The sequence below is a fragment of the Cupressus sempervirens genome, chromosome 9, assembly GCF_028749045.1.
Source record: "Cupressus sempervirens isolate cs-2001-9-10 chromosome 9, ASM2874904v1, whole genome shotgun sequence".
Taxonomy (NCBI): domain Eukaryota; kingdom Viridiplantae; phylum Streptophyta; class Pinopsida; order Cupressales; family Cupressaceae; genus Cupressus; species Cupressus sempervirens.
Genome location: NC_143126.1, coordinates 807,962,469 through 808,106,647, shown reverse-complemented (window position 1 = coordinate 808,106,647; position 144,179 = coordinate 807,962,469). Strand labels below are relative to the sequence as shown.

At 35.0% G+C, this 144,179-nt stretch overlaps 1 protein-coding gene across 5 annotated transcripts; it reads left to right on the top strand.

Annotated features, from left to right (window-relative positions):
* The first annotated feature begins 68,717 nt into the window (after window positions 1–68,717).
* Window positions 68,718–114,704, top strand: LOC149541162 (flavonoid 8-hydroxylase 2, chloroplastic-like). Of its 5 annotated transcripts, none has more exons than XM_089802150.1 (7): window positions 68,718–69,392; window positions 78,575–78,762; window positions 79,044–79,149; window positions 79,351–79,494; window positions 79,660–79,878; window positions 103,841–104,031; window positions 114,345–114,704. In XM_089802150.1, the coding sequence occupies exons 1-7, from the start codon at window positions 68,781–68,783 to the stop codon at window positions 114,616–114,618; spliced, it is 1,734 nt and encodes a 577-aa protein (XP_089658276.1). In that variant the 5' UTR covers window positions 68,718–68,780; the 3' UTR covers window positions 114,619–114,704. The 5 variants fall into 5 exon arrangements, with proteins under 5 accessions (XP_089658276.1, XP_089658277.1, XP_089658280.1 ...); XM_089802151.1 differs by lacking the exon at window positions 114,345–114,704 and adding an exon at window positions 104,207–104,961; XM_089802154.1 differs by lacking the exon at window positions 114,345–114,704 and adding an exon at window positions 104,166–104,961.
* Window positions 114,705–144,179: the final 29,475 nt, after the last annotated feature.

Below are 144,179 nucleotides of genomic sequence, written 5' to 3'. Positions count from 1 at the left end.
ATGGCATTCATTACACATTAGGGACTCCTCATATTGTTGGCTACACTAACTCTGATTGGGTTGGTGATGTTGATGATTAGAAGTCTACTTTTGGCTTTGTTTTTTGTCTTGGCTCTAGTCCTATCACATGGACATGCAAGAAGTAGCATGCTCGTGCACTTTCATATATAGAGGTTGAGTATAGAGCAGCAGTGCTTGCTAATTAGGAGATTTTATGGCTATGGTAGTTGATGAGTGGGTTTGGTTTTCCTCCTAATCATCCCACTATTTTGTGGTGTGATAATTAGTGTTATTCATAATTTACGCACTCTAGTGGAGCATAAATCTACTAAACACATTGAGCTTCATATGTATTTCATCCATTAGCTAATCTAGGATGGTGTTCTCTCTTTGGAGTATATTCCCATTAATGCTCAAGTTTTCAACATCTTCACCAAGTCATTTGCATCGCCTTGCTATCTTCAGTTGTAGTCTATGCTCGGGGTTACAGAAGTTGTCCTTAAGTGGTCTTGTTGAGGCCTTCCTTCCTTCATGTTTTTTCAGCATGTTTGTTCTATCTTTTTTTGGAGAGGGGTTTTTCCCACTACGTTTTCTCCTTTGTCTCCGATTTATAGAGATTTCCTTGTTTTTAGGTACCTAATCAGGCCTTATTGTCGGGACCCATTTTCCTAATTTCATAGCTTTTCTAGGTTAGCTTACCTCCTAAGCCTCACATAAGGGGGGGGGTGTTAGAGTAATTATTTATTTACACTTATTAATTAGATTTTGTTGATTTAATTAATGAAGTCATGTATTACTCTAGACTACTTAAGCTTTCTCTTAGGTGCATATAATTAATATTTTATATTAATTATAATGCGCAAACCTAGTTTTCTTTCCCTTCAGGGTTTCATTCACCTTTAAGGTTGAACTTTTGCACTTTTTGTTTTTCATAACTTGGAATACAATTTCGCTCTCACACTATTGAGATTTTCCAAGCTCTACTTTTTCCTTCTCTAGTTTCTCTTCAGCATAGGTTATTTGCATGTAGGTGGGTCTACCCTATTAAAGATTCAAGACTATTAAGTCCTGCCATATTAAAGGATTTTACACTTATAATTAAGTAAGGAATCCATTAAGAAATAGATCTATTAGGATCACTCAGTTAAGAAATTTTCCCTGGTTCAATCTTGTTAAAAAATGATTTAGTACCTAATCCTCAATTTTCTCTATAAGCTAATTTTGGATCTCCTCTGTACAATGTCTTGATTTGATCTCTTAATCTAATATCTCCATTCAGTCCTTCATTTTTTAAATTGCTCTATCTGATCCCCTTTTGAACTTTTCCTTTCTTTCTCTGATCTATCTATTTTCACTCCTTCACTTGCGCATTCATACATTCGTTCACACATGCATTCCTTCTCTTACTTTATTGCTTGATCCTAGGGTTAGAACCCTCCTTAAATAGATGTTCTTTGAAAGTTCTAGATCTCAATCAATGATTTACAATTCATATTATTTTGTTGTTTTTTTTCTAATTGGTTGATTTTCTTTCCTTGGGATCATTACCTTTTGTAATGATGTGTAATCACCATCTTAATTGTCTCTACTAACATTAAATATCATATAGAATTTGGCCAAAATTACTTACATAGTTGTTTGGTTTGTTTGGCATATGAATGTTTTAATGCTCGGTCATTTCTAACATTCACACTTGTACTCAACTTCTACATGCATGTTTCTTACTATTTGCTCGGCAAAAATTGTCTTTCAATTTACTCAATCTCGATTGTGTTAGCTCAACTTATATATGCACTTGGTATCAACTAGGGTGCTTAGTAATCATTTACTTTCTTAGCATGTAATTCAAAATAAACAAGTCCTTATATATGCTCAGCCTTCACTAGATGATTCAGTCATAATGATGACTATATAACCTTGCCTAGTAAATGACTAAGTGTTTGGAAACTAATAGGCAACATAGGGGTAGATATTAATTTTAAACTTGATAATAAGATGACTGCACATGAATTTGACCTAAAATGATGAAGTTTTAAAAAAACAATTATGTTGAGGGTGTATCATGTATGAGAAAGATGACCAACTTTATAAATCCATGTACACAAAATCCAAGCATGCAAAACCATGGAAATTTGGTTGGTCATTAGATTAACCATACATAACAATTTTCCCTCTCGTTCATTATCATTTTTCATTCTCACTCCACATAAACATAACTGGCCATTATATTTCCTATACATTACTATATTTTCCTCTCATTCGTTGTCATTTTTTCTCCTCACCCTGCGTAAATATAATTGATCATTTTTCCCTTGTGTTCCTCGTCATTTTTCCTTCTCACCCAACATAAATATAATTGGGCATTATATTTCCCATACTTCGTTACTTTTCCTTTCAATCATTTTCATCCTACATAAATATAAAAGGCCATTATAAAGGAAAATGCTAATAAAAGTACAACTGTTCAACTTCAATGACATAAAAGTGGCATTATTTTTTAGAAGTTGGAGATTAAGTAAACTAATAAAATGTCTAGAAATAGATGAAGTTTAGGAATATTATTTTTAATGATTATTTGGAATAAGAATTGATACATTTTTCTATTTTTAAAGATGAATTTTTTAGTTGCTGAAAAATGTTGAAAAATAAGGGTCTAGCTCCCACCACAAAACTATATAGAAATAAACCTTTTTCCTTTGATCTCAAATTATGTAATAGATTGCATATATAGCTAGCTCAACCAAAAATAAAAAATACTTTTGACCTATATTTTCTCTTAGATAACAATTCAAATCTCAATTCACCTAAAAACAATAGTTTTCATCTCCCACCACATTTTTCATAACAATTATATTCTAACCAAAACAAAAAATATACATTCTAGAAGATGACTCTCTCCCATAGAACATCATATGCCTTTCAATTTATTTTTTTATGATTTACTATTTTTTTTCTTTCTCACAATCAACATTTTCTCAAGTGTTAGAATATGTAGTTGTAGTATTTTTTAATTACAATATACTATGTCTGATTAAAACACTATAAACTCTATATGAGAATATTCTTGACTTTGATCTCTACCAAATGTTGTTTATGTGTTATTAACAAATATAATTAAAAAGAGTAAGAGTGATTGAAATGTCACTTTTCTAAAATGATTTTATTCTTTAGTAATTGGACACAAATTAGTATGATACATGCATTTAATAGACATTTACAATTGGAAAAGTGTGAGAGCTTATATAACTTGGATAGACATAATTTATCTAGATCATGTGTTTGAATTTATTTCTAGATAGAAATACTTAAACTGAGTCATTCTGAAAAATCAGCCTAAAAGGTGACACAAGTTTGTACTTTTACCCCATCTTTCCTTCTCACCCTATGTAAATATAAAAGGCCATTAGATTTTCCATACATCATTGGTTTTTCCTCTCATTTATTATTATTTTCCCTTCTCACCTCACATTAAAAATGATTTCTCTTTAATTCAAGAAAGCAAAAGAATGGTATGAATGGTATCATCACTATTTTTATATTTTTGTTTACAATATTTTATTGTGAAATCTACTTATAGGAAAATTCCTTAACAATGTATTAAACAATGATTTCGGTTATACAAAATATAAAGAAATATCAAGATGAACAATGTGGGATCTGTAATACAACTCTCTACTCTCATATTTTCAAGTTAAAACTTTTATAAATATTCAAGAAAAACATATAGAAGTAAAGATTTTATTTGTTCTTTCCATTAGTTTTAAAGGATATCATACTTGTTTCTTATTTCACTCATACTTTTATGCAAGGCAATAAGGAAAATAAACAAAGAATGAAAGGGGAAAAGGTGATGTAAAAATAATCTAATGACTCACCAACTTCCCATCATCTTGCATGCTTCTTGGATGTTGTGAATTGTGGATCTATAAAGTTAACCCATCCAATCTCATGTAAGGTATGCCTTCGGTGTAAAAAATTGCATTTTATCTAATGAGTCTATCAATAATCTTAAACTATCATACCTTATTTTTTTTAAAGTTACATAAAATACACTAAGAGATATCATTTAATATATAACAAAATGAAAATGAATATTAATGTAATCTATATGAATGCACTTTAACCTAGTGTATGGTTAGGGAACATTTTTTTGATCTTGACAATTGAAACCAAGAATTCATGCCAATGACAAAATTACAAAACATACAAGAATATGCACAACAAAAAATTCCAGATTGTTTTTCCATCTAAATTGCATATGTATTTTGGCACAAATAATTAAGAAACATATTAAATAGTTTGTTTAGTGTAACACAATATTAAAAAATCTTATTTTTCAAAACCATATTGGTGGTTTTCAATCATTATATCTAAAACCTAACTAGCCTAATTAGTAGTCTACATTTGTTATATCTAATAATTGATTGGCCTAATCAAGTCATGTTTGCTAGCATACTTTCAACCTATGCTAAATGGTAGTTTTGAACAACTTATGGACATCCATCAAAGTATAGTGAAAATGGTTTATCAATTAGAGATTATAGTTTGAAAGGATCTTGAAAAGATGAATGCAAACTATGAAATAATATATAGGCACACAATATTTTTTAACAATATCTCAAAGATATGTCATCTCATGGACTATAATGGTTGAAGGATATGTGAAAATGCATTTCTTAGATTTGCTTTCCAAACTTAAAAAGAAAATTAGATCAATATGAGTTAAGACAAATTCCTTAACCTTTACTACTATCATTCTCATCTATATGAAATTGGGAGTTTTCGATCACCTGTGTCTTCCTATTTGGTATCTATCATGTCAACAAGTGAGTTGTGTCTTAGAAATAATATTATTTTTTATTCCAAAAGCAAGCTCTTTTTTGTTAAATGGTTGATTATATAGTGAGAGAAATTTTTTTCTCCATAAAACTATCAAAAGTGTACTTCTCTAACAAATAAGTAGGTTGTATATCATTGAGGTGAAAAAATAAAAATAGCTTAAGAAGCCAAAAAAGATGGAAGAAACAAAGGAAATCATTGTGTTTAAACCCTTGATATGAACCCACAACCTTAATAAAAATATATTTTTAAGTTTTTAGTCACAACGCAAAATAATTAAAGTATTTAACATTAGAAAATGTTCCTTAACCATTTTACATGGTCTTAGTCAATAAAATGATCATGAAGTATCATTAAAATAGATTGTATAAATGTATAATTCTACCAAGAATGAAAACTCAAATAAAGAGTATATTACTTGAAAATTAAAATTAAAGGTGAAAATGGTGGGCATTCCATCTTTACATATGGATCAAGAGGAGGAAACCTTTCCCTCAAAATAGATCCAAAAAGAGACATGAAGGAAGAAGCACAAAAGTAGAAGACCTCAACCTTGCAAGTTTGGAGACCTCTTTGTATTGATCTTATATGTGAGAAAAGCAAGCCAAAATGCATGTAAATATGATATAACAAAAGAGGAACAAAGAGTAGGGGTAGGAATGTGTTAACTATTGAGATCAATGGAGGAAAATGGGCAAATGAAAAATTTACTATTAATCAAAGCCAAAAATAAGTGGATCTTTGTTGTAAGCCCCCAAAACTACCAAACCTGACCTAGGTTGGGTTTTATTCCTAAGAAGGACAAGGATGATAAAGGAGGTTAAGGATGACCTCATCCTTGACTCTGGGTAGAGGATGACCTCCCCTCTATATGAGCAAAAAATAGATGATAAAATATACAAATCTCCACTATGGACTATAAGATCTATAATAGAACTATCACTAAAACTACAGGGTCAGGGGCAACCTTGACCTTAACCCTGGAATCTAGAGTAGAGATCCAGAATGCAAGTATCTATGTAATGTAATTAAAAAATACCAAGATCTAATCCTAGATAATGAAACCCTAGAATAAAAATATAACCAATATGTTCTTGAGTGAATACCAATGTGTAAATATGAAGAGACAAAGCACAAATATACAAATAATATAGAAATCATAACAAGTCCCCAAGGGCTAAGGTAATCTAGCCATATTCACAATCTATTTACAAATCCATGATATCTTGAATGCATGTTTGAAGGTTTTTTTTCATGCTTGATATAGAATGTGTGAACTCTTATTTGCTTCAATGGATGAATTAGAAAGGCTTTGGTCTTCATATTGTAATTGCTCTTATGTCAAACTGGGATATCCAAAAAAGCACACTCTCACCCTTTAATGTAGGAGCATATTGGGGTCTTGGCAATCTTGCATCAACCAAAAACATTTATTTTCATTCTTTTTTAATTTAAATTTTAAGATAATGATGCAGCAATCATTTATTTTTGAGAGATTTTGGTTATAGTCATGAAATATTGTTACGGATTATTTTTAGTTCTTATCTTCTTGATTACACCTCATTTGATTCAGTTCTATTCACTATTTTGACTAGTTTAATGTGTTCACTAGTTTGATTAGTTTGGTGTGCTCATTATTCTAGTTGCATTCAGCAGTTTGATTGACGAGGATTGTAGTGGAATTTTTCAATCAATGATACTAAATGTTGTGGATCTCAAGGTAGATCTTTGCATGTCCAACTTGGTGGTTGGATCTCTCTTGCTGAATTAACTAATTATTGTAATAATTTGGGATTTATGATAATTGGTTTAACACATTTATCTTGGAATATGTAATGTCTTGAATGTTAACCTTTAGTGGTTAAAGTGTATAAATTTAGGGCTTGAAATCATGAGAAGAAAGGGGGATAGGTGATAAAGAGTGAATGGTGGTAGTTTAGCTATTCATGAAGTAGCGAGTTTTCATAATTTGATGAACTTATATATGGCCTAAACCAAGAAGGCTTTAGAACCTAACATGTATGATGTCCTTATTGAATAAATTTTTGATCTTGCATTTTCTCTCTCTCATTTCAGTGTTATTGCTTCTATGTATGTTTATCTACAAGGTTGGATATCCCATCTTGGGGTTCTCCACCCTTGGTATTGAATCAAGTAGTATTAAAATAGGTTCTTTGCAAGCCCCAGTTGATTTGGTTGTAGGGTGAAAGGTTGTTATTTCACCTAAAATGTAGAAGGTTACAAAGATGGCTCATGGTAGGAAAGATGTAGATCATGCAGTAATGAATATGTTGAGGCAAATCTTTGCAAGTCGTGAAGTTGTTGAGACAACCAATAGAAGAGGAAAACCTATTACGAATGATAGAAAAGACGAGGTAGAATAATTGCAAGAAGAAGGGGTAGAACCAACACTTATTCTAGAGCAAGGAAAAGAAAGAGCCTTGAGAGATTTAACAAGAATTAATTCCAAACCTCACTTCAACCCTATTGAGTATAGTCGCAAATTTTATTCAAATGAGTTGATAGACCAGATCTTTCAGATAGAGAAATATTTTGATTATGAAAACATACTAGTAGATAAGAAGGTAACTACTATGAGCACCAAATTTAAGGAATACAAATCCTCATGGTGGAGAATTTTGTAGACTAGTCAAGAGAGGTAAAGATAAAATCAAGGTATGGGAAGATATGGTTGACACATTAAAAGATAATTTTCTTCCTGTTAATTATAAAGTTAACCTTTAGGAAGAATGCAAAATATAAAACAAAAGGAATTTTTATGAAGGATATACAAAGAATTTTTATAGGTTAGATATCATATCTAGACATGTGGATCATGAAGTTGAAAGGATTACTAGGTACCTGAATGGTTTGAGGACTTCCATCCAAGATGAAATAAATTTGGTTAAGATGAACACCATTGAAGAAGCCTATCAATTTGCATTGAAGGTACAAGAAAAATTGGACGAAGGCAACAAGTCAAAGGTGGGAAATATTTAAGAGGAAAAGGTAGATCCTATGGAGAAATTAGTATATTAGATCAGGGTAAGGCAAATCAAGATAAGGGAATATTAGAATGGAAAGGATAAAATTCACACAGAGGTAGAGGAAGTTACCCTAGAGATAATGGACATAAGAGAGAAGACAAGAATTGGTTCAAGGGTACTTGTTTCAAGTATGGTGAAGCACATAGAACATTTGAATGTACCAATTGAAAAAAAAGTCTAGTAGCAGTAGCATAAATACACTATGAAGTAAGTTTCACCTAATTCAATGAACAAACTTGAGGATGCAGAAAAGTTGATGATCAGAAGAGAATTATGGAATGAAGGTATCAATGAAGATCATTTGAGGAAAGGCTTATTCAAAACTAGATTTAAGGTTGTAAGAAATTATTGCAAAGTGATTGTTGATAGTGGAAATTAAGAGATTATAGTGTAAGAAGAGTTGCTACAAAGTTATAGTTAAAAAGGATAAATCACAGTAAACCTTATTACATCTCCTAGATTATGGATGACCACAAAATTTTGGTACATAAGAAACATCTAGGTAAATTGATGTCGGACCACCTAGGCTAACTCCTAGTCTTAACTCTACACTTTGGGTTTTTGGCTTGTATTAACCTTAGCCAAGTTAGCTAGGTGCGATTGGACCTTAGAATTTCATATTTGGGTTTTTTCCTAGGTGAATTTGACTAGGTTCAATCCATTGTAGGTGGTTTGGGTTTTCTTGCTTTGTATTGTTTGTGTTTAGTGGTTTAGGTGACAGGATAAAGAAATGTATCATTCACCATAGGAGTTTCAAGGAAGTAAGAATTTGAGGTTACTATGTCCTCCATGATTTTTTTTTACTTACATTTGCATAGGGGGAAGGTCAAGTTTATCATTTGGCTCAATATTGCCAAAGTTGTCAATTTAATGCAAAAGTTATCAAATAGGTAAAAGGGGGCAAAAACATGTGAATTGATGCTATAAAGACTAAATCATGTCTAGAAATCATAAATGGACCATGTTGGACCTACTTGGAAAGTTCCAAGTGATAAATATCCAAAAAAAATGCAAAAGTTGTCAGCAACTTTGAACCACTTTACATGGTTTGGGTTTTCTTGCTTTGTGTTGTTTGTGCTTACTAGTTTAGATGGAACGATAGAGAAATGGATCATATACCCTATAAGTGTCAAGGAAGTAAGGATTTGAGGTTACTATGTCCTCCATGATGTTTTTACTTCATTTTGCATAGGGGGAAGGTCATAGTTTATCATTTGGCTCAATATTGCCAAAGTTGTCAATATAATGCAAAAATTATCAAATAGGCAAAAAGGGAAAAAAAAATGTGAATTGATTCTCTAAAGGCTAAATCATGCCTACACATAATAAATGTAACATGTTGGACCTACTTGGAAAGTCCCAAGTGATAAATGTCCAAAAATTGAAAAAAACGCAAAAGTTGCATGACAACATTTGAGCAGGAATTGAGCACGTTGTGAATCTGAGGTTGAAGTTTACTAAAACTACCTAAAACTTCCTATAAAATATGTAAAACCACAAAATGAACCCATCCCAAGGGTTGGAAGTTGTAACAAGTGAAGTTTTGCAAGTGGATCCACGAACTACAGTTTAGAAGTTGACATTTTTTTGAATTTTTGATTGCATGTAAGGATTGATGGATTGAAGGGCTCATTTTTGTGTTTAATTCTTGTTGTTCATTTTAATACAATACTATTTTTTTAATAATTCAAGTGGATTAGAGTTCATTTGTGCATAGTTAGAAAATATTTTGTTATTAGTTAGTTTGCCGATAAAGTTTTGACATTTTTTGGGAAAATGGCTACCCCATGAATCATTATTGTGGAATCATCATGGTTTGTGGGGATATGGAAGTGAAGACCTTGTACAGTGTACATAGAAAAGGAGAGGCCTGGAAAAGCATGGCATCTATTTTAAAAGTGATTCCCTTGGCAACCCTTTGGTGCATGGCTAGGTGATTACAGTGCTATCAAGTTAAATTGGGTGGATTGAATGTATTGGGTAGTTCAATCTAAGTTTTGAAGAAAGAGGAGGGATGTGTAAGGAATCTTGATGTGAGAGGAGAATTTCCCATGACAATTTTTTCTAGTGTATTCGCCAAACCCTTGTTGATGCTGATAAGAAGGATTCAAAACCCTTATTTTTAGGAACCTATATAGCAAGGAGGTTTATGGACAAGTTGGGAACCTGAGGCTAATAAGATCTTCAAGATCTTCCAAAATGGTATTCTGAATGGTGGTTATTTTGCAACCTTATTAAGTAGAATTAGGATTAATTATCAAAAAACCCAGTTAGGAGGCCTAATTAGGTTAGTTTGGGCTAGTTTGAAGAAATCTAGAAGAAGACTTTTGGATTTTAGGACTAGGAGCATGGATGATGCCTAGAATCCCTAAAATGAATCTCTCACTCCTTTTAGAAGGTAGGGAGGTCAAGATTGGTGTGAAAGTGAACTTGGTGAGCAAGTTGTAGTGCCTAAGAGGTGGAAGCAATTAGGAAACCCATTGGTGTAACTGGATAAGGAGGTGTAGGGAATAAATTAGCGATCCTTGAGATTAGGGTGAAAAAGAGGAAAACTAATAGGATGGGAGAAAGGCTAGGTAGTCCTTGGGTGAAGGCAAGGGCTAGTAAGCATTCCAACTTACATCAGATTGGTATTAGAGCCACTAAAGATTTGGGGCTATTGGCATATCTTTGTATACTAAAGAATCATCAGGGCAAACAAAAATGGTGACTAATGCATAAATTTCCAAGGAGATGAAAGAGAAAATGGAAAAGAATAGGCTTCTAAATGAAGCTTTAAAGGAGATGAAGACCAAATTAGAGGAGGTTACTAAGGCAACCAACAAGACAATCCATGAAGGAGAAACTAGTAGTAAAGGTAAGGAAAAGGCTGATGAGGAAGACATCATACCTAAGCTAGACCCTCCATTGTCTAAAGAACCCTTCCTAAAATTAATCAAGGCATTGGGTGGAAATGCCCTAGAAGGAGTTCCTTTGTTTAGTGGGAATATGGACCCTGAACTTGTGATGGAATCAGTTGAAGGGATGGAAAACCACTTTGAGTGTGAGGGGGTCACCAAAGCACAAAAGGTCAAGGTAGCCAAATCTAGGCTAAGAGGATCATCACTAACTTGATGGAAGTGTCTCCAAGAAGAAAGGGATAAGATAGGAAAGAAACCACTTGAAAATTGGAAAGCCATGGTGACTTAGGTAAAAGAACAATACCTACATGAAGACTATGAGATTCAAATACACAAGAAGAGGCAAAGCTTAAAGAAAAAAGATATGGATGTAGCAACATATACTGAGGAATTTTAGAAGTTATGTTTGAGATAAGGGACTCAAGAATAAGAACCTATTAAGGTGGCTAGGTATCTAGGTGTGTTGGAGTGGAACATACAAGAATAAATAAACCTATGGACACCTAGAACAATTTATAGATGTTTCCACTTGGCATTGAAAGTGGAAGAAAAAAACAAGAAGAAGTCTAACACCAACTTTAGAGGTAGAGGTAGATGTAGAGATGGTAGGAATCAAAGAGGTTATGATGGTAGATGATTAGACTCAAGAATCCAAGGGGAAAATAAGAGAACTGAATACCAAGAAGGGAATTCAAATAGAGGAGGTTTCAGTAGAGGAAGAAGCTCCAACAATGGTAGAAGAGGAAGAAGCAATAATCAAGGTAGAGGATCCTACTTTGCAACTATTAAGTGCTACAATTGCAATTAGATAGGACACCCTGCATATAGGTGTTTTGAGAAAGGCTCTACTTCCTAAGGCAGTACAAAAAGAGTTAACTATGTGCAAGAAGAATCTAATAGTAGTAACAAACCACCTTAGGTACCCTTAGAATCAGAACAAGGGGAAAATCTAATGATAAGAAGGATATTGATTAAAGAAACTATCAAGGAAGAACCAAGCCAAAGAAAATCTCTATTTATAGTAAAGTGCAAGATGATGGGAAAAGTGGGAAAGCTCATCATAGATTCAAGATCCATAGATAAAATTGTTTCATAGGAGGCAACTAACAAGTAAGACATGAAAATAATTCCACATAGCAATCCCTACAAAGTTACATGGCTCAATAAAGGACAATATGTTCTTGTAAGTGGGCAAGCATGGATTGAATTATCAATAGGAAGGTATAAGGACAAAGTGTTATGTGTCATTCTACCTATGGATGAATGTCACCTTCTACTAGGAAGGCCATGACAATTTGATGAAGGGTCACACCACCCTTACCAACTCACAACCAAAAACACAACAATATGGAGACAAAGAGAAAATAAAATGCTTTGCAAAGCATGCTTTTATTATACTTGAAAATCCTTACAATATTCTCCAAATGAGAGAACTCCAAACTCTTACAACATGAGAGAGCTTCCACACTAAGATCTTCCAACTAAGAGAAGTTCCACAAAGAAGAGTTTTACCCAGAAGAAACTTCCTCTCAAGATCTTACTAAGATCTTTCACCTCCAAGCTTGCTTACAGGAGATTACACCATGAGAGCTTGATTACAAATGCTCATAAGCCTTGCTTATAAAAGCACTTATCATCAAAGATGTTACAAGCACAACCAATATGGGATAAAAGGTAAATACAACTACGTTAAAATAAATATTAAATTCCCACCCAAATACAACTAAGCACCACAATGTGGCCCAATTAAAAAATTGAATTTCCTTTGTGGATCACAACAAATATTAAACACACGATTTAAGAAACTTTCCACAAACTTCTAAGATGCCATCTACACACCTCAACAACTATTTTTCTTATTTTTCTATTTATGCCACCTATGCACATTGAAAATAGAAATTCCTCTTTTCCCCTCTTTTTCCCCTTTTTTATTTTTTATTTATTTTCCTCTAATTTTCATCACTTTCTCTCTCCTCCACATTTTTATAATTTTTAATTTGTTTTAACATGCCCCCTTTATTTTTGATGCAAGATGCTCCTACATCATACACCCATGGTAGGAAAATTTTTGTGGATATGAATTCACAAAATGAAATAGCCACTGCTGACATTTTCTTTTCTTCTCTTCCAACACCTAGCTAGAACAAGTATCCACTACTGATATATTTTCTTCTTTCTTCTTTTCCAACATCTAGTTGGAACAAGTGTTTGCTGCTGAAAATTCTCCTCTGCAATGAACTTTTTTCAAGTATAACTCTCATCCTCCTCTAATCTTGTTGGATTAATCACACCTGTAATAAACTCAACAACACCACACCAATGTTTCTTTCCATACCACACATCACTAACAAGATCCTCATGAAAACCATCATCATCTTTCAAATTCATCTCAAATTTAGCATTCCATAATTCATAGAAATTTACCTCTTTGAAATATTCATCTTCGATTGCCTCTTTCATGTCATCAACAATACATGTAATTGCTTCACTCACTTGATCTCCAACTGAGGAAATCCTCCACTCTTGTAGTCTTCAAATCATCTTCATCTACTTCTAGATCACAAACCTTTTCATCTTCATGCTCTTCATCTTCTTCAACTTTAGCTTCACAAATATATGTATTTTCATCCTCTTGCTCTTCTTTTGTACCACATGTGTGATACACCATAGAATCTTCTTTCTTTTCCACATCCAAGGAATTGTCAACATCTCTTTTTTGGTGACGTACTCTTCTCTTCCACAACTCTACTTCTAATTCATTCACTTTATTCTATAAATCAAAGAATGCAACTCACAATGCCTCTTGATTTCTTGCTCTAATTTTCTTAAGTCTAGGAATCATTAGAATCCATCCAACAACAAAAGTCGTCTTCTTCTTTCTCTTCTCCATGCTCAAGTCTTCATAAGATAAACCTCATGCAAAATACATTACAACTAGTGATCTGTATAAAGAATCAAGATCTTCTTCTTGAAAAAAAATTACCCAACACAAGGTCCTGGTGCAAACTACCTCACATTTAGCAATCTGTCCACACACTCAGGAACTCTAGCTCTGATATCATTTGATGAATTGTCACACCACCCTTACCAAATCACAACCAAAAAAACTATAATATGGAGACAAATAGAAGATAAAATGCTTCACAAAGCATGTTTTTATTATACTTGAAAATCCTTGCAATATTCTCCAAATAAGGGAACTCCAAACTCTTACAATAAGAGCTTCCACACTAAGAGCATCCAACTAAGAGAACTTCCATAAAGAAGAGCTTCACCAAGAAGAAACTTCCTCTCAAGATCTTACACACTAAGATCTTTCACCTTCAAGCTTGCTTACAATAGATTATACCATGAGAGCTTGATTACAAATGCTCATAAGCCTTGCTTATATAGGCACTTACCATCAAAGATGTTACAAACAAAACCAATATGGGATAAAGGTAAATACAACTACCTTAACATAAATATTAAATTCCCACTCAAATACAACTAAGCACCACTAAGCACCACCATGTGGCCCAATTAGAAAATTGTATTTCCTTTGTGGATCACAAAAAATATTAAATGCATGATTTAAGGAACTTTTCAAAAACTTCTAAGATGCCACCTACACACCTTGACAAGTAATTTTCTATTTATGCCACCTATGCACATTGAAAATAGAAATTCCTCTTTTTCTTTCTTTTTCCCCTTTTTTTAATTTTCTTCTAATTTTTGTCACTTTCTCTCTCCTCCACTTTTTAAATTTTTTTAAAAAAAATATGCCCCCTTTATTTTTGATGCAAAATGCTCCTACATCACAATTTGATAGCTAAGCAATGCATGATGGAACCAAAAATGCATATTCATTCAAGAAAGATGGTGTAAAATTCAAGATTTAGTCCTTAATAGAAGAGGGAGAAGTGAAATCTCCAAGTCCTAATGTACTCATGGTGGGTGAGAAGGATTTCTTAAAGACCTTGGAAGAAGGAGAAGGGGTAGGGTTTTCCCTATTATTGAAGCCTAAACAAGAAGTTATTGATAAGATAGGAAAGAGAAAAGAGCTACCTAAAGAAGTGCCAGAAATGCTTGAAGAATACAAGGATATTATTAGTGATGGACAACCTACTACCCTCCCAAAAGAGCTGCTAGCCATCAAATTGACTTCATTCCAGGAGCCACCCTTCCTAATAAAGTTCAACAAAATGAGGAAATTGCCAAGCAAATCCAAGAACTCTTAGACCAAGTGGTGCGGGGGCACCTTGAAACATAGGACCCTCGCCACTTAATTTTTGTTGTGTTATGCTCCAAGTGAGCCTTTATGAGTATATTAAGAGTTTGAGGACTTAGGTGTGTTAGCTAGGGTATAGGAAGTCTTAAACTATCCTTAGAAGAGCCATTAAATGACCTTAGAATCAAGGCATTCCTTGCCATAAAGTTATAAGAAATCTAGTGATTAGGCCTCTAACCTAGGGAAGGGTCCCTAGCATGGAAATACTAAAGGATAGCCAAGTCAACAAGTGGGAGATGTCAAAATTTGCAAATAAGAAAATTGCAAAAAAAGTTGCTATGCAAGAAATATTGCAATTTTCTAATTTTGCAAAAAAAATGTTGATTTTCCTTTCAAACACCAAGGAGGCCAATAGAAACCCTAAGTATGAAGGAGAAAGACCTAGGAAGACATATATAAGCTTCCCAAACCCTAAAGTGGTGACAAGTTGCAAGTTATTGTACAAACAACATGCTATAGCATGAGATTTGCTTGTAAAGAGACTAGAAATATGAGTTTTTAAAGGCTTTTGAACATTGTTTTTGTGTGTTGTACTAGTTAGAATTATAGATGGGGTTAATTAGGACCATTTTTCTTCAAAAAAAAAAATTTTTAATTGTAATTTGTTTCATAGTTTTAAAAATATTTCTTTTCTAGCCAATTTGTTGTCCTATTATCAACAGTTTGTATTAAGAATGGTGTAACTCACTATCCCACTGTAGGAATTGTATGACCTCTTGAGGATAATGAGTGTACATAATGTACTTCACATTGGAGAAAGTAGGGGCCCTAAAAATCCTAGGAAGCATTTTTAAGCTCTTGCCCTAGGTGAGCCAGAGTATGCCCAACTAGGGAATAATGGTGCTGCAGAGCTTATTTCTTGCATGTTTTTAGAGATATTTTGGAAAGTGAATGTGGAGGTTGAAAAGGAGTGAGAGGAAGTCCTTTTGGTGGAAGGAAAAGGTACTACCAATCCATTAAGCCATCCAACAACTCCAAATAGCAAGTTGCCCTTGCAAACCCTCAAAATCAGAAAAGGCACTTTACAAAAGTTATAAGGTCTAAAACCTAGAAAATTTGAAAGTAATCTTAATTGAAAAAAGGTCTATGAAGAGACCTTAGAAGGTTTAGTGGAAGAAATCAGAGAAAATACCTATTTTGTAGGAATTAGAGGGCTAACTGGGGCTCTTCCTTGTAGCCCTATTTTGAAGGAAAAGGTGAAATCGATAGGAAGCGTAACCATAGAGAGTTGTTTTGGAATACCAAAGAAGTGAATTGCACGGATTTGTGTCTCCTCCATGATCCTACAAGTTGGTTGTGAAGAATTGTCAAAAAGACCTAGCTTAGTTGGATGACCTTGAATACTCTTCAACTAGTATGGAAGCCTGACAAATAGCAAGAAGTGAATCTTGATCAAGATAGTGGAGTAGGGTTTAGGATTTGGGGATCTTTTCTTAAAAAGGGATCCTATAAGTCTATGTGGTGATCTAGCAAGGCACCATAAGTCTCAGAGGCAGACAAGAAGCATGAGCCTGTGATTGGTTCATCCCTATTCTCCTGAACACCAAAGCCTAATTAGGAAAAGCAAAAGCCCTTGTATCGTGCCTACTATTTTAGCACCCAAAAAGGGGAAAACTTAGAGACTTTATACTAATTCAAGGACCATAAATAGGGTCACCATTAGGTATAGGTTTCGAATACCTAGGATTGAAGACCTAATGGACTATTTAGGGGAAGCATGGTACTTTACCAAGATAGATCTTAAAAGTGGATATCACCAAATTAGAAAAAGGGAAGGGGATGAATGGAAAACAACCTTCAAGACCACAAAAGGTTTGTATGAATGGCTTGTAATACCATTTGTCTTATCAAATGCTCTATTTACTTTCATGAGGCTTATGAATGAGGTGTTGAAGGACTACATTAGTAAATTTATTGTTGTCTATTTAGATGACATTTTGATTTTTAGTAAAACTAAGGAGGATCATATCAAGCATTTCAAAATTATTTTCAAGAAATTACATGAAGAAAAGCTAATGATCAATTTGGAGAAGTGTGACTTCATGAAGTAAGAGCTAGTGTACCTTGGGTTTTTTTTTGTCTCAAAGGAACCTCAAGATGGATCAAAATAAGGTGGATGCCATCCTAAACTGGCCTACTCCCAAAGTTTCTATAGAGGTGAGAAGTTTTCATGATTTGGCTCAATATTATAGGAAATTTATCAAACATTTCAGTGTTACTTGTGCTCCTATGTTAGATATTATCAAGGGTGGAATGAAGAAAAAGATTCATTGGACTCCTCGAGAAAATGATGGGTTTGAGATACTCAAGAAAAGGATATCAACTCAACCTATTCTTGTTCTACCTAGTTTGGAAAAGCCCTTCATAATGGAGTGTGATGCTGGAAATGTGGCAATTGGGGCATGTTCAAAATATAAGAGGAGTAACTAAGAGGGGAGGGGTGAATCAATTACTACAAAAATAAATCCCATATCCCTTAGATGTTAGTACAAGAATGCAAACTAAAACTTGAATACTACTGAAGCTCGGTAAAAACACACAAAATGTTGTAACTCGGTAATAACTGAATTGGCTCAGTAAGTGCTTAACATATAAACCTTTAGATGTTGTCTATAGTTACTTTAACTAAGTTGCAAACACATAACAAAAAATAGCATGAACACATATGACACCAGGATTTACTAGTTTTTACTCTTCTGAAGTGAGCCCTGTCAGGAGCCAACCTTGTTAATGGTTACAAAACACACTATTAGGTGTGACCCTATTAAATGATTTAACCACCCTATTAGGAGTGGCCTTGTTAGAGGTCTTGAGACAATTCAATATAACTACCACCTTGTTAGAGGATTTGCAAATATTTGTTAAGCCAACTCTGTTAAGAGATTTAGATCACTGCTACAACGGTTAGAGAGTAACAATGAGATGACCTAATTCAAATGCAACTAATTTACTGATTATAGATCTCTGTTCTAGCTTGTACTTGATCCTTCCTAATCAAATATATCTTTGTTGCTCCACAAGGATATTCTGCTTATCCTTCAAATTCACTACCTCTTCTCATCACTAGCTTTTTCAATCACATCATCATGAATTACACACTTTGAAATCACGAATTGACCTTATATCTTCCACTTTGTCAAGTTAGCTAAAATACAACTTAGAATAATCAATATTCATCACCTTAGTCGGCTAGAATCAATAGATAAAATAATTAAGCTTAATACAACAAAATAAGAAAATCCTTTGATGGCCAACCCAGCTTGGTAGAAATTGACTCTGAAATTATTTCCTTTGTTAATCAACAAAAGCTTAGTTAACACTACAAACTTGTGAAAATCCTTTGGCAATCGAATGAGCTCAATTAGCACTGGTTCCATCCAACTTTCCTTTATTAACTGAGTGATCTCAGTTAACACTTGCTTTCTGCAACTTTTCTTTTGATGCCCAATTGAACTTGGTAGACACTGCCTTTTGAACTAGGCAAACACAGGAACACTCGATAGACACTGAGAACTGTCTTTACTGCTCGAGTGAGCTCAACATATACTGACTAATAATGATATGAAATTTTTGTAACATCAAGGACAATACACAATTAACCAATTGTATCCAACAATCTCCCTCTTTGGCATTGATGGCAATATAACATGTCATACCACAATGAAATTTTGGATTTAGATTTGAGAACTCCCTCTGTCAATATGAGCTCATCCTTTTACTGGATTCTATCTACAACAACTACTACCAAGTTCATTCTAAACATTCTCCCTCTTTCAACAAACTTCATCTTGGAAAACTTCTCCCTCTCTGGTTCCTTACTTTATTTTGGTTCCAAAAATTTCTCTGAGATATGACAGTAAACTTCTTCCTCTTTGACAACACATGCCAAAGGCAATAATTCTATAAATACCAATGTACCTTAAGTACTAATTCATCTACAATATGCCCTTGCTAATTTTGCACCAACTAATTGATCTTCAATTGGTTATGGTTGATGCATTCACTAAAATTCATTTAGAAAATTTTAGAAAGGGGAATGACCCCTGGCTTACCTCTTAGATATAGAAATACATCCTTAGGTAATGGCTTGGTGAATATGTTTGCAATATGTTCCTTTGTATTCACATATTCTAATCTGACTTCTTTATCTTGCACTAACTCTCTTAAGAAGTGATATTTTATAGCAATATGCTTTGTTTTGGAATGCATTACTAGATTCTTTGATATATTGATTGCACTGGTGTTATCACAATATATGACAACTAGATCTTTTATCCCTATCTTCATTCCTTCTAATAGTTGTTTGAACCAAACAATGTTAGAACAATTGACTATTGCTGCTACATAGTTTGCCTCTACTGTGGATTGAGATGTACAATTTTGCTTCTTGCTTGTCCAAGATACTAGTCTTTTACCAAGAAAGAATGCTCCACCACTAGTGTGTTTTCTGTCATCAAGACTTCTTGCCCAAGCAGCATCAGTAAACACTTTTAAGTCCAAATTGCCTCCAAGTTTATAACATAAACCATAGTATTCAGTACCTTTCAGATATCTCATGATTCTCTTGATAGCCATCATGTGATTTTCCTTGGGATTTGCTGAGAATCTTGAGACTATTCCAACTACTAGAGCAATATCAGGCCTTGTGTGTACTACATACTACAATTTTCCAATCATTGATCTATAAGTGGTCTTATCTACTTCTTTGGAATCATCATTTTTGGAGAGCTTATGTCTAGTAGACATAGGGGTTCCAAATGGTCTTGAATCTTCCATTCCAAATTTCTTCAGTACTTTCTTGATATACCTAGATTGAGTGATGTAGATACCATTTTTGTTCTGTTGTGTCTATAATCCATTAAAGAATTTTATCTCACCAAACATGGAAATCTCAAATTCTTTACTCATTTCTTCTAAAAATTCTTTGAACAAGTCATCATTTCCTATGAATAGAGTATCATCAACAAATATTTCTGCCAACGCAATCTTTTTGTCTGGTCCCTCCTTGATATACAAACTACTGTTATCATTAGTCCTTTGAAAGCCAATCTCTACCAACTAATTATGAAGTCTTTCATACCAAGCTCTAGGAGCTTTCTTGAGACCATATGATGCTTTGTTTAATTTGAAAACCATGTCTCTTTTGCTAGGATCTTTAAAGCCTTCTAGTTGTTCAATGTAAACTTCTTCATCAAGAATGCAAATTTGACATCCATTTGATATGTTTTAAATCCTCTACGTGCTACATATGCTAGTAAGGTTATAACACCTTCTAGTCTTGCCACAGGAGCAAAAGTCTCACCATAGTCAATATCTTCTTCTTGAGAATAACCTTTGCACACTAATCTTGCTTTGTTTCTTGAAACTTTTCCATCTTTGTTCAACTTATTCCTAAATACCCCCTTTGTACCAATTACATTTTTATCATTGGGTCTAGGAATAAGAGTCCAAGTTTTGATCTTTTCTATTTGTTCTATCTCTTCATTCATTCCTTTGATCTAACTTTCATTTTCTAGAGCATCCTTAACACTTCTAGGTTCAAATTCAACAAGTAAACATGTACCTTTTAATTTGCCTCTTGTCATTGTTCCATTTGATTTTTCTCCAATGATCTGCTCAGGTGCATGATGCCTTCTGACATATCTTGCTAACATAGGCTCTTTGGCCCTTGAATGAGTTCCAACATCTTCATCTTGAATTTGTGTTTCAAGCTTGGGTCCATCAGGCTCAGTTTGAACTAGCTTGATAGCCTTTGATTGTGACTCGGGTCCTTGAAGCTCGAGTTGCACTGTCTGCAACTTAGTAACTATTGGTGTTTTTGGGGACTTGGGAGATGAAGCTTCTTTTCTCTCAGATAGATTTGGTAGGGTATCAAGTTCATAGTAAAAAAATCTCCTATAATCTTTAGGCTCCTTGTTACTTTCTTCTTCACTCTTTTCTGCAAACTCATCAATTCTGACATGTGCACTTTCTATGATTTTGCGAGTAGACAAATTCAAACATCTATATGCTTTACTTCTATAGGAGTATCCTAGAAATATGCCTTCATCACCTTTTACATAAAATTTGTCTTTTCTAGATTCTTTCAATATAAAGCATTTGTTGCCAAATACTTTCAAGTAACTTACATTAGGTTTGTAGCCATACCATAGCTGATAAGGTGTTTTGTTTGAATCTTTCTTCAACTATACTCTATTCAAGGTATGTACTGCAACGCTAATAACTTCCTTCTAGTATTTGAGAGCAACATTCTTTTCAATCATCAGGGTTCTCGCACAATCCATGATAGATCTGTTTCTTCTTTCAACTATACCTTTTTATTATGGTGTACTAGGGGTTGACAATTGTCTTTTGATTCCTCGTTCAATGCAAAAATTATTGAATTCATGGGAGATGAATTCACCACCTCTGTCTAACCATTTTAACTTCTTTCCAATTTCCTTTTTCACTCTTCCCAGATACCACTTGAATTTTTTAAAAGCTTCTAATTTTTCTTTTAGATACATTACTGTCATCATTCTAGAATAGTCACCAACAAAAAGAATGAAATTTTTTTCTCCAATATAGCTTTCTATTCCAATAGGTCCACATAAGTCTGTATGAACAATTTCCAAGACTTCTTTTGACCAATAGTCTTTACTTTTGAAGCTAGTTTTTCCCATCTTACCAATTTGGCAATTCTTGCATAAACTCATGTCAGACTTTTTCAAACTAGGAATACCTCTTACCCTTCTATGTTTGCTTATCTTAACCAAATTATCAAAGTTCACATGACATAGGCTTTTGTGCCATAACTAGCTTTCCTCTACTTGAGCAATAAAACATGAACAATCACTGAGATCTAAATAAAATAGATTACCTTTTGTTTGCTTGCTAGGTCCAACTAGATTTCCTTTTCCATCCAGTAGTTTGGCCTATCCATTCATGAATTCTACTTTGAATCCAATGTTGTTCAATTGTGCCACACTCAGTAGATTATGCAGTTCTTTAGTCAACAAGATACATCCTTTTCCTTTTATGTTACAAGGTTCATTGTTTCCAAATCTTACACTACCTCCATCATAATATTCCATATGCTCAAATTTTGTTTTGTCACCAGTCATATGATGTGAGCAACCACTGTCATTAATCCATATATCATTTTTGATAACATGAGAGATAAATGTCATCTTATCTCCTTCATCATCATATTTATCTTTCACAACAATATATACCATTTCATCTTCACTATTATTAGAATATTTAGCTATAAAAATTCTTACCTTTGTCCTTGTAGTTATTGTAGTTCTTGGAGTCCTTCTTTCCTTTATTCTTATTGCTTTTCTTCTCATCCTTGATTTCCTTGTTTGGACACCTAGCAGTTACGTGACCAACTTCTTCATAAGAAAAATAAGAGGAACTTTACCTTTGTACTTTCCTCTGCCTTTGGAATACTTCCTTGTAAGAAGGGCTTCAACAACTTCAAGATCACTGTCTGAGCTTTCTTCTGATGTTCCATCTTCGTCACTTCCTAATTGACTGGACTTTGACTTTTTACCCTTTTATTTGAGTGAGAGTTTAGCTTTAAATGTGGATGCAATATTCTTTGAAGTAGAAACATAGTTATCTAATTTAAAAGCTATCAATCTTCCAACTAGAACATCCAAACCTAATTTGTTATCTGGATCACATCTCTTTTCTTGAATAGCAGACACTCTAATTGCATAAATAGGAAGCAGAGTTCTGAGCACTTTACTTACAATAGTTTCCTCCTTAATGTCTACTCCAAATTCTTTGATTACACTTACACTGGCCATGATCCTTTCCACATATTTTGCAATGTTTTCATCTTCTCGCATTCTCATTTGATCAAATTGTCTTCTAAGGCTTTCTACTTTGGCTCTTCTTACATTTTCATCTCATCTATAGAAATCTTTTAATTTGTTCCAAATTACATAAGTAGTTTTGCAATCTTTTACCTCGTCAAATTTACCATAACTGAGAGCAGATGAAATATTTATCATCATGATATTATGATTCTTCTTTTCAGCAATATCTTCAACTGATAAAGTTCCAGGAGGAGTCTTGTATTTAGCATCAAGATACTTGTAACCTCATAAGTCTTGCCATGCTGCAAAATTGTTCATGTTTAGCTTGGGAATCTCTCTTTTGTAAGACATCCTGATCTTTAGCTCAGGTCCTTGAAACCTTCTTTGAAAACACCAAATGCTTTGATACCAATTGTTGGAAATATAAGAGGAGTAACTAAGAGGGGAGGGGTGAATCGGTTACCACAAAAATAAATCCCATATCCCTTATAGATGTCAGTACAAGAATGCAAACTAAAATCTAAATATTGTTGAAGCTCAGTAAACACACACAGAATGTTGTAACTCGGTAATAACTGAATTGGCTCGGTAAATGCTTAACATATAAACATTTAGAAGTTGTTTGTGATTACTTTAACTAAGTTGCAAACATGTAATAGAAAATAACATGAACATGTATGACACCAAGATTTAACGTGGAAGCCCAATTTTGGAAAAACCACCAATTGCAACTAGTTACTATTTTTTATTCTTCTGAAGTGAGCCCTATTAGGAGCCAACCATGTTAAAAGTTACAAAATACACTGTTAGGTGTGACCTTGTTAAAGGATTTGATCACCCTGTTAAGAGTGGCCTTGTTAGAGGTCTTGAGAAAATTCAATAGAACTACCACCTTGTTAGAGGATTTGCATATAGTTGTTAAGCCAACTCTGTTAAGAGATTTAGATCATTGCTACAATTGTTAAAGAGTAACAATGAGATGACCTAATTTGAATGCAAATAATTTTCTGATTATAGATCTCTGCTCTAGCTTGTACTTGATCCTTCTTGATCAAATATATCTTTGTTGCTCGACACAGATATTTTGTTTATCCTTCAAATTCACTACCTCTTCTCATCACTAGCTTTTTCAATCACATCATCATGAATTACACACTTTGAAATCACAACTTGACCTTATACTTATATCTTCCACTTTGTCAAGTAGGCTAACATACAACTTAGAATAATCAATATTCATCACATTAGTCGGTTGGAATCAATAGATAAAACAATTAAGCTTAAATTAAAAAAATAAGAAATTCCTTCGATGGTCGACCCAGCTCGATAGAAACTAACTCAGAAACGATTTCCTTTGTTAACCAACAGAAGCTTGGTTAACACTGCAAACTTGTGAAAGTCCTTTGGCAACTGAGTGAGCTCGGTTAGCACTAGTTCCATCCAACTTTCCTTCATTAACCGAGTGAGCTCAGTTAACACTCACTTTCTGCAACTTTTCCTTTGACGCTCGAGTGAACTCAGTAGACACTACCTTTTGAATTAGGCAAACACAAGAATGCTTGGTAGACACAGAGAATTATCTTTGCTACTCGAGTGAGCTTGATATGTACTAACTGATAATGATATGACATTTTTGTAACATCAAGGATAACACACAATTAATCAATTGTATCCAACAGGGTAGTCCTGAGCCAAGAAGGGAAGCTAGTGAATTTTCATAGTGAGAAGCTAAATGATGCAAAGAGGAAGTACTCTTCCTATGACCTAGATTTGTATGCTCTAGTCCAAGATTTAAGCAAGTGGAGGCATTACTTGCTTCTAAAGGAGTTTGTGGTATATTTAGATAATTAGTTCCTTAGTTTCCTCAACTTCCAAGGTAAACTCAGTAGAAAGCACATGAAATGGGTAGAATACCTACAAGCCTACACCTTTAACATCAAGCTTAAGAAAGGGGTGCATAATAAGGTAGTTGATTCCCTAAGCAAGAGACTCCTAATAGTGCAAGAGCTTCAGTTACAAAGCATTGGGACTGATAGCTTCAAGGACCTATATGATGATGATGAAGATTCTGGAGACATTTACAAGGTATACAAGGAGTATAATAACAATTTCCATGTGAGATTTTTTAATACACTTTACAAAATGATTTTTTGTTTAAGGGCAGCCAAGTATATGTTCCTAGGGGATCAATGAGGGATAATTTGATTCAAGAAAAGCACAATGGGGCACTTAGTGGTCACTTTAGAGTCAATAAGACACACAAGTTAGTTACTAGATTCTACTTTTTGCCTAAAACGGATAGGGATATTAGAAAATATGTGAAGTGTTGTGTTGTATGTCAAAAGGAAAAAAAGACACATCTTCCAATGCAAGTCTTTACTAACCCCTTCAAATTCCTAGCAAGCCATTGGAGTGCTTAAGTATAGACTTTATGGTAGGATTACCAGGGAACAAGAAAGGATTTTATGGCATTAATGTTGTAATGGAGAGATTTAGTAAAATGGCACACTTTATCCCTTATAAGACAGTCCATGATGCTTCTCAGATTGCTCACTTGTTCTTTAATGAGGTGGTAAGGATCCATGGCTTAACCTTAAGTATTGTTTTAGAAAGGGACACAAAAATCATGAGTCATTTTTGGAAGACCTTGTGGCACAAGTTGGGCACAAATATGTCCTTTGGATATTCCTACCATCCTCAGATAGATGGCAAAATTGAGGTCATCAAAGGAGTCTTGGCAACTTTCTAAAGTGCTTTACCAAGGAATATGGATAGGTTTTAGATCAACTCATTGGACAGGTTGAGTATGCATATAATGATACTGTCAATAGATCAACTGGTAAGGACCCTTTTGAAATTGTGTATGGGTTGCATCCTAGAGGGGTGTTTGAACTAAGAGAGTTGAAGGATAGTGCCAAAGGAAGTGGATATGCTAAGGACTTTACCACTTCACGAGGGAAGTCTATGAATCAGTAAGGAAAACCTTAACTGACAATGCTGAGAAACTCAAGCAAAAGATGCATGACAATAAAAGAGATATACAATTCCAAGATTGGGATCTTGTGATAGTTCACCTAAATAGGGCAAGATTGCAGAAGGGAGTTTCTCCCAAACTTTAGATGAGAAGGTTGGGACCTTTCCAAATATTGGCCAAGTATGGTAACAATACCTACAAGCTGGATCTTCGTAAAGACATTAAATTTTCACCAGTTTTCAATGATGTTGATTTGGTTAAGTAGAAAGTCCCTACTCTAGATGTTGATTAGATACTTAAGGAGGTCACTCAAGATGTGGAAGACTTGAATTTGACCCCTCCACCGCCTAAGACAGTTGATAAAGTATTAGATTTAAGGGTGTAGTAGAAGACTAGGACTACAACTTATTGAGAACATCTTGTCAAGTTGCATGGCCAAGCAGATGTAGAGGCTATTTGGATTAAGGAAGTATACTTCAAGTAGTTGGGCATATACTCTAGCTTGTTTAATCAAAGAGTAGATTGAACTTTTTGTTTTTAGGGGAGTATGGTGCAAGAGCACTTAGGCTAACTCATAGTCAAGTATTTTTTAGTGGCTAATATTCATCAATTGGCTAATTTTAGAGATTTTTGGCTGGTAATTTGGCTGATAATTTAAGACTTAACACAACCTAAATCGCTATATTTTAATAAATTTTAGCTCTAAAATATTTAAAATTGCTCAATAATTTATTTTACTAAAAAAATTATATTCAAAGATTCACCAATATTCGATATATGATTAGATTTGATTCACCTAAATATTATAGATTATTGGATACATTAAAATTAATTCATTAATAATTATCCTAATTATTAGTTACTTTAGCTATATGTCACCAATATTTAGTTTTCACTATTGATTTAAAATATAATGTAATGGTCCTCATAATATTTCATGAGTTAAAAAATATTAAATTTTCATTTGTAATATTCTATGGTGATTAATGAAATTTCTATTATTATTGGGGTTCACCAATATTTTCTATACAAATATTATGATTCCAAAATAATCGCCAATATAAATAATATTTAAATTTTTAAAAATGAAATATTTGTGAATAGATTTTTTTTTCAAAATAATGAAATATTCACCAATATTTTATATCTTTTTTTGGAGGAGGTTTTCTTAAAGATTACCTTACTCCTATTCCTAACTCTACACTCTAGGTTTTTGGCTTGTAGTGATCTTATCCAAGTTAGTTAGGTGTGTTTGGACCTTAGAAGGTCATAGTTGGGTTTGTTACTAGGTGGATTTGACTAGGTTCAATCTAGTCTAAGTGGTTTGGGTTTTCTTTCTTTGTGTTGTTTTTGTTTAGTGGTTTAGGTGGTGAAATAGAGCAATGGATCATATACTCTAGGAGTGTCAAGGAAGTAAGGATATGAGGTTACTATGTCCTCCATGATGTTTTTACTTAATTTTTCATAGGGGGAAGATCATAGTTTATCATTTGGCTCAAAAGTCGTCAAATAGGTAAAAAGGGGCAAAAACATGTGAATTGATGTTATGAAGGCTAAATCATGCCTAGACATCATAAATGGACCATGTTGGACCTACTTGGAAAGTTCCAAGTGACAAATGTCCAAAAATTGAAAAAAATGCAAACGTTGTCAACAAGTTTGAACCACTTTAGGTGGTTTGGGTTTTCTTGCTTTGTGTTGTTTGTGTTTAGTGGTTTAGGTGGAAAGATAGATAAATTTATCATATACCATAGGAGTGTCAAGGAACTAAGGATTTGAGAGTACTATGTCCTCCATGATTTTTTCACTTCTTTTTGCATAGGGGGAAGGTCATAGTTTATCATTTGGCTTAATATTGCCAAAATTGTTAATGCAAAAGTTGTCAAATAGGTAAAAAGGGGAAAAACATTTGAATTGATGCTATGAAGGCTAAATCATTCCTACACATCATAAATGGATCATGTTGGACCTTCTTGGAAGTTCCAAGTGATAAATGTCCATAAATTGAAAAAAAATGGAAAAGTTGTCAGCAACCTGGAAAAGTTGCATGACAACAATTGAGCATGACTTGGGCATGTCATGAATTTGAGGTTGATGGTTACTCTAAATTTTTGAAACCTCCTAGGAAACATATAAAAACATGAAATTAACCCATCCCAAGGGTTGGAAGTTGTAACAAGTGAAGTTTTGCAAGTGGTTCCAAGAAATAAAGTTTAGAAGTTGACAATTTTTTGATTTTTTTACTATAAGTACAAATCAATGGATTGAAGGGTTTTTTTTTGTGTTTGATTCTTGTTGTTCATGTCAACATAGTACTTTTTAAAAAACTCTAAGTGGATTATATTTCATTTGTGCATAGTTAGAAAATCTTTTGTTATTGATTTGTTCGCTAGTTCAATTTTGACAATTTTGGGAAAATGGCTTCCCCATGAATCCTGACCATGGAATCATCGTGTATTTTGGAGATATGGAAGTAGAGCCCTTCTATAGTGTACATAGAAAAGGAGAGGCCTAGACAAGCATGACAACTCTTTTTGAAGTGATGCCCCAGGGGAGCCTTTGGTGCATGGCTAGGTGATCATAGGGCTAGCAAGTTAAATTGGGTGGATTGAATGTATTGGGTAGTTCAATCTAAGTGTTGGAGAAGGAGGAGGATGTGTAAGGAAGCCTCATGTGAGAGGATAAATTCCCATGATAAGACTTTCTATGGTATGTTGTTCAAAGGAATTCAATGGTGTATACCTAGAGGTTTAATTAGAGACAATTTGATAAAGGGGAAACATAGTGGTGGACTAACATGACATTTTGGTATTGACAAGACATTTAGTATTCTAAAGGAGAAAAATGTTTGACCTCAGTGATATAATGATGTTTAGGAATTTTTAAGGAGTTACAAAATTTGTCAAGATGAGTAAGTCTGAATACTAGACTATGTATACCATTACCTATTCCTAATAGACCTTGGAAAGGCACCAACATTGATTTTTTTCTTGGCTTACCTAAGACACGAAGGTGTGCTAATTCTATATTTGTTGTCATTGATAGATTTTCAAAAATGTCACATTTATTCCCTATAAGAAGACATCAAATGTCATTTATTTAGCATGTCTTTTGTTTAAGGAAATTGTGAGTTTGCATGTGTAATCAAAGAGTATTATCTCTGGCCAAGATAACAAGTTTGTTGGATACATTTGGAGAAAACTTTGGAAGAAGTTGAGTACATATCACCCAAAGACAAATGGACAAATATATGTTATGAATATAAGCTTGGGTATTTTGTTGAGATACTTAGTTGGAGACAAACATGGAAATTGGCACATGGAGAGCTTGCATACAAAAATGTAGTGCATTGGAACATGTGCAAAACACCTTTTAAGATTATTATAGGCACACGTCTTAAAGGCATATCAAATTTGAGAATAGATGGATTAGAAGAGAAAATAAGTGTGAAAGGAGAAAAATATACATATTTCATGATGAAGCAAAACATAATTTGGAGAAGAACAATTAAAAAAAAGAAAATAACAAGCAAGTCTAGAATACACAAAACATTTGAAATTTGTGATTAAGTAATGGTTCATTTGAAGAAATGAAGGTTTTGTATTGGAACATACAACAAAATTGAGCATGAAGAAGTTTGGACCTTGCAAGATATTCAAGAGGTCTGACTGTTGTAATGCAAATGAATTTGAGTTACTAGCTGATATGGATATATCTCCTATCTTCAATATTTTAGATTTGTATGAGAAGAGGTAGATGTGCAACAAGAATATCCTAGATAAAAGGATTGGTAGAAGTACTAGAGATAAAGACTACATAAAAGGATAGGCATAAACACTAGAGATAAAGACTACATTAACTATTTGGTGAAGTGGAAGGAAAAAACAATTATGATTCCTCCATGGATTTGTCAATCTGAGATGAATCATTTTGATTCAGCTTCGGTCACATAACACTACCAATTTAGGAGAAGTGGTTTTATTAACCCCTATGTAGAGGGTAAATGGAATCAACCACCCTACCAACTAATGAAGGGGGAAAACCAAGATTCACCTCTTGAAGTAGGCCTGATTAACACAAAAGGAAGTGTCAATTCATGACCTAATATAAAGGGGGGTATTTCTTAGATTTACTTCCCTCTCACCTCCACCCTAAGGGGGTTTTAGGCAAGTAGATATGTGATGAAAAGCTAAAATAATAATAAAATAACAAGATGTATTAAAATGAGGAAGGGAAGAAAACTTACCTTGCAAAATAGAAACCTTAAAACATGCTATCAAACAATATTCAAAAGTGTTGAATCTTCCCTCTGTTTTGAAAATGATGATATCTAAAAAACCCAAAAATTGTTTGACTATTTGGAAGAGTCTATGTTTCTTAGTAGGAAAAAATTAGGCAACAAGGAACAAATACAACCATGATCAATAGTGTTCAATCTTGAAAAAAAATCAGATCTCTAAAGATTGATGAAAAGGGTATGCAACTCTGTAACTTGTTCTTCCTTTCAAGATCCACAACCTATAGAATAAAGGATTCTAGTTATATTGTTGGGGTGGGGGTTCCCTTAATGAAACCCTGGTTTAGGAATTGACCTTGAATTGAGATAGGAAATAGAGAACACTAGCAAGTAGTAGAAGTAGATCTAACTTAAAGCAATGCAAATCTATGAATATGCTTTTGAATATGGAATGTAATCAAGAATGTAGATGCAAGATGAAATAGCCTTGACTCAACTTCAAAAACCATAATAAAGGAAGTCAAGGTAAATCAAAATCTTCAAGGGTCAGTTTTCCAGTCATATGACCCAACAAGCCAGATTGGAAGATCAATGGAGGTGATGCTATAAAGATGCCCCATCTTATTTTCCTCCAAAGAGTAGGTCCCCTACTATTTTAAAAGCACATGAGTACCCCCACCATATTCTGTGGGGACGATAAAAGGATGCCCTAAAATTTTATAGGGAAGGGAATCTAATGTGGGTATGTTTAAATATCAAGATAGATAGTCCCCTTGCAAGCATGCATGCGTGCATCCCCCCAGGGCGTTGTTTTAGGTTAATAATAGTTGGGGAAAATGAATGTGGTTGAAATTTTCCTTAAGAATGGATGGAAGGATGAATGTAGAAGATACAACAAAGGATCGTGAGTGTATGAAGGGAGATCTTGAATGTTAAAAATGCTAGGTCTTTCATAAACTCATTCACATGATTGAATGCCTTGAATTCTTAAACAATGGTTGAGTGCTTGAGAGCTAACATGCATGAAGTGATATTGTGAATGCATCATGCAAAATGAGGCAAATTGAGTTTATAAAGGGAGTGGAATAAACTCGCTTTTAGGCTAATAGAACTTAAAATTTTGCACCTCAAATTATCCCAAGAAGGGACACACTGCATCCCTTATTGGTCAAGAAGGGATGCATTGCATCTTTGATAAAGGAGGGACACACTACACACTTTCTAACTAGGAAGCCTTGAGATATTAGATCCTACCTCGAGCTTTATGCCATGAAATAGGAACACTAAGGAGGATCTGCTTTGTCTTACCCTAATTCAATCTAGGAGGAATGAGAAGGGAAGAAAAGGGGAGAAATGCAAATAAATGATGACCTTGCATTAAATGGGTGCTAAATTATCATTAAATTGAGGTGCTTCTAATTTAAGATGGTATAACCCTAGGTGTATGATGCGGGAGCATCTTGGGTTCTTGGAAATCTTGCATCAACCAAAAAGATCTATTTTCATTTTGTTCTTGTTTTCTATTTTGAGAGAATGATGCAACGGTCATTCATCTTTGAGAGATTTTGCTTGCAGTCATAGAATCTTGTTAAGGACTCTCTATAGTTATCATCTTCCTAATCATACCTCATTTGGTTATGTTATGTTTATTAATTTGACTGGTTCAGTGCGTTCATTGGTCCAGTTACACTCACCAATTTTATTGATGAGGATTACGGTGGAAGTTTCTAATCAATGAGGTTGAATGGTGTGGATCTCAAGGAAGAGCTTTGCATGGTTAACTTTGTTGTTGGATCTTTCTTTCTAAATTAACTAGTTATTGTAGACACCTAAATCTGACCACACCATTAGGTAATCTTATTTAGTCATCTTCTAGGATATTATTGATTAAATATTTATTATTTAATTAATTAATCGTCATCCCCTGGTTAATTAATTAATTTAATTAACTACTGTCCAATTGATGAAATCAAATGATAACCCAAATTCAATTTATCAATTAAATCTTCATTCCTCTATTAAATTAAATAAATGCCAAAATCTATTTGATCTAATTCCACATCCCCCTTTTATTAAATAAGTCATTTAATAAAGCATCCTAAACCCCTAGGAACATCCCTAAACCCTATCATTGCCCCTAACCCAACCCATTCACCCATACTAACCTCGCTTAGCCACCTAACTAACACATCCCATCAAAGCAAAATCACTTACCTCCTAACCCCTTTCTAAGCTAAGCCTAATTCCCCTCCTAAACATGTGCACAAGTTTAAGAAAGGATTAAGACTTTCTAACCCAAGCCAAAGTCAATGGTCTCCCTTGTCCTCTTCCATCCCTATCCAAGAGCATTAATGGCTCTTACATGCCATTAATGCCTCTTAGATCCCTCTTACACACTCTTCCTCCCTTATTACTCCCCTTGACCCTCCATTTTGACCACCCAATCCCCTTGTGACACTTGTCACAAGGCTAGAGCTCTAAAGAAGCACAATCCATGTGCTCTCCTCTCATTGCATCCTAGCCCTTCCTCACCTTTTCTCCATTCTCACATCCTGACCCTCCATCTCACTACCCCTTAGCTTATAAATTAAACCCTTCCTCTCTCACAATCCATCATCTACCAATGCAAACTTATAATGCCCTACTAACCACTATAGTATATCTATTTTACACCATTGCCATGTCAAAACCCACCTACACATCCATTGTTGAATCCTCCACTTATCTCCATGCTTGATAACAACCCACCACTTGAAGCTTGAGCACAACTGAGCACACATCCCCTATCTATCTGGACACATCTATGTCATCATTGGTCACACCAAATGATCTTACCATTTTTAGTTTGCCTTCCTTCATGGTATTCACCTCATCTTATCATAATTGTTGCTATTATTTAGTTTTGTGAATGTTAAATTTGTTATTAATGTTCGTAGCATACTAGGTATTTAGCATTACAATTATTGTAATAATTTGATATTTTGGCCAAATGGTCTAACACGTGTGTCTTGGAATATTTTAATGTCTTAAATGCTAACCTATACTAGTTAAAGTGAATAAATTCAGGGCTTATGACTGGGAGAATAAATTGGGGGTAGGTGAAAAAGAGTGAAGGGTGGTGATTTAGTTGATCACGAAGCACTAAGTTTTCAAAATTGGATTCATTTGTGTATGGAATAAATAGGGAGGGCCTTACCACTTGACATGTATGATGTACCTATCTAAATAAATGATTGATCATGCATTTTCTATCTCTTATTTTGGTATTATTGCTTCTATGTGTGTTTAGCTACAAGGTAATACATCCCATATTGGGGTTCTCAACCCTTAGTACTGCATCACACTTGTACAATTTGATTAATTCTTCCCTTTCAAAATGAATTTTGAAAGAGATTTTTAATAGTGATTTTGAGACAAACCCCTGCAAGAGACAACTAAATTGAGTGGGAAAACCCCTAAATTTGAAATAGGCCAAAGGTTTAAAATTTTGGAACATAGGGTAAGGGATAAACACACCCCTTACCCTAGTTAGAATATGAGATCATCCTCCCCACAAAAGGTTATGTACATGTAGACCTCTCAAGATATCAAATGCATAGTTTTCATCAAGATTTGTTAGATAGATAAGTGGGAAACAATTATTAACTTAGAAATTCAGGATTAACGTAGAAAAAGGAGAGAAGGCCCTATAGGGGTTAGCTCTTACCTCAATTTGTGTACAATGAACAAAGGGAATTCAAGGAGGATATGTTATATCCTACCTTAAACTACCCTAGGAAAGAGAGAGGTAAAGTGAGAAAAGTGTGTACAAAGTGCAAGTGTACAATGCAAATATAGAGGAGCTAAACAATGACTAAATTGAAGTGCATCCAATATAGGATGATACATTTAGCCCTCACTTTAGCAATAAATGACACTACAAGAATATGCAAGATAAAGTAAGATTAATACCAGTCAATAGAAAAAGTATATAATAAATTCCAAGACCCATAGTTCCTACAAGAAACTATTAGTGCCTACATCTTGTAAAACCACATGTTATCGATACTAAAAAATCACCAAGGACTTACTAGGGAATTCTTGTAAAGATCATAGAGGAGTTGGAAGATCTGTTAAAGATATTTTCTAGGCTTCATAATAGGTGGGAGATGTTTGAACAAGTTCCCATAAGGAAATATTGGCCAGAGTAGCATGTAGTTGTTCAATCAAATCATGTGCCTTTCTAAGATTGCAAGGTAAATGAGGCACTAAAAAAAGAATTGGTTGAGAAGGTGGTAAATGAGTAGGAGGAACCATATTAGAGGATTGAGGATTATTTTGGGTATGATAGGTATGAGCCACCAATCTAGCATCATCAAAAAATTCCAAAGGACTCCTAGGCATTTCAATGATGGATACTTGAGGACAACCCTTAATAGAAATGAGAGGTGTATTAAGTTGTTGAGAAAGGAATCATTTTATAGTGATTAGTGGTTTAGCATGGAAAACCACTTTATATGTTTCAATGTTACACAAAATTAGTTAAAGGGATCCAAGAAAGAAACTTGAGGTAAAAGTTTGGTTGAAGAGATGTACATGAGGATGCAGTGATGTGATCACGAGAATCTCACCCCCAAAAAACACCATCTTCACTACTGTACACCTCATTAAGGTTCTTACTATAATTCACAAGAAAAAAAACTATCAAAGTACTCATGAATGGAATCATACATGTTGGAAGTGAACAAAGAAATCAATGCAATGCAATTTTTTTTAGTTTTATTTTTTGAAATGTAAAAGAAAAGATAACATTTGTTTTTGAATTTTTCTCTTATGATGGAAAACAAAGTAAATGAAAGCATGTTATGCAAGACAAAACTAAATAAGGAATATACATCTAAGCATTAAATGTAATTTTTTATTGGTTTTGATAGAAGTAAACTAAATGCAAGATCTAGCTAACCATTCAAAAGGAATAAAAAGGTATAGGTTCACAAAATTGTAAAGGTGAAAATGGTAGGCCTTCCACCTTTACATGTGGATTAAAAGGAGGAAACCTTGTTGAAGTTGATGAAAGATCCGTAGACACCTAAAAATCCTTTAGAAAATAAAGTATTTTTATTTTCTGCAAAGTCCTTGATGACATCATCATTTATTAATTAATTATTTATTTAATTTATTTATTTATTTTTATGCCATTAAATCCATTTATCTTAATTAAAAATATTTAATTAAGGAATCCCTCCCAAAAATGTTTAAATCTTATTTAAACATTATTTCCTTATTTATTAATTATTTAATTAATAAATTGACCAAAAATCCCAAAATAAATAAATAATTTATTTTTTGCCCAAAACTTGGCCAATTTCCTTAAGACCACTAACCTCTTCCAAAATTTTCTAATCCTTCTTTAATTTCGATTAAAGGCTAATCCCATCATTTCCTACTCCTAATCCCAACTCAAAATATTTAATTAAGATTAAATATTAATCCTCATGTTTATTAAAAATATTTTAATAAATATCTCCTCAACCCAAACTCTTGAAACAAATAAAACTTTATTTATTTTCTAAAAACCTTATTTATCCTCATCCTAGGAAGTTCTAGACTCTTCTAGAAAGTATTCATCCTCATCCAAAGCCTAGACTCTTCTAGAAGATGTCAATCCTTATCTTTGACCCTAATCCTAATCCCCCCTAACCTTGTCACATTCCCTAAACAGGGGTTAAGACTTGCTAACCCAAGCCAAAGCCAACAAATATCTCCTCCTTCACCCACCCTCGTTAAATGCTATCCACTTGCCCATCTCTAACAAGCCTAATCTAATCTTAACCCAAGCCTAATCCAAGCTTTAATCATTTGCACATTCCTAAGTCAAGCTTAAGACTTTCTTAATACAACCCAAGTCAAAATATATCAACTCTCTCACAAATATCCCAACCATAAAACTTTATGAAGCCCACAAAGCCATAAATGACTCTTACAAGCCCATTCATTGCTCTTACAAGCCATTATGAGGGTCTTTACGAGCTTTGAGCCTCCTTTGTTGACCCCTCAACCCCTCTTGCTCTAACCAATGACCCTGTGACATGTGTCACTCTTTGATTGGCTGTAAGGAAGCACAATCCATGTGCTCTCCTCTCATTCAATCTAAACCTTCCATAAGCTTTCTCCCATCCTTGCATCCTAGCCCTTGATCCCTCAAGCCCTATGCCTATTTAAGAAATCCTCTCCCAAGCCATTTTAACACAATCTAGAAAGTAAAGCCATAATGCCATTTTGAGAAGCCATTTTTACATCAAATCCATTCACCAAAATCTATCAAAAATCCTCCATTGAAGCCCATTTGAGCATTTGAGCATACATACATAATCAAGCCATCTTAGCTATTAGACACACCTCTACATCAAGTGATCATCCTCATTGAGAGAGCCTATCCATGGCTCATATTCTCATTCGAGGACTTCACTTTGTCTCTCATGAAGTTATGTTAAATTAGTATGCAAATGCTTTTTGATTGTTTTAATTTAGTGTTTCTAACATACTAAAGTAGCATATACAAGATCAACCCCACAACTCCCAAGATCACTTGCATGCAACTACCTGTCACAAAAAGAGAAGAAAAAAGCTATGGAGGCTGGAATTCCTAGATCAAGAGATGAGACATTTTTGATGAGAAAAAAAATCATTTACTATTATCAAAAGTGAATGAATACAACGAGAGATCATCCTTATAAAGGAGATCAAAAAACCTAAAAAGGTCTAACCTAGGTTGCATAATAATAATTAATAAAATAATTAATTATTATATAACTAAAGTTTAGCTTAAAAAAACTATAGTTAACTAGAAAATATCTAATTACTCTAACACCCCCCCTTAAGATAAACTCAGGGAGTAGCTAAAAACCTAGAAACTATTGCTAAAAGTAAATTTGGATCTCGACAACAAGGCCTGATGAGGCACACAAGTGCAACCAAATCTCTGAAAAGAGGATAAATAGAGAAAACCACATGGGAAAAACCCTACTCCAAAAAGAGATGGAAAACATGCTAAAAGAAACTAGTGAAGGACTGGAGAAGCCTCCAAACTAGGGAATGTCCTAGAAGATAAGAACAAGAGATGATCATGAAGAATATCACTGAAGCATGTAGAAGCTACAAAGCTCTATCAAAAAGTTACTTCTAATCTGAAGAACCTCCACTAAAATAGAACTTAACTAGGTAGAGAAGGCTATAATCTACATCGAATCAAGAGGCACAGAAAGGCAAACAACTGAACTTGAAGATACAGATGGCATGAAACACTAAAGTCTGAAGAGATGATCAATCAAACCAAGGAAGCATGAGAAACAATAGAAGAACCCTCCCTGATGTAGACAAGGGTGAGGTGACAGGCAATTGGAAAAGTGGGCTTGAAATACAAACACCACTGCTGAGGGGGGTGGGGTTGGTGAATTAGTGGCTTAAAATACTTTGAAAAACTTGAAACAATTACAAGTTATATAAATTTAACACATGAGCAAGATAGTTACTGAATAATAGAGTGACACAATATTTCAACATGGAAAACCTCTTAGGGTAAAAAACCACTTTGAATCTAAAATTTTATTGGCCTCTTAGGCAAATCTTTTAGAGCTACAACTCTGGGAAGCACCAACACCCTATTTTAGAAACACCAATTTCAAGGAACACCAATCCCTTACACCTGAAGCATCAACTTCCAAAATGAACAAATGAGATATAAAATCAGAGGATCATCTTTGTTACAACACAAATCATGAATCATTGGTTTCAACTTCTTGTTGAAAACACAATGCAGGATATACTTCTATTCTCCTCAAAACATCCATCCAAATATATTTTCCTTTTCTATTAAAAGATTTGATCAAATACTAATATGAATGAATGAAGCAGAAATATATAAACCTTCTTCTACCTCTAATAAAATTCTTCAATAAAAATCAAATCACAAATATAAGAATAGAAACATAAAGGCATTACCCTCTTCTTTGTTGTTAAAAATTTGCCTGCAAACTATTTGGTCTATAAGGAATTCCACACCAATTCTGAAACTTCTATCAAAACCACCTATTGGATGTTTTAGAGGAATGTATTCTCTACTTATAAATCAAGAAATTCAAAATTTTGGAGGCAGTTACATACCCCAAACTTCCATTAGACCAAAACCACTCAAAACTGCCAAAACTATCATAACAATTTGGTACTTGTTTCTGATAAATAAATTTTTCTCTTTCCACACGTGTTATGCAAAAACTAATAAAGACCTATTTTATTTAATTCCAAGATCTTTCTAAAAAGGTATGATAGTTGGGGTCTATCTGATAAAAAAGCTTGTCAACTTTCTAATAGACCAAAACTAATTTTTTTTATCCGTTTTAAAAAACAATGTGAACATTAAGTGTTAATTGTATAACACTTAAGTATTTGTCTTGAATATATTTTGAATAATATTGAAGGACATCAAATAAGATAATTACATGATGTTAGCCATAACATATGCTCATTATGTTAGCCATATCATATGCTCATTATTGACATCAATGACAATAATCAAAGACCAAATACCAAGGGTTCAACATACTCCCCCTTTGGCATTGATGTCGATACCAACTTTCACCTATATATCCATGTGTACCTATATATCCTGTATATGTACCTATATACCTATATATCTATGTGTACCTATACCTATATATCCATCATGTAGACATCTTCTTCATTTTTCTCCCCCTTTGACATCAATGACAAAGGAGATATACCAAGGTTTCAATGTAACAAAAAGATAAGCAAAATATGCTCCGTTGAAACCTATCACTCATTTATGAACTTATGCAAGCGAAGAGAGGGATAAAACCCCCAATCTTGTTTTTAACCCTTCAAATGTGGCTCTTGAGAGAGGTTTTGTAAATATGTCAACAAGCTAATCTGAAGAAGGAACAAATTCTAATTCAACATTACTATTCAAGACATGTTCCCTTATGAAATGATAATGAACATCAATGTGCTTGGTGCGTGAATTCATAACTAGATTCTTAGAAATACTGATTGCACTCTGATTATCACAATAGATAGGAACTGGTTTAGACACTATTACTTTCATATCTAATAAAGTTTGAACCATCCAAAGAACCTATTGACAACAAGAACATGCGGCTATATATTCAACCTTTGTAGTAGAAAGTGTAGTAGATTCTTGCTTCTTACTATGCCAACACACTAGCTTGTTAACCAAGAAAAATGATGCTCCTGAAGTACTTTTAATTTCATCTAGACAACCTGCCCAATCTGAGTCAGTATAAGCAACAAATCTAAAATCATCATGTTTAGGATACCAAATCCCATAATTCAAAGTACCCTGAATATATTTGAAAATTCTTTTAACTGCCATTACATGAGATTCTTTAGGTGAAGATTGAAATCTTGCAACCAAACATACAACATGCATGATATTAGGCCTTGAAGCTATGAGATATAGTAAACTACCAATCATGGATCTATAAGTAGTTTGATCAACATTAGGAGAATCATCATTTTTAGTAAGTTTACATCCTATTACCATTGGTGTTCCCATAGGCTTACAATCTTCCATATGAAATTTCTTTAACATTTCTTTTGCATACTTAGTTTGGGATAAGAATATACCATTTTCCAATTAAGAAATTTTCAACCCAAGAAAATAGGATAGTTCCCCAAGAATGGACATTTCAAATTAAAATTGCATAAGCTTTGAAAAACCTTGACTTAAAGCATCATCATTGGATCCAAATACTATATTATCAACATAAACAAGAACAATGAGAACATCGTCACATGTACTATATATGTACAAATTGCTATCAACGCCACCTCTTCTGAAGCCATTTTTGATAAGATACTAATCCAACCTAGAATACCAAGCCCTCAGAGCTTTTTTCAAACCATAAAGAGCCTTTTTTAACCTGCAGACATGATTAGGATGGTTTTTGTTTTCAAATCCTTTAGGTTGATCCATATAAACCTCTTCATCAAGATAACCATTAAGAAATGTCATTTTAACATCCATTTGGCACATTTTAAAGCCTTTGAAAGCTGAATATGCAAGAAAGATTCTAATTGCTTCAATTCTAGCCACCGATGCAAAAGTTTCATCAAAGTCCACACCTTCTATTTGTGCATAACCCTTACAAACCAATCAAGACTTGTTCCTTGATATCTTTCCATTTTTATCAAGTTTATTTCTAAAGACCCATTTAGCACCTATTACATTTTTATCTTTAGGTCTAGGCACTAATTCCCAAGTTTTATTCTTTTCAATTTGACTTAGTTCCTCTTTTATAGCATTAACCCAAAACTCATCCATAATAGCTTCTTTATATGATTTAGGTTCAATTTGAGATAAAAAAAATAGAGATTAGCACATTCACTAGATGTAGTTCTTTTTCTTGTTTGAATACCTGCATGTTTATCTCCTATAATCTCTTCTTGAGGATGATACTTCTTCAATCATGTTCATGTAGCCTTTGTACCTGTGGGTTCTAGTGTTTCTATTTGATCTTTTATCTCTTCTTCACCTTCATCAACTTTATTATCTACTTCTTTCAAGTCTTTATTACTGCCTTGTAGGAAAGTATTATCCATTCCTATTTCCTTTTTATCCTATGCAACTTCATCCACTTTCACATGTACACTTTCAATAAGTTTATTCAACCTTTTATTAAAACATTTGTAAGCTTTACTTTGAGAAGAATATCCTAAAAAAATTCCTTCATCACATCTTGAATCAAAGCTTTCTATTTTATCATTAGAATTCTTAATGAAGCATCTACTTCCAAAAATTCTGAAATGCTTAACAGATGCAGGATGTCCATACCATAACTCATAAGGAGTGTACTTAGCTTTTACCCTTAGTTGTGCCCTGTTTAAAATATATACTATAGTTTGAACTGCTTCTTTCCAATACCTATTTGGTACTTTAGATTCATCTAACATAGTTCTTGCCATTTCTTTCACTGTTTGGCTCTTTCTCTCAACAACTCCATTTTTTTTGAGGTGTCGTAGATGTTGCATGTTGTCTTTTGATGCCATGTTTTTCACAATAATCAAAAAATTCATCTGAAGTAAACTCACCACCTTTATCTGATCGTAAGCATTTAACCTTCATGTCTGACTCATTTTCAACCATTTTCCTGAAAATCTTAAACTTGTTAAATGCCTTTGATTTATGGTTTAAGAATGTTACCCATGTTAGTCTTGTATAATCATCTATAAAAAGCATGAAATACTTTTCACCATTTAATGAAATTGTCCTTGTAGGGCCACATAAATCAGTATGTACTAATTGCAATGGTTTAGAAGCAAATTAATATTTTGAAGGAAAAGATGCCTTTGTTTGTTTACCATGTTGACACCCTTCACAAATAACATTCTCTGGCTTACTTATACATGGCATACCTCTTACTTTCTAATGATTACTAACTTTTACCAAGTTGTCAAAATTCAAGTGCCCAAGCCTTTTGTGCCATAACCAACTTTCATTCACCTATCCCATAAGACAAACATCTTCATGATTGTTAGTATTTGTGATATCTTTTAAATTGTATACATTTCCTTTAGATCTTTTACCTGATGCAACCAACTACCCAAATTTTAATTTGATTTGGCAACCATGGTCATCAAAAACAACTTCATATCCATGATCACAAATTTTACTAACACTTAGAAGATTTTACTTTAATCCATCAACATAATACACATCATGAATGGAAATTTTGTCACTAAGCATCAAAGAACCCAAACCTTTAATTTGCCTTGAAGAATCATCACCAAAACTAACATTGCCACCTTTGTAGTTAATCAATTTGTCAAACTTCATTCTATCTCTTGTCATGTGTCTAGAACAACCACTATCAATTATCCAAAAGTCTTTTTCTTTAGAATGTAGATCCATTTGAAAAAACATAGACTTAGCAATCTTAGGCCTCCATATCTTAGTCACTTTAGTATCAAATTCTTTATCAACTTGTAGACTAGCATAAGATTGATCATTCTGAATTGACTTAGTTTTGCAATTACTCATAACATGACCAAGGAGATTGCATTTGTAACATCTTAGACTATTCATTTTAGGAAAGGAATAACCAAAATGAAGCTTTGAATACCTCCTTGACATGTATCTGCAATTACTTATTCTATGTCCATATTGATGACACATGAAGCAAAACCCATCAAAGAAAGAAGTGAACCCGTTTGAGTATCTTTTACCCATGAATGAAGTGCTTGATATAACCTGATTTTTGTCATTAGAAATCTGATTCAAATCTGAATTTTTACCTGCATTTCATGTGGTAGCATTTTGATTTTTATCCTTACTTTCATATTTAAATATCTCGAATAAAGATTTATCTTTCTTGTCACTAGAGCATTGTCCAAGTTCAAAACCAATTCTTGTTAGATCATCAGTTCTTCTTTGTTTCCTTAACATAACATCCAAAGTAGTGTTCTCATATTTTTCTAACTTTCTTCTATATGATACTACTTCATTCATTAACATTGTACATTCCCGATCTTTAGAACTTAACTCTTCCTTAGTGACAAAGACAATTCTCTTTTGTTCTCAACTTGTAATTTCAATTCTATAACTTGTTGATTTAAGTCCTTAGTTTTTTTTTTCAAAGTTCTCTTTTTTCTTTTAAGAATTGATTTTCTTGAACACTTAAATTCCTTTTTAATTCCATGATCTTTTTAAGTGCATAAAGAAATTCACATTCTAAATTAGCCTCAACAAGTTCAACATCATCTCATCACTATCTGATTCTTGACAAGTAGTTTCTATAGCCATGAATGAAACTTCATTTTCATCACATTCAAAACTACTACATTTACTATCTGATACATCAACAATCAAACTCTTCTTCTTCTTAGAGAACTTCTTTTTGTTATAGAATTTCTTTTTACTTGATTTCTCTTTCTCATCATCTACTTCATCATGACTATTATAAGGACATTTAGATGCAAAGTGTCCTATTTTACCACAATTAAGGCATTTGAAAGGAAGTTTACCTTTGTATTTACTTGCTTTTTTATTTAATTTCCTTGATAAATGCACTTTAAGAACATCAAGATCTTTTGATTCTGAAGAGACTTGCTTCACTTTGTTTTCCACCTTAAATGTTGCTTCTTTGCCTGTGGATTCCTATTTGCGAAACTTTCTCATTTCATAAGCTATAAGTGCTCCATAAATATCTTCCATTGTATACTTGTTAATATATCTAGTTTTTTCTATAGAACATATCTTAGAATCAAATTTATCAGGAAGAGATCTCGAAACTTTCTTTACAACATCAATATCATCAATTTTTCCACCAAGTCCTCTTATGCCATTTATTGTTTCATCTATCTTAAGGAGATAGTCTTCTACCTTTTCATCATTACCCATCTTAAGGTCTTCAACTCCTGATTTCAAATGTTGTATCTTCGCTTATTTAACTCTATCATTACAATGATATGTGTTTTTCAATTTGTCCCATACTTCTTTAGAAGAACCACAATGCATTACCTTAACAAAAACATCTTTAGATAAACTGTTAAGTATAGCAAATTTAGCTTTCATATCAGTTTCATACTTCCTCTTTTCATCAGGATCTGTAGGTCAAGTATTAGGAACTTTATAACCATTAACAACTAAAGCCCAACCATCAACATTAATAGATAACAAATATATTTGCATCATTACTTCCCAAAAAGCATAATCTAATCCATCAAAAATAGGAACCTTTAAAGAGCTATCTTGAGCCATAAAAGATAAGTATTCCACTCAACCAAAATCTACCCAAAGTTGTTAAACTTGATATAGGGAACCTTGCTCTAATACCACTTATTGGAATACAAACACCACTAGGGGTGGGGGCGAGGTGTTGAGTTAGTGGTTTAAAATACTTTGAAAAGCTTGAAAGAATTACAAGTTATAAAACTTTAACACATGAGCAAGATAGTTAATGAATAACAAAGTGACAAAATATTTTAACATGGAAAACCCCTTAGGGTAAAAAACCACTTTAAATCTAAAACTTTATTGGCCTCTTGGGAAAATCTTTTAGAGCTACAACTCTGGGAAGCACCAACACCCTATTTTAGAAACACCAATTTCAAGGAACACCAATCCCTTACACCTGAAGCACCAACTTCATGAATACAAGAAGCACCAACTTCCAAAATGATCAAATGAGATATAAAATCAGAGGATCATCTCTATTACAACACAATCATGAATCACTAGTTTCAATTTCTTGTTGAAAACACAATGCAGGATATACTTCTATTCTCCTCAAAACACCCAATATTCAAATATATTTTCTTTTTCTATTAAAAGATTTGATCAAATACTAATATGAATGAATGAAGTGACAATATATAATCCTTCTTCTACCTTTGATAAACTTCTTCAATAAAAATCAAATCACAAATATGAGAATAGAAACATAAAGCATTATCCTCTTCTTTGTTGTTAAAAATATGCTTGCAAATTGTTCGGTCTACAAGGAATTCCACACCAATTTTGAAATTGCTATCAAAACCACCTATTGGAGGTTTTAGAAGAATGTCTCCTCTACTTATAAAGCAAGAAAGTCAAAATTTTGGAGGTGGTTACATACCCAAAACTTCCATTAGACCAAAACCGCTCAAAACTGCCAAAATTGTTATAACAATTTGCTACATTTTTCTCATAAATTAGACTTTTTCTCTTTCCACACGTGTAATGCAAAAACTAACAAATACCCATTTTAGCTAACTCTAAGACCTTTCCAAAAAGGTATGATAGTTGGCATCTATCTAATAAAAAAGCATGTCAACTTTCTAATAGACCAAAACTTTTTTTTTATTTCCATTTTCGAAAGCAATGTGAACATTAAGTGTTGATTGTATAACACTTAAGTATCTATCTTGAATATTTTTTGAACAATATTGAAGGACATCAAATAAGATAATTACATGATGTTAGCCATAACATATGCTCATTATGTTAGCCATATCATATGCTCATTATTGACATCAATGACAACAATCAAAGACCAAATACCAAGGGTTCAATAGTGACATTGTTCGAATCAGAAGACAAAACAAGACAAACAACTTAAATGAAAATATAGCTGCAATATGACACTTTATCTCAATGCATTTGCAAGAATGCATACAAAAGATTTCTAAATAGATCAAAAAATACGTAAGACTAATATAATAGATAATACAAGTCATGATGAATCAAATAAAGCAAAGAAATTGATCCTCAAACCTAAAACAACCAAGATATTTACCAGAATGCAAAAATGCAAAAGACTAAATAGAATGTGCCTAGTGCAGAATTTGGGAAAATAACTAGCATCGCTGAAAAGATCTTGGAAAGACCTTTCCAAATATATAAAGAATTCCCAAATTAGAGACCAGATGCTTAAGATATGTCTCTCAGAGTGCAAAAATGAACTCTAAATTTGACAACAGAAAAAGCTATTAAAAAAGCATAAAAAATGAAAACTAACTATACCACAGTGATAGGCTTGGAACCCGCTTTCTAGTGATATTTTGTTTGAAAAAAATAGAGTTAGTATGCTCGAGATAAGAGCAAAAATGTGAAGGTAGGTCCAAACAGAGGTCGAGGAGGTGATAGAAGTGGTGATGCAGTGCTACTGTCAACAAGTGATGAGCCCAAATTTGATGGTAAAATGGCCATCGAGGCAAAATAATGCCTGAAAATGACCACTATTAGAAAAAAAAAAAATCCGACCACCAAAAACACAAAGTTGGACAAAGGGTCAGTGCCAGATAAAAAATCGGTGGCCAAAAAAAATGTTGAAGTATGCGCGTGTTTTGGAAAAAACACAAGATTCACTCGATCTTACAGTAAAATTTTTCACAAATGCATAACCACCATAAAAAAAAGAGGGTTGATAGTACATGAAGAAATACTAAAAACACTCATTAAGGTAATTTGCAAGGTGACTTGGCATGGGCCAAGGAGTTTTGGAGTTAAGGATGTTGCACAGGAGTCCACAATCCATGTGGAACAAAAGTCACAAGCTCCCCATACCAATTGGCTTAACCACGCCAAAAAATAAACCAACTCTCAAATGACATTGACTTGTCATAGGTGATGGGCCTGAAGTGGGCTTGGAGCATTGATTGGCCACACAAGTCCACGAAGGCCAAAGCAGATGGGGCTGAGATAAATGTTAGCCAAGAACAAAGTGTTGACTGGGGTGTGTCCCAAAAAAAAAGGTGCAAACTCCAAAAAAAATCAATCTATGCCCCAAAAATTTGCCAATCACCTTAAAAATTGCTCCTTTTGTTCATGTGCTTTGACATGATCATGGTGGATAATGGGTAATTACTATCGATTCTAGCCCCAAGCTAGAAGTGAAAGAAACAAAGCCAGGTCATGATAGAGTTAGCCTTGTGACTAAATGAAAAAATTGCTAGCAGTTGCGTTAATGACCATCATCATGAGGGACATACCATAGACCTTCTTTCACCCTAGTTTGTCGCTGAGCTAGCCAAAGAATAATTGTCTAGCGAGGGTTCCACAAAGGGCCACACCATTAACTACAATGAATACATTTGTCGACAATGAGCTTGGTTTTCTAGTGGTCAGATAGTAGTAATAGAGCCTTATGAGGAGCTTCGTGATGGTCGTTATGTATAAGAGATCATATGCATTGGTGAAGAAGCCCATGCCAGAAATTAAAATTGTCGTGAAATGGTACCATTGTGTTTTCACCTTGTCTAGAGCATCCAACACTTCATGATCCTTGTTCACCATCTTTTATATCCACTATATACTCTTGAATTGGGCAGGTATATCAATAAACTAAGCTTGCTTCTCAAACAAATAAGTAGTAAAAAATTTAAACATGACTCAAGATAGAGTACACCTGTATGATATCACTGCAATTGTTTTGGACAATTGTAAAGTTGACTGGTCAAAAAATGCTACCAATCACTTTTTGAAGACATATCTAAGAATGCCCAATCCAAGGTGGTCATTGACTATACCTTGGGTCTCAAAATTCCATGTCAACAAAAATACACTAACATGCATTGAAAAGGTAGGTATGACTTCAAAGACCCAAACAAATAGCACTAATGCCAATCACCATGCATGTGGCTCAAAAAAAGAGAACCGTTGATGTCAGGAACACAAAAAAAGAGGCACACTGGCTCCAATTTTTTTTTTTGAAAATTGCTACCTCGATTTGTGTGTCCAAGTCAAAACAGCCTGGGTGCAATTTTTTTTTGCCTTGATTTCAACAATGTCCAAACTGGACGTATTTTATATGGAAATGGAGGTTTTCAAGCACTTTGAGCTCAACAGTGATGTCTATTTTTGCTCAAAGTGCCTCAAAAATTAGTGACCCCCCAAATCCAATAAAAATTTGTTAAAATTTTAGATCTAAAACTAATGCCAAATCTCTCAAGAATAGAATAGGGCCATGAAGATCTAGCACTTTGACACCATGTTGAAGTTGGTGAAAGATCAACCCCACAACTCCAAGAATCACCAACATGTGAACACCTATCACAGAAGAGAAGCAAAAAGCTACAGAGGCTGGAATTCTCAGATCCAGAGATGAGACATTCTTGATGAGCAAAAAGATCAATTGTTATTATCAAAAGTGAATGAATACAATGAGAGATCGTCCTTATAAAGGAGATCAAAAAATCTAAAAAGGTCTAATCTAGGTTGCATAATAATAATTAATAAAAGAATTAATTATTATATGCCTAAAGTTTAGCTTAAGCAAACTAGAGTTAATTAGAAAATATCTAATTACTCTAACACACCAAACCCAAAAAGTAGATCTGGAAAGAGCCACTAAGGAACAATGGAAAAAGTACAAGACCTCAAACTTGCAAAATTGGAGACCTCTTTTGTGTTGATCCTATATGTGAGATAAGAAATCCAAAAATATGTAAATTTGATATAGGAAAAGAGATGAGATTAGTAGGGTTATAAATGTGTTCACCATTGAGATAAATGGAGAAAAATGGCCAAATGATTGATTTACTGTTGATCAAAAGCTCAAAATGACCCAAATCAAAACTGGGATGAGTTTTATTTTTGAGAAGGACAAGGATGAACTAGGAGGTCAAGGATACCTCATCCTTGAACCTAGGTAGAGGATGTAGGAGTTGATGAAATCCAACTCCACAGCTTGCCAAGATCACCTGCACGCAAATAGCTTGTTGAAGAGAAACTGAAGGAGTAAGAGAAAATATTTCACGATAGGAAAATGAAATTGCTATGTGAATAAATAAATTTACAATGTGAGAGAGATCGAATATAAAGGCCTCATGGAAGCTTGTAGAACAAGCTGGAAAGTGGTAGAAGATAAGGTTGACAACTAAGCACACTTCCACAAAAAGGTGGAACATGCTAGAAGGGAACAAACTCCCATGTTGTCAACAACTCATCACTACAACTATTAACTACACACATTAACTTAAGTAAGCTTAAGTAAATAGAATAAATAAATAAAAATTAATTATTTACTCTAACACCCCCCCTTAAGTGCAACTTAGGGGAATGCCTTAAGTTCACAAAAACTAAGATGAAATGTAGAATGGGTCCTGGCAACAAGGCCATGTTAGGTCCCCATGTACAATGCAAAGAAATGCAACCTTTGAAAATGGGGAAAGAGGGAAAACCTCATGGGAAAAACCCTCCCCCAAAAAGAGGTAAAAAACATGATGAAAAAATGAAGGAAGGAAGGAAGGCCTCAACAAGACCTCCCAAGGACAACTTCCATTGAAAATGTTTCAAGAGACTCTCTCTCAAAACCATAAGTACAACTAGCCCCCCATGAGAGATAGAAAAGCTGCCAAAGCCCCCCCAAAATAATGGAGCCCTTGAAGAAAGAATCGAACCAATAAAACTCCAATGCAGAGTAAACAAGGGAACCCCTAAATGTGAGGGAAAATTGGAAGGCCTATCTAATGCTCAAAGGAGAAAATATGAGGATCTTGAAAGGGAATCCCCAAGGGAGGTGTGATGATATTGTCATGAATTTCCATTGTAGAATCCACAATAGGTGCACCTGGAGGCTCGATGAATGGAGCTAAAGTATCAAGCAGAGTAGAACAAGAAGAATCCTACTAAAGAGAAAAGTCCTCAACTGGATGTGGTGTGGTAGTCAAAATAGGGATCTCAGGAACAATACAAAGGTTCAAGTATCTTGACTGCACCACATGATGCTCCTACGAAAGAGAAGTAGTGTGCTCCAACAATGGAGATGGTGGACCAAAGTGTGAGAAGGTGTAGAGACAAGTGGAAGGATCAACTACCCCTGTAGCAATAAGAACTCCTGCTACATGATCTTGAATGAAGACTGAATCAACAGTGAACTCAACTGTCTTCCCTGATCCACTACGTGTAATATGAGAAATCGAGAGAAGGTTGGTAGAAAAAGATGGAACATACAATACATCATTGAATATACCATCTTGGATGTGAACTAAACCTTTCCTGCAGATTGGTAGGGTAGTGTTATTCCCCATCAGAATATGAAGAATAGGAGAAGCCTCAAGAGTAAAGAAGACACCTTGAGAAGATGTCATATGGTGAGAAGCACCTGAATCTAGTATCCAAGGAACTTGTGAAGGAGATGCAATGGAAGCTTTTAATGCATGACCCTTTCCAAGATTTGATGTAGATGGCAAAGATGTGGAAGAAGACTAAAAGGCAGACCCCTATGAAGTAGAAGAGGATGGAGAAGAAACAATGTTCTTCTTCTAAAGAGCTTGCAAATTTGCAATTTGTTTCTCATAGCCATCAAATCTCTTCTGAAAATAATGTGCCTCATTATGAGATCCTTTCCCACAATAGGAACAGGTAAGAGTCTCAATCTTCTTTTTCTCCTTCTTCTTAGAAGATGATGAACCAGTAGAAGAGGGATCTGATATTTGCTTTGACTTCTGCTCTTGTGTATCTTTGACAAGCAATGCCTACAACTGTGAACCTAAAAGTGAATCATCTGATTGATCTTGGACTATTCACAAGTTAACCAATCACAAAATATCTCAAATGAATTTGTGTCTGTCACCCAAGGCATCCATAGTGGAGTAGAAAGTGGAAGAGAAGATTTGATATTGGCCTCTCAACTTTGAGATTATCAAAAAGATACACTCATCATCTGTCTTGGTTTTCCCACATCCCTGCAAAAGTGTACGCAAAGATTTGAATTTCATTGAGAAGTCCTCAATGGTGGGAAAGTTGTCAGGTGTCAAAGAAGTTAACTCTTCATCAAGCTGAAGTGTCCAGAACTCATTCACTATGCCAAACAAAGTCTGAAATTTGAGCCAATAAGCCCATGGAGTGGTCAAACCATTCAAGTGAAATGGTAGACTGTCTGAAATATTCAATGCAATCAATTCCATAGCCTCATCCATTTTATTCTTGTGCTGAAGAACCTTAAAAGGGCATGTAAGAACATGTTGATTCTCATCTAGACATAACCATAAGCCCCTTGACATGAGAAGCCTAGTCATTTGTGCCTTCCAGGTGTGATAGTTGTGTGGTGTGAGACAGGTCATAAATGGATCTGCCATTGAGAGAGAACAAGATAGAAGTAGAAGGATCTTATTCTAAAGTAAATTACAGAAAAGAAAATGCTCCCCCAAAATAAAAAAAATAGATCAATTAACCCCCCCTAATGTATGATTTGGGCACTCTATACTTAGTGCGACTACAATAACCAATTTAGGGCCTATTTTTGAAAGTAATATTTCTGTCCACAGAACCTATAATCTAATTTCAGATCTAGAAAGTAGACAAAAAAAATGCACTTTCAAAAAAAAGGAACCTGATTATGTGTCTAGATGAGTTTGTACAAAGCATTTAAAGTGGCAAAAAATGGGATTTGTGAGTTGTAGAAAAATTTAGGAATAGAGATGTCAGACCACCTACACCAATGTGTAGATCAAAAAATTCTACCGCAAAACAAAAAAAAATTGCTCAAAAAAATGAGTCAGTATGAGGGAGATATTGTTATTTGAAAATCACCTCTGTAGTTTTTTTTTTTTGAATCACCGTCATCACACCTCCAAAAAATAAAGGAAAAAGCCCAAAAAATGATAGATCTATTATGTCAAACCCTCTTTCTCATTTTTCTCCAAGTACTGGAAAAATGCTCTTCCTCCTAATTGAAGAAAAAATCACAAACAAACTAGGGTTTGTGTCTCCAAATCGTAGCTTGAAAAATCCTTCAACCAAGAAGCAGTAGGGAGGCTCTGATACCATGTAGGATTTGATGAAATCCAAATCCACAGCTTGCCAAGATCACCTACATGCAAATAGCTTGCTGAAGAGAAACCGAAGGAGCAAGAGCTTGAAGGAAACAAAGCAAGAGAAAATATTTCACAATAGGAAAATGAAATTGCTATGTGAATGAATGAATTTACAATGAGAGAGTGAGTAAATATAAAGGTCTCATGGAAGCTTGTAGAACAAGCTAGAAAGTGGTAGAAGATAAGGTTGAAAACTAAGCACACTTCCACAAAAATGTGGAACATGCTAGAAGGGAACAAACTCCTGTGTTGTCAACAACTCATCACTAGAACTATTAACTACATGCATTAACCTAAGTAAGCTTAATTAAATAGAATAATTAATTAATGATTAATTATTTACTCTAACAAAGGACAACCTTGTCCTCTACCCAGGCAAAAAAATAATGATAGAATACCCAGTTCTGCACTCTAGACTATCATATTTGGAACAAAACTGCCACTAAAACTGCACTATCAAGGATGACCTCAACATAATGTTAGGTCTTAGATTAAAAAATGAGTATGAAATTTTATTCAAAAGTATTCCTAGAATCTATACTCCAAACTATGCTTTGAATCCTACAAATCTAAAAAGTTTGTGTGTGGATGGCTATATAAGGGTTTGCCTTAGTCAACCTCCCATTTTGGTAATTTCCACCTCCTCAAATAACATAGAGATCACACCAAGATCCCAAGGGTTATAGTACTTTGGCCATCTTTAAAATTTATTTCCAACTCTATAATTTCTTTAAAATGCTTGTTTGAAAGTTACTTGTAATGCTTGATTGAGAATGTGTGACCTCTTCTTTCCTTCAATGGATTAATCACAAAGCCTTTGGTCTTCACCTTTCAATTTCTCTTATGTAAGATTGAGATGTCGACAAAATCATGCTATGACCCTTGTGCAAAAAATTCCATGCTTCCCTTTCCAAATTAAGCCAAACAGAGTGTTTTGTAGTGATCAAGAGATGAAACCCTGCAAGAGCTAACTTAATCAAGAAAATAAGGTTAAAGGTGTAGATCTTGTAGACGTACTTGGAGTGATAAGAACATTAGATATAACTTGAAATTTGGTGATCTCTATATCCTTTACATATTTAGTATGTGTATAATCAACATATCAACATCTTGTCCTTTATACAACCATATGCAAACATAAATGTAGTATCTAAGGACATCCCTGAACATGAATCTAAGCTTGCGTATCTTAACTTGTCATATCCCAATTTCATTGATCAATCCAACCTCTCCGATGTATAAACTATTTTTCTTTAATAGACCAAAACATATATATGTTTACATTGATGACAAACTTGTTATCAATGTAACACATAGATATGCTATCCAAGGTTACCTCACAAGAGCTGACTAAATTGAGCAGGAAAAATACCAATTTTGAAATAGGCCCAAGGTTTGTAAATCTTGGACCCAGGGAAAGAGATAACCTTTAGGTAGAGGATGATGGTGTCCTCTACCTTGAGACGTTCTATGCATGTAGGCCCCTTAGAATTTAAAATGCACAATTTTAATCAAGTTTTGTTAGATAGATAAGAGGGAAACTGATGAAGGGTGCTCCCCTTAATACTGTAAACACATAACAAAAACAAATAAATAACACCAATTTTTGAGAATAAAATATGAACTTCTTATTATCACTGCAAATGAAAAATTATAGAATTTTGAAATACAATATGCAAACCCACATGGGCGCCTTCCTTACAATAATTTATTAGATAGTTTTGTGAACTATCACCCTAAGTTGTCCTAGACAATCTAGGAGTCTTCCTTATATAGGTAATTTTACACTACTCCAAAAGTTTCTAGACATCGAACCCTAACCCTTGAGGCTGACCAACCCTAAACTTACATATAGTGTTGGCTCAAATTAACTATGCCATTTATTTTGCAAATTTTGGTTGGCCCAACTTCAGAAGACCATAATTCACTAACCATTGATTCGATTGAATATTATGACCCCATTTCAAAATCCTAAAATTTTGATCTACAATGCCTAACTTGCAAAATTTCCAATCAACCCTATTTCAGAGCCTATCTAAGGCCGCTAAGGCTTTTAATGTGAGTTGAATTTTTTCTACCAAATTACACACCAAAAATTCATAATTACTTCATGACTACTCATAATATGGCATTGAGCCTCAACTAGAAGGCTGATATATCCATGATGAAACTCCACCTTTGAAATTAGGACATTCTAAGCTTGTAAGACTGACTTACTAAGTAGTGAGCCTCTAGAAACAATAATTTTGCATTGATACAACCGTTATTCAAGAAACATAAAGAAAATATTTTTGGGTGATACAAGATTGCTCTTACACCTAGGATGCTTCTACATAACAAATAATGATTCAAATGAGAAAATAGGGTTAAAGTGGGAAACATAGAGGATATCTTTTAAGGGTTAGGTCCTACCTCAATTTGTTTCGAAGAAAGAAAGGAAAATCAGTGAGGATGTGTTATACCCTACCTCAAAACCACCTAGGAAAGAGAGAGGGAAATTGATGCAAGTAGGGTAAACTTTAAGAAAGTTGCCTCCAAAAAAAGATATAAAATATTGGTGAATCTTTCATTATTTTGAAAAAATAAAATTATTTCTATTGGCAAATCTCTCAATTTTTTATTCTAAATATGATTAATATTGGCAATTATTTTCAAATCATAATTTTTTTGTATATAATATTGACAAATCTCAATAATAGTAGGAAGATCAATAATCATTGTGGAATATTACAAATCAAAATTGAACAATTTTTTTCCTCATGGAATATTATGAGGATCATTACATATACTTTAAATCAATAGTATAAACTAAATATTGGTGATATATCCCTAAAGTTACTAATAACTATGATAATTATTGGATAGTTCAATTTAATTTCTCCAATAATATACTATATTTAGGTGACTCAAATCTAATCATGTAACAAATATTTGAAGTTAACTTTTTTAATAAAATAAATTATTGAGCAATTTTAAAATATTTTAGAACTAAATTTTATAAAACTATGGTGATTTAAGTTGTATCAAATCTTAAATTATTAGCCAAATTACTAGCCAAAAAATTCTAATATTAGCCAATTTGCAAATATTAGCCACTAAAAAATACCTTGGATGCAAGTGAGTACAATGTATAAGTGTACTATGCAAACACACTAAAGAGGAGATAAACACTCACTAAACTAAAGTGCTACTAATTTAGGATAGTGTAGTTTTAAGAAGAATGTTGTTGGAAATTCTATTTAGTTTTCTTTATAAAAGTCATTTTGTTGTCTAATACATTGTGCAAATGAGAAACACATCAAATTAAATGGCTTATTTATAAATTGAAAAAGGTTTTTGCATCCATATGTGATTGTATAACACCTCTTGATGTAATAAATAAATGAGTAACTAAAAATAATGAGTGATACTCAAGTAGAAATGGAGATTCCCTCACATTCAATTGTAGTAAATAAAATCACCACCCTTCCTTATGCATTGCAACTTTTACACAATGATCTAGATGAACAGATATAGATATATCACTTTCTCTATCCCTCTTTAGAGCTATTGAGTGCTCTTTCCCGACCCATCTCTCACTCCATCTCTCCTACTCTATATCTTTCTATATTTATATTGATGTCTCTCTCACTCCTCTCTATCTCTCTATATCCATATCTATCTTTGTATCTATTTCCTTAGCCCTCTTGATCTCTCTCTATATCACTTTGTATCTATATCTCTCTTCCTCCCCCTCTCCATGAATATTGAGACTTGTCTCTCCCCCTTCTCTTTATTTCTATCCATATACTATATTTTCCTCTCCACTCTATCTTTATTCATCTACATTTACTTCTCTCTTAGCCCCAACTTCTCTCTCTTTATCCACATCTTTTTTCCTCCCCTGTTAGACATGTATGCCTCTCTTTATCCATCCACCTCTCTCCCTTTCTCTCTTCTCCCATATCTTCAAAGAGCTATACATCTATACCTCTGTCTCTCCATCACCACCTCTCCCTTTATCTATATCTTCTTATCTCTCACTCTCTCTCCAACCTTATATATCCCCCTCTCTCTACCTCTGCATATTACTTCTAATCTTTATCTCCATCTAAATATCTCTCTCCCTCTTCCCCTCTCTCTAATTCCCCCTCCCCCCCTCTCTCTCACACACATGTTTATGTATATGTATCTCTCCCCTTCTCCACATTTATCCACATCTATGTTATTGTCTTCCTCTTTATCTCTATCTCCTTTCCTCTTTCTCTCACTCTTTCTTCATCCCTCTGTTTTATATATCTCTTTGCCTCTCTTTTTATATCACTTCATAATAATTTTCCATCTCTCCACCCCACCCTTCATTGTATCCCTCTTTCTAAATCTCTTTCTTTCCCCTACATCAACTCTCTACACTCCCTTACCCCCTCTACTTTCCCAACATACAACTATCCTCCCTACAACTCCCTTTACACCTCTCTCTCTCTCTCTCTCTCTCTCTCTCTCTCTCTCTCTCTCTCTCTCTCTCTCTCTCTCTCTCTCTCTCTCTCTCTCTCTCTCTCTCTCTCTCTCTCCCTCCCTCCCTCCCTCTCTCTCTGACATGCATCTACCACCTTCTCTCTCTCTCTCTCTCTCTCTCTCTCTCTCTCTCTCTCTCTCTCTCTCTCTCTCTCTCTCTCTCTCCCTCTCTCTCTCTCTCTCTCTCTCTCTCCTACATGCATCTATCACCTTCCTTCTCTCTCACTCTCACTCTCACTCCATATATCTCTGCTTCTCTCTTTAATTTACTTCATCTCTCTCTCTCTCTCTCTCTCTCTCTCTCTCTCTCTCTCTCTCTCTCTCTCTCTCTCTCTCTCTCTCTCTCTCTCTCTCTCTCTCTCTCTCTTGTTATACCTCTCAAATTACCCCCTCTCACCCCTTTCTTCTTGTCTCTATCTCTTTCTATCCATATCTTTCCACCCCTATCTGCATATCTCTATTTATCCCTCTCCATCTCTGTATATCTCCCTACATTTATATCACTCACTCTCCCCTTCGATATCTTATTTTTTCAATCTCCCCTTATATCTTTCCTTATAATTCTCTTACTCATCTCTTTATCTCCTTCTATTCTTATATTTATCTACTTCTATTCTCTCTCTCACCTCCTTCTATCTCACTATCTTCTTCATTCAATTTGCCCCCTTCTCTCTCACTATCTTCTTCATTCAATCTCCCCCTTCACACACACTATATTCTCCTCTCTCCTTCTTTACACTAAAGACATTTCCTTATTTGAACAAGCAAATCTGATTCTCAAAATCAAAAATCCACAACGCAGGAGATTCGTAAACTACCATTGAAGTCTTACTCACCTTCCAATTTTGTTATCATAATTTTATGTGTATGGACTAGTGAAGTAAAATTTACACATATATAGATTAGCGAGGTATGATTGTCTTTTGACAAGATTGGCTACAAAATGGCTAGTGAATCTTGTTTGTAATTTATTCCAAAATTGATATCATTGACTTCATGGCCTCAAAACTGATTAGTGTCTACATCTCTCACTATCTTGTCTAAAAGTGGGTAAGTGGAGATAGATTCAGGCCACATATAAATGCATTCGATAAGAAAACAATGATTACATTTGGGTAACAATCTTCCCATTTTAGGCATGGTTCCCATGGGAGGGGCTTGGGCACTATTTTTGTGGAGTGGGTGGCCCCATGATAAATTTTTAAGGGGGCTACAAGTTTATTTGGAATCAACTCCTATAAAATAGGAGCTACAACTTCTTAGCCCCCTCAATTTGAGCAGGTAAAAATGGGGTGGGGCTAGAAATAGCCCCACCAGCTTAGGGAAGAAATCTGCCACTTGTCAAAACTGACTATTCGTTTTCCCATCAAATAAATTTATGAAGAAATTAAATTTCTATTTTCAAATTTTATAACATGACTATCTTCCTTAAATTAAGGATTTGATTTTTTTAAGTTGATTCACATATAAAATTCATGGAACCACTTCCTTTTAGATATTCCTAAAAATTTTGAGTGACAACTACTCTATTTTAATTAAGTGGGTGCTCATGGGACCTAGCCTTATTGTCCCCAAATTCATAAAAGAAAACCACAAATCCCATGTTTGGAGTAGAAAGATTCAATCACAAACATAAATGACCATTGAAAAATATATGTCGTGGAGGTTGTCTCCTTCACCACAACTTCCAAATACACCCTCCTTTTCCAAAACATTCAACATGAATCATGTAAAATACACAAGGATACAAATATTCTCAACCCGCACAAAGAAAATGCTCTTCTCCTTCAAAAATTTATTTCCAATCCCCTACATAACTTTTTCTGTCTTGAAATCTAGCCCCTTTAAAATCCACAGGTATTTATGCCACAATTTTATTCTAAAAATCTCATGGCCTTCTTTGAGATATATGATCTAGAACAATATTTATTATGGAGTTAGAGGAAACCTCTTGCGACTAAAATTTGCATATGTATGTAGATCTTTACATTCTTTGTACATGTTCCTTTCTAGGAAAAAAAATCTAATCTATACAATCATAATTCATAAATGCCTTAGCATTAGCCTCATCTTAAAAAATAAATGATACATATATAAATCCTTAAAGTTAATCATATCTCTTCTATAGCTCCGCGGTGGCCAACAAACTATAATAATAGACAAACAATTTACCATTCGATGTTAAAAACCCAACTATCAATTGTTTGAAGTTTTCTAAAAATAAAGCTCAACTTATGCAAACATTTTCATTAAAACTAAAAAAATATTGATTATAATGATTCTCCAAAAATAATAGCCACTCAAATTCAATATAAAACATTTATAAAAATTGTTCCTACTAGTGTAGATTAAAAATATAGTTGATCCCGTTGGAAATGAAAAGAGTAACTAAGAGGAGAGGTGTGAATCAGTTACCACAAAGACAATTCCCTATCCCTAGATGTCAAATCAAACTCTTTAGTAATAATGGAATACTTTATCTAGCTCGGTTAAAACTAAGTTCTTGTTGTAACTTGGTTAACAAAGCAGTCTTATGAATATTAATTAGTTTTAACCTTTAGTAACTTAGTTGTAGAAACATAAAGCATAAAGAAAATAACACGAACACAGATAACACCATGATTTAACGTAGAAACCCAATTTGGAAAAACCACCATGCAACTGCTCACAATATTTTTTGTTCTTCTAAAGTGAGCCCTATTAGGAGCCAACCCTTTTAAAGGTTACAATACATACTATTAAGTATGACCCCATTAGAGGATTTAGATCACCCTATAAGGAGTGACCTGGTTAGAGGTCTTCAAACACTTCAATCTTGAAATGTCACCTTGTTAAAGGATTTACAATAGGACTGCTAAATCAACTATGTTAAGAGATTTCTTCACTGCTACAATGGTTAGAAGGCAATAGTAATTTGACCTGATTTATGAAGCAACTTCTTTTTCATATTCAAATCTCTATTCTAGCTTAACCTCTGGATCCTTACTGATTAGAATATTCTTTACAACTTATCTTCCACACTTTCCTACTCTTCCTTTTCCTTTGATCACATATCCATCATATTTCATATATTCCACTTGCACATCTTGTCCTCACTATTTGACCTTTCTTATATATCATAAGCTTTTTCAAGTAGGCTTGAATACACATTCAAATAACAATTAACATCCAAATAGTTTACCTTAATTAATTAATCAATTAAGAGACAAGTGCATTCTGCTGACACTCAGTCAATACTGTGATTGATCACTTGGTTAACATTGGAAGTCCTTCGATGCCCGACCACTTTGTTAATACTAGAAGTTGGGTATCCTTCATTTCTTGACTTCTCAGTTAACATTGAGTTCCCTTCATTCCTTGACTGCTTAGTCAACACTGAATATGCTTGGTTAATACTACAAGTTCTTCATTGCCTGATTAATATTGACATTTGTGTAACATCAATGACAACATACAATTTGAAGAATTTTTTCTAGTAAACTCCCTCTTTTGAATTGATGGAAACACAATGTGTCAACATACAATGATAAAAGTACGAGCAATTTGATAGTATCCTTAGTTTCATTATGATTCTCATCCATAACAACTCCCTTTGTGATTATGCCTGGATTTGTGTCAGTTGCTTCCAAATGAGTTCTCCCTCTTACATCTATCATCACTTTGTTGTATACTTTTATCATTTTCTCCCTTTTTGCTATAAAATCTATCATCTAAATACTTTCCTTTTGAGATACACAAATCTCTCTTCCTCTTTGACATCAAACCCTCTCTCTTTCTCTTTGACATCAAACTCTCCCTCTTTAACATCAAATGCCAAAGGATACATACTCTAAAGTTACTATGTACCTGTATGTACTGATTCAAATGCAATATGTTCTACATTTCATACCTAAATTGTGACAAACTACATCGACTTGATAGATCTTCAATGAGACTTGGTTGATGCATGACTATCTTGTGCTTTACTGTGCATTAGATAGGGGAATAACCTATAGTTTACCTCTTAGATACATAAATGCATCCTTAGGTAATGCCTTAGTAAATATATCTACTATCTACTCCTTGGTGTTCACATATTCCAATCTCACCTCTTTGTCTTGAACCAATTCACTTAGGTAATAATACTTGATTGCAATGTGTTTTGTCTTTGTGTGCATCATAGAGTTTTTGGATATATTGATTGCACTTGTGTTATCACAATAGATAACCATTGGTTCCTTGATTTCCTCCTTCATTCCTAACAATAATTGCTTGATCCATATTATTTTAGAAAAATTAACTATTGTAGCAACATACTTAGCCTCTGTTGTTGATTGAGAAATGCAATTTCGCTTCTTGCTTGTCCAAGATACTACTCTCTTTCCAATAAAGAATGCTCCTCCCTTTGTGCTTTTTCTATCATCAATGCTACCTACCCAATATGCATCAGTAAAGGTTCTTAACTCAAGATTTCCTCCTTTCTTATACCATAAATCATATTCCTTAATTCCTTTTAGGTGCCTCAGAATCCTTTTAATTGCCATCATGTGATTTTCTTTACGATTTGTAGAGAATCTTGCAACTCTGTCAACTGCCAATGTAATATTAGAGCTTGTGTGTACCACATACTGAAGTTTCCCAATTATTGATCTGTAGATAGCCTAATTTATCTCCTTTGAATCATTATTTGAAATTTTATGTCTAGTAGACATGGGTGTTCCAACTAGTTTGGAATCTTCCATTCAAAATTCTATCAATGTTTCCCTAACATACTTTTATTAAGTGATGAATACTTCATCCTTTATTTGATGTACTTGTAGACCAACAAAGAATTTTATGTCTCCAAACATAGACACTTGAAATGACGCAGTGCAAGGTAGGAGAATCCCCAAAGGAGATGTCCTAGCCCCCAACAAATAATCACACAATAGAAACAAAATAAAAATGCAAGATCTGATACCAAATTACAATGATTTATTCATACAATAATTGTTACATGTAATGTGTTGGGCTATAAGGCCTTCTCGGTTACAACCAAATACAAAGCAATTACAATAACAATTCTGCAAGATTCCTCGAGATCTAATCCAAACCCTACCTAGTCCAAATCACACTCTGGTAGAAACCTCCAAGGAGGATCTAAACTTGTGCTTGTAAGCCCACGAAGCAATCTCCTTGTTTTCCAAGCCATAGCTACTAGCCCTTCTCAAAATTTATCCAAGATCCAAGTGTAAACTGCCTCACATTCGGTGCTCTATCCACACACTCACAACTCCACCACAAACCCTGCTGTAAACTGCCTCACTTTCGGCACTTTGTCCATAGACTCAGTAAAAACTCACTCTTCAACTACTCTCCACACTCACTCCTCCTCCTTTGAATGAATCACTCCATGAATGAATGAATAAAACTCCACAAGACCCCCTACTTATACCCAACTAAGCGACAAGTCGGCCCAACTCATTACAACTAAATTAAATTCCTTACATAAAATATAGGTCGAGCCACAAGTTGGCTATAGCACTAAATTAAATAGCCATACATAAATTAAATACCAAAAGTTAGCTCACAGACAACTTGACACCAACATAAATCGAGACCAAGCCGAGCACCAGTAAAACCAAGCATCGCCGAGCTCCCACAAGCATTGCTGAGTTTCAATGCATGCCAAGTGCAATAGACCATGCTGAACTCCATAGACCATGCCAAGCACCAATCCTTCTTCAATCGAGTATCAATCTAAGAATCCTCCAAAACAACTGCTAAGCCTCCTCCCATGAACTCCAAAGTAGTCACCGAGAAAACCCAAGATGCTCTTGCATCAGACTCCCCAGGTAAATAGAAAAGTGTGTCCCACACTTTGATGCCCAAAGAAAGATCAGCAATCGTCTTCATCTTCACCAAAGGCTTCCACTCCAACAGGGACAAGAAATCCAATCTACACATTAGCCACATATGCATCATTCTGTCAAATACCAGAATCACAACCATCCAATCAACATGCTCACTCCCAAGAACAAATTGAACATATTGCTTCATCAATAAATCCTCATCCACATTAGCAACTAGTGAATCCACACTAGCAAAAAAAAACTCCACATCAACAATAATATGTAGATCTCCATCAGCACATGCCAAACTCACAACACCAACAATCTCATTGCTCACAACAAGATGCTCTATGACATACAAGTCACCACCAACAACAACCAAATCATCCACAATCGAGTGCTCTGTAATCTCCATGTCAGACTCAACCAATTGATCATGAAAACCAATCTCCATCCTAACACCAAAAAGATTAGGAATATCCTCAACAACAACCTTTAATTGCTTTGTAGGTTTTGTATAAGACTCCACAAACTGATCAACAAAACCAAACTCTTCCACCTCAACCGTATTATGTCATCTTCTCTCTCGAACAAGTCTTTTAACCTGTCAAAAAACTCTCTTCTGGATTGGTAGACTCCAACTCCACAAACATCCATGGAATGCCTTCCTCACCCTGTCCTTAAGTCAATCAACCAAGCTAGCTTCAAACCGAGTAGACATCTTAGAAAACCTTCTCTCCACCACATCACGAAGATTCACAATCATCTCAGGGTCCAATCCTCTTGGAGCTATCTCCCAAAATCTTTGTAAACCCTCTACAACAAATCCTTCCTATGCTCCTTGTGACAACCTCAAATTGTTTGCAAGTCAGATCACAACCTGCCACCTCACATGAACAATCAAGAACCACATCACAAGTCTAGGACCACGGATCCGCAATCCACAAACTCTCTACGATCATGCCTCAACAAGACCAGTCTTCCATTTTTGCATCCATCAATCAATCTCCATGTCCTCCCAAGGTCCTTGTGCAAACTGCCTTAGCTCCAGCGATCTGTCTACACACTCAGGAAAACCTTTGCTCTGATACCACCTAACATAGTGCAAGGCAGGAGAATCCCCAGAAGAGATGTCCTAGCCCCCAAAAAATAACCACATAGCAAAAAAAGAATAACAATGCAAGATCCGATACCAAATTACAATGATTTATTCATACAATAACTATTACATGCAATGTGTTGGGCTGTAAGGCCTTTTTGGTTACATCCAAATACAAAGCAATTACAATAATAGTTCTACAAGATCCCTTGAGATCCAATCCAAACCCTAGCTAGTCTAGATCACACTCTGGTAGAAACCTCCAAGGAAGATCTAAACTTTTGCTCGTAAGCGCACCAAGCAATGTCCTTATTTTTCAAGATACAACTACTAACCCTTCTCAAACTTTATCCAAGATCTAAGTGTAAATTGCCTCAATTCAACGCTCTGTCCACACACTCACAACTCCACCACAAGCCTATTGTAAACTTACTCAAATTCAACACTCTGTCTATAGACTCAGGAAAAAAATTTCTCTTCAACTACTGTCCACACTCACTCCTCCTCCAAATGAATGAATCACTCCATGAATGAATGAATAAAAGACTCCACAAGACCCCCTACTAATACCCAATTAAGTGACAAGTCTGCCCAACTCATTACAACTAAATTAAATCCCTTACATTAAATATAGGTCGAGCCACACATTAGCTACAACACTAAATTAAATACCCATACATAAATTAAATTCCAAAAGTCAGCTCACAGACAACTTGGCACCAACAAAAACCGAGACCAAGTCAAGCACTAGTAAAACTAAGCATCGTCGAGCTCCCACAAGCATTGCCAAGTTTCAACGCATGTCGAGTGTAACAGACCATGCCGAGCTCCTAGACCATGCCAAGCTCCAGTCCTTCTTTGACCAAGTATCATTCCAAGCACCCTCCAAAACAACTACTGAGCCTCCTCCCATGAACTCCAAAGTAGTCACTGAGCAAACCCAAGATGCTCCTGCATCATCAAATTCTTTCTTCATTTCTTCAGCAAATGACTTGCATAACATCTCATGTTTTCCAAATATGATATCATCCACAAATATTTCTGCTAGTAATATCTTGTCCTGTTGTCCTTCATTTATATTTAAATTACTATTATCATTTTTATTTTCAAAACCAATTCTTACCAAATATCCATGCAGTCTTTCATACCATGCTCTAAGAGCTTGCTTTAGTCCATATAGTGCTTTGTTTAGTTTATATACCATGTCTCTTTTGTTTGGATAAATGACACCTTCAGGCTATTCAATTTAGACTTCTTCCAGGATTCTATTTGAGAAAGTTGATTTTACATCCATCTAATACACTTTGAATCCTTTTTGTGCAACATATTCTAGTAGTATTATGACTCCTTCAAGTCTTGCAACAGGGAAAAATGTTTCTCCATAGTCTATACCTTCTTCTTGTGCATAAGCTTTGCATACTAGCCTTGCCTTGTTCCTTCTCACTTCTCCTTTTTCATTTAACTTATTTTTGAATATCCATTTTGTGCCAATCACTTTCTCATCCTTAGGTCTAGGTACAAGAGACTAGGTATTGTTCTTTTCTATTTGCTCAATTTCTTCATTCATTGCCTCTATCCAACCTTCATTTTCTAAAGCATCTTTTATAGGTCTAGGTTCAAATTCACTAAGAAAACATGTACCTTTTAATTTGCTCCTTGTTAGTATGTCATTTGCCTCTCCAATTATTTGTTTAGGTGCATAATGTATTCTAACATATTTTGCAAGTCTTGGTTCTTTCTTTCTTGTTTCTAAACTTGGTTCTCCATGATCTTTTGCCTTTTGCTTGGGCTCCTCTAGCTGATCTAAGTGTAACTTGGGTGCTTCTTTCTCTAACTCGGGTCCAATTGATTGTAGTAAAGTCTCAGGTTCCTTGTCATAGTAAATAAACTTTTTGTAGTCTCCAAGTTCCTTGCTACTTTGTTCTTCACTTCTTTCTACAAACTCATCAATCTTCACATGTGCACTTTCTATAACTTTGTGAGTAGCAAGATTCAAACATTTGTATGCCTTACTTCTATTGGAGTAACCTAGGAGTATATCTTCATCACTTTTTGCATCAAGTTTTCCTTTCCTTACATCTTTCAAGATATAGCATTTTCATACAAATACTTTGAGATAACAAACATTAGGCTTGTACCCATACCATAATTCATAAGGTGTTTTGTTTGTACATTTCTTTAGTTGAACTCGATTTAGTGTATAAATTGTTGTGTTGATTGCTTCTCTCAAGTATTTAGGTGCAATATTTTGTTCAACCATTAGTGTTCTTTCACACTCCATGATGGATATATTCCTTCTTTCTGCTATACCATTTTGCTCTGGTGTTCTATGTGCTAATACATGTCTTTTGATTCCTCTTTCATTGTAGAAATCATTGAATTCATTTGAGATGAATTCACCTCCTCTATCTGATCTCAAACATTTTAGATCCTTCGCTATTTCTTTCTCAACTCTAGCAAAATACCATTTGAACTTTTGAAAAACATCAGATTTATCTTTTGAGAACATTACAATCATCATCCTAGAATAGTCATCAACAAATAAAATGAAGTATATGTCTCCACAATAGCTTTCTATACTTATAGGTCCACAAAGATCTGTGTGAACTAATTCCAAAACTTCTTCAGAATTCAAAGACTTACTTTTGAAACTTATTTTACCCATCTTTCCAATTTGACATTGTTTTCACATGCCAATATCATGCTTCTTCAAATTTGGTATAACTTTTACTCTTTTTTACTTGCTTATGGTTACCAGGTTATCAAAGTTCACATAACACATCCTTTTATGCCATAGCCAACTTTCCTCTATTTAGGATGATAAACATATATTTTCAGTGAGATCTAGGCAAAACAAATTATCTTTTGTTTGATTACCAGTCCCAACCAGATTTCCTTTTCCATCGAATAGTTTAGCTTTGCCATTCATGAATTCTACCTTATATCCTATGTTGTTCAACTGTGCCACACTGAGTAAATTATGTCTTAACCCTTCCACCCAGTAGGCATTTTCGTATTTGGCATTTTCATATTTAGTTCCTTCATTTATTCTTTTCCTTTTACATAACATGGTTCATTATTTTCAAATTTAACACTTCCACCATCATAGTGTTCTAAATGTTAAAACTTAGTTTTGTTACCAGTCATGTGACGAGAACAACCAGTATCTATGATCCATGTATCATTTTTGCTAACATGAGAAATAAGTGTTATCTTTTCATTTTCCTCATTATTAGATTCATCCTTAACAACAATATAGAATACTTCTTCATTATCATCACTATCAAAATCTTTAGCAATGTAACTAGATTTCTTACCTTTGTCTTTGTAGTCCTTGTAGCTCTTGAAGTCTTTCTTGCCTTTAAACTTGTTATTTCTTCTCTCATCTTTATCTTCTTTGTTTGGGTATCTTGGAACAATATGACCAACCGACTTCAATGACTTCAAGGTCTTCATCTGTTTCATCTTCTTCTCCACTATCAACCTGTTTTCCTTTTGAGTTTCCTCCTTTTCTACAGTTAGTTTGTCTTTGAATGTAGATTCAAAGTTGCTAGAGCTAGGAGCATAGTTGTCAAAGTTATCCAATTCAAAAACAATTAATATTTTGACAAGTGCATCCAAGGCTATGGTATTTTTAGGATTGCATATGATCTCTTGAATTGTTGGAACTCTAATTGCATAAATAGGAAGAAGAGTTCTTAGTACCTTGCTAACCATTGTCTCATCAATTACGTGTCCTCCCGTAGCTGTGATTGCACTCATACTTTCTTTGATTCTTTCACTGTTCTCACATATCCATCTTATTTCATGTATTCCACTTGCACATCTTGTCCTCACTACTTGACCTTTCTTATTAATCATAAGCTTTGTGAAGTCAACATGTATAAGAAACCTATCAAACATTTGAAATATTATTTAATATTTTTAGAAAGCATGATTTTCGATATCAAATATAGTTAAATCTTATAGATATGATATTATGTTTTATTATAAATGTAAATATTTTATTATAAAAAAATTCTTCAAATTGTATAGGACTTCTCACCACAAGCAAATAATACATTCCAACTAGATGGGTTTCAATTTTTTTTCATCTTAAATGTGTGTTTAGTAATTTTTAATAAGATAATCATTAAATTTGTAATGAATACTCTTAATTCTTAAATAATTTATAAATAAAATAAAATAATATTTATTATTATCCTTAATTAATAAAAATGGTATAGGTATCTTAATTATTAAAATTAGACGAGAAGACACTTTTTTAAGTACATTAGTTTTTATGGATCAACAAATGTATGTTAAATATTTAAAAAGTGCTAATAAGTCTTTTATTTTAATATTGTCTGTCTTTTGATGATTTAATAAAATAATTTTGGAGATATAAAACCATTAATGTAAGAAAATAATTTTGTACGCTTCTAATATTTTTTTCCATATAAAATTCATACTCTTAATAAGATTTTCAAATTAATACATTCATAATCATCCACTTCATTTTGATAATATATATTTTAATAAGATTTGATTTTGATTGAGCGTTTCTTAATTAAAGAACTTTTGAAATCTCTTTTTTAAATACTAAACATTATATTTCTCTTCAAAAAAACAAAATAAATTTTAAATTTTAGAAATAAAGTGTTAAATATGTTATTTATATTACAATAATTATATGATTTTAAAACTTATAAATTTATTCAAATATGCATAGTATTCTTATAAATTAGTTATGTTCTATTATGTTATGATTTTAATAAGAAACCAAGTCAAGTATAAGAAAAATAATGGCATGAAATTTAAGACTCTCAAGGGTGAGAAACATGTACAAACAAGAAAAGTGAGAAAGAAGAAACAATAGATCAATTACAACACAATTTTTTTCATAACTTCATGTAGCTTCCTCCTTTAACACTCTTCTCTACAAAATTGAACATACCAATTAGAACAATAATGAATGACATGTTCAATAGCGTAGTTGCAAATATTTTATGGATGCATAATATATTATACGTTAAAGGGGATAAATACACTAAAAGATTAGAGTGTATGTGACATCATTTATTCTACCTCTATTTAGACCCTTATATACCCCTCCGAGTGACCTCCACCTGTGGAGGGGGCATTGAATCCCCTAATTTAGGGCTTATAGGAAAAATGTTGGCAAAGATTGCAAAATCAAGCCTTACATCTACCCATTGCATTCTCTTTCAAGTTTTAACAAATCCATTGGTGCATATCCCACAAGACTACATTTCTTCTAGGTATCTTGACAAGATTCCTACTTGTATATGATTCCACATATTATATATAGGTCTACCAGGGTTGTTGCGACATCATTATCTAATGGAAGTCCATTATTCCAAATGCCATATGATGGCAAACCCTGACATTATTTGATGGCAGTCCATATTTTTATAACACAAAGGGAAGTTGGATGTTGGCAAAAACACCATTTTGTCTAAATCTTTGTTGCACAAATGAGATCATTGTCTAAATGACCTACTAAATGCTCTTAAGACAATGCAAATGTTAGTACCAAATTGACTAAAACTATCCTAATTAACTTATCCCACATCTTCGAAATACCCATTGCACGCTAAAATACATACACATGCTAATATACATATGTCATCTCCATCTACACATCTTCCCTTTACTTCTCCATCTCCATCCCTCCTCTCACTTCCCTTTCTAAATGGATCATACTTTCCTTTATTTATCTTACCACCTATTCAACCTACTCATCGATGAAACACTTTAAATGGTGGTTGTAGAGGATGGATATTTTTATGGAGAATAATTGGGGGCCAGTTGACCAGAAGACTTTGGCCCACTTCATGAACATGTGGTGTCCATTTCTGCTCCTTTCATTAGAGGCTCTAGGATATACCATCGCCTATGAATTCAACCCAGAGCCAGGCATTTCCAGTTTGATCATGAGAAGATAAAACATTTTTTAAGAACACATTTCTGAGATTTTCCGTGCAAGTATGAATGGTGCATATTCATTGGACTGGGTCACACAATCAGCTCACCATTCAATGAGTGCTCAATGCCCAGTTGGGTACAATTCATTTCCCTGTAGAAGCACTCCCACATCCGCAAAAGCAAGAAATAACCTCAGAGCAAGAAGATGGAACACAGTGACATCTCAGGTCTCAGTTTGGTCCACATTATTGCCTAAAAGAACGCTGAATAATTCCAGAAGCGGAAGATGGAGCTACATGAGAAAGAAATTTGTTCCCCTTGCCATTGCAGAGCCCTTAACAAGCTTTTCTCCACAAGAGTCTACAATTGCCGAAAGTGAAGATGAGAACAAGTTCAATTGGTTCGAGCAATGGTACCCTGCCGCACCAGAATATGATCTAGATAAGAGGGTGCCTCATGCATTCAGGGTTTTAGGGCTTGACATTGTTGTGTGGTGGGATAAGAGAGAACATGAATGGAAAGTCTTTGATGATAGCTGTCCTCACAGAAGGGCACCTCTCTCCGAAGGAAGAATTGATGAAGATGGTGACCTGCAATGCAGTTATCATGGCTGGTGCTTTGGTTCCAATGGAGAATGCAAATTCATTCCACAGGCGCCTTCTGATGGACCCCCGGTATGTTTTGTCAATCTTTACACTATAGCTATGCAAGTTCTTTGCGTGAATGAATATAAAAGTGCAGAATTCAGATAGTTCGCCCAATTTTCAATTAGAACACACACACAAACAGGGTCATGAGGTTTGAATCCCACTATGAATTCTAATTATCTTGGAATCCTAGCCAGTATGCTCTTCTGGATTTAGCCATTACCATCGAAGTAGACTACAGTGCATTTTAATAATACAATTAATATTATAAATATTTATTTAAATAAGTTTCAGTTATTAAAAATATTTAGTTATTTAGAATGTGTATTATTTTTAGTGGGAATAAATTTAATCGTGTGGACTCTGTAACCTCTTAGTTATGATATGCTCTAAGAGAAATAGTAACAATGTTAATCAAAACAACTCATTATAAAGTTCTTGTAATAACCCAAACCAGTTATAACTTTGTCAGACACCAAATTCTTCTCTAATTCAATTGTTTGACATTTCGTCAAACACTTTGCACACAAGAATATATATATAAATGCCAAACTTTAACTGATACACTTGCAAAACTCCAAACAACCAACAGCAAATGTTTTGGTATTTTTTTTAAAACATAGAGCATTGACTATAAATCAGAAAATATGCATCTACATTAATAAGACATTAGGGCAACAAATCTGATGTAAAATTCTGATTTACAAATTCTGATGTAAAACTCTGATATAAATCAGATTACAAATGATTTCTAAATTCTTACACATGCCCTAAAACATTCAAATCTATCATCCATGCAATACAAATTAAATAGATAGGAATCTGGAAAACTGGTCAAGGAAATATGGATTTTTACTGTAGCGAGTGCTTGTAGCAGCGACGACACTGTAGCAAATTACTGTAGTAGATCACTGTAGCAATGACATTGTAGCAGCGACACTGTAACAGCGATACTGTATCAGCATTACTAGAGTGATGTTAGTGTAGCAGCAATACTGTAGCAAGTTATTGTAGCATTATCCAACTTATTCCTTCAATCTTACTCCACGAATCTGACCCTATGCCACAAATTTGACACAATGAAAAGACTGATTTGTCTTCTCCAACAACCGCAGCCCCTTGAAGGGTCTTTCACCAATATGCTCGAATAGAACACCTATATGATGTCCTCCCAATACCAAATTTATTGAGCATTTCACCAGCTCAAATGGAGGCACACAAAAGAACTCTGTTCTCTAGTGGCAAATGTTGAAACCCTTGGCTTCACACAACTCATCAAATGTAAATGACAATAATCAAATGATAACAAAAGAACCTCTCATGCCCTCTTATTCTTTCCTTGTGGGAACTCACTCGTGTCCCCAATGTGGGATAAAAGATATAGTTCCACCATTAAATTTTATTTTTAAGTGACTTAAGTTATAATATAATAAATTATATTATAACTTAATAATATAAGCTCAAAAGTTAATATTTATTTTGGCCAAATAAATATTAATATCTCCATTACTACTCATCATCTTCGCATGTTGTCTGCGCTAGAGGCTGATATGACCGAGCCACATATGGCGTAGAGGTCTATCTCGATGATTCAACACTTACTAAAAATAGTAAGTAGAGTAAATGATGTCCGAATTAGGCCAAACAAAAATCAAACTGAAGCTCACTGAATTGTGGAGAAGATAAGACCCTCCTAAGCCAAGCCACTGCCTCAAAAGATCCTCTACCCACAATAATTAGCCTACGAGGATCACAATAATAAGCTAATCTCTGAAACTCTGATGCTGCCAAAAAAATGGGGACATTACAGTTCTAGTTAGAACAATTTGAAACTCACTATAAAGTTCTAGTTAGAACAATTTGTTCTATAGAACGAATTGGATACATTTTGTGTTTTTTCTTCAACATTTATAGCCCCATAAACCACCTTCTTTCTTAAATGATCTCCATAACTTTTTAAAGTTTTGTGTATATGATTAATATAATCTTGTAAGGGGTAGTTCTGAACCATTACATCCTTTCACATTGCAGTTAATATAAAATGAATTCTTTCCCATTTTGATAATTTCTAGCACCTTTGCAAAAAATAATAACATATAAATGATATGTTATATCTTACTATTTTTTAATCTTATGGGCTTTTATATAACTTTTCTTATATCTCAATAAATAGTATTAGTTTTTCATTTGGTGAAGTTAATTGGGTACTGGAGTTAAGGGGAATGAAGGAATTGGTAATCAAGTATGAGTATGCTTTGAACTCCTTCTCAATAAGGAACTCAAGGTGAAGTGCAAAGCTTTGGGGTTACATCTCCCTTTTCTCTAAGATCTCAATCCTTGAAACCTTGAAGCTTTGCACTTTGCACTTGAGTTCCTTCTTATGTTGGACTTCTAGGCCTACCCATAGTTGAATATCGGTTTCTTCATTCCCCCGAATTTCATCGTTGATGTAATGTGGCCCATTGAATTGTTGTACGTGTTAGGATTTTTACAAGATATTAACAATAAATTATATTAAGTTATGATAGTGCAGAAATAAGAGATGACAAAATTACAGAAATAGTTCTAAGAGAAATAAATTATATTAAGTTATGATATGTTCTAAGAGAAACAGTTCCATTTAAAACACACTATGCCAAATGTGTTAATCAAAACAACAACTCATGGGAATAAATTTAATGGTCTCAGCCCTCTTAGTTATGATAGGTTCTTAGAGAAACAATTCCATTTAAAACACAGGGTGCCAAATGTGTTAATCAACTCACTATAAAGTTCTAGTTAGAACAATTTGATACATTTGTGTGTTTTTTCTCCAACATTTGTAGCTCCACAAACCACCTTCTTTCCTAAATGATCTCCATAACTTTTTAAAGTTTCGTATATCTGATGTATATAGTTATTTAAGGGGTACTTATGAACCATTACATCCTTTCACATTACAATTAATATACAATGAATTCTTTCCCGATTTGATCATTTCTAATATATTTTCAAAAAATAATAACCTATAAATGATGAGTTATATTTCACCGCATATTAATCTTATGGGCTTTTACATAACTTTTTTTAATCTCTTTTAACCAATGAAATAAATGGTAATAGTTTTTCATTTGGGGTAAGTTAATTGGGGATTGAGTTATGGGGAATGAAGGAATTAGTAATCAAGTATGGGTAAGCTTGGAAATCCTCCTCAATAAGGAACTCAAGGCAAAGAGCAAAGCTTTTGGGTTGCATCTCCCTTGTCTATAAGATCTCAAGCTTGGAAACCTTGAAGCTTTGCTCTTTGCACTTGATTTCCTTCTTTCATTGGGTTTTTGGGCCTACCCATACCTGAAAACTGTTTTCTTATTTCCCCAAATTTCATCCTTGATGTAATGTGGCCCATTGAATGGTTGTACGTGTTAGGGTTTCTACAAGATATGAACAATAAGCTATATTAAGATAGTGCAGAAATAAGAGATGACAAAAATACAATAATGCAAAGATTTCATGTGGTTCACCCAATATGGACTACATCCACTAGTGAAATAGTTGTCCACTTATTTTATTATCCTGCGAAGAGAAAATTACAATATGACGATTTCACATGACACATTGGCTTATTTGTCGAGCATTTTTGAGGTGGCTTGCAAGGTAGTTAACAAAATAAACCCTAACCCTAAAAAAAAAACATGATACATGACTAGCGTACAATAACTGTGTGGTCAATTGCTACATACCCCAATCTCCCACATGGAGACTAATCAGGTTCTACACCAAACGATCTCCCATTTAAAGACTGATGCTATGGCAATAGTGCTACTGTTAGCATGAATGCTGATGGTATTCCTATGGGGGAGTATCCTAGCATTGTTGGAGACATGATTTAGAGGTTGTGTGTTGCATTAATGATTGAGTTTGTCATTGATGTCAACATATTGGTTATTACGTAAAGATTGATAGAGCAACAAACAGAGTTTGGCTTCGCGAGGTTCAAGGATTAAAGATGAGCTTATGCGGACTTGGCAGAATGTTCTACAAAGTGTCTAGATGCTACAGTTAAGAGCGTGTGTAGAAATATGAAGACTGGATAGAGATACGATGGATTTAGTGAACACAACGTTCAAATAGAGTTACTGGGAAATAGTTCTTGATGTTTTGATTAATTCTTCTAACAGAGATAGAATTTGGTTATGTGGACTTGGACAGAGGTAGAAGACATGATGAAGATGTTGTGGTTAAATGCGCACATCCTGATGAACAGTGAGTGAAGAGTTATAAAGATTGTGAACCAACAACTTATGTCTAATTGTGAAATGATGTAATATTGTAATGTAACGTGTAAATGTAATATCTTAAGATGGTCCTATATTATTATTGTAAATTGGAAAGCCTTAAGGCTGACTCAATAATTAGTTTTAGGACTTGGTATAAAGGAAAGATGTTTTCCTTGGTTATAATCATTAGTTAGATCATTTTTGTAATATGCAAACTTTTGTGTGAGATCTAGTGAATCTGATAAAAAATATCTTTTGATTAGAGAAGTGTTTGGTGCAGCTGAGGCACAATGAGCTTACAAAGTGACTGCATTTGGCAAGAAGTTGTTGTTGGACAATTGTATATTTGTATTATTCTAAGAAGAATAGTACTAAGGCCAGTTGGATAGTGAGTTTAGTGGTCTTTTCTTGAAGCTATTTGGATAGTGGGTCCTTCTGTCTTCCATTCAACTTCTAACAATGTTGACACAACTCCTAACAGGGTTGGAATCTCCTAATAGGGATTCCGAGTCTCCTAACAGGGATTGATATGTATTGAAAGTATTTCATTGACTCTTAACATGTTCCATCCTTTCACAAGGAACTTATATATTAGTACATCATTTTGCGGGTACCATCTCCATTGGGGTTTCCCTCTAATCAAGGGTTTCCCTAGTTAATAGATCTGGTGTTATTGTTTATGGTTATCGTTTTGTAGTTGTTGCATCTACAGTTTACGTGCTTCAAAAGTAATAAGGATAGTGAGAGTTGTTTTCACTGGGCAACTAATTCAATCCCCCCTGTTAGTTATTTTGGTGGACTTTACTTTCTAACAGCTAGCTCTGTAGCTCCCACTAGATTAACACACCTGGACTTGACTCATTCTCATTTTCACTATGATCTTGGTTGAAGGTCAATAGAAATTGATTAGGAATTTTGTTTTTCTCAAATTACTACTTTGGTCAAACATATTTGTAGGATTTTTGCTAGTATTTATCTTCCCTAGCTTCAACTATCATCCTTTAAAACGCAGTGTATGAAATGGTAACTGAGCTGTATGTATTTGGTCTTAGAGTGAAGGGCAAAGTTCTTTGCAAGATGAATCACACTTTGATTGTCACTATACAATCTTCTATTGTCTTGTGTCTTGCCCAATTCTTCCTTTAACCTTTGTAACCAAATCATCTTCTTACTAGCCTCTATAGCAACAACATATTTTGCTTTTGTTGTTGAAAGTGCTACAACAGTTTTTAATCTGGAAATCCAGTTGACCGCTGTGCCACCTACAGTAAAAACATGCCCTGTACTGCTCCTATCAACATCTCCTACTAAATCTGAATCAACATACCCTTGTAAAGTGGAATAAGAGCCTCCAAAACACAAGGACTAAGTTATCGTATTCCTCAAATACCTGAGAATCCGCTTTACTGTATTCCTAAACTCTTTCCTAGGATCATTCATATACCTGCTCATAGCTCACACTGCATGTGCAATATTTGGTCTTATACACACCATGACATATATCAAGCTGCCAACTACTAAAGAATATGAAACCTTACACATGTACTCCGTCTCTTCTTGCATCGTGGGGCTCATCTTCTTGGACAATTTAAAATGACTAGATAAAGGTGTACTAATTAGTTTTGCATCTTGGATTTGAAAGCTTTTCATCACCTTCTCTATGTAATCACTTTAGGACAATGTTAATTTGTGATTTTTGCTGTCTCTAGTCCTCCTCATACCAAGGATTTATTTTGTGCACCAAAATCCTTAATAGCGAATGTCTGTGCTAATTTTTTTAAGGTCATTTATGTGCTGCATATTAGACCGAACAACAAACATGCCATCAACATATAATAACAAGATAATATAGCTACACATGTACTCCATCTCCTCTTGTGTCTCGGGGCTCATCTCTTTGGACAATTTAAAATGACTAGATAAAGGTGTACTAATCGGTCTTGCATCTTGGATTTGAAATTTTTTCAACTCCTCTATGTAATCACTTTGAGACAATGTTAATTTGTGATTTTTCCTTTCTCTAGTTATCCTCATACCAAGGATTTATTTGGGCGCACCCAAATCCTTCATAGAAAATGACTCTGCTAATTTCTATATAAGGTCATTTATATGTTGCATATTAGACCAGACAACAAGCATATCATCAACATATAATGAAAAGATAATATAGCTACCATTATCCAATTTCTTAAAATAAGCACAATTATCAGAATGACATTTGATATAATATTGTTAAGCCTTAAACTTATCAAATTACAAATACGATTGTCGGGGTGCCTGTTTCAGCCCATACAAGCTTTTCTTTAATCTGCACACTATATCCTCCTTACATTTGGCTTCACATCCCTGTGGTTGCCTTATGTAAATCTCTTCCTCCCAATCTCAATGGAGAAAAGCTATCTTGACATCTAATTGTTTCAGATGCAAGTCTTTTGGAGCCACAAGACTTAGAATAGTTTGAATAGTTCAAATTGAAGTAATTTTAACAAGAAGAATTTATTTTCATCAAATTCAATACCCCTTTCCTGCGTAAATCCTTTTACCACAAGTCCAACCTGATGTCTTTTCTCACCTCTAGGTTTTTCCTTTAACCTGTAAACTCATTTGTTAGGCAAAACTCTTTTACCTTCAGACAATTCAACTAGTTCCCAACTTTGATTTTGTATCACAGAGTCCATCTCCGCTTTCATTACTTGCTCCCACTTCTTTATGGTTTCAACCTGCATTGCTTTTGAATAACTTTCTGGTTCACCTGATTCAGTCCATAATACATAATATAAAGAAGGGGAATATGATTAAGGAGGTATACAATCTGGAATGTTTTCTCACTGGAGTTTGAGGAACTTGTTGTGGCTCTGGAGCTTGTTTTGGCTATGGTTCAATATTTCTAGCACTGTCAGTACTACATTTACTGGGATTTCATCAAGCATCATGCGTTGTATGTGTTCCTTTTCTTACTTCTTCCCATGCATTTGATCCTTGTACATGACTTTTTCATTGAATATGATATGTCTACTCCTAATAACTTTTTGATTCTCAAAATCCCATAAATGATAATCAAAATCATTAACTCCATTTCCAGTGAAAGTACACTCCTTGGATTTTGCCTCAGGCTTTGGTCGATCTTCTATATCAATATGGACAAATGCTTCAGAGCCAAAAGTTTTCAGGATTGAATAGTTTACCTTTTTGCCTGTCCATACCTTCTTTAGAATACCACCATCTTAGGAACTTTAAGGCCCTCTATTTTTTAAGCAAATGACAATGTCAACAGCATCTGCTCAAAATTGTAAGGGCAATCTTGCATGCAATTTCACGCTCCTTGCATGCTCCATAGTTGTTCTATTTGTCCTTTCAGACACACCATTTTCTTGTGGTGTTCTAGGAACTGCCTTTTGTCTACCATGGTATGAACAATAACAATCAAACTCTCTGCTGCAGTATTCACCTCCATTCTTTGATCTTAGACAACCAAAGCTTTCAATTTCTTAAATATTTCAAATACATCAAATTTCTGGTAATGAAATAAACCTAACTTCTCCTAGTTTCTGGATTTGATTGTGTGCAAGATTCTTAATTGTCAATATTGCGGATCACACACCATGTTCCACCATTAGGATGAATGAGAGTTCAAGGAGACTTTTCAACTCTTTTTTGAGGTATGCCTTGAACAGTATTCAACCATTGCTCAATTGAATTGAACTCTATCTATATCTAACTTCAAACTTCTCCTTAGGTCAAAATCATATCATTTCTTAAGTCTTAACAGTAACTTATGCTAAACTAAAAATTATCTGGATTGATTATTCAGGTTTTGGAATAGAGTATGCTCAATGCAGGTCCTTCTTTGCTAAGGGAAAATACATTTTACTAAATGGAGACCTAACATCACTTTTAATTGGAAATAAGTTATAACATAAAGAAGATAATGGATTCATGTTTCTGGAATAACACAAAATCCATTAACTATTTGTGAATTCTTCAAAATCCATTAATTATTTGGTAGTCGTTCAAGATATTGGTGGACCACTGCAATCTTTGATATAAAAATCAAATAATAACACATTTTTGTGGATTCTTTGTTCAGTGGAAGGCTTTCACACCTGATCATTTGGAATTAATTGAGAAATTTAATTTTAATTTTTTTGCCTAGACTAATCTATAAACTGTTAGCCAAAGGATGTTGTATATCTTTGACAAGAAGGAATTGTTTTTACTGTGTAAATAAATATGTATTGGGCGTTTAGTCATATTGGTCTATTTTTAAAGTTATATCTAAGATTGGTTAGATATTTTGTGTTGGTTGCATATTGGAAAAAATCCTAATAGTACAAAAAACTTAATGTTATGGTCAAAGGTTTTTATAAAACCAATCAGATGTTTAGTGGCTGAGGACAGTTAGTTGACTATCATTTGTATTGAGCTCTCTTGTACAGTGCATACATGAGGCATGGTTTGAGATGAGTAGTTACATGGTTACCTATTATGCTTGGACATATGGAAGATACATTGGAGGAACTTGATATTTCAAAAGTATTCACAGACTCTGTAAATTTATTGTAATGTTTCATTGCTGAACAGTACATTGAGTGTTGATGTTTTTGGGCTTGGTTTTTTCCGGCTCGATTTTTTTTGCAATATATCTTCTCTGACCCTGTGGTATGTCTCTGATTTTTGGATTATGTCCATTCTGCATGCTTCTGTTCTCTTACAAGATTATGCAGGTTATGGTTTGATCAAATAGATATCTAGACAAACGTACACATTACACTAGTTTTTTTTACTTCCATAAATTTGTGGGTACTATTGATATATCCTTTTTCTTTGATCTCATGAAATTAAGAGTTCTCTAATTTTTATTAAATTACAGACATGTTATACACACACTCACCTAGTAAAGCTTTTTTATGTAACTCGATTCTTCTAAGTGAAGTGATGCGGCCTCGTATGCAGGTACATACCTCCAAGAAAGCATGCACACGTGTTTACCCATGTGTACAACAGCAAGGTATCATCTGGTTTTGGCCGAACACTGATGCTCATTTCAAAGATATTGCTGTGGAGAAAAAGCCACCTTTTGTACCGGGGCTCAGTGATCCCTCGTCCCCATATACTTTATCAATGAGAGATCTACCTTACGGGTAATTCTTGTTGGACACTAGAAGGAAATATATATTGTCTGGGGTCACATTTCAAAGAAACAAATTGATTGGTAGTTTCATAATTTATCTTTCTTTCCCAAAGGTTGGTTTTGCATCTCAGAGCTTATACATCTGTTGGTGGGCTTTATACCTCACCATTAAAAAGTAAGAGTCATTATATGTTCACAGGAGGAGAATAAATGACATTTGAGAATTTTTTACATATTTGCTTTGAAATGTAATGATGTAAGCCATTTAAAATCTTGGCTGAAATATTCCAGATATGAAATACTTACTGAAAACCTTATGGACCCTTCCCATGTTCCATATGCACATCATGGGCTTGTTTCTCGGACTGACACAGCCAGAGTTAGTGGCTCCCAAAAGGTAGCTTCATCTATCCTCCTTTTTAATGTAGCTTCACGTTCATTATTTGAAAAACAAACATGTTTTGCAGTATAGCTGTTTAAAAAAATTTAAGCTGCTAATTATCAGTAAAATTGTGAATGAATAGTGTTGTCTTCAGTTTCTACCGAAATAAGCTTTGTCAATCTAATCTTTACTGCAACCTTTTCTTGGCATTACCAGAGTGATAGGAGGGCAGGCAAGCCGTTGAACCTGCGTTTAAAAAATCTAGAGAAGTCAGGTTTTCAAGGTGAACATGAGCAAGGTTCGACGAACTTTATAGCTCCCTGTGTCTATGTCTCTGACTTCAGTTTTACACCAAAAAAGGTAGGGAGGTCTATAAGTTTTAGAAAAGATTATATAAATTGGGCATGCATGGATGATGGACCTTAATTTGCAGCCTTATAAATTTCTTAAAGTAGTACTAGTTTATCAAGTTCATTTTGTTCCTTCTTCACATTTCATCTTTTAAATGTGTTGTAATTTATGTAGGGAATGGATCAGACATCAATATCAGGAGCTAAAGACAAGAAAAAGAATACTCTTTTTCTCGTATTTATTTGTGTACCAATAAGCCCAGGCAAAAGCAGACTTATATGGGCTTTCCCAAGGAACTTTGCCTTGTGGGCAAATCTTTTTTTGCCACGGTGGATAACACATATTCAACAAAATCTCTTTCTTGACTCGGATTCATATTTTCTTCATCTTGAGGTAACCGGCAAGTTGATTAATTCTGGAAGCATGTTATCTTGTCATGTCAGCAAGTTGCTTTATAAAATAAGTGGCTTATTGGGAACTGTACAAAAGATTAAATTTTTATAAAGTTTCTAGGTTTTTAATTATTTCCAAGGAATAGCCTTGTGATTTAAACACAAAAGTGGACTTCAATATGAACTATGAAATTGACTTTGGTTAAAAAAATCAAAGGGGGATTGACATAATGCTTAACAATTTAAATTTATGAATATTTTATAATTACAAAGATTGATGATCACTTGTTTAGTCGTTTGATAGGTCTTTTAAGCAGCATCTCACCCGTTATCCTGCCTTAACAAGAGTTTGTTATTCCATTAATCAAGTTCAAGTTTAAGAGTTTGGATCTCACCCATTAATCATGCTTGAAGAGAACGGAAATTTCTGAAATTGATAGAAGAAAAAGCAATATGAATTAATTATATTAATGCCCAAAGCTGATGGAAATAGGTATATGGGATGAAAGAGTAAATCTAAATAACCCAGATAATTATCAGGGTAAAAGAATTTAAATAGTAAAAGGTAACTAGAATCCGGATGCTAGTTTTGCTAGGATAACAAGGGTTTTTGTTTGTGCAATAAATGTTGTTTGAGATTAGACTATGAAATTCGTTATTCAAATCTAATGATACTTTTGATGTTATCAGGATCTCTGTGTTAGCACTGTCATATGATATCTGTTTCTTTTGGTAATTGGTATTGGATACACAAACAATCAGTTTTCTTTGAACTCTAACAAGAGCTAGGGTATCTATTCCATCAAACTAGTCCATGACATGAATCTAACCTCATCCCTTCTGATATCAATGTCAATGCTTATTATAGCTGCGAGAGATCTCATTCATACCTGTGTTGATGTTCTTTTCATTTCTGGTATCTCTGTTGTGAACTATCAGATCTTTCAGATTGTATTTACTATGTTTTGGTACTTTCAAGTAGAAGCCTTGCATTTTTTCTAAACATGAACTGTCTCTTCCTGGAACTGTTACCACACAATATTATAGTGCTATTGTGCTTGAATCTGAGCTGTTTATTCCACTTATCTGTACTGTCTTCATGTCATCTTTTTTCTTTATTTGAACGGTTACAAATATTGCTATGTGTTTATTATTCAAAGAAGGGTATGAGGTGACTTGGTTCCATGTCTTCTTCATGTCTGAGGTGGCTCCTATTATCTATCACGTGGATTTGCTGGCTTCTCAACAATTTGTGGTTATGGTAATGAAATGTGCTCATTCATACTTCACGAATAGGAGTCTATTTTCTCCTTGGTATGAATTGGCTGCACAATCTAAGTATCGTGCTTTGTATTTCCTCAGGTTGGAGATGACACGACATTGGGACTTCTTGACTTTTGTGGTGGCTCAAGTTATAAATGACATGTCTACTTGGAGCCTGAATAATTAACGACCTATTGTTATGGAACACTACGGTCTTTCTGTATTCCACTTATTAGAATCTATTCTCTTCGACATGGCCAGATTTTTCAATGGGAGGTCTATGGCAGAGATATGAGGCATGTTCATTCTCAAAATTTTCAATCTCTGAGTATGCAGCTGGCATTTCTTTGAAGTATTCATCCATCTTTTGATAATAAGGGATGGTAGTTGCCACAGTCGCAAGATGATATGTCAGGTTTTGTCTTATGGTGATGGAAGGTTGTTGAGTGCAAGAAAAGGGTTGTGCATAAATTCAATATATGATCAACTATATGATCTTTGCACAGGTTATTGAAGGTGATATTCATAATAATAGAGTTCAGCATGTTCTGTGTATGCAAAGAATTTTATATAGTCTTTGTGAATTGTTTCAGATTCTTGTCTCTTCATTTTGAACACCTGTACGGTGTTACCACCATACGATGACTTTACTCACCTCCATTAAAGTACGGGTGACCAAGATAATATTAGCGTCACTTCTTCATACATAATGATGATCATCGTATACAAGTACATAGATTATAACGTGTTGGAAAGTTACCATGAACCATTATCACCAACCGACAACCCAATTGCGTACCCGTTCAAACACTTTAAACAATTATTTTACCGGCAACATCATCTCCCCCAAAAAAGAAAGTCATCTCTCGATGACACAACAGAAATGAAACACCATACATGGCTGAGGGTGTTGAGAAAGTGTTGTTGATGAAGAGGATGTCAATGGTGGTGTAGGCATTGCCAACCGAGCTCTTAGCTCATACACTTGATCCGACCTCAACTTCAAGACACGCTCTGCTAGCATCTGCCACTCCATCACCAACTACACCATAAAGGAAGCTTCAAGAACCTCTTTGTCTTTCATTTGTGTTTCCTCCAGCATAGTTCTCTCTGCTAGTAGAGCCTCCCTCTCAATTGCCCATGCAACCCTCTCTTGAGCAAACACTTGCCAGTGCCACTCCTCAATTGTATGAAGATAGGATGCCAACTCATGTCTATCTTGTTCCACAATGGCATGAAGATGAGATGCCAACTCCTCCCTAACAGTAACAACTACTAATCTTTGAGCCTTTGTCTCAGGATGCTACGTGTTGAGTCCGCCTTAACTCATAGTAGCCCTTTCTAAATAGCTGCTCCACCTTCTATAGTAGAGCCTAAACTCAGCTCTCCCCACTCATTGAATCACCCTAGCTCTTTGATACATTCCAACCCTCCATCATCTCAAGAGTCTTGATAGTTGGCCACCTTCAAGACTCAAAACAATGGTAAAAATCTTGTGCACAACCTATCTTAACAAACTCCAGTAAGGCCTCAATCTCCTCTGCCCCCTCTTGGCCCTATACCTGCGTCGAGGCCACTACACGCTTGGTGCCTATCATCATCTTTGCTACCATCTCCTGAATGCACTACCCAATGTTACCATGACCCTTAGGAGGCTCAGGTACACCTACATGGGGTGCCACCACCAACTATGCCACAAGCAACTCTCCAACAACCGTGTGGCCACTGGTACACTATCCTCTTCTAGCCTCAGTAGTGAGGTCTTCACATCTAAATCCACTCTCTCAGACGGTACATGGGTTCGAGGAGATAGGATGGTTGCCCCCATTGGAGCCAGAGGTTTAAGATGATATTGATTAAGCTAAGTACTCATGGTTGCCTCAAATGTCATGCCTAGAACCTCCATCCTTCTCAACTACTCCACTACCACAATCTCTTCCACTCTTGCATACATCTCAACTACCTCTATCACGTCCATGGGAGCCACCTCATCTCTTGCCTCTACATCATCATATGGCACAAACTCTCTGAACTGCTCAATTGGGGTGGCGGGCTCTGCCACCACTATACCTCCCTCTGGGTCTGTAATTGGAGCTGACTCTAGCCGCTTTGCAATGGGTGTCATACTAAGCTTTGCTGCGGGAGCCATCCTAACTAATGTCCTCAACTAACTAAACCCTAGAATGGGTGCAACGATCATCAAGCCCACTGTCACCAGTGGAGTCAAATGGGTTGTGTTTAACAGAAGTGATGGAGCAAGTGGAAGTAGCGTGGGTGTAGTTGTTGATGCCTCTATAGTTGTTGAGTTTATAGCCTCACCCTCTGCCACCTGACTATTGCTGCCAACCCTCTGTAGATTGTCTCCAGATGTTCCTGAAATCTTTGTAGTGGCCTCCCTACCATTGTCCACATCCTCCGACTTGGACTCTAATACCACTTGGCATCTCCTCTACTACTCTGTGGGTGCAATCCCTGCATCCAAATACCTCCAATACAATATTGGAAGCTTGCTAGGTGCCAAGGTACCCTTTGGCTTCACCTCCAACTCTCCAAGTATAATTTGTACCCGTTTAGCCTCAAAGAACAAGCCAATAGCAAAAAGAGGCATGTAGAAAGTCCTATGCTGCAATGTCATGAACTCATACATGTGTTCAGCCAACAAAGATGCCCAATCATATACTATGTTGTTCTAAGACCATTCATCAAAATAATCTAGGGAAGGGCAATGTTTGAGGCTCGACTAGGCCCGATAAATCAACTCTTTGTTGCATCCATAATACAATGCCATGGTCCCTGTATGATGAGTGACTTCTTCAATCCTCGACTCTGGGAAGCATTTGCTATTGAGTCCATCTAAGTCGTTGTGAGAGTTTGTGACACCAACTTAATCCAATACCCCTTTTTGCTCCTTGTCATCTTCTTGGCCTTCAAATCAATCTTCTTGCCATTCTTGCTAGGAATGGCGAAGACTCTGGTGAATTCAAATACTCTAGTGAATTCTATAGAAGTGAAAGAGACCCTCAGAGAGTTAGATCATACCCCAGATACTTGAAGGTACTCGTTCGTGAAAATTTGTCAAAAGTCTCAATCACCACATTAAGAGGACCCACATAGTCTTGAATATAGAATGTAGGCATTTGAATAGCCCAATGAACTTTATCCCTTATCAAATTTCGCTTTACCAAATCTATATCAGGAGTCTTCTACCACCATTTTCGACTCTTCAGCCCATTAAACCCTATGAATACTGCATACTAGGGTGTGATATCCTCCTCTTGAGGCTGCCCTATCACCTTTGGCCTTAGCATTTTCTTCTTTCTAGAGTTTGTGTCCGTTCTCCCTATAACCTTGACACCAAATGGTAATGTTCTCACATCCTTATTCATTCCAAAAGAACTACTCGAGGCCACCTATAAGTGTTTTTCCCAATATTTCTTCTTGTCAGGATCCATTAATAACTACCTTCCCTTTGTCGTTTTGTGCTTGTGAAATCAGTTGTCTGCTTTGATCGCTAACTACCGTAGTGTTCACCTACGAATGTCTTCACACATCAATGTGATATTCTTGTATGAGTTGTAGTCCTTGTTTCAACTTGTCTTCACCAGACAACCTACTAGGTTCTTATTAATGTCGCAGACAACTTGCACAACTTTTTTATCATGTACATTTATTATCAATATGTTATATACCTTATTAGGACCAGCCAAGCCTCCAAAATCACCATGTGATGGAGTTTTTTCTTATCGGTCTTGTTTCTGATTGCTCTTTCGGAGCCACTAAGTTTCTTCCCTTCGTATTGTTCTTAAAATATCATGGTAATCTTCCTTCAACCACACAGAGCCTTTATCCTTCACTATGGCTTCTATTGTTTTGCTTGGGTCGATCAACCTTTCTGTTGTGTAGATTCTATCAAATCCCCCTCACTCCACTTTGTCAGATACAAGTGTAATTGTGCTTGCTCACTTGGTACTATCACACCCCATTTATGTGTAACGACATTCTCTACAGTCGAATGAAGAGTATGAACATCTACAAAATTCCCTTGATGTCTCGTTCAAGGGTAATGAAGTCAAAGGGGAGGATGAGTAGTTGTAATGTCCCTGCTATTTGGTTATCTTGGAACACTTAATATCTACAAAATAAATGTTAGAATTAATAATAATAATACTAAATATATTATCCTACCCTTTATTCAATCTCAAATCTTAAGGACATCTCTAGATCGGGTTTCCTAACCCTTAGTTATTCAACCGTCTTCTATAGAGTGCAGCCCTTAAGATTCACATATGCATATGTTGACATCATCGGAATATTTTGCCCATTATGTAATTCTCATTTAGCCATCTATACAAGGGTTGTATTGACCTCTTGCATTGGCACTATAAGCCATTTATACGAGGGTCGTACTAGCCTCTTGCACTGGCACTATGAGTTATTGTTCTCAACTAGCCACTTATATGGGGATTTATTGTTCTCTCGCACCAGCACTATAGGCCATTTATACGAGGGAATGACCTTACACATTGGCACTAAAAGATTCCGTTAACCCCAACTTAGCCATTTATATAAAGATGACCACAAACTCTACATTGACACGAAGCTATTTATATAGAGATGAGTGACATCCCTATACTAGCACTATGGGTTCTTAATTGTTGTGCAAGAAAATATATAGACCAAATAATTAAATTATATTTCTATATATCATTACTAAAATACCTTGTCAAGACTTGCATATATTATTTAACATTTAATATATATAAATGTGTCATATATTTAATATCATAATATAAATAGAGATATGCAAATTATAATGTAACGAAATATAAGTCCCTTTACTACTAAAACAATAACAACAAATAATGTAAAACCGATTACTTTTACCTTTGGTACATGTTATCATTTGTTATTCCACTCTTTATCCAATATCCCTTATTCATAGTGCACCTTCCTAGCTCATGTGTAGGAGTCTGATGCCTATTTGCCCTGATAGTCTATTTCTCTTTATTATGTCATCCTTTTAGATTCACTGTTTGGTTTTTCCAATGTATGATGCGGCGATGACTAGGATCTTTGGTGCATGGATTATTGAACCACCTTTCTATGATTGGATGAGTCCCCAGTCTTGTTTTTCGTGCATCCACAGACTATCACTTTGACGGTCAGCGACTGTAGAGTTTGATCATGACCCTCTAATGGATGTGCTTACGTAGGAAGAATCTCCTCTATGCCTTTTTTTGGTGTTTCTTGTTGCATCTCTGTTTTATACTCCCCTTCTCCAAGGATCGTGGGTCATGACACTTATTTATGCCAATGATAGGTTTGATTTGTTTTTATTATTTATTTACATTTGTTTCCTTATTTGTTATTTAATCAAATACTAATGTTAGTTTTGATTCATATGAAAATATGTTAGTTGTTATATTTGTTTATTTATTCAATAATTTGATAGATTTGATACATTGTAGTTTATATTGATAATTGTCTATTTTATTATTATTCGGTGATTAGTATATCTATTATATGTATTTATTTTATTTATGAAATAATCAATTGGTTATTACATAAATAAAATAAATTTCTTTTATCGATTACAAATAAGCATAACAATAGTAGATTACAACTATTAGAGGGGAATATAACCTTAGTGATACTCTAAAGTCAACAGTGAATCCTGATGTCTTCTTCAAATGCTACCACTTTATAGTTCTCCCTTTTCCTCTTCGTTCTCCTTAACAACATAGATTTTGTCTTGTTCGTGCCTCATGCATGATGGTATGCGTATCTTCACTTATACATTGTTATGCAACTACAATGTGAATCTTACCTTTTTTTCTTTTTAATCACTTTTTTATTGATTATTTGTTGAGCCACCATATGACATACGAGGACATGGTCATCGACACGATGTGACCATCATACGGTGATGTTGGTTACCCTTATGATGTTACCTCTGCATGGTGACTTCGGTCACTCGTTTAGTGTGCCCCATGGTAAGGTGACTTTGGTCACCCATTCAATACACCAGTTCTTTGTTTTATCCCAACCTATTTTACCTTGTGGCGTCTTCCCTTGGCTTAGCTTTCTTGTCACCTTTGCCTTTCAAGATAGGGCTTCAATTTAGATTTGTTAAGTGCATCTGTCTCCTGTCCATCAAGTGTCCACAACTTAATAGTGTCATTTTCGCCAACTTTTCCCGAACCTTGTATGGACCAAGCCACTCAACTTTGAACTTCCTCGGTTTGATTTCATTTCTCCTATTGTACTTCAGGAGTGAACCAAACTCGCCTCAAGCGGTTGTCATGCCATGCCTTACGCCTTTGTTGTGCTACCTCAGTGGCCCACTGTACCGTCATCCAACGCTTGTCCAATTTGTTAAAGGTATACAACCTCTCTTGAAGGCTTTCCAACTCTCCCAGTCTATTCTCAATGACGATCCTAAATTTTGGGACCACGAATTTGACAGGGACAAGAACTTCTTGTTTGTACATCAATTGAAATGGCTTCTGTCTACTAGTTACCTTGTGCATTGTGTGGTAGGCCTAGAGTATTGATAACTTCTCCTCCCAATCTTGGTCTACCCCACACGACTTGTATATCACTGCCACCAATATTTTATTTGTGGCTTCATCCTGGCCATTTGCTCGAGGGTAATATGGACTTGACAAGAAATGAAAAATCTCTAACTTTGTAGTGAGCAACCAAATGACATGATTTACAAGGTGGCCCCTAAGGTCACTTGTCAGTTGCATTGAGATGTTGTATCTTGTGATCATTTATTCATATATGAACCTTGTACTCAATGTCAAGTTGTTGAGCAAGGCTCGTACCTCCACCCACTTCATCAGGTACTTTGTAGCCACCATTATATACATGCACCTCCTAGCTCTACTAGCCTTCAATGGCCATATGAAATCAAGTCCCCACCTTTCAAATAACTCTTGTGCCTGTGAGGGGCTCAAGGGCATGAAGTGTCGCTTCAATGGTTTTCTAGCTTGTTGACATGTGTCACAGTTAACGATCCACTCCCTAGCATCATTATATAATGTAGGCCACCATAGACCTACAAGTAACACTTCCTCGCTGTAATGTCAAGTCCTTTGTGTTTGCCAATTGGACCTTCATGCGCCTCCCAAAGCACACTTGAGACTTCCTCTTCCATGATGCATCTCTCTAACACTTGGTCTAACCCCATTTTATACAACAATCTGTTGATCTGCTGAAATGTCCTCCTCAAGACCAACTTCCTTCTCTCACTTGGTGGCATGTCTCTCGAGAACTGGGATGTGAATAGGTACTTGTGTACCATGCTAGGAGTACGACAATGTGAAACATATATATGCGCATAAGGGAAATCATTGTTAGACCCACTCAAGTGGTTCTCTAGACATGATACGGGAGAGTTGGTCGACAATTACATGGCTCTTCCTCAACTGCACCATGATGGTGAACGTGAACTCCTACAATGGTAACAACCATATGCTTACTTTGCCTTGTATTATAGGTTTGTTGACCAAACACACAAGGCTTGATGGTCCTCATAAAAAGTAAATGGTGTCACCGATACGTAGTGCTGAAATTTTCAAACAACATACACCATCCCAAGAGCCTCCCTCTTGGTTTTGTTGTAATTTTTCTTTGCCTTAGACAACATCCTATTGGCAAAATAGATCAGGTGATCTAGCCCGTGCTCTCCCACTTGTGTCAATATGGCTCAAATGACAAAGTTTGATGTGTCCACATGTACATGAAACTCCTTGTCCCATAGGCTAATATTGGTGCTCCTACCTGTCATGTCTTTAACTCTTGGAATGCTTCCTCCTATGTGGTTCACCAAGTGTAGTGTTCCCCTTTTCGTGTCAACTTGTACAATGGGTATGATATCTACATAATTCTTTTGATGAATCTCCAATAACATCCTATGTACCCCAAGTAAGACTTCACCCCTGTAATGTTTGTAGGTGCTTCCATTTCTACAATCACCCATACCTTGTCCGAGTTTGTCTTCAATCCTGCCTTGCATACAATATGACCTAGTAGCTTCCCTTGTAGTACCATGAACCTATATTTCTTCGAGTTCAGTGCCAGTCGCTCTCTCTTGCACCTCTCTGTGCACACCTTGAGAACCACCAAATATGTGTCTTGTGCATTGAAGATGGACCGACCATCTAGAAAGGCCTTGAAATTCCCAACAAACATTTTATCAAATATATGGTTCTTTGGAATGTTGTTGGTGCGTTACAAAGACCAAAAGACTTCTAGTTATAAGCATGATCCACATCTTCCACCACAAACATGGTCTTCAACTTGTCTTCCTCTACTATAGATATTTGCTTATAGCCTAAGAATCCATCCATGAAGGATTAGATCTCATGCCCTGCCACTTCTTTGAGGATGCTATCGATGAAGTGGATGGGGAAGGGGCCTTTCACTGTGATTGCATTGAGGCATCAAAAGGCTACACATGCAGATTTGGTTCAGCTCCTTCAATGATATGATAGTGGGAGAGACCCACTCACTCATTTGCACCTAGAAAATAATGCTAGCCTTCAACATCTGTTCAATCTCATCATTCACTTACGTGACATAATTCTTATTCATTTTGTGCGATCTCTTTCATACTAGTACAATGCTAGGTACCGGCGAAATGTGGCATACACAATTCCAGAGGTACTACTAATAAATTTTTGTATCCCCAAGCAGATACTTCTTTATACTCTGTGAAAATCTTGAACGTTGCCACTTTTAGAACAAGGTTCCAATTACCACCCATGAGAATGGTCTCCGGATTAGCTTCATCACTGAGGTTGGTGGCCTTCAATGAAGGTTACTTGTACCGAATTGGTTTTGCCATGTCAAATTGATGTGCAAGTGCCTTGTTCACCTGGACCTCCCCTTTAGTGTACTCTTTGAATGCTAGAGGGAACACATCTTTCTTTGTCCCTTCATCTACCTAACACATATTACAATGGAACAATTCATAATCTTCCATTTGCCAGTGGAAGAGGCCATTTATTGAGTCGAGGTTATCCTCTAAGCAACCCTCCAATTCCAGAATACCTTCCTCGTTGGGTTCCATCTATTGCTTTGCTTCATCTCTAACCTCCATACGTAGTACTTCGAATTGTGATTCTGATGAGGATACTAGGTTCTCACTTGCCATTTATCTTGAGGTCGATGGTAAATTTCCTTATGCCCTTCTCTATAGATAAAGTATTTCATTTTGAATTATGGTTTACCTTGGCCGCCACCAACCACCAACCATCACCTCCCGAGGATGGCATCATATCCCTTTGTCTTTAGTACAATTACTACAAAGTTGAGTACGAAGGGATGAGTGTCGATCATTACTCATTGCGCCATTAAAGTCCCAATCGTCTTAATGTCATATTGGTCCACACCCATGAGATGGAAGGTTGGCGGCCATAGTATGGGTGTTCCCAACTTCTTACATGTCTCTTCCAGAAGCACATTGATGCTAGACCCTCCATCTACGATGGTGTCTATCAGAATGGTACCAAGGATACCCATTTCTACTATCGTTGAGAGTCTCCCATTGTTTATGACCAACAACTTTGGATCTATGGAAGGGTCAAGGACTCTTTTGTGTGGTCTACATGGTGTGTTGTACAATTTACAACCGGTACAATGTTTAGGAGGGTCTTGTGTAGTTGAGACATTGTCCATAGTTTGATCGATACCTCGGTCTGCATCAACTATTGTAAAACTAATTGTTTTGCCTATGCCCTCAGTGAAGTGCTCACCACTTCGTGTGTCTCCCTCCTCTCGGCCAACATTCCTCTCTCTATGTTAGCTTTTCATCTTGTACTTGACTTCTTTGTATGGGGATCAAGGTATGTGGCCTTCTTTGCCTGAGCATGGGCAAATGCTAGTATCTCCTCTATTCTTGCCTTTTCTATATTCAGGAAGTTAACGCTAGACTTCAAACAACTTGTGTCCTTTTAGTCTCCTGGTCCAAGTCCACACCATCTATACAAGAACTGAGGCGTTTCTTCTATTGGGCAATGTGTGCGAAATGTCCCTACTGGCTACACATGCAACATTGGACCATTGGTCTCCCCTTGGCATTGTATTGGATGTTGTTCCAACTATTGTAATTGTTGTTTCTTCCTCCATGCTTATTATCTCGATAGCTTTCAGACGATGTCGTGGTGTTGTTCACCTGAGGGTTAATAGATATTGTGGACGTGGAGGTCTCTTGGGTAAGCAACACTTGCTGACTTGATATTTCATATTATATGGGCATTCCTTTGTGGAATGATCCATAATCTTTTTTTTTCAAGCATGTCCCCTTGGCATGGTTGTCCTTACTCTGTACACTAGAGATCTCCATCCTCACTTTTGCTTGTGCTGGCCTTCATCGATTTGAACTCTTGCATCATCCTCAGCATGTCTTTCTGAAGGGCTTGCACCTTGTTACTAGATTCTTCATCGTTGTTGTCTGCTAAGGAATCGTCATTGTTTGATGACAACCCTTGCTGCTTCTTTTTTGTTTTTCTTTCACTCTCAAGATCCATTGCCCAGTTGTATGCCTCGGTGTATGATGGCTAAGGCATAATTTTCTTTTTCTTTTTCAATGAGGGCTTTAGTCCTTCAATGAACCACTGCTTTTTTAGATCATTGATTAGTTGGCTATCCATCTTGCCCAACAACTCCTTCAACCTCTGATCATATGCTACTTTGAAAATCGTCCTTGGCTTGTTTGGTACTATAGATTTCTGTCAAGATTCCATTATCATCCCGCAATAGTCTAAACTCTGTCTGAAATTCTTTCTTCAATTTTGTCCATGTCGTCACCTTGGTTTTGTCCACATTTGAGTACCAATCAATTGCCAGTCCCCCCAATTTGGCAGGAAATTGCTTTGTCCACTCATCTTGGTCTGTCATCCCATTGGAAAGACCATATGGTCTCATAGGTTTTGCAATGGTGTAGGGGGCCATCCTTCTCATCTCTCATGAATTTTGGTAATTTTTTCTTTTGGGACATTACGACGAATTTAATTATTGTTGGTAGTGTGGGTCCTTGAACTAGATGTGTTTGAGTCGGAAACGTTTCTTTGGCTACTATGCCCTTTTGTCCCTTTGACACTCATGGCTGCATCGATGTCCCTTACACCATTGTTCCTGGCCTCTTCTTCCCTTTGGAGTCTGCTTGCCTCCCCCCTTAGTGTGAGAGTGAGGCTCCTCAACAAATTTCCAATGTCCTCTAATAATGTGTTCTGATTTATTTCTCCACTATCTACTTTGTCCCCTTCTGTGTGGTACCCTTCTTCGACACTAAATCTCATGTCTTTGAGTCCTTCACTTGTTGTAAAGCCTAACAGGTTCTCTTCGAGCAACCTTCCCTCCAACCTTTCTTTGGCAAGTCTCCTCAAGTGTTTTCAATGCTCTACTTGTTCTTCAAGTCTCCCGGCCCTTTGAATTGCCTCAAACACGTCTATGTATTCTTTTCTATTTTTATCTTTGTTTAGCTAGTTTGGCATTAATTCCTTCACTTCAAAGGGTTTCCTTGTCCTCTTCTGGTTTCGTGCCTGTCCTTTGTCTCCCTTCGCCTATTCTCCTCAAATTGTCAGAGGATTTGTTGTCGTTTGTTTTGTTGGTTAACTTCCTGCTGTGAGTTCTGCAGGGCGAGGAATGTTTGTGCCAATAGTTGAGGCAGCGTGCTCATCAACCAATCTACCATCAGGCTTGCTATGAGAGAGTGCCACACTGCACTCTCAGGCAGTTCTTCCTCTGCAACATCTCTCCTCATGTGAGTTTTGATGGATGCTAGCAGCAATGAAATGAAGTCAGAAGTCAGTGCTCGTTCTCCTTCAAACTCCTGAAACGTGTCGTCTTCATCACAGCTACTCCCTTCGTTGATGGGTTGTCCCATTATGCGCTATTCGCCATGTACCACTCCGTCACTCCCAAATTCTTTAAAGACAATGATGCCAAAGGTGTACTGCTATGAGTAAAGTTTTAACTCTACAAAATAAATTGAATAGAAAGAAATATATAATGCAACACAACATTGTTATTTAGAGAACTCACCAACTTTAATTAATATCAGCAAATGTTTACATCCACAAGTTTCACACTCACAACGACAACATTAGTTCTTCATACATAATGATGATCATCAGATACAAGGACATAGAATATAATGTGCTGAAGGGTTGCGGTGAACCATTGCAATCAACCAACTACCCAACTGCCTACCCCTTTGGACACACTAATCATATTTTAACAACAAATTATTTTGTGTAGTTAATTTTTCTTACATTAAAATAGTGAATTATATATGCTTCTAGCATTTGTACTTCTCTTTGAATAGATTGATTGCAGATAACATCAAAGAGCAAAAGGATGTTGGTAGATTGAAGTTTTGGAAGAGCTGCAAATTTGCTTTGTCTCATGGTTGTGCAGATAGTAAGATTAAAAAGAATTCAGCATACCAATGGATTCTATATTCTTCCTTCTGTTTCATGACTTATATATGTCCTAGCCGTATCAGCCAGCTTGCTTGGGAACATTTATGGTTTGCAATGTTTTTGTTGTTTGCAATTCAACTATATCCAAGTATCTCTTTGATCCTGTGAATTCCACTTGCTCATAAGTTTCTTAATATTTTCAACAAATATATTATGCACATGCCCATGTTCTCTTACATTCTTCAACTAAATTGTTCTCTTTAATTTTTTCCTATCTTTAAATTTCATGAGAATCCATTTGATAGATGCATTCTTTTCAACAGTAACTATGCGCCTTTCTACCTACACGAATGTAAGGATGTACATCTGATTTTCTTCGTTTACTCAAAGATTTTGAGAACTGAGCATTTCCAATCATGATATCTGATGAAAACTTCCCACTGTGGCGCGGTCTGAGAAGATACTATCTATGACAGACGATGGGATTGGTCTCTATCTTTGAACACTTCATGTATGTCCACCAGCCAAGAGCAAGCAAGGAGGAGTTGGAAAAGAATTGTAGAGGAGAGTTTATTTTGCGTAAATCTGCAACCACTGGTCTATGAGATGTCATCTCCACAAGAAATTCTGGCAAAAGGTCTCGACTTGCCTCTCATATGTGTCCCTGCTTAAATTTCCTTGCTACCCTCTTCATCAATATGAAGTAGAAAAGAAGACGTAATTGGAATGGTGATCAACAACCCTAGAACCTTCAGCCAAAAAGTTGCTGCCTACACGATGCACAACGAAGCTACAGGGATCTTCTAGTAGAGAGAAAAATTATTGTAATTGTACCTTCATCGTCTTCTCTGGCATTGCAAACATTTGATGATTCTGCCAAACAGAAAATGAATGCTTTGCCCACGATGCCAATTTCTTGATTATGTGAACAGTTGTTTGCAAGAGCATGCACCTGAGTGCAATAATTAATATGATAACATAAAATGTGGGAGTTTCTAAGAGCTTGGAGTTTGTTATGATAACTATCTTTCAGCATCGGTGTTTTAATGAACTTTGCCAGCTTTCTGAAATCCACGACAAACAAACTGTCACTATTTTATTCTTATCTCGTTGATTTTACAAATTTGGACAACTCCTTTAAAACACTGATAGGTAGGCAGTTACCATAAGTGTTTTGATCAACTTTCCCAATAATGATAATTTGCTTTCTCATAAAAAATGCTTTTTAATTTTTGTGCACTTCTTAGGTAGTTACTGTAACTACTTGGCAAATCCTTCATTTCGGAGAGTTATTCAACTTCCGAAAGTTCTAGTGTTACATCCCAATTTTTGCCCTAAATTTTAAATTGATCATAGCCGTTGGTTTAACGAATTATTATCACATGAAGTGAGTGAGTTAATTATAGACGTTGCATCAATTTATTTCTTCCTGATCATGTGAAGTAAGTTAGTTAAGTATAGCTGTTGTATCAATTTATTTCTTCCTAATCATGTGAAATGAGTTAGTTGAATTATATATGTTGTATCAACTGATAATGAGATATTTTCGTTATCATGGGAAATGAGTTAGTTATTTAGACGTTGATGAAATCTCTAACTGTCACAAGATGATCAACAATAGTTTTGAATTAACAATTAATATATCTTGAATTAATGTCTTGGCGAGAATGTTTGTTTGAATGCTTGCAGGAAGAAGACTGAAGAGAGGGGAAGCATTGCTAAACAGGATCATTGGAAGGGGATGGTCAAATAGTCCAGTCATCTGATTCGACAGGTTTGACCTAAGACTACCCTGATAAGGATACTAGGATTTGACAACATGTTGCATTATGGAACCGCATGAGCTATTAAAGGAACAATATAATAAATAATATAAATTAAAACTATAATTCATACCTTTGAAGAATTATTAATGAATTCATTATTTAATCATTATTATTCGCAGTCAAATACAAACATATGTATATAAAAATAAGGTGACACCAATAAATTATAAGCTATAATCTAATGATGCCACTTTATCAATACATACACATGAATGCATATAAGAATGAACAATAATAATAAAATAATAAAATCAAACTTTTCAACTTCTTATTCTTTCCCTCAATTTTTCCTTCTTTTAAAATTTCGATTTGTTTTGCATTCGAAAAATCTTCTTGTAACTGTTGGCAGCCGAAGAGCCAAGTTATTTTTTTTATATTAGAGTCTCATGATCGTAATAGACATCTATCTTTTCCTTCTCTGTTATCGGTGGCTGTCGGCCCTCTACGTTTTAGGAGAAACTGAATATAATTTCCGACTTCATTCCCTACTCTTCCGCTATTCCATACTCCCTCCACGTCTCCATATCCGCGGGCTCTAAGCAAGGAGCAGCGTCATTCTTCCTGCGGCAAGGATTCAAGAGCAGACAGTGTCATGACAGATACTACTGAACTTTGTTTTAATTCCTTCCACATTACTATGCCTGTGTGAGTCTTGATTACCATAAGAACCCAGTACTGAAACCATCGAAACATGTTTTAATTCCTTTCTTAATGCTATGCCTGCTGTGAGTCTTGTTTATCATAAGAATCAAGTGCAAAAACCATCGAACCATGATTGTATTCCTTTCATATTTCCATACCAGTCGTGTATCTAGTTTTGTATATTATTCAAAATACTGATGCCACTTATTTACAGACTGAAATCGAGATGGATATGAATAGATTTCTAGTCCATTTAATCTGTCTATTATTTCACTGATGTTCTTTATTCATTATAGAGTATCAACCATGTGCATAAGGGATGGATATGCAATGATAACCATGAATAACTAATTCTGATCAGAATTTACTACATTCATTTATACCATACTGAGATGGAAATTATATCCAACACCGAGGAATTCACCAGCGATAATGCCGTTATAGGTGAAGAGGTGTAAAGCAAATATAGTGGATATGACTCGTGAGCACCTAGGAATCACAGGCATGGCAGCCTGAGAAGGTGAGGAGGTGTAGAGAGTCTTCACAAACAAGAATGGAATCATAATAAATTAATAATAAGAAAAAACTATAATAGCTCATGCATATTCCAATTATGAAATATGTTGTCAAGTCGAGTGGTGGAGATCGGGTTCGTAGACCCAACTTGAAATCCTTGGCCAGGGTAGAAATTAGGCAGATGTGCCGAACATGTGATCTTTGTTGCTTGTCCAAACGCTTCAGTTATTTTGGAAAATAACTGTTGGGACACTCAACCCACCTGAATACTTAGATGGCTGGGCTAATGAACATCCCAAGCCTGATCCCCAGGTAGGGAGGGCCGTTCTATTAATTTAGGATGAGTGGGGATTGTTAAAGTTTGTAGCTGCGATAGAGATCTTTATCTCTTGAAATCTGGACGTTATTACCGTTATTGTCATCTTTAGCTGAAAAAGACACGTTTAATTTATAACATTAAATGTAAATGACATGTGTCATTCTCATGCATTGAGGCATGAATATTCAAAGAGTCATATTTAATTATAGGAGCTATGAGAATCTCAAGAGACCTTTGGTTATAATGTGAAGAGTCTCTGCTTTTGTTATGTATATTGCATTAAGTGATAGGCATTGTACACTTGAACTTTCATTATCAATAAAGATATATTTTTGTTCTGTGGCTGGGTTTTTCCTTTCATTCTAGAAGGGTTTTCCGAGGATATTTCTAGTGTTTATTGGTTCAGTTTTGGCTTCTTCTTATTGTTGTTTATCTCCATTAATTTCTGGGCTAAAAACTTAACATGGTATCAGAGCCAAGTTAGGTTGATTACAACAATGAAGAAAGTTATTTTTTACATACTCATTGACAGTTGATTTCGAGTTATTTTAGATAGCTACAAGTAGAATTCAATTACTTGCATCTCTTCTTTATTTCCAGTTATATTAGTGTAATGTGATCACCTTTTGTTTCTTTTATTTTGGATGCCTCTTTCTATTACTTCAGTATTTCAGAGTATTGTGGCAAGATGTGTCGAGTTTCTATTGATGTTGTCTTTCGATGTTTTTATCATAATGGCTTCTATTGCTCATACCAAGGTTGGTTATTCCATATTCAGTTTTAATCGGACTTGGGGATGAATTTGAAATGAATTGAAGATGTGCGGTGGATGCTTCTGCTTATGTCTACTGTGATCATTCTTGTGTGTAACCACTGAGTGTTCTTTTATTTTTCGCATGATATTTTAAGCATGTCATTCATTTTGTGTCATTATTATTATTTATTTTTGAGTCACGTCAATTTATGTCCATTCTAGTCATCGTCAATTTCTTTCTGAGTTTTTGCCGTTTCAATTCCTTATTTGGCATCTTATATATATTAGTTTTTATTAATTTTCTTTTGTCACATCGGGTATGGTATGCAACAAGATCTAAGTCATCTACGTAAAAGTGTTTTGGTCTGCAAAATAGTTTGTTTTTATGATGTGCATTCTTCCTTGTCGGTGGTATTGAGTGGCTCTAGCAGTAATGTTTCTTTCCTCTCACCGTCAAGCTCATATTTAATTTTTTCTCCTTCTCTTGGTAACTGCGGACCATTGGTATTCATTGTATTTTTTATTTATGTTGGACATTTTTTTAGCATTGTGCCATGCATTGATGTGGCATCATCTTTGCATTATAACTCTCAACGATTCTTGGGAAAATATCAAGTAGTGTGGATTGTGCCTATTCTGCATAAGGACGTTTTGCTTCTATGAATTCCACACATTGGTGTTTGTTCTTTCTTGCCAGCAATCACATGAGGAGCTGCGCCAGACATTCTAGACTTGCATCAGCAGTACAAAACTGGCGCGTATGGTTGCAGAGCTCAGTCTGATATCTATGTGTGGTGTTGTAGCCTTTATCTAGAAAGTGCTTTTATCTCCATCCTCACTGGCTCGACCAAGATTGAAGGTGTTTTGTGTGTTCGGTAAATCACAAGGGGAAATTTGTTATTATCATTGTCGTGGATGTCATGTGACTAGAAGAATTTCATTTGGAGTTCTTTATGCTAAATCAAATGCTTCATGTTTCCCGTAAAGCATTGTTGGTTTTGTTCAATGCTCACTCATCTTGCTAGAAGTGTGGTATTGTTAGACAAAGATATCATGGGCTCCACGGTTTGGTCTTTCAAAGACTTGTCTTCATAGATATTTGTTTTGTATTATGTTTATGACAAATAGTCACATTTTGGATGGTAAGAGCTCTTTCCTATTTCTAAGAAAATCTCTCATGAGCTGAGAGATAGCTTTCATTTTTTCAAATAGGTATAAGGTTGTCTCATAGTGGCCCCTACTACTCCATAATTTTCATGGAGATGAGTATTATTATCATTGATCATGGAATACTGATTATTTATTCAGTGTGTTAAAGAAGATTATGGTACATCATATAAGTATTATGAGTAAAATCGTTTTATTTTGGAAAAGCATTTAAATTTATGAATTTTTAAAATTCTCTTTCTTTTTGTTGCAGGATGCAACAAGATAAGGATTATAAATCCAGAGGGAGATGTTGAGCTTGAGAGGGAGATTTCAGCTTCAAAGGGAGGCTTCATAATTAAGAGGGAGTACTTATGGAATCCCCATCACTCTCATAAATGCTTGTGATGCTTGTGGTATTTGAGACTTAAATGGAATCAAGTCTTAGTTTGTTATTACCTATTTTAATCTTGTGTGAATAAATAAAATTGTAAGATCAGCTATGATAACACTTTCACTATGCGATAGTGAATATCATGTTGAGAGAGTCCATGATGTCATCACGTTGAGAGATTCCATGATGGGAGTTGGATGTCATGTTGAAAGATTCCATGACAGTTCACGTTGAGAGAGTCCGTGAAAAAAGGCTTAGCTATGAGTCTGACAAATCTTTTCATGTTGAGTGATTCCATGAATATAAGTCATTTTTATAGGTTTTCATGTTGAGTGATTCCATGAATATAAGTCATTGTTACAGGGTTTCATGTTGAGTGATTCCATGAATATAAGTCATTGTTACAGGTTTTCATGTTGAGTGATTCCATGAATATAAGTCATTGTTAATGTTGAGTGATTTCATGAATAGGAGTCATTGTTACAGGTTTTCATATTGAGTGATTCCATGAATATAATTCATTGTTACAGGTGTTCATGTTGAGTAACTCCATGAATTATGTTTTGAATTTGTATGATCAAAATTTATTATTGACATTTTTTTGGTTGCAGCTTTATGTCACTATTCAGATAAAGATCTCTCTTGCTAAGAGGGAGTGTTAAAGTTTGTAGCTGCGATAGAGATTTTTATCTCTCGAAATCTGGACGTTATTACCGTTATTGTCATTTTCAGCTGAAAAAGACACTTAAGTTTAATTTGTAACATTAAATGTAAATGACGTGTCATTCTCATGCATTGAGGTATGAATATTCAAAGAGTCATATTTAATTATAGGAGTTATGAGAATCTCAAGAGACTTTCGGTTATAATGTGAAGAGTCTCCCCTTTTGTTATATATATTGCATTAAGTGATAGGCATTGTAAACTTGAACTTTCATTATCAATAAAGATATATTTTTGTTTTGTGGCTGAGTTTTTCCTTTCATTCTAGAAGGGTTTTCCTAGGATATTTTTGGTGTTTATTGGTTTAGTTTTGGCTTCTTCTTATTGTTGTTTATCTCCATTAATTTCTGGGCTAAAAACTTAACAGGGTTAAGTAATGGTCCATGGTTCGGAGGTTAAGCCTATGTTAATGCCTCTCCTCTCACCAATGCCGAGGCTTGGAGAATGAGATAAATGGATTCTTACATTATTACTGTATGTTTCTTTTACTTTTAACCCTTAGAAGAATTGATAGATATATAATTTCAAGATGGAGAAAACATTTACTTTTATGATTGAATAAGCATTTCAGTTGATATAATTAATCGTTACTTTACTTTCAGTTGAATATGATATCAGTTAGAAATAGTTAAATTGTTAGCAATACATAAATATTCTTTTGTTTCTAGTGAAATCAGCTGAACATGAAAGTCAGTTAGATTGGAAAAAGAGTTTCTTTCAGTTATAATCAGTTGTTAGAAATCATTGTCATGTGAAATGGAATCAGTTACTTATAAAATTAGATTAATAGGAGATTAAAATTTGATATGAAAATTCGTATGTTACAACTAGACAACCTACTTATGTCGCATCTTTATTAACGGGTTCTAAAAGAAGTTTCCAAACCTTTGAATTTGTTGATGATGTAGCTTCGTTGAGCATATAATTGTTTCAATTAATTTCGACAAGTTTTGCAAGTTGCTGATGAAATAAATTGTAACCAATTAGTTTCTCCTTTGAGATGTAATGTATCGATACTTTAATCAAGTTGCCCAAGAAGTAAAATATGCCGATGAGTGTAAAATGATTCTCATATTATATTATATCGGCATTTTAGCAACTTAGCTAACTTGGCCAACTTGTTCGAAGCACCAAAGAATATAACCGTTTTCAAATTGGCCAGCTTTTGGAACATACTGCCACCTTTTATGGTTTGTAGTTTTCCCTTGAATCATCAGAGTTTTAAACAGACTTAACAACTTCTTCAAACAACCAAAATTCATTTCTTTTATCTCTGTATCATGATTATCAACATTTTTAACAATTTGTAGAATTTCATGAAATCTCTGATAAGCGTGTCCATGCTATCCTTTTCAAGTCTCATCGGAGTGTTAAGGTTCTTTCTAAATTTTATGTCCCACCTATATCCACTCGGAGTGCTGCCAAGTCTTCATCCACTTCTTCTTTTGGTGCTTTTAACATCTTTAACAACTTGATTTTTGCTTTGGGGCTTTGGATCATTCTTGAAAGGGATTCATTTAGCCGATGTAAGATATTCACTTGCATTTATCGGTCTTCAAAGAAACTTATAAAACTTTATCCATAGCCTTCCAAACATTGGATGGCGTGATTATTAAAATTGACCACCATATTGAACTAACTCATAGATGAATTTCTATGAGGTATCTGCTCATTTCCATAAAATGGTACTTGTATTTGCAATTGAAAATGGTCAGGAATTGGACAAGAGTATCAACAAGAGATTTTTCATTCACTTTGAATTTTACTCTTCTTCTGCTTGGCATCCAACAAAGAATCAGTCTTTGTAAAAATTATTAAAACTTGGCTACATTAATTTTTATTCTTAATCAACTCTGATCCAAACATAGATTAGTTTGATCTGTTGCGTGGAAGGTGAATTTGAGAAGTTTGCAAGCTCCCTGATTGACTAGTAACTCATGGTTGCCAATGCATACTTGACTTTCCACATAATGGGTTCAATAAAAAAGTATAAATTTTGGCTAGTTAGAAACAGGGGCTAACAGAGAGTTAATGTTTTTGATAGCTGTGAGAGATCTCATTCATACTTGTGTTGACGTTCTTCTCATTTCTGGTATTTCTGTTGTGAATTATCGGGAGCTGCTTCAGATCTTTCAGATTGCATTTACTATGTTTTGGTCCTTTCAAGTAGAGGCCTTGTATTTTTCTGAAGCTGAACCATTTCTTCCTGTAATTGTCACCCGCACAGTATTACAGTGTCATTGTGCTTGACTTTGAGCTGTTTATAACTTTATACCACTCATATGATACTGTCTTCATGTATTCTGTTTTCTTTCTCTGAGCGGTTACAAGTATTGGTACGGTTTATTATTCAAAGAAGGGTATGAGGTGACTTGGTGTCATGTCTTCTTCGTGTCTGAGATGGCTCCTACTACGTATCACGTGGATTTGCTGGCTTCTCAATGATTGGCTGTTATCGTAATGAAACATGCTCATTCATACTCCACAAAGAGGAGTCTATTCTCTTCTTGGTATGAACCAGTTGGATAATCTAAGTATCTTGCTTTGTATTCCCTCGAGTTGGAAATGACACAACATTGGACTTCTTGATGTTTGCAGTGGCTCAAGTTATATATGACATGTCTTACCTGGTGCCCGGACAATTAATGGCTCATTGTCATGAAATGTTATGGTCTTTCTGTATTCCACTTATTAGAATTCCGACATGGCCAGATTTTTAAATGGGAGGTCTATGGCAGAGATAGGAGGCATGCTCATTCTCATATTTTTTGATCTCTGAGTATGCAGTTGGCATTTCTTAGAAGCACTCATCCATCTTTGATAATAAGGGATGGTAACTGCCGAAGTTGCAAGATGATGTGTCAGGTTTTGTCTTGTGGTGATGGAAGGTTGTTGAGGGCAAGAAAAGGGTTGTAGATGAATTCAATTTATGACCGGCTATATGATCTTTGCACAGGGTATTGAAGGTGATATTCATGATAACAGAGTTCAATGTGTTCTGTGTGTGCATAAAATTCTATATTAGTCTTTCTAAATTGTTTCAGAGATTCTTGTATCTATATTTTGAATTCATTGCATGGAGACCCTGCGAGCAATTTGAGTATCTCACTGAAGTGCTATCATTATATTGTATAAAGTGCTGTCATTATATTGTGAAATGCTTCTGTAAATGTCTGTTGTGTGATCATAGTCTGAGTGAAGAAGACATTCATATGTCTTAGCTTGTTAAGCATTATTTTGAGTATCCAATTAAAGATCTATTTTCAGGGTGTGGCTGGGTTTTCCTCTCGGGTGGAGGGTTTTCCACTGTATAATCTGTTTATTTGTGTTTTGAGTTTCAGTTCGTTGCAATTCTAGGTATTTTGGTACAAAAATTTATCAATCAAGCCTTTGTGTTTATTAGAATTTGATCCTTACGATATCTTTTGTGGCCAAACATTCATTACAGAACCCACAACCATATCTTTTCTACTTTTTCAATGTTCAGATATTTTTTATATACTATTTATTTGTAAAACCACATCTTAAAATGTCTTAATTTTAAAAACTAAAAACTAAATCTAAGCTTTAAAATTTGTTAATTTTTTAATAGAAAATCTAAGATTTCTCTAATATTTTGCTCAGTTACCAATGTATCTTGTTTTTGTTTTTGTTAAATATAACATAGTTATGTCTTGGTATAGAGGCATAAATTGGGCAGTGTCTATTCAGCTCTCAGAACCTTAAATTTTATCAAAGAAAAAAAAACCTATTTTATGAAAGAACAAAAGAACTAAGTCCCTCCTAGGTAAAGTTTAAGTTTCTGATGGTTGGATAGACGTCTCCCATAAACAACAGGAGTACAGTTAAAAGAGCCCTTGAAAAGCTAGCATTTTGATTAAAAACATTGCTAAAATGAAAGGTCAAAAAGTTTTTCTCATTCTCTTTTTTCTTTGTTTCAATACAGGAGCATAAACTCCAAGCTTATGGTCAAGTAAATTGGGAAAAGGCTTGTTATGTTCCCACTAAAGCAGATGCATTTGTGGTGGCATTTAGAAAATGGTTGAAACAGTATGCTAACAATGGAGTTCCTTGGGGAGAGAAGTATTCCAATGGCACGCTTCCACCAACACCTCCCAAAGAACAATTGATGGACAGGTATTTGTTTTAGATATCCTTGACTTAATCCATGATAGTATTACCTCTCTGAATGGTCCAAAAGAACATATTAATTATTTTGCAAAGTTCTGATTGGAAGTTTCTCGTTTTTAAAAATAAAATACAATTTTCAGGTTTTGAAATAATTCTAAACCTTTTAGAAATAAAAGAACAGGGCCGATAAACTGCCTCTAGGCACACATCGAAAAGGGATAAACACAATGCAGGCTGCAATCCAAGAGAAAACTTGCAACAGCTTACAAGGGAGCAGCAAAACTGAATCAGAATCAAAGATGAACAAAGGGCCATTAGTCTGCCTCATTTCCTCAATCATAATCCTTTCTTCTGTTAATATTCCGAACCCATACTGGATGAACTAAATTCTTTAGAAGGAGACTTGGCCAAAGAAAGGTCAATCTCATCACCCCTACAAGCCAAAGGTTCCTTTACAGAAGTCTTTGTGTTGGGCACCAACCTATCTCCACTATCTTGGTTCCTATATACAACTAGCTGCTGAATGACTTCACTTTGTGGCATTAACCCAGACACCAAGCACAGAAGAAAGAGTGATAGATGAAGCAAGCACCGAAGCACCAGAGGATAGAAGAAGAGTGAAATAGATTTATTTAAAGACATGCAACAGCAGAGATTTAATTGCGCTTCCCTTGGCTCTGTTGTTTCACGTTCACCCTTCTGTTTGCATTTTCAGCTGAGTTTATTAATAGTTTTGATTATTATCGTTTATCAATGACTGTAAAGGTCTATGGTGGATGAGGTCCGATGGTCTAATTTACCTAAGTAAGCTTTGCATAAATGAAGCAAGAGAGAGATTTGAAGGGTTTGGAAGATGCATACATATCAATCGCCTTCTGCAAAGAATATATTATTGTGTAAAGATTTTCCCCTATCAAGTAACATGCTATTCAAGAACCCAGCCTCCCACAAAAGCTAGCTTCTGATTACGCCGATGGGTGATCAATTTGCTTTAATAGCTACAAAGTAAATTTTTAAATGAATCCTCTTTTTTGGTACACAAGATGTCATTCAGAGTTTCTTTCAACCTTGGTAATTTCCCATGGCATGACCATCTTTGTTTGAAATTGTCAAATCAGCAAACAAGCGGACAAACATGAATTACATATACCTCATGACAGTGGAAAAAGCAAAGATATTCGTACCTCATGCACACCCTTCCCACTATACAGATTCAAGATAGCTTCATGCAATCAAAAGTATTTTTCAATGGGCTTTTATGATGGTTAGTACATTTCATTACTTCAACATTCAGCTCATAGTTCATCCTGTGCATCTCATATGATACAGTCTGTCGGATGAATAGAATTTGTCTTGACACCTCCCAAATCCAATGACCTAAATAGTCAAACCATATAATAAAATACGGTCACCAACAATAGCACCTGCAAAACAAAGAAAAACAAGGCAGGATAGAGTGAAAGCCATTCAAGGAAAAAACGTAAGACATCGCAGGAGAGAAAAATAAATGAACTTACTATACTTATGTCCGACTCCAAACGTGCCAAGTTAAGTTTATGTTGGAATAAGTCACTAAATTAAGGGAGGATGTTGGAATAAGTCACTAGTTTGTTGCACCAAATCTGCTATTCTGTTTAACAGTTGACTGCTACTCCCTATTCTTTAGCCATCAGTTTTGTAGGACTGTAGTTAACTCCACCACATGTATGCACAATTGAATTTGTCTCCAAACACATGGCAAGGTTGTTAAGTGAAGTGTTAGTGCTGTCACATTAGATGATCCACATGTAAGCTCTAAACAGCTGGAAGTCCTCTATTTATAGAGGTTATGTAATTGGTTGTTTGTGTGCAGCCAGATCAATATGAATAATGAAAGTTATATTTTCATGTGATCTGCTGTCACCATGTTGTTTCTTTATAGTTTTAATTTGCAATATGGTATCAGAGCCTAGTTTAGCTGGAGATTCATTTAGAAGTTCAGCTAGAAATATTGCTAGAGGGTTTTGTTGAAGAAAAATATATTGCTGAAAATGGTTTGTTTGCAGGGCTGTTTTTTAAACATGATAAATTATGATAAGAAATTACAATATCTAAAGATAAAAATAAGAGATCTAAGATTTACTAAGATCTGAAATAAGCACAAATACTTGGCAATGGAAAAAACAGAAATAAACACTTAAGAGAGAAGCAAATTTTATTCAACCAACTAGTGACTTATTCCAACATCCTCCCTTAATTTAGTGACTTATTCCAACAGTTTAATGGTATTTGAAACCGCATTCAATCGAAGTTATCGAACACCAGTTAGACTATTAAAAAACAATCTTAAAGAGATGCTAAGGCTGGTGTTGTATGGAAGGGTGCTTTTTCTAAAATAGAGCAGGAGTTGCTGTTCTTGCATGTATGGACAGTCTTTGATGCTGTTTGCTAATGATTCTAGCTGCAGGCGATATAGTCCGCAGTCGCACCCGCGTCTACTTTTATATCATGTGGCAATTTTGTGATTTAACGTTTGCTATTATATCATGTAACAGTTTTGTCATTTAATGGAATCAGTGTAACCGGAATTGAATGATATGACTGTGCTTCATTCTTGATGTGGAGGATGGTTTGTGTTTATGGTCCGCGTGGCTCAGTGTCTGTTACAGACCGGACGCCTCAATGATAACAGAAAGCCATGTTTACTCAAGGTTAATAAAGAGGGAATAATTTCATATAACAGATTAGCTATTATCAAGACTGCTAAAATCTATCTATCTTTTGCAAGGGCTTGCTGCTTGCGTTTTGTGCTTATATTTAAGTAGTTTAGTGTTCTCATAAGAGTTTAAAAGTGTTAATTTAGAATCTTTAGTTATTTTAGTTGAACGGCCATTATTTATCAATTGAAAATAAGCCATGTGAATAGGAGGGGCTTTTTGCCAAAAACACCATGTGGCTCCACAAACTTTTTCCCTTCCTCTTATTTTTAAAAAAATTTCTAATTTCATCTTTGTATAAGTATTATCCAATTAATTACTTCAAAATTTAAATTTCCTGCTTAAGAATAAACAGCAAAACAAATGTTCATGGGCCACAAGCTCCATAATTATCTCCTATAATTGTTTAGCAGACACTGCTTACCAAAATAAGCTAAGCAGTGACATGGGAATATGCTTTTACTTTTGCTCAAATTTAAAAGACGACTCTTTAGGTTCCCTCCAAGTTGAAGAGTCATATAGGGGACACAACTTTGTAGCTGTTTAGGGTAACTTCATGGACTTAGAACTCCTAAAGTGTATGTCAGATCTTGCTGATTTTTTCGGTCCATCTCTATAGGTGAGTGAAGAGTTTAAAGTTAAGGTTTTGGCTTTTGGGTATTCACGGATCTATTGGTAGGGATCAAGGAGCATAAAGTGATCAAAAAGTTTTATTTCAAAATGCCTCTCTGATACCTGCTTTTTCATGCACCATGCCAATAATCGCTCACTCAAAAAATGTCAGTACTGTTAGTTAAATGTCCTAGTAGTCTTTATGAAATGTCCCAATAGTGGTGCACAAATTGGTCAATCGACAGCCAAAAAAGCTAAAAAAGGAAAAAAAGAAAGAAAGAATACTAATACATACGTGATCGATTTTTAATACACGTGTTTTCATTTTTGTTTGGCTTTTTATGAGCAATAATTGGGGGGTATCTATGACAAAACTATTATGATTATTGGATCCCCTATCGATTACTAGGTCTCTTCCCCTAGTGTCTATTTGTTACATTTCTTGATGGTCATTTGTTGCTCCCCAAGAGTGGTTGGAATTGTAGGAGGTAGAAGATGAAGGCTTGAGCTATGGGATAAGCATTCGATGTTGAGTTATTTTATTTAAATATAAAGAGGAGTGTAGAAGAGTAGCTTGTAACTCTTAAGTTTTTTAGATTTCATGAGGCTAATAGTTTGGCATTGATGAATTTTATTGAGAACAAAAGAAAAGTTATTTCTTGCAATGTGTAAGTTATTCTTTGTTATGTCATACATGCACATTGGGTGGAGTAGCCCTTCATCTAGTGTAACATGGAGCATGTGTTTGTTAAGATTAGAAGACAAAAACATAACAGTTGCAAGCAAATATAACCAATAATGCAAAGGAATAAAGCACACAGAAATAGAATAGAGGACACAAAGATTTAACTGGCTTCACTCAATCTTGGGCTACATCCACCAAACATAGAGCCCAATTTTATAATACAATGATTCAACTTGATTACAATTTGCAATGCCTTGAAACTCAATACCGCTGCAAGAAGGTACAAAATTATCATATGAAAAATCACCAACCCTAAGCCATTTTAAACAAGACTATGTTGGTTACAAAATCAGGATTAGAATATTTTGTCCAACAAAAAATAGCTCTTGATGCCTTCTAAATTAATAAAGTCATTTTTGGATGTTTGGGTGTACAAGGGGAACACCCATTATCAAGTGGTAACCAAATGTGAGATAGTTTAGCATCGAGATCTATGAGTGTTTGGGTGAGTTGTGGATTGTTGAGTTCACTACTATCTTTGTAAGCAGATTTGTGTAGAGGATTTCAAAGGTTGAAGATGGAAAAGATGAAGAAGAAAATGACATTTTTAATTGGATGGATTTTAAGGATCATTTACTTGAGATAAGAGAGAAAAGATTAAGAGAGAGAGAAAGGAAAAAAGAATTATAGAGATATGTCAATATTTAGATGCTATAAAAACAAAGATTGAAGAAAACATGTGAGACATTTTTTGTTCTAATAATGTTTTGATTGCAACAAACAAGAACATGTACAAGAGTGTCTTTCATGTGACACGCAACAATAGTTTGCACTAAAGAGCTTGGAAAGTCAAATGTCTTATAGACATGGAAAAGAGTTTGTGAGAGACACGTGAATTGAAAGGTATGGAGGATGAGATCAAAGGGTTGCAATAGAGATGAAGATGGGCTTTGAGTGTTCCTTTTTAGTTGTGTCAATCAATGAATATGAGGTTGTTAAAAGTAATTTGGAAGTAGAAATTGAAAAGAAGAAAGAGATTTCAACAGAGGAAAGTCTTTGAGAAGGCTTGAAAATGATGACAAGGGGAGAGGAATGTGGAGGAAGAGTTGTTAGAGTAGACAATGTTGAGATTGGTGAAGCATGAAGGTTTACATTGTTTGAAGATAAAGGAGCACACCTTTGGGCTATCATAAGAGAAGAAAAAGAGATTAAAGTTATGGGCATTGTAGAAAATAAAGAAGTAGCATAATTTGTGAAATGTCTTTTGAAGGGCATGAGAATCATGGAGCAACTAAATATAGACAGTACATTTGTGAAGCAAGATATAACAAATAAAACAAATCTCACAAATGTTGTAATAGAGGATGGTAGAGAGGTTAATGTTGAAGTGGTGAGAAGAGAAGAGATTGTATAACATGCATTTGAAGATGGTAACTATACATGGATGCTTTAAAAGCCACAAAGAAGAGAAGGAATGTTGACTGGTGATATGAAGAATATTAGTGGAGCGTCGTTTGGAAGAGGTTGAATCATACTAGAGCATATTCCACATTAAGGAAGAGGAATTCAAAACAAATACAATGGAGGTTGGGTTATGGTGGAGTTGATTACACATTGAGGAAGAAGAATACAAAACATAGTTGTTAGAGGAGGATGGTTGTTCTAGCTAGGTGTTGAAAGAGGAGAAAGAGCTAGTTGAAAGTACATGTTGCACATATGGGAATAGTTGAAGGTTGTTCACAACCCAAAAGGGTAACTCTGAGAGGGAAATAAAGACTATGAAAAACCCATTTGAGAACTAGCATGCAGCTTCAATATCATACATATCTCTTTTAATTATAATTTCAATAACTTGATATACTATTGAGACATCAAAGCATAAATGTGCATAGTTAATTTACCATCCTCTGACCCTTAAAGGAAAAATAATGTATCTAGAAAACCTAAAGAAAATTCAATAGCATAATTGCATATAAATCAGCACTTTAAAGACAAGAAAGAAGAACATAAGAAATATAGACATAAGAGAATAAACATAAATACATGGGCGACATACTTTGGGGTGAAAAATTGCCATACTCCAAAACATTGAACCAATGACTAATTTGTAACAAATAACTACAATGCCCGTGTAGGCTCATAGCCTTTATATGAAGTCTACATCTTGTTCTTTTGGAGGAAACTTGATAGATAACCCCGCAAAGAACAATTTCCTCACTTTTCTCTTTAAACCCACATAGAAGACATACAATTTATAGAGATTTACAAGTTTAAAGTACCTTCTAGAAAAAGCCAAAAGAGAGGGCCATTCATATTCTTTTGGCACATTTTCCAACCACCTGTAAGTATGCAAATGACAATGACATTTGTATATTTTATAACCTCTCACATACCTCCAAATTTGAGCATTTACTTTTTTGCTAATAATAGGTATTTCATATGCTCTTACACACCTTATAATTGTCACAAAATTTGTCTTATAGGACAATGCTTAGAGTTTAAGAGAGTAGCTCCAACTAATTGATTTTCTTACAATTTGTCATAAGCCAAGACACCTTCAAACACTTCTCCATCATCCCATAAGAAATTTTCAAACCCTATAATAAGAATCCATCATTCAATGATGACTTACATAGGTTTCTAATTTGCTGACACTCCACCAAAGTTGGACATGTACTTGCCCATATATAGACAAAATACATCCTCATCATCTTCTATGTCACCTTCTAGTATGAACACATCTCACCATGCCATACACACTAGATGACAAACATATCAAGTAAGAAAATATATTTAAGCATTAAATACATAAATACAATTTAAGGAATGGCTAAGGTTAAGACACCTTAATTCTCAATATTCCCCCACTTTTCAAAAAACTAACCATGACCAATTTGAACAAGATTTTTAAAGGGACAAACAAAGAGATGCACCACATCCATCCATGGAGTTGTTTGACATAGCTGATGTTGATGAATGAGAATAACTGTTATGGTTACTTGAGTGATGTTGATGAGGAACAAGGTCAAATAATTGAGCTATGAATTGTATGCAAAAGAGTTAGATCATATGTTACGTTGTCATTGATGTCAAGATGATTGACAATACTAATTCATGTAAGATGCAAATCACCTGAAGGATGTGATGTTGAATAAAGAATGGATGGTGTGAAGAAGTAATGTTAAGTATGTGAACTTAATCAATTGATGAATTAGGCTTTCACAATATAATATTGGTTTGATTGTTTTACATGATTTGATGAAGTGTTAAGATGATGCAAAAGTAAGTTATTTTGGTTGATAAGAAAGGAATGGAGTTGTAAAGTGAAAAAGTAAGGAATCAGTGAGTTGCATCGAGATAAAATGGTGGTTGGTAAAAGAAGAAGAAGAAAGGTTAAGTAAGTCAAGTTGTTTGGAGAAAAGTATTATCGATCAGATAATGTTATTGAGTGAGCATCATGTCAACTAAGTGATGGTGGTGCTCGATGAAGCAAAAACATTGTTCAGTAAAGAACAATTTGTGGAAGATTGATCAAGGGACAACATAGAGTGAAGATCTGGACTAATCTAGAAGATTCTAATATAAGGAAAAATTCGGTTAGCAAGATCAATAAAGGAAATTGAGAAGATTTAAGATGTGTTTTGAGATCCAAGAAAAGTTCAAGTTCCAAGGTGAAGTTACAACAAGCATGATCTATAAAATATTTTAACTAGCGACAAATTCAATGTATTTGAGTTGAAAAATTGATTGTATGGATGAGAGGAATTCATGGAAACCCTAATGAATTTGATTTAGAGACAAAAAATTGTCTATATAAGGAATAATCAAGAAGGTTTAATGTGTTGGTCAAGTTATTGCACAAGTTGATAGCCAAGAAGCACAAAAGGGCATACGGAGAAAATCTGAAGTGCAAAGGAAAGTGGATTGATGGAGTTATTGTGATGACCACTCAGTAAGGAAATATGTGAGCGGAATGGAGATCTGAACAAGCAAAGGTAGTTACGTATTTATCAAATCATTTCATGATTACTTTCTAAGTATTGTAGCGAGAATTCTCTTAACTGTGTGGATTTAACAGTCCTTTTGTAAATCCATTTGTAAGGCGACATTCTAGTGAATGTACTAAGTCCTTTAGATAGGTCACTCATTGAATGGTGATAATGTCTAGATGATATTTGGTGAAAATCCCCTAACAACGTCACATCTAGAAAATTTGTATGTAACCTTTACCAATGTTGACTCTTAATTGAGCTCACTATATAAGAGTGAATTATTTTAGGTGACAAGTCCCAAGTGGTTTAAACTCAAATTGGGTTTGCACGTTAAAAATATTGGTTTTACTTTGTGTATGAATGTTTTACATGTTATTTTATGTTTGCATGTGAAAATTGCTATTGACTGTTGTGGGTTAGTTGAGTAAGTTTAATTTGTATACCAAGTGTATTTGTTGATAAGTTTAAATTGTTCAAAGTAGTAAAAAAGTGTTAAAAGGACCTTAGGATAACTGATTCAGCCCCCACCCCCCTCTTAGTTATCTAACATGAACCACTTGAATCTCCAACATGCTCTTATGTTCCAACAAGATATTGATCCAAATAACAAAAGCATCAAATCCAAGGGATAATAAGGGCTACAAATTGTTGTCATAACTCCACAAGCCTTAAAGAAGCATCAGTATATCCAACTTCAAACTTGTCACTAGTGTTAATTGACAAAATTGTTCATAAGCTATTGAAGAAGATTTTGGAGTATGGTTATCATTGCTGGCAAATCATAAAGAGGCGAAAATCACTAGTGATAAGTTAAGTCAACAGGTAAACAAGTTAAGCAAATAGATAAATAGACAAGTCTTATTAGAGAACATAGGATACTATCTATAAACTAGATATGAAGCACTATTCGTACAAAGGATCGACAAACTAACACTATCAACCAACAATAAATTGGACAAACAAGTAAATGATGGAACAATTTTGATAAATTGGATGTGAGATCATCAAGGAGAGAGATTCATTGAATCTAGAAATAAGATGAAATGAAGTACACAAGTCAAATAATCAAAGGAAATGATTTATGGAGAATTATGCAAAGATCTGAGTGTTGAATTCAAGGAAGGTTTAGTGAATAGAAACAAAGTATTAGGAAAAACAGAGCAAGATTTTATGAAGGTGACTTATAGTTAAAATATATTTATGGAAGATTCAAGATGAAGTTTCATAGAACTCTAATTAGGTTTAGGAAAGCATGAGAGGCGAAGGACAAGTAGGAGTAAATGTGAGATCAAGGAGAAGAATGAAGAGAGATGTCGAAGAAGAGAAAATATGATTATAAATTACAAACGTGTGGAACTATCACAACAAAAAGAAATTATAGAGCAGAGGAGAAGCTTAAAGGATTTGATGAGCTTTTGGAGAAAGAAATCACAGGTCAAATTCTTGTTGATTAATTGCTAACAGTTTAACAACAAGATTGTAAAATCCTTTAACCAAGTGCTTATTTTTTAAGATTGGAAGTATTTTTCATGAGATTGCTTGTAAATCCTTTGACAAGGTGAACATTGTATAAGTAAGATTAGATCTCTTAACATAGTAGTCTTTAATAGGACTAAAGATACCTCTAATAGGGTATAGTCACTCCTAATAGGGTGAGTCATTCAAAAGATGATGATATTGTAAGCTTTTAAATTAAGCAACCATATTGCAGTGATGAGTTGTGGGTATCATCCCTACCACAATTTTTTCCTCTAACCAAGGGTTTTCTACAATACCAAAACATGGTGTAATGAGTTTGCTTATTACTTTGAAAGCTTTACATTTTAGCAATAAGTAACAAGCTCTTACATGTCAACAAGACTATCAATTTATAGTTATAAGGTTAAATAGGTGAATTAACTTGTGGTACTAATTTAACCCCCCCACCTATCTTGGCACCCCCTCTCCCCCAAATATTACTCATAGAACAAAGACCAAACATGAATGCTTCAAAATAATCACAACCACAACTACTTGTTTACATACAACTAAGAAATCCACATAGTTAGAAATAGAAGCCACAACAAGTTCACATCCAATTAGAAGCAATTTAGATATGATTTTATGAGATTGCATGCCTTTAATTAGAAACAATACTTCTTAAAACATAAATAATATATTTGAAATTTTATAACCCACATCATATTAGATAATGTGTTCTTTGATGATGTAAATATCATTTAAAAAAAAAAATAGTTACTATACAACAAAGAAAATTATATGCTATGTATTCTTGTTATAGTTAGAAAGAAAATGGTAATTTTTCTAATTGTGGGGAATTTAAAATGTTTTCAGGTATTGGTCCCATGTGGTGAAGTGTTGTAGTTGTAGTGGTGCATTAAAGGTATTCAGAATGCTTGAGATCATCACACAACTATTATCCATTGTATGTTTTGCAATTCTTGGAGCTAAAGCAATTGTTGCACCTAAGTCATTATTGTCTATTAATGTTTGGAACTCAATGTTAGTTTGTGGTGCATTAGTATTTTTCTTGGCATCAAGATGGTTACCATACTTTATCCACAAAACCTATTATTTTCATGACTACAATCATGCACTTATCAAGTGAAATGTAACATCATAGTATTTAATGTAACATAAACTTTTCATAACATAAGCATGAGTTATAGAAATGTGATAAGGTATTTTCTTCCATTATTTGATTTAAAGGAATGTTAAAGTATTTAGGTATTCTATTTTGAAATTTTATTCACAAAATACATAGCTCAAACAACAAGTTAGCATATTTAATTTTTCTAGTTTTTAAAATAAGTTTTTAGAAAACTTTTTTTTTTTATAGATCTATTATAGGTTTCATTGAGGTCCATGCTTTTGAAGAACTATGTTTTTTCCTCAACAAAGAGAAATTTTGCATTTTGCATTTTAAAAGATAAGATGTGGTGACAATCTCTTTGAGAGCCAAGAACACTTGTATAAGGCTTTTTCAAAATTCTGGTAGCATTTTATTTTGTTTTAACCAATGTGATTAGGCAAGGGTTTAAAGAGCTCTTTTTTCGTAAATAATAGGAACATACAATCTTTTGTACTATATGAGGTGGAAGATTTGTAGCTTAACTCTTTATTAGAACTAGGATATTAGATAATGAAACCTTTTTACATGGAGCTTTTGACAATCCGATGTTTCAATTTAGCATTATATGACCAAGAAATGTTGTTAGTGGGTTTAATAGTTTTTTTGGACATAAGTTTTACGAATATCCAAGACCCCAAAAAAATGCACCATTAAATGTAAATATTTTTATAACAATATTCAACTTTTTGAAATTTACCACTGTTTAGTGAAATATATGTTGGAAAATATAGGGATAAATCATTTTTTATTGAACTACAAGCGTAAGTAGTATGAGAAAGCCACCAAGTGGAAAAAAGGAAAAGAAGTAATATTATGTATTGAGAGAGAGAGATAGAGCCACCAAGTTGTATGTATGTATGTGTATATATGTATGTATATATATATGTATATATGTGTATAGACACATATACATATACATATACATATATGTATGTATGTATATATGCACACACACACACACACACACACACACACACATATATCCTTAACCATATTCTTAAGACCAAGTTATTTTATATCATTGGATTAAAAAAGAGAGTATCATCGACATAGCTTGCAAGAATTAAACAGTCTTTTTTTCGCAAAAGAGGGGTAAAAATTTATTAAGACAGAAAGGAATACAACAAGGAGAGCTCAACAAGGAGCTCGATCCTGAGCAACAAGATCATCAAATTCTTGCACCATCTCAAAGGACAGTTGCCTCCTATCCCTAATATTCCAACCCGGATCATGACTAGAAGCCCATTTGGCTAAACAGTCAGCAGTTCTATTCCATTCACGAGGAATATACGTGAACCTAATGAACTGAAAAGAGGAAGAGAAGAAAAGAATCTGCTTAACAACAGTGGCCAGCTGCCAACTAACATCCTCAAGCTCTTGCAAAGAAAGCATGTTCACCACCCCCTGTGAATCAGACTCACAGATAATCTTACTCCATCCCCGCAAGCAACACTGTTCCACAGCATATAAAATAGCTTGACCTTCCACGAGATTGTTAGTATAATCACCCTTATGAACTGAGAAGAAAAATTTAACATCCCCAGAACTACAACGAGCCACTCCGCCAATACCAGCCGGACCAGGATTCCCACGGGAAGAACCATCAGTGTTAATTTTCAGAACTCCACAGGGAGGAGGAGTCCAGTGCCCATCCCAGTTAACCCGACCCTTCCTCTGATGGTGAAGCTGCCTGGACATAGAAGGAAACCTATGAGCTGCAGCCCCATTCTGCAGATGAAAATTGAGGCGATTACAGATAGCAAGATCAACCGGATCCATACCCCCATCAAGCTCACACTTCACAAGAATAGTTTCCTGAAGAGAATGTGATATTTTCCACAAAAGATGCAAAACACCAAGTCGAACATCTTGGAATATGCGACGATTCCTCTCCAACCAGATATGCCAAAGCATGAAATATGGGCCAGCAATCCAAGCAGCATGGAGAGAAGAAGACTTACATGAGTATATATATGTATGTGTGTGTGTGTGTGTGTGTGTGTGTGTGTGTGTGTGTACACACACACACACACACACACACATATCCTTAACCATATTCTTAAGACCAAGTTATTTTATATCATTTGATTAAAAAAGAGAGTATCATTGACATAGCCTGCAAGAATTAAACACAGTCTTTTGATTTACATGAGATGACTAAAAAGTCTTAACACATGGAAGAATCACAATATATTCCAATTTTTAGACATTTTTGTACATATAGTCAATTGAGCCACAAATTGTTAAAAATATAAATTAAATCCATATCTTGACAATGTTTTATTTCCTTAGCCATGCCACCTCTTAGTTACAAATCTAGAATCTTCTAAGCTACTTTAACTATCCACCTTGGACAAACCTTTTGTTGGAGTGGGGGCCACTTATCTACATCTTTGGTTGTCTTGACACGTGCTCAGCCCCTCAAGCAATATTCTTAGGGTTCATTTTATATATAACCTTAAATAACTTTCAAACCTATCAATGTCAAATGCTCCTTTGTTATTCTCACTTTTTGCAGGTATTTGTTTTAGGCTAGCAACAAAATCATTGAGGATAACTATTTGCAAATTTTGAAAGCCTTTACAATGATAGGCCACAAAATACTAACAAATAAGAATTGGCCAGATTTTAGACAAGAACATAAATGAGAAATGAGTATGTATTCTACTTAAATTATTTAAACAATATGCTTTATAAGATGGAATGTTGAGAGTTAGGAAAGGAAAACAACTACTACATAAGGAAACACTCAAGGAAATATGTGGCAAGAAAGTCCAATGTTGGTTCCAAGGTTGAGGACTTTGATGCCAAAACCTAGATTAAGAATATAAGCAAATTCTTGCACATTTATATTTTGATATAGAAAATAAGCCTAGACACTACCATCATACCATGAGTACAATAAATACTCTCCAACAGTAGAAGAATCCTTGAAATATGTAAAAATAACTTCCGCACATGTGGAGAAACCTACAAAGGACAACTATAGATGTAAGAAACAAAGAAATTGAAGTAAAGGACTGAAGATAAGTGAAAGTTTGGAAACACAAAACAAGAGAACTTGTTGAATAAAGAGAAGTGATTAATTAGCTAATATGTTATTCATTGTGGGGATTGTTCTCTAGATTGCAGATCTTCATGTTGGAAGGAAAAGGTCATGTTAGTGAAAAAAAGTACGTCACTAGTGGAAAAAGGCAAAGTGGTGTTGGACCCAATACTTTGTGCACCTCGAGAAAGTTTTACTCGACAATTGTTGTGTTCCTCCTGTTAAACATATTTAGTACTTACCATGGATCCAACAACTATACCTATTCCTATCATAGCTACCATTTCGGTGCAGTGGGGGAGTGAGGGGATAGGGTTCTATAGGAGATAGTCAATGTTGTTTTGGATAAGTCCAGTTGATGGAAAGATACCTAGAAGCAATCATCACAGATATGGGGGTGGAACCCATTGAATTGACTTTTATGTAATTGAAAAAGTGGCATGCAACAAATCAATGTTTGGATAGTATTAGTAAAATAAAATATACTTATTAAATATTACTATATTTTATATTAAACTTAAAATTTGTACATATAAATTATTCTATATTATTTTAATATACTATATTTATAGTTATTAATTTGAGAATATATGTAATATTGTTATGAATATATTTATAATTTTTTTCGAGAATTAAAAATTGTTGTATTTGATTTTTTTTTTACTTTTATAATATTTTATTATTATTTTACTATAAGAAAAAGAATTGATCGGTAAAAGGAAAAAGCTTTAAAATTATTTTATTAATATATTAACAAAAAATACAAATTAAACTTTGTCTAGTGTTGTAAACACCTGAATCCGATTACACCATTTAAGTAATCCTATTTAGTTATCTTCTTAGGTATTATCAATTAAGTATTTAATATTTGATTAATATATGTCATCCCCTAGTTAATTAATTTAATTAATTGACTATAGCCCAATTAGTAATTAAATGACAAACCTATAAGTTGATCTATTAGTAAATCCCTTATTCTCCTATTAAACTAAATGATTGCACTAGCTCATTTAATATAATTCCAAATTATTCCCATGATATAATAAATTAATTAAATCAAATCTTCCAACCATGGCTTAAACCCTTAACATAATCCTAACTCAAGAGCTCAAACCAAACCCAACCCATTCACCCATACTAATCCACCTTGTTAGCTAATTAACCCTACTTAATTAACCAATCCACTTGCATTTCTCTAACACCCTCACTTATCTCCTAATCCATCCTCTGATCCTATCTTAAACATTTACACAACTTTAAGGATGGATTAAGACTTCCTAATTGAAACCAAAGTCCACCCTCTTGTCACATCCTTCACATCTACACCCATATGCATTAAAGTCCACCTTAAATACCTCTTACATTCTCTTGCACACCCCTTACATGATCCATCTCCCTAATAACTCCTTTGTCCCCTCACATTCTCCAAAAAGGTCACATTTCTCCATCTTCTCACACTCACTCCGCTTGTGAGTAGTATCATCCTTCTATTGACTCCAGACAAGCATATTCATGTGCTCCCCTTTCCTTACATCTTAGCCCTCCCTCACAAATCCTCAATCTTGCATCTTGGCCCTCCATTTCACTATCGTTTGGCCTATAAATTGGACTCTTCCCCTCTCACAAATCATCCACCTTCCATTGCAAATTTATAATGCTATTTTGAGAGCTTAAAAACTACCAAAATAGTACTATAATGTTAAAATCCTCTACACATACACACTAAATCTCCATCGCCATCCTCCATTGTTAAAGGCACCTTGAAGCTTGAAGTACGTTGAACATATATCTCTCCATCATTGGACAAATCATCTACACCTAGAGCCATTGAAGAGTGGGGTTTGCTCGCTTTTATTTGTGTGGTCTCTTTTTTAGGTCTTTTCATAAGTATTTAGCTATATTATTTTTTTGAATGCTTTCTTTGTTTGGTATTCCTTTAACACTACATTTTAGCTAATACATTTTGGCATGCCCGATGGGACCTTGCATTTGGGTCATTTGTTCATCTTTTGCTTGGTTTTATTTGTGTTTGAACTAACCATATATCTAACACTTTGTACATTTTGAATCTCCATATTAGGTTTTTTAATATTTCTTGTTGGTTGTAGGGTTGAAGAAGATCAATGCTTTCCCAACCATATAATTGATTTTCATAGAACGATCTTCAAAAAATGTCATTATTTGTTATCCTGTGATTGCAAGAGTGAAGGCAACTACTAATGAAAATGTGATCCTATAGTGGCGGGAACACTGCCCAAATATCTTAAACTATTGACATGTGGTTGTTTCTCTCTCTTGACATCCCCCTTCTCTCTCTCTCTCTCTCTCTCTCTCTCTCTCTCTCTCTCTCTCTCTCTCTCTCTCTCTCTCTCTCTCCCTTCCTCTCCCTCTCCCTCTCCCTCCCTCTCCCCCCTCCCTCCCTCCTTTACAAGAATGTTGGTATAGACTGCGTGAACACTCTCTGCAAGTCTTTGGGTAGTAAAGTAACTAATATTTTACCTGTCAAACTCGCAGCTACTCATACTTGTCAAAACACTTGTGGGATTGCTCTATGAGAAACCTGCTCACTGCTCTATTTTTTATTTTCTTTTGATGTCTTCATTCACCAGTTTGATCGCATTCTTGCAAGATATGACCATATTCTTGCACCTATAGGAACACCTATTGATCGCGTAGGAACACAATTTCTGGTTGACTGACTGTTTGCTCAAGCATGTAGGAATGCGATCGAAAGGACTTACAATTTTTAAATCTCAAAATTTACTCACATATCTATTTGGAGCTTATAATGAACATTGCATGCCACATTTAAATTGTACACTTTGATATGGAAATTAAAAATCAAAGGCTAAAATTTATCTAATAACCCTCTTGAATGTAAAGGTTAAAAAGAACAATTCTTTGATCTAACATTTCAATTCAGATATAAAATAAGGTTATCAAAATCACGAATGCCTAAAAGTGAATGAACATTACAAACAAACACTTTTTTGGGCATAAAACCAAATCACAAATCTTGAATGGGTAAAGTTTAAAATAAATGAATGTAATGAACACCTCATTTTGGGTCTAACAGAACATTGCAACTCAAAAATTTGGACTTAGTGCTTAAAATATACACACAACCTTGAATGCCCTAAGGTCAAAGAGTTCTTATTCCCTCTCATTTTAAAAGCTTTTCACACTTGATTTATCAAGTTGACCATTGATTTCTTAAGCATACATGCATTGTCAAGTTGGAAAGAACATACATGCTAAACACACATGCCTTCAAATCTTAGATAGAAAAACCTTTAACTTGAATTTGGAAAGGACCAAGTGCTTTGAAAGTTCTAAAGATGTGTTTTTCAACACATCTTTTAGTTATCTTTCATTTTTCCAAAGTAGATCCATTAAATATGTGACACATGAACCATAAGTTGTTAGCAAGATCATTCACAATAACCTAAGAGTGCTTCTAGAGAGGTTGTTAGAATATTCAAAATAATTAAGAGGGGGAGGGGGGAGGTGGTGGGGTCGGGGTGAATTAGTTACACTCAGGTCTAGATGTACCAATTTAACTTTTAACAACTTCAAACATCTTAATCAAACTCATAAAATCACTCAACCAATATAGCAACTCATTAACAACTTAGCCTATTCATTCATCACTTGCTCTTTGTTTAGTATATGTTGACTAATAGAAATAAACAACAATAAATAACATGCATCACAAAATAACATTCACACATATATGACACTAGGATTTAATGTGGAAACCCAATTTAATAAAAACCACCAAATAACATGCTACCACTTTTCACTCTTCTGAACCGAGCTTGATTAAGAGCCAACACTGTTAAAGATTACAAAATACACTGTTAGGTGTCACCTTGTTAAAGGATTTAATCACCCTACTAAGAGTGGCCTGGTTAAAGGACTTTGGATCATTCCATTAGAATATCACCTTGATTAAAGGATTTACAAATTACTAATAGGTCAACCTTGATTAAAGGATTTTTACTGCCACAATGGTTAGAAAGTAGCAACTAGGTTTGATATGTCAAAATACAACTCACTTTGCAAATTTAGATCTCCATTCGACTCAATTACTGGTTCATTGACTAGACTTCATTATACTCTCCATAACTGATATGCTTGGCAACCCTTCAAACAATCACACTTCACCAATCTTCTCACTTTTCCTCCACTACTATGTTCTTCACAAGTTCTTCACAAAATCATCAATCAACAATTAATCAACCTCATAAAACACCCCTTGTGCCTTTTTAAATAAGTAGCTTTGATCTTTTGTCGCTTAAACACCACCGTAAATATGAGGATTTGATCATAGTCATTGAATTTGTCCATAATTTTGTCCTCTCCATTCTCGAAACTACTAGGAACTTATCTTTAAATTCTTGCCTTTGATCGCTTAATAAACTCAATTCATGCATTAAATATGTTAGCTCATTAATCCTTATCATTTACATGTTTGGACCAATCTAAAAATTCAACGACTAGCCTCAAAACTCGATTCTTCACAAATTGTTAAAATGCTGACACTCGATCATCACCATTTTCTTCTACTCAGTCATCACTGGGTACCTCAACCTCTGTTGTTTTGTCTCGCTTGTCTTACACTGACTCAGTTGGTCTTAAGTATGCTTGGTCACTACTACAGTTTCCTACTTCATCTTGCTTAGCCATAACTAACACTCGACTAATACTGCTTGATCATCTATCTCTTTAGTTCCTTAATCTTTAGCTTCATTGACCTAGTGAAACTATTACTCAATTAAGCTTAGTGTTTTACTCAACTCCTTGTCTTCACTTCTATTCATCAATTCAATTGTCTTCTTTACTTTATATAATGATTAAACAACACATTATCTTGTCAAAGACGAATTGATCAAGTGCCTATTGTAATTTCGACATACTTGCTCCTCTTTACTCAATAACTTCACTAGTTCATCTAGTTATCTCTCTTTTCAAATCCTCTTCATCAATCAACTGATATGACACTCTACAGTATCACCAAATGTCTCACCAATAAGGTTTGACATCAATGATGACATAACGATTGTTTCAATTGTAGTTTTCAATAGAGGCTTGTCCTTTGGGAAGCACATCCCCATTGGAGAACAACCTCAAACCGATAAATTCCTTGGACGGTTTATAAATAAGGCACTGAAAATACTCTTGTTTTATATCCACAAAAGTTTAGGAGATGCGTGTTTGATGGTAGTCTGGGATAGGTGAACATCCCTACCATTTTAGCATGGTCAAACTAAGCTCTTGTTGGTTGACAATTTGTCTTCCTTGATATATTGGTTTATACCTTGACTCTTTACATGCCCAAAGGCTTATGGAAAGCATAAAAGTTAACAACAGAGTGGGTCAGTGTAATAATCTATCAAAGACCCCTGAATTGAAAGGTACAACTCCCTTATGAGTGCAAGATATGCAATGAATTTGTCTTTCAGGTTTTTGGGGTATGCTCTTGACCAGAGAGCAGAAGAGGCAAAAACCAAGTTGCTCACACTTATAAAAACTTAGGCAAAGGAGAGCAACTATCTCACAATATGCAATCTACTAGGAATAAAAGGAAAGATAGCGGAATTTTTAATTCTTGGATTATAGAGTTAGCTAATGTTTTGACAACACACAGATTGTCTATTCCTCAGTTGCTCCCATGCCAATTTCCAACTTCCTTGTGCAAAGAGCTAAACAAAACAAATATACTACAATGAGTAGAAAACAAGCTTATGCTGACGAGAGTAAAGCATACAATCTATTGAACAAAGGAAATAAAGCCAAGTTCATTAAGATTCATTCAACTTTCATCATTAACTCATACATTCTAAAAACTCCACTTAAATTAAATGAACAACAAAACTTAAAATGAACTCAAAGTCTCACATAGTAGTCCTAGCTAGAGGGGTTTGCCCAAAGTAAATTTTGTCAATCTTATTTACATCTTAAAATGTTACACTTATAGGCCTTCTCAAAATGGCTGGTTACATTGGATGATTGCCCAACAGAGCATCTTTGAACAAAATAATCTAAAAATAGGACAAGCTCGAATCATTGTCCGTTACAGGGATTTAGCAAAATGCCAAGAATGGTGACAAAAGAAGGAAGAGGGGAAGGATGACAGATGTTTGGAGAAGCATCATAATCATCATGCCTTCCTAGGAGTAACTAATTTAGCCCTATATGCTTTCATAGCTTTACTTACTTATCTAGCTCTTTGACACCTGGAATGAGGATGTTGTTGGCTTTGATCATCCAATAATCATGCATTTCAGTAAGTTCATCAATTCTGGCCACCCTCAATTGGAACTTCTCCATTTTCCTCTTTATAACTAAATTAGTTGTTGACAGTTCCTAGATCTTAGCCACCTGGAAGTTAAGTGGGTCAACAGCTTCGTCAATGAATGCCAGGAACTTGGACTTCATTCTTTCAATGTCTACCAACTTGCCATTAGTAGACACAAAGAACTTTGTGTGCAAGATCTTCAAATATTGAAACAATTTTTCAATGATCTTTTTCATTAGGTCATGCACATCCTTGAGTTCACTTGAATATTTCACAAAAAATTCAATGACAAACTCCAAGGATTGCTTCCAATGGAATACAGACTCTTGGCTAGTCTTTAGGATCCTGCAAGCAATGGCCACATTGGTCTTCATATCTATCACTTCCTTTAGAAGGGCCAATTACTCTGTCAACTTGTTCGTAGCCTTCTGAATGGTTGATTGATGATTTGATGCAGCCTCTCCAAGCTTGTGAGCATCCAATACCAAAATCTCTAGATTCTCAACTAGTGGGGGACCCTAGGCCTTTATCTGATCTACCCATGCTCGACCTTCTTGCCTGATTTGTCTCTCTTGTTGCAACTTGAGTAGTAAGTTTTTTTTTTCTTCCACATTTGGGTCGAATTGACTAGAAGAGGCACTCCTAAGTGTAGACTTTATGTACTCTACCAACTCTCTATTGGAGGTCTTCAATATCTCCTTTTCTGCTCTTACCTCCTCTAACTTGTCCTCAATCTTTTCATTGGTGGACTTCCACATGTTCACCATGGAGTTGTGAATTGGAATTCCAAGATCCAATGTTTTGATTTGGAAATCATCTTTTGAGAGCTCATGAATGCTTCCTTCTTTTTGAGGCTTTGCAATCTCAATTAGCATATGGCTAGTTGCCGAATCTATAGATAATGCAACGATAGTATTCTTCTTCTTAGTCTTCTTTGATGGCTGAGAGGAGCTGACTTATGTGATCAAGTCTTTTGATGGGGCGACATTCTTGTATCTCCTCTACTTTCTATAAATGGTCTCCTCGAGCCAACACTCTATAAAGAGCACATTGATAGCAGATTTTAGTGTAGAAGGATCAAACAACTTCCTCGAAATTAATGGAGTTGGCTTGCTCTAGGAAGCAATAGGGAAGGCAGCTACCTTGGTTACTGAAAGAGCTAATGTATCCCCTTATTGAGATGCTTCCTATTCTTGGCCATCCATGGGATTCATATTGCCATCCAAATTGATGACTTGAACAGGGGAGGATGGCTTAGCCATCGATTTCTCTTGTTCCTTCCCTTTATCCTTGTCATCTTCCTTCTCTCCCATCTTCCTAATGTTTGGAAGAGGGCCAGCTCCGCATGTTGGAGTAAGTGGCACATTCTTTTTTGGGGGCTAGTCTCTTCCTTGGCCAATGGATAGTGATAGCACAATAGATGTTTTTGTAGTGACTATTTTGGTCATAGCTATAGCCGATTGGGCGATTCTTGTTGGTTGACACTCCATCTGTTGAACTAGTAGCTCCAATCCTTTTCTTCCTTGCACGGGTCCACTCCACCCATTTGTCTGTTCTTTTAATTGTCCTTCACATGAGAGCCTCCATCGTATCAATAACTAGCTTAGCAGGTGGAGTAGAAAAAATTTGTGTGTTCTTGATCTTCTCATAAGACATAGGGTGCATGTATGGTACTTTCTATCTTCAAAGCTCCTGAAAGAGTGATCCATTTTGTTACCTTTGGGTGGAAAATTCCTTTCTCAGCAACATTTTCAGACTGAGGCACAACCAACAACATTCAACTTTTAACTTCAACTTGATGGCCCTGAAATTAGATCTCGAGCATGCCTCACTTATTATGAGCCTTCTAGTAGTTCTTTCAACACTGCTCACATTATTTGATTATATGAACTAAGATTTGGTTCAGGTTCATGAGGCTTCAAAAACAGAATAAAATGATTGCATTTCCATAAATATGCAACAACAATCCATAAACTTGTATTCCTAAGCAATATTTGACCTTCTTTCCACAAATCTGAATGAGAATCATCCTGGCCTCTATCCACAGCTTTGTAAGTCCTCAGGTATTGGCAAAAGCACATTCGTAGCTCTTTTAATCATCTATCCACAACTTTGCAAGTCCTCAGGTATTGGAAAAAGCACATTCATAGCTCTTTTAATCGCTTTCCATGGCTCCAACCTTCAGATTCACTGTTGGTGTAGTTCGCTTGATGGGGAAAACAATTTATCATCCTAGAATCTGTGAGATATGCAATGTTAGGGCAAGATAGTAGGAAATGAAATTCAGAACACTTACTTCTTATCGAGAGGACGTAAGATCACACTCCAACCATACCTAAATCATCTAATCTCCATGCACAGCGGAAAAATAGGAAACCCACACATAAAGATTAGGTAAATGCATTACAAAGGGAGACCCAGGAAATGGAGATAATAGAGTGCTTTGGGAAAGATGAGAAATAAGTAACCTAAAATAGACTTAGACACCTCCTTCTCACTTTAACCAATGACCTCAAGCTTAAAAGGGGGGAGACTAAAACTTGGCAACAACTCTTAAGTGAGTCACGTGCATAAAACCATTTGGGAGGACATTGCGGATCTTATTACGAGACAAATTGGTAGCTACACTTTTATCCTTGGTATGTTACGATAGAAGCATTGTCATTGATGTCAAAAAATTTTGCGAGCTTGAACAAAACTACATGTTTCAACATAATCAATGTCAAAGAAAATAAATATATGAATCAATAACTTCCCAATGATGGAAATGGTAATACATATATTATAGAAGATAAACCTTTGTGATCATGTGAACAACAAGATTCATACCTCTTATAAATATGGCACAAAATGGATATAAGATATTAAAGTTTAAATTGAAGATATAAACTCTAATCATGATATAAAAAGAACAATGAAAAATAATATATCTAGGTGCAAGGTGAAGTATTCATTGTGGTGAAACAATAAGATAATTTACAAAGCGTAAGCGCATATATATATATATATACAAAGCTATTAAAATGAAATGAAATAAGAATGTAATGCAGGCAAAGGACCACGGTCAAGTTATTGGATATTGTCTCCATTGATCTTAACAACAGTAATGATGGTGTGTAGTTTAATAGAGAAGCAATTAACTTATAATGTCAATCTCATAATCATTGTTTTTAATAAAATTATAGCAGAGAGAAACGACACGATGGCAATGATTTAATATACAGATGGCAGCGTCTACATCTGGAGTATGCAACGTAGAGTTGGATATGTCTAACGTTGATGGGAACAAATAAAGAAGTGGTGAGATGTATACAGTGACGTTGATGGAGTTAAAAATGGTGGCTTCCATAGTTGAGGCATAGTGCATAGTGAACAAGGAACATATATATCTTATTTATGAAGCATGAAAAAGACAAATCTGTTGCCTCAAGAAAGAATTAATAATGTCAAAAGTGGTATCTATATATGCAGGGTTGTCATCATATGTTTCTAAGTATAAGATAAAGCATATCTACTATAATATTAATCAAGAAGACCATATATGATGTTTACCATGTGTTTATGTTTACTGAAAAGAGACGCGACTCTTTGAAAAGTCAGAACATCAGATATAAGTACAACATGGTTCATTTAAAATAGAAACTAAGTTGTGAATGAAGGGAGAGTGAGAAAATGAGAGTGGTAGGAGATAACAGATTATAGCAGATTGTAGAGATGAATAATGAATAAGCAAGTGGATAAGTGAAGAAAGGTAGTCAGAAGCACGAGTTGTGCAGATGAGATATAGAAAATGAAAGATTTATTAAATAGAAGTATGCAGTGAAGAGATGTCCGTAAATGCAATAAAAGAAAATAGATAAGGCAGAATAAAATAAAGAAATATATAATCCGATTTATATATTTATCTGAGAGAGAAAGAAAGTATCAAAAGGAAGATAAGAAATGCTTATAATAATAAAAGAAATATATACATTAAGAATTTGTTATATATATATATATATATATATACATCAGTTTAAGAGATTGATTTTGAGGGGATAAAGTATAAGAAGAGTGTCTGTTGAAGTTAAAAAATTGATACATATATAAGAAGAGTAAGTGTGTGCTAAGATCCATCATCAATTGACTATATATATATATATATATATATATATATATATATATATCAGTTTAAGAGATTGATTTCAAGGGGATAAAGTATAAGAAGAGTGTTTGTTGAAGTTAAAAAATTCATACATATATAAGAAGAGGAAGTGTGCGCTAAGATCCATCATCAGTTGAATAAGCAACATTGCTAAGGTGAAAAATAAGTTTGTATGCAGTGGGTTGGTGCTCATCTCGACAAGTAGAGGCAATTAATGCTTCCAATAGGTCAGAGCCTATGAAGTGTGGGAGTTGGAGCTTTTGATGAGTCGGTGCTCATAAATGTAGGGATTTGAGCATCTTGTAGGTCGTAGCCTACAAAATATTATTAAAAAATAGTTTATATAAGAAATCATGTATTTGTCGTGGTTTTCTTTGACATTGGGTTTCCACATAAATCTTTGTGTTATTTTGTTCATGTGCATAATTGTTCATTTCAACATTTAAAGTTGATTGTTTGGATTAAAGTTTAAATTTGTAAAAGTTTCTATTATACCGATTCACCCCCCCTCTTAGTATAATTGTGTGCTCTCCATGTTAGTCATGGTGCAAGAGAATATAAGGCTTCTCAGAAGTTACCTGACATTTGTGTTTTCCCTAGTTGACACACAAGGCTACTTGGTCTTCATCCCCAATAATTGTCCCCGTAAAAGGGGGACTTCTATATGTCATACTTTGAAGGATCATTAACATCCAAGTTTTTCAATCAATTCTTGTATCGAATCACCTCTTAGATTGGAAGAGAAACATCACACGAGATCCAGAAAATATCAAGATCTGCTCCTCCTGGTAGACCTAATGAGTAAAATATTGCAGCCAAATTGACCTTAAGGATAATGTGTGCTTGAACTGTCCTTATTGTAAACATACCATGCACAAAATTTTTGTTGAACATACACATTGATTACTATTGGATCCTATTTTCCAAAGAGATCACTTGCTTGTCACTCTTAAAGTTTCTTTATCTTTTGAGAGACTATTTGTTCACTTGTTATATTTGTTATCAGAGAGTCTTACCATTGTACATTGAAACGTTGTTAGCAAGTCCATTCACAACAACCCTAGGCCTATTGTGTTTTGTTAAACCTTTTTTCTTCAAATTAAAGTTATCGCTTTATCCTTCAAAAAAATCATTTGTTCACTTGAAACACATGTTTCCCAAATTATCTATCATCCAACTCAGGTTAAGGCACACTTAGTGTAGTCACTACCCCAAATTGAAAGTTGTGAGTTATCCAAATAGTCAAGTTGAGTCTCCATGTTAGATCAACCAAAACCTAGATTTAAGAAAGTCAAACTCAAACCATCACTAGTATATAGAGAAATAGAAGTCGAACATAAGAAAGCAACACCCAATCCAAGAATTGATAGACTAGATTGAATTGAGAAGGAAGTGTTGGCAACATGGCTAAGTAAAGTAAGTTGGTAGATTGATGGAGTTGTCATTTATGACAACATATATCTTATATGAAGAAGGCATTATGTACAGATGAAGTTTATACAGTTAGACATGGAAATTGTCTAAGTATCAGATAGTTATCCAGTAGAATAGGAATAGTTTTGATGTGTACAAATGATAGATTAATATTTGACACAGGCGCGATTAATGACAAATAGTACAGTATGTCAGTACGACATGTCTAAGTGCGCATGTCAGTACATACAGTACATAAGGAGTTATGGAATAAACCCTAGTAAAGGCAGTAAACATAACAGAACAAAGTATATCAGTAATTGGGTAATTATAGGTCAAATAATTATTTTGTATATGAAATAATTATTTAACTATTTAGGGATGACATCCTAGTGTTAATCCTAAGAAAGCAAGAGTTAGATTTATATTTTGCCAAGTATGTGAAAGCTGGAAGGCCAATTGAGCAGATTTTGTAAGATGTAAAGGTATAAAGGAAAGATTGTATTATGTGAAGTAATGAGAAAGTTGTATGTGATATGCAAACTATATTGATGCAAATTCTGATGTATGATTAGAGGTATGTGAAGAGAAGCAAATGAAATATCAGATATTGAAGATATCAGTAGTAAAGAGGTTTTGTATTTATCTCTTTTGTGTCAAGGAAATACATTGTATAATTGCATGTTTGGGTAGTGGACTCATCTTGCATACCTTAGTATTTGTATATACCAACTTCTAATAGGGTTGAGGATTTTAAGAGGTCCTAGTCCTCTAACAAGGATAGAGACACTATATGTACTTAATAGACTTCTAACAAGGTCAACATCCTTATCATGATACTTTTGTTTAGTGGATCATGTTGTGGGTACCATCCCCATTGGGCTTTTCCCTTGGCCAGGGTTTCTCTAGTTAACAAAATATGGTCCTATGGGTTCTCTCTGTGTATGGTTATGTTTAGGATCCAACATTGTTAGTTTACTTTCATATGCAAGTTATAAAGTAATTAACAATATTCAATTTTGGGCTAAAGTTTGCGAAATACCCCCCCTAGCATTTCCTATTTCTAATAAGAAGGTATTGAAAACATACTACAAGTAAAGTGGGAGTAAATTGATAATGTAATGTCTAAACATGGTGTTAATTGTTCCCTTATCAAAACCATAACTTATGACTACTACGATTAGTCCATCTTCTTCATCACATAGTGTGCACATATTTCATCATAGAGCTATCTCTTAGGAATCACCATAAAGTTAATTATCCCTCTTAGGCATTCAGATATCCATCTGTAATGTTCCTGAATAGAAATAAATGTATTTAATTATTTTTGTGTAACGGGCCGATTGTTTGATTTAACTCGGACCCAAATTTAATTTTTGTCATAATAGAGTGTGTCGCCGTCGGCTAATTTTGTACACCCTCGGAAATCTTTTTTCGAGGGGTATTTAAGCACGGCTCGTAGTAGTTGATAGGTATGCTTTTGGATTTCAATTATCTGTACTGCAGATTCCTGTTGGAATTCGAAAATTATTCGCCATTTCGGAAGTGAAAGACCTTCCCTATTTGGCCTGCGCGGTTTCGGTGGGATTCAACCCTCACTCTATTCCGTTGGTGTCCGCCTCGATCTGTATTCAGCAATTCGAAGACTTAATTATACAAATATCTCCGTTGGTGATTGCTCTTGGTTTGGTATCGGCTAATTGTATATGTATTTATTGCAATTAAAGTGGCATTGTTTGGTTTATGATCATTTACAGGAGTCCCCTGTGTAGTTCGAGATACTCATTCTAGCTGTACGGCTTGTTACTTTTACATACAACTTGTTACCGTTCATTCCCTACAGCATTCAACATTTTCCTACGCCATATCTTTGTATATACATCTGTACGGCATTTCCTATGCCTGTACGACCTTGACCAACCACTGTATGGTTATTCTAAGCACTGTACGACCTTTCCAAAGCAATCCTCAACACCGTACGGTCAAGCTCATTTTACAACTCCCTTCATGCTTGTTACTGTACGACCCACCTTTTATGTTTGTTGAGTCACATTGTACGATCTTTCTTGCTCCCGTACAGACACACTCCAAAATCTGTACGGACTGTTTGTAGGAAAATTTTCATCTAGTTTGAGAATTAACTTGCCTTGGAACATTACAGTGGTATCAGAGCAATCGATCCTGCCAGCCTGTGATCAGTGAATGTGAGTTTATAGTCGAAAGTGAAGAAGGACACATTCTTTTGATTGAATGGCTGAAGAACAGGAATGAGAACGGGAACCAACAGGTGCCAAACTCATTGCACTTCTGAGGGATCTTGTGTGGAACCAAGCACAGATCACTGATACTCAACGGCTTATGGAAGAAACTCTCAAAAAGTTGGTGAAAAACAAAATTTCTAGAGAACTGAATGGACATAATGCAGATTCAGTGGCAGACAAGTCACACCCTCACACTACACACTCTCGACCATCCATGCCGAGTTTCCCACCATGGACTGAGACACATCACAGAGAGAGACTTCCAACCTTCGAGGAAATACGAGAGGATTAGCGGAATGCAAATCTTGAAAAAGACATCTCCTACAAGGATTACACAGATCTAAGAATGAGATATGCAGGAGGTGGAAACAGAGGAGGATATTTTAACGATGACCTAAGGAGAAAATTGAGTAAGGTGAACCTGTCTCCATTTGACGGTTCAGGCTCCATTTCAGCACAGGCATGGGTAATGAAAGCCGACACCTACTTCCAGCTAAATCCTATGCCCAAAGAAGAAGCGATTAAATTTTCCACATTACACTTGGAGGGCATTGTGTATGAATGGTGGCACCACGACACTATCACTCTTGGGCATGATCAAATAAAGACTTATGCTGAGTTCACAGAGAGACTAATTGAACGATTTGATGGAAAAGACCCCGAGCTCAATTTCAAAGATTTGGCATAGCTGAGGCAAACGGGATCAGTAGATCAGTTCATCGTAGAGTTTTAGAGACTTTCTGTGTTGGTGACAGACATTTCTGAATGAAGGTTGGTTGTTCTCTTTATGGATGGACTGGCAGAACCACTGAAAGGTTGGGTGAAAGGATTCAACCTGTCAACTTTGACAGAAGCAATCAGTAAGGCACGAAGCATGGCATCGTCGTCAGCATCATCCTCATCCTCTTGGATTCATTCACATCTGAAATAGCCGATGTTCCCGAGGGACAAACCTCTACCCAAGAAGCCATCATTGGATGAAGCATCCCGACAAGAACTCCGAAGAAAGAAGTTATGTTTTAATTGCAAGGGGCCTTGGGAACCTGGCCATCGATGTCTCAGGAAAGGGAAAATTCATTACATCGAAGTGATCTTTGATGAAGAAGAAGATGAGTAGAATCGAGAGGAAATGCCAGTAGAAGACATCCAACCTAGCAGTGACATTGACATGGCCAACTTCAACCATACGGAGAGGATTTTCGCTTTAATAAAATGTGGAGGATTCATTGCCTTGGTTGGCAGTCCAAGGTGCACAATTTTCCTTGTGCGAGGCACCCTTCAAGGACAAAGGATCATAGTGATGCTGGATAGTAGAGCTACATTGAATTTCATAAATTCATCTTTAGTACAATGAAGAAATCTTTCGATGGAAGCACACGTGGGCTTTCAAGTCAAAGTTGCCAGAGGGACTTTCCTGCCTTGCACGCACCTAGTTCCTGAGCTAAGCATCACGATGGAAAATCACACGGTGACAAATTACTTTTTTATAGTGGATCTGGCTGACATGGAGGTTAGCCTCGGCGTACAGTGGATGGAGACGCTTGATGGATATACTCAGAGTTTCAAGCGAATGGACTTCACTTTCGTAGCTGATGGGAAGAAGGTGGTCCTTCGAGGGATGGCAAATGAAGGACTGAAGGAAGTGTCTGCACATCAGATGGAGGCAATCCTATGGCATGAAGATGTTGCGTGGGTTGCACAATGTTTCATCTCGGCAGAACCTATTAAGGGGCATTGAACACCTCTATAGGATAAAGAGCTTCATGATGTTTTAAGTAAGCAGGAAAGGGTTTTCATAGATATTCCTCCTGGCATATCGCCGCATCGAGGATTTGAACATACAATAGAGTTGGAACCAGGAGCGAAACCTGTTATAACCACATCGTACCGCCACCCAAAGAAGTTCAAAGATGAAATCGAATGAACGATCCAGGAGTTACTTGATAAGGGATGGATCCGTCCCAGTTCTAGCCTGTTTGCATCATCAGTGTTGTTGGTCAAGAAGAAGGACAAAACATTGCGTATGTGTGTGGACTATCGCGCACTGAATAAGAGGACAATAAAGAATAGGTACCCCATTCCGAGGCTAGATGAGCTGTTGGATGAACTATATGGTGCGATCTATTTCTCAAAAATAGATCTCCGTTCTAGATACCATCAGATCCGAATGAGGGAAGAGAATGTGGAGAAAATGGCCTTCCATTGCCATTATGAACACTATGCGTTCCTGGTCATGCCATTCGGGCTGACCAATGCACCTGCTACATTCCAGTCATGCATGAACCGCATCTTTAACAAGCAGTTGCGTAAGTATTTGTTGGTGTTCTTTGATGAGCTTCTCATTTATAGTAGGACGTGGGAGGAGCGCCTGAAACATTTGAATGAGGTTCTAAGTATCATGGAAGAACAATCCTTGTTCGCCAAACAATCCAAGTGTGAGTTCAGAATGACGGAGATATTGTACTTGAGGCATGTTGTCAGTCAATATGGGGTTCGAGTGCATCAGGAGAAGATCCAGGCTATCCTCGATTGGCCTCCCCCAAAATTACTCACGGATCTGCGAGGGTTCTTCAGATTGTGCAGCTACTACAAGAGATTTCTCAAGGGTTTTTCTCAGCTTAGTGTACCTTTAACAAATTTGACGAAGAAAGGGGCTTTTCAGTGGAATGAAGAAGCACAACTCACATTTTGATAGGTTAAAAGAGGCCATGAGCACTTGTCCGGTATTGGCATTGCCTGACTTCACCTGACCATTCATTTTGGAATGCGACGCATCAGGGGAAGGCATTGGAGCAGTTTTGATGCAGGATAGACACCCCATCACCTATGAGAGCAGGAAGCTTACACTAGCTGAGTGCCTGTATTCCATCTATGATAAGGAAATGTTGGCCATTGTTGACACACTGACCAAGTTTCGACAGTACCTAGTTGGTTCCAAGTTTGTTGTCTGTACGGATCACAACAGTCTAAAATATTTCCTGGAGCAGTGGGATTTGAACGAACGAAAACAAAAATGGGTAAGCAAGGTTCAATCTTTTGATTTTGATATTGAATATGTAAAGGGGAAAAACAATGTTGTTGCAGATGCCTTGTCCCGAAGACCCACCATCTGCTCACTAGAGCAGATCTCAACCGACTGGAAGGCACAATTGCTAGTGGAATATTCTAAGAATACTTTTGCTTGTGAGATAATGGATGGTAACATCCACGATGATCGTTATAAGGTTGTGAATGATATCATTTATTATAAGGATGGGATCTACCTAGTGCCTGAATCAAAGTTGAAGAAAAAGATCCTGAAGCACGTGCATGACTCCCCTTTGGCTAGTCATCCCAGCTTCCTAAAAAATTACAGAAGTATGAGGGAGAGGTTCTCATGGAAGGGATTGAAAGGGGATGTACTGTAGCATGTTAGAGCATGTACTATTTGCCAACAGAAAAAATCTGAACACACTCTTCCTGCTGGACTGCTACAGCCTCTATCGATTCTCGAACATAAGTGGGAAAGTATATCAATGGATTTCATAATAGGTCTTCCCAAGGTGAACGAAAGGGATTGCATCTTCGTGGTAGTTGACCGATTGATAAAGTACGCTCACTTCTTTTCCATCCCTTTGAACCTTCAAGTTGCACAGATCACCGATCTATTTTTCAGAGAAGTCTTTCGCCTACACGGGTTACCTCGAAACATCGTCAGTGACTAGGATAGATGCTTCATCAGTATCTTCTAGATAGAACTATTTTGGATGGCAAGAACTGAACTATCACCAAGCACAAGTTACCACCCATAGAGATATGGCCAAGCTAAAATTGTGAACAAATGGCTCAAAGGTTATCTACGAAATTACGTCTCGGCACAACAACGCGCGTGGGTGAAATGGATCCACCTCGGAGAATACTGCTACAATACCACTTATCAAATGTCGATCAGAATGACACCATTCAGGGCTCTATACGGGCACAAACCACTCTCCTTCCTTGATACAGTGTTGAGCGACGATTGTGCTCCAAAGGCAAAGGATTGGCTTCAGGAAGGACAGGACATTCTGAAGAGTTTGAAAGAAAACCTCCAGCAGGCACAAAATCGAAAAAAGGTATATGCCGACAAACATCGATTAGAGAGGAGTTTTGAAGTGGGGGATTTGGTCTATCTTCGACTACAACCTTATCGACAGTCTTCACTGAAGGGAACAGGGAAGGAGAAACTAAAGCCCCAGTTTTATGGTCCCTACCACGTGATCCATCGCATTGGTGAGGTAGCGTACGAACAGAAGCTTCCCGAAGGTAGTCGCATTCATAATATCTTCCACGTTTCTTGTCTGAAGAAGGCTATCGGGCAAAAAATCTCCATCACTACAGATCTTCCACCACTCAATGAGGAGGGCAAACTCATCTTGGAACCTACTGAGATTCTCGAAGTATGCAAAAAAGTCTTGCATAACCAAACGATGAGAGAATACCTGGTACGTTGGCGACATCTATTGCTAGACGATGCAACGTGGGAAGGTGAACACATCCTTCAGCATCTGGCACTGCATTTGCTTTAGGACAAGCAAATTTCGGGACGGGAGGATTGTAACATTCCTGAACAGAAATAAATGTATTTAATTATTTTTGTGTAACGGGTCAATTTTTTAATTTAACTCGGACCCAAATTTAATTTTTGTCATAGTAGAGTGTGTTGCCGTCGGCTAATTTTGTACACCCTCGGAAAGCTTTTTTCGATGGGTATTTAAGCACGGCTCATAGTAGTTGATAGGTATGCTTTTGGATTTCAATTATTTGTACTGCGGATTCCTGTTGGAATTTGGCAATTATTCACCATTTCGGAAGTGAAAGACCTTCCCTATTTGGCCTGTGCGATTTCGGTGAGATTCAACCCTCACCCTATTTCATTGGTGTCCGCCTCGATCTGTATTCGACAATTCGAAGACTTAATTATACAAATATCTCCATTGGTGATTGCTCTTGGTTTGGTATCAGCTAATTGTATATGTATTTATTGCAATTAGAGTGGCATTGTTTGGTTTATGATCATTTACAGGAGTCCCCTGTGCAGTTCGGGATACTCATTCTAGCTGTACGGCTTGTTATTTTTACATACAACTCGTTACCATTCATTCCCTACAACATTCAACATTTTTGTACCCCATATCTTTGTATATACATTCGTACGACATTTCCTATGCCTGTATGGCCTTGACCAACCACTGTACGATTATTCTAAGCACTGTACAACCTTTCCAAAGCAATCCTCAACACCGTACGGTCAAGCTTGTTTTACAGCTCTCTTGATGCTTGTTACTGTACGACCCACCTTTTATGTTTGTTGAGTCACATCGTACGGTCATTCTTGCTCCCGTACAGACACACTCCAAACTCTGTACGAACTTTCTATAGGAAAATTTTCATCCAGTTCGAGAATTAATTTGCCTTGGAACATTACACTATCATCTTCATAGCATGTTTTAAAAAATCCTTAGCCAAATTATCATTATCTGAATCACACCCTAGGTAAAATCTTGTATCACCCCCAAAACATTTGGTGTCACTTTGTGTTGGAGTTGCCTATCCTATATCCTACATCCATCACACTATCATGGCTATCACTTTGACCACACATTGTCTAGGTTAGTCAATCTTTGTTACTTGTGTCTCTCATCACCTTGGTCTATAGGTTGGGCTTCACATTTAATTATCAAACGTCTTCCAAAGGGTCATTAGTCTATCCTATGTTGACGTAATCACCATATCTTGAGCTTACATCTTAGGGTAACACCTCTCATACTTTGACATGACGTCATTGATCCTTTAGGTCCTTTAGGCATCACATTGTTAGAGTAAGATCCTCCATCATTAGCCTTTGCATCACTACACATTGTCCCTTTGGTCATATATCCTTAGATCTTAGGAAATCCATTTGCATCCTAGGGTAGACATCATCTCATGTTCAAGAAAGTCCTAGAACTCATCTTGCACTTTGGATATCATCACACATCCCATCCTTAGGAGCATTATCATTTCATGCCACCTACCACATGCCGAAAAAAAAAAACAAACGAAAGAATAAAGACATAAATCCAAATCCTATTGGTGGTGTGACTAGCACATAGCCTAATCAAGAGGCCATAGTTGTCACATCTATGCTAGCTCTCCAGAATCTAGAAGATTTGAGACTCACACCATTAGCCTTAGAGTTATTTATGAATCAACTCAAAAATTCAATCCTTTTCAATGCCATTATTGATAGAAATAAGGACAGCATCATGGCCAACTTACAAAGAGATAATATCGGTGCTTTTGGCTTTGGAAGAACAATGATACCAATAGGGAGGGAAGCCCCTCACATCTCTTATGTGGCATGTCCCCACCACCTGTGGATCCCAACGACCTCTTTGATGATCCCAATAGAGGTTATTAATTTGTAATACAATAGGTTGCAGACCCAAATGCAGGAATTGCCTAAATCAGTGCTCCTATCCCACAAAATACCTAACCTGTCATCCCACAATCCTTAGTTCACACCACACCTAGCAGCCTACCATCGCACAATCCACATATACTAGCATTCCTATCACCACTACTAACAACCAACCCACATCCATCCCACTTAACATTGGAGGACCTTACACCTCTCAAGTAAGTGCTTCCACATCATACATCCATGCTAGTGGTGCTTTAAATCCATTTAAGTTGTACACACAATCTATGTGACAATTCAACATGGGAATGCCATTAATAGGGCCTAATAATCAACCCCTTGTTCCACATAATGTTAACACTAAACCATTTGATCCTACACAAGGTGTTGACACTTTATTTCCACTTGGTCCATGGGGATTACCACAACTACAAGGGAAAGCTACACCTCTTCTAACCAAAAATCCTTCTACACTAATGTTATGAGTATAGTAGTAAAAACCTCCACCTCCTTCACCTCCAAATCTATCTCTACCTATCATCAACTATACATCAATACTCTCACCTTGTCAAAAATAAGTTGTCACTAGTTTATTTAGTCCACACCAAATAGAAGTGGGGAAAATGCCTTGCTGACTTCCTATAGAGTTAACAAGCTATTACAACTCGAAAATCCTACAACTTACTAGAGTTACACCTTATCAAAATGTTCACTAGTAACACACACCTTGAAATCACATATTACATGGTCATAAATTCCCTGCAAACATACAAGGACATCTAAGAGAGAGGCATGGGCCTAGAAAAAGGACTTATTAATGATGTGATCATAAATCTCTACAAGGAAAACACCTAAGAGTGAGGACAATCAAAAGATAAGCCACGATACTAGAATAAGAATAGAAATATAGTAATAGATGGTGCCATAGATACATGACATGTCTAAGTGGTCAGCAATGCCCAACACATCAAACCTCCCTTATCAATAGTTGTTCAAACAACAACAACCATATTAGCAATCAAACATATTCTATCAACAACTCTATCAGTAGACACAACAACAACAATATCCACAAAGAGCACATACATCATCCCAACAAGCTCCAATAAACCAAACAAATGTCATAAATATTACAATTGGGAAAATTCCAGGAGTTTAGAATAAATGTAACAAAGTTTATACTCCCTCAAGGGAACCACTTAATGCCATATTTGAAAAATTAGTAAAGAACAACCTTGTAATCTATCCATAGATGCAAGCCAGCCCAAGGCCCATGGTACAAGGAAAATGAGTTCTGCGGTTTTCACCGCATCAAGGGACACTCTACTGTCAAGTGTATGAAACTCAAGGAATATATGTAAGATCTCATAGATCATAAGTACATCATGATGGGGGCACAAACCTCCCTGAATGCAAGGATGCTGATTTATCAAAATAATTTCCTACCACACGACAACAAAATAATAGCTAAGGCACATGCCCAAAACAACAATACCAACAACAACACCCAACCCAAGCAAGGTGATGGCTGTGACAAGACACAAGATTATACCTCATTATACCTTGACTATGGAAGTATGATTAGATGCATATCCCAGGTTGAGCCTACTATCAATGTTCTAAATATCAAGGGCCTAGATAACCAATGTATTGTTATGACCTAGAGAACATGACTCAATATCGTAGGTTCATCTACCACTCCTTCCTCAAGGGCACAATATAACATTATGGAACACCTTGAGAATACACCAACCCAAATCTTCATTTTGGATCTCCTTCATACTAGCCCACTCCACAAGGAGATCCTCAATAACACACTCCATGAATCTAGTGTCCCCACTGACAACAATATGACCAAATTCTGAAATCAAGTTGGACACCTATCTGCCCCATGTGCACTATCTTTCAAACCCTTTGACATCCCTAAACTTGACCCAAATGATGCCCTCCCACTCTAAATTGATGTTATGGTCTTAGAATTTGCAATAAAGAGGATCATGATAGATAATGGGTCATCCCTGAACCTACCTACATTAAAATTCATCAAACATATAACATATATTGAGGTAGATATCATAGATAAATTAAAGCCTACAATGACCTAGAAAGGTGTTCAAAGGGTGGTACCCTATTTGAAGTCGACCCGACGAATCAAGAAACAATGTACTACATTGTTGATCTTAATCTGCCATTTAACATCCTCCCCTTTTGACCTTGGATTCATGCAATGAAGGCTGTTCCATCCACATATCATTAGTGCATCAAATTTTTGCATCAAGGCACTAAGACGCGTTGACCCTGATCCCTTCACATACTATCATGTGTTCGAAGCATTTTATCCCCATCATAATCATTGTCCTAGGATTGACATCAACACTTCCATTTCTAGTTCTTTTGACACTTTTCATGATACCCACACTATCCTTTCCTCCATAGTCTCCCCCGTTAATATCAACCACCAAGGTTGTGGTGAATATAACCTATCAAATGCATTTGGTGTTGGATCCTTGCCCCTTCGCCCACACACTCGGGGGCTCCCATCACATCAAGGGCCAAATAAAGATTCAACATATGCCTAGAAAATATATGCATTTCATTTTATCTTCTTTTGTCAAATCATAATAATAGAAAGGAGTGAATTGATTTAAGTACAATAATGAGCATGTTTCAAAATAAGATGCATGAAGTGGAGGGTTAGACCTTGAACTTAACTAGAATGTTATGTAAAGATTTTCTTGGCAGGTCATTATGTATTTTGATTAATATTTTATTTGATTTTTTATGTCTTCTAAAAAAGATTGCATGACTTATTTGATGTATATTTTTTTAAATATAAGTATGTTAGTAATCCACTCAATTGATCTACACAACACGTCTTTCTCCATTACAATGTCAATATAAAGAAGTCCACAGTTAAACAGAGATTGGATCACCTATTGAAAAATCAATTACTCTACATAGTAATTGTCATGCAATGGGTCTTTATTTTGTTTTTGTATATTTTCATCAAGACTAGGTAATTGGGTAACTCACATAGTCATTGAATTGTCTCCATTAGCTTGAAAAAATTCAAATAATTAATTTGTTTTTATTTTAAAGTCAAATACTTATTATGATATCTTCATTTTTCATTGGAAGAGATAATATAAATTACCTGATAGGCTATTTGTGTGAACTTTGTTCCTGGAAATTGATTTTTTGATGGAAAAGTTGTCAGTTGGTCGAAAAAGTTGTCAATTGGCTGAAAAAGTTGTCAATTTGTCCAAAAAATTATAAATCATTCCCGCTAATTATTTACCGGTCAATTTATCTCACTCCACTTTTAACTCTTGCTTTAGTATTTATTAGGTATTATCTCTACTTTTATCTATTGTTTTTCTTTTTTATTTATTAATTTTTTTTACATGTGATCTCCACATTAGCTCATGTTGTGATATCTATTTATTTAACTTTTGATTATTAAATTTGATTAGATTTAGATTTATTTTTTTTAAATTTTTTTAAATTTAAATTAGTTTAGCTTTTCTTTAAATATTATTTTATAGTTTCGAATCAAAGTAACAAGAATCGGAATCGGATCGGAATCGGCAAGGCCGAATCAAATCGTGAATCGGCCATGAATCGGAATCAAATCGGCCATGAATCGAAAAATTTAAAAAACCCTTGAAATTTAGTGAGTAACTTATTTCATAAACCCTTTATCACTGATTCAATTCACCGATTCACAAAAAATCGTTTGGCTTGAATCGAATCGCCAAATCGCGTGAATCGCATGAATCGCCGTGATTCTTGGAACTATGGAACTTTCGATAGTTTATTTAGTGAATAGAATATTTCTTAGAGACGTTGTCTTTTTTCATATTATTTTTTTTGTATTTCTCTTATTAATTTTTCATAATAGATTTTTTTATGGGATTTTTTTAAATGATTATTTTTTTCATATTTGATAAATTGATTTTAAATAAATAATATTTATTAATCTAGTTAAAATATTTTAGTAAATATTATGCTATTTAAATTGAAAATTATTAATAATCTAATTTGTTTATATTTTAAATCTTCACTTTCAACTATTATTATTTTTCTCTATTTATTTAAAAAATAATTACTTGATCTTTACATTAACTCACATTGTGATCTCTATTATTTAACTTTTGATTTTTAAAATTGATTTTGGTTTTAGTTTTTAAATTTTTTATATTAGTTTTATTTTTTCTTTAAATATTATTTTTTATTTTCTATAATTTAATTAGTCAATAGAATATTTGTTGAAGACTTATATTTTTCATATTATTTATTTGTATTTCTTCCATAATAGATTTTTTTATGGGATTTTTTAAAATAATTTTTTTCATATTTGATAAATTGAATTTAAATAAATAATATTTATTAATCTATTTAAAAGATTTTAGTAAATATTATGTTATTTAAATTGAAAATAATTAACAATCTAAGTAGTTTACATAAGATTATATTTTAAAAAATAATTTTATTATTGAGCACCTATTAGCTTATCGTTGCAAGCACAAAAACATGCAACTGCTAGTATATTATTAATGTTAGGTTATGTACAAAATGTACTTACTATTCATTATGGGAACATGTAAGTCTATGCGTGAGTTTATCTTTAACAAAGGAAAGTTATGTAAAGTAATTAATTTTTTTGTGTAAACTAGTATAGTCAAATATGAGTAAAGCTAAAATTGACTAAAAAAATGACCCCCCTCATTCCTAAAGGTAAAATTAACTAAGGATAAGGGTCTCCTTATTCAAGGGTAAATAGATTAGAAATGCAATGATAGTAATATTTGATGGTTACCATTGCCTCAAGGAATGAGTTTTCCTACCTTAAGGATTTTTTGATTTAAATTTTGTTGGGCTTCTAGCTATTTAGTGGTTGGTTTGAGCCTGTACAGTGCAATGCTTATTTTGATGGGCTCCTCTAAATCCATATTTAACAATGTTGTGGAGTTAGAAGTTGTGGCTAGCTTTCTCTTGGTGGAATAGTGGATTGCATAAAGTTCATTATCAAAAGAGAATATATTAATGTTATTCAAGGTAAAATAAATGTTTGACTAAATTAGAAGTTGTTTGGCATTTGGGAAGAAGTTCTTATTTATAGGAATTTTGACGAGGGTAACTAATTTACTCATATTTGTAGCATCAATAGTGCTATTTTTAATTTTTAGCTAAGTTGCACATTGATTAATAGTCTATCTTGATGTTTTTAAGTGATGGTTCAACCTCTTGGTAAGTCATTTCAATGCTCTTTTGGCTGGTGAGAAACTTGTGATTAGTTTTTCTTTCTAGGCCCTTGCATTTGTGTACTATGTAGTTTCTTGAAGCCTCTAAAGTGTTGCAGAAATTATGTTTTAAATTGGTAGTGGGAGGTTACTTTTTGACCATTATTGTTTGAATTTGGTTTAATGATCAATTTTTGAAGTGGTTGATCATGGAAAATAACTAAGAATATTATAGGAAGATAGTCAGTAGATATTATGATGCGAGTATGTTCACTTATGTTAAGATGTTAGCTGATTCATGTTTTGGATCAAGAATATAAAGACTAGTTTATATCGTACTATAAATGGAAAGTGGAAGGGAATGAGCAATTTGGCCCAAGGAATTAATTTTCCTTGTCAAGTTAGTTACTTAGAAACGTAGAGATTACATAGTATACGTTAGCTCTCAAGTATATTCTATTAACTCGTCTTGGGTAATGTGCCCTAGTTTTCATAAAAAAACCATTGAAGGCTGATTGGATAAAGTAATGCCCGATTTGCCTATTTGACAAAACTTTTGACTGAGCATAACTTCTATATACAAAGTCCTTTTGAACCCATTCACGTCATGTAAGAATATTATTAGTAAGTTATATGCGTTGTTGTTACTTTTATGAGGTTTTCAAACTATAAACTTTTCATATTTTTTGAATCCTTCTGGATAAAATT

Bases quoted from the DNA above. Each gene is read 5' to 3' on its own strand.
- LOC149541162 (XM_089802150.1), top strand. From the start codon at position 68,781: ATGAATGGTGCATATTCATTGGACTGGGTCACACAATCAGCTCACCAT. The intron at 78,763-79,043 runs GTAATTCTTGTT...GAAATATTCCAG, and splicing joins ATGAGAGATCTACCTTACGG to ATATGAAATACTTACTGAAA. The intron at 79,879-103,840 runs GTAACCGGCAAG...GTTTCAATACAG, and splicing joins CATATTTTCTTCATCTTGAG to GAGCATAAACTCCAAGCTTA.